The 144179-nt window shown below is 41.3% G+C and overlaps 6 protein-coding genes, 3 long non-coding RNA genes and 8 other non-coding genes across 17 annotated transcripts; 12 read left to right on the plus strand and 5 right to left on the minus strand.

Moving 5' to 3' along the window:
- Window positions 1–12340: 12340 nt before the first annotated feature.
- LOC110385802 (uncharacterized) lies at window positions 12341–19270 on the minus strand. Its single transcript, XR_005245932.2, has 2 exons — window positions 18880–19270; window positions 12341–12890 (listed from the first exon to the last, which is right to left on the minus strand). It is a non-coding gene; the product is annotated as an uncharacterized LOC110385802 (long non-coding RNA).
- Window positions 19271–20877: 1607 nt separating this feature from the next.
- LOC119630193 (5S ribosomal RNA) lies at window positions 20878–20996 on the plus strand. Its single transcript, XR_005245979.1, has one exon. It is a non-coding gene; the product is annotated as a 5S ribosomal RNA (ribosomal RNA).
- A 71-nt stretch (window positions 20997–21067) lies between these two features.
- On the plus strand, window positions 21068–21186 carry LOC119630194 (5S ribosomal RNA). Its single transcript, XR_005245980.1, has one exon. It is a non-coding gene; the product is annotated as a 5S ribosomal RNA (ribosomal RNA).
- A 71-nt stretch (window positions 21187–21257) lies between these two features.
- Window positions 21258–21376, plus strand: LOC119630181 (5S ribosomal RNA). The gene has a single exon (XR_005245967.1). It is a non-coding gene; the product is annotated as a 5S ribosomal RNA (ribosomal RNA).
- A 10846-nt stretch (window positions 21377–32222) lies between these two features.
- LOC119630203 (5S ribosomal RNA) lies at window positions 32223–32341 on the plus strand. The gene has a single exon (XR_005245989.1). It is a non-coding gene; the product is annotated as a 5S ribosomal RNA (ribosomal RNA).
- A 71-nt stretch (window positions 32342–32412) lies between these two features.
- LOC119630182 (5S ribosomal RNA) lies at window positions 32413–32531 on the plus strand. Its single transcript, XR_005245968.1, has one exon. It is a non-coding gene; the product is annotated as a 5S ribosomal RNA (ribosomal RNA).
- Window positions 32532–32602: 71 nt separating this feature from the next.
- On the plus strand, window positions 32603–32721 carry LOC119630183 (5S ribosomal RNA). The gene has a single exon (XR_005245969.1). It is a non-coding gene; the product is annotated as a 5S ribosomal RNA (ribosomal RNA).
- Window positions 32722–32792: 71 nt separating this feature from the next.
- On the plus strand, window positions 32793–32911 carry LOC119630200 (5S ribosomal RNA). The gene has a single exon (XR_005245986.1). It is a non-coding gene; the product is annotated as a 5S ribosomal RNA (ribosomal RNA).
- Window positions 32912–32986: 75 nt separating this feature from the next.
- Window positions 32987–33105, plus strand: LOC119630201 (5S ribosomal RNA). Its single transcript, XR_005245987.1, has one exon. It is a non-coding gene; the product is annotated as a 5S ribosomal RNA (ribosomal RNA).
- Window positions 33106–33308: 203 nt separating this feature from the next.
- Window positions 33309–48916, minus strand: LOC101746153 (uncharacterized). The gene is made up of 11 exons (XM_012693372.4): window positions 48596–48916; window positions 47413–47537; window positions 46409–46466; window positions 44051–46100; window positions 43269–43425; window positions 42298–42388; window positions 40356–40520; window positions 39829–40022; window positions 39144–39340; window positions 37895–38114; window positions 33309–37280 (listed from the first exon to the last, which is right to left on the minus strand). The coding sequence occupies exons 1-11, from the start codon at window positions 48648–48650 to the stop codon at window positions 36948–36950; spliced, it is 3645 nt and encodes a 1214-aa protein (XP_012548826.2). The 5' UTR covers window positions 48651–48916; the 3' UTR covers window positions 33309–36947.
- LOC134200876 (uncharacterized) lies at window positions 47708–49034 on the plus strand. The gene is made up of 2 exons (XR_009975970.1): window positions 47708–48536; window positions 48626–49034. It is a non-coding gene; the product is annotated as an uncharacterized LOC134200876 (long non-coding RNA).
- A 2176-nt stretch (window positions 49035–51210) lies between these two features.
- On the plus strand, window positions 51211–60092 carry LOC101746397 (uncharacterized). The gene is made up of 3 exons (XM_004929666.5): window positions 51211–51423; window positions 52270–52493; window positions 59982–60092. The coding sequence occupies exons 1-3, from the start codon at window positions 51317–51319 to the stop codon at window positions 60065–60067; spliced, it is 417 nt and encodes a 138-aa protein (XP_004929723.1). The 5' UTR covers window positions 51211–51316; the 3' UTR covers window positions 60068–60092.
- Window positions 60093–64364: 4272 nt separating this feature from the next.
- On the plus strand, window positions 64365–70119 carry LOC101746533 (acyl-coenzyme A thioesterase 13). The gene is made up of 3 exons (XM_004929667.5): window positions 64365–64537; window positions 68618–68802; window positions 69840–70119. Exons 1-3 carry the CDS (start codon window positions 64436–64438, stop codon window positions 70042–70044), a joined length of 492 nt encoding a protein of 163 aa, XP_004929724.2. The 5' UTR covers window positions 64365–64435; the 3' UTR covers window positions 70045–70119.
- A 4917-nt stretch (window positions 70120–75036) lies between these two features.
- LOC101738556 (uncharacterized) lies at window positions 75037–76909 on the minus strand. Its single transcript, XM_004934290.5, has 2 exons — window positions 76652–76909; window positions 75037–75211 (listed from the first exon to the last, which is right to left on the minus strand). The coding sequence occupies exons 1-2, from the start codon at window positions 76853–76855 to the stop codon at window positions 75071–75073; spliced, it is 345 nt and encodes a 114-aa protein (XP_004934347.2). The 5' UTR covers window positions 76856–76909; the 3' UTR covers window positions 75037–75070.
- Window positions 76910–95400: 18491 nt separating this feature from the next.
- On the minus strand, window positions 95401–98193 carry LOC101746808 (uncharacterized). The gene is made up of 2 exons (XM_004929669.5): window positions 97015–98193; window positions 95401–95579 (listed from the first exon to the last, which is right to left on the minus strand). The coding sequence occupies exons 1-2, from the start codon at window positions 97213–97215 to the stop codon at window positions 95439–95441; spliced, it is 342 nt and encodes a 113-aa protein (XP_004929726.1). The 5' UTR covers window positions 97216–98193; the 3' UTR covers window positions 95401–95438.
- Window positions 98194–99900: 1707 nt separating this feature from the next.
- Window positions 99901–106484, minus strand: LOC101746950 (uncharacterized). The gene is made up of 2 exons (XM_004929670.4): window positions 106117–106484; window positions 99901–100172 (listed from the first exon to the last, which is right to left on the minus strand). Exons 1-2 carry the CDS (start codon window positions 106369–106371, stop codon window positions 100032–100034), a joined length of 396 nt encoding a protein of 131 aa, XP_004929727.2. The 5' UTR covers window positions 106372–106484; the 3' UTR covers window positions 99901–100031.
- A 23323-nt stretch (window positions 106485–129807) lies between these two features.
- Window positions 129808–132679, plus strand: LOC134200881 (uncharacterized). Its single transcript, XR_009975978.1, has 2 exons — window positions 129808–129920; window positions 132036–132679. It is a non-coding gene; the product is annotated as an uncharacterized LOC134200881 (long non-coding RNA).
- The last annotated feature ends 11500 nt before the right edge of the window (window positions 132680–144179 follow it).

Consider the following 144179-nt stretch of genomic DNA (forward strand, 5'->3'; position numbering starts at 1 on the left):
GTGCTTTGTGCTACATTTAATCAAGCCAGTGTTTGTCAAACTATTATTCAGGCCCCTAGTTCCAGCATAGCTAACACAAACACCGAATATGTTTGTTTAATAGCACGTTTAGAGGCACAATCCCGGTAATTAACCAACATCAGTTCTAGCTGTATACACGTGGATGGCGCGTTCATTATGCGAGATTTGTGTCTAATGTCAGTCAGTTGTATTCAAATTTTTGTTGCGCGTAAAAAATATTCTGAATAAAATTTCATTATTGATTTTTGTCTTGAAGTCGTCGATGAAAAAAGTCACATTTAACATCACAGACAAATCACAGACAATTTAAAGTTTATATTTTATAAAACTTGTGAAATATTATACCGGTGTGCATTTACCTGAAGAGGATCCATCATTAATTGTGGTTTTTTTTAGATACATACGCAATAATGAAGGCCCACGGTAGCTCGGTAGCGAAGCGTCCTGGAAGATGACGTTCGACTTCTACGGGTCCATAATATCTCAGAAGGAGGCCGCGGAACGAGAGAGGGAGAGCTTTTCCCTTTCCGCACTGATCTGTCACCGTCGAGCTGGGCGCCGGAGGAGACAACACGAGCGTACATCCCGGCCACTGTAGGTGGCGGCCTCCCCCCGGGGAAGGTCAAGGGGTGACCTGAGGGAGTCGAGGCCGCGTGACGCGCTACCAGCACTCTAGCGCGCTGCTAAGGACAAATAAAAAGAGCAACCAGTTGGCGATGTATCGCGTCCTGACCCGGCAGGCTGGTTCTAGTCCAGCAAGGTATTCCGGGACACCAGCGACGCCGTCTGAGCGGCCCGACGGGCTGCCGTACCAAGACAGCCGACGTTTCAGAACCTTCGATTCGCCTCTAAGGCTTCCTTGGCCGGGCGTCCTTGGGGTGGGCTGCGCCGTCTGGTTGTAGTGTTGACCGCAGTAACCCCCTTACCTCATCCGGGTTCTGACCTCGGAGAGTATCGGACGCTTAGACGAAGAGTCCAGGGGAGTCGTTTAGTGGGTAGGGTCCTGAAAACATCCTTGGGCCCACGGTTCCACAGTCGCTTACAGTCGCACATACCCCGCGCGCCCCCTAGGCACAGGAACCTCATAGGAGTTTCAGCCCCGGCCCGAAAAAAAAAGTAATTAGTTCCCATGTTCGCGGCTAAAGATTTATATATTCCCGGATCGAATTGGTGCAAACACATTGATAAAAACAATATATAGGTATCCAACCGAATATCCTTTGTAAAGGCATCGTCAAATGGACTAATAAAAACGTAAATTAGGCCTTATTGCATTGCTTAAATTATGTTTTTATTTTATCACATAAGAACGTATCCCCTATAATCCCATATGTATAAATTACTTTTCCGTATTCCGTATCCTCCGTATTCCGTATTCCGAACACATACCCCGTGAATAAAGAGCTTTTACTGTACCACAAATACTCCTATAATAGCTTACAAACAAGCTGGCTGGATCGATTTACAAACAAGTTCGGCGGAATCCTGGTAATTACTCAACTACGTCGTTTCCGAGTTCATTATGCGCCATTTGAACATTCTGTTTGATCGGCAACGCTTGTCAAATTCTCGTTGCCCTAAATTGAAATAACTAAATTCATGTTTGAATATGAGCAAGTTCATTATTTGTTGATAGAAAAATTTTACAGTATTAAAATGCTGTAATTTTTTTGAAATTAGATTTTTACAGTGCCTTATTAATCATACTTAATCGCCGGTAGACTCTAGAGGGCTTTCGGGCTACGCGTGGTTTGGTAGATGAGCTCTTGGGGTTCAGCCTGAGAGATTTGCTTGCACTAGCCACAGAAAGAGCAGTGCTTTGTTGAATCTACCACCGGATCGGAATCAGTACCCACTGAGAAGATCCGGCGAGAAACACAGTTGTGTCTGTGGGTTGGACTGCACCTCGAATGCTTTGTCGCATTTAACGATTTCACTAATAATATTTCCCATTAAAAATCTGACTGGCTGTAAACTGATCTTTCAACAATTGCACAAACAACCATATGTACAGCCTCACATACTAATACCAAAACACACCTTAGTCCAAATTGTTGATAATTTTAAACAATAAATTCAAGTCTTGTTTTGCTAGAAGAAAATGATTTGAGATAATCAATATACAGGGTGTCATTTATGTGGTAGTTAATTATTATGGTCCTATTACCACTACCATTACGATATCATTTAATTCAGGCTTCATTCGCATTACAACAATACTCCGAACTTCGTAATTATTTGTTGTTTTGTTTAAAAAGCACGCACTTATTATTGATAGGCTGAATAGCTTTGCTTTTATACATATTTGCAAAATTTTTAAAACTCTCTATTTAACACAGTTTGGAAAGCGTCTACCTTCGGGTTGCGCTGGTTTGTATTACCTAAGCTACGAAATACGATTGAACGTTATCAAAGTATATGCATTTGTGAACTCCCAAATACAGATTCTGGCTTGGCCAATGTCGAACTATGAGGTCGCTTCGAATGTTTGTCCTCAATTATGTCTACGATTCTGATCCAAAGCGCAACAAGTCTGAATATTTCAAATTGTCTTGTCATGTTGTCTTGTTATGGAAGTACTCAGCCTATACAATTTAGGTATTCAAAAATAGGTATATCCACGTTAACCAATTGAAATTGCTCTCAAGTGTATGTGGCACTGAAAATGGGATTTCAGACAAGGTTGAGATCCGATCTATGGGATTAATGGGAACAATGAAGGCTTTGGCAAGGCGCATAGTTCATCCTTTTATCTCGGAAATACCTAGTTGATTACCTTTCAACTGGTAAAGACGTGAACTGTATACCGATTTTTATTTTGAAGGTAAAGATTGTTGGATTGAAATAAATAAAAAATCTAATCTGTGATAATATAAACCGTTTTTTTATATTTAGGACATGTTCGGTCTAATAAAATATAACAATAATGCGATTTAGAATTCATTTAATTTTATTTTAAATAGTACAGAGATAATACGTGACCTATAATGTACAAAAAAATATAATAATGTTATCTAAATGGCTCTAGTTGTACGGGCAGCTAGTGTAATGTGAGTGTGCTCAGTATAGAGTAGTTACTGCAGCCGATACTGTAGTATATTTATAATGACGTAGTGAGGGTGTCCTTAAAAATAAATCAGTATTAAACCAACTGGCGTGTGTTTCACTACATGGTGGCAGCGGTGCGTCGTTTTTAACATTAATACACGTTAAATTGAAGTAACCAAGATAAATATGGAACACGCGCGTCCTCCAGCAGAATTATCACTCGATGGCGGTCCGGCTGCACGCTCAGAGGCGTGGCGACAGTGGCGGAAGCTGTTCGAAGTATTTCTTAAAGCGTCTGGAGTGAGCAAAGAGCCTAAAGAAGTTCAGGCTAGTTTGTTGGTGAATCTCATAGGATCGGCCGGTTACGAGGTTTATACGACCTTCACTTTTAACGAAGGTGAAAGTGAGGATGATATCGACTGTGTTCTGAATAAGTTCGATAAGTACTTTGGAGCAAAACCGAATATCATAGTAAGACGGTATAAGTTCTTCACCCGTGATCAAGAAGATGGCGAAAATATTGACCAATACATAACCGCATTGAGGGTACTGAGTCAGCAATGCGAATTCCGTGAATTACACGAAAGCTTGTTACGTGATCGTATTGTATGCGGTGTCAATAACAACACGGTGAGAGATCGACTTCTTCGCACTGATGATCTTACACTAGTGAAGGCCTTGCAACTCTGTCAAGCGGCCGAGATGTCTAAAGAGGACAGTAAATACATTAACTGCGCTGCGGACAGTGTGCAAGTGTCTGCAGTTCAGAACAGAAGCGGTGAACGAAGCGGACAGCGCGCGAGAGGAGTACGCGGCGCAAGAGTTGGCAGTAACGGCGGGCAGAGAACAGCTCGCAGCGTCTGTCAGCGATGTGGAAACAGCCGGTGTCTAGGCGGTGAACGTTGTCCAGCAGTTAACGCGATGTGTTTTGTGTGCGATCAGAAAGGGCATTTTTCGCGAGTATGTGTGCAAAGGAAAGCGATTCGTAAGGTATTAAATTTGAGTATGGATACTGCGAGCAGTGATAGTGAAGAAAAATGCAAAGAAATGTTCTATGTAAATACGACCGCGGGGAACAATAACATATGTAAGTCGTCTAATGAATGGGTGGAAATTGTAAAATATAAAGGAAAAAATATTATGTTAAAAATAGATACGGGGTCTATGATTAATGTAATGTCTAAAACTGATTTTTTCAATTTGGGTTTATCAATTAACAGCCTTAAGCCCTTTACAAAGCGGGTACATTCCTTTACAGGGAACAGGTTACCTATTATAGGTATTACTGAACATCTGTGTGTTACATTCAATAACAAACGTTATTTTTTGCCATTTGTTGTTGCTAATTTAAACTGTCAGAATGTACTCGGTTTAGAAAGCTGTATTTCTTTGGGATTAATTAGCAACGTTAATGTAATAAATATTGATAAGTACTCAGACTTGTTTCAAGGTCTAGGAAAATTACCTGGTAAATATAGTATTGTAATAAATAAAAAAATACAGCCTGTTGTTAGTCCAACGAGAAAAATTCCCTTAGGAATTAAAGGTAAATTGTTGGACGAGTTACGTAGAATGGAAGAGTTAGGTGTGGTTAGAAAGGTCACACACCCGACCGATTGGGTGAATGCAATTGTTTTAATCGCAAAAAAGGACGGTGGCATTCGTGTATGTTTAGACCCCCGTCCGCTGAACCGCGCGGTGCGGCGCGCCCAGTACACGTTGCCGACAGTGTCTGAGCTGGCAGCGCGCCTGCGCGGTGCCACTGTGTTCAGCGTGCTCGACGCGCGCTGTGGGTTCTGGATGGTACAGATAGACGACGCCAGCGCCGATCTGTGCACCTTCGGTACTCCGTTCGGCCGGTATCAATTTTTACGTTTACCGTATGGGATAAACTGTGCGCCTGAAGTGTTTCATGCTAAACTCAGGCAGCATTTGGAAGACTTAGATGGTGTGGAGTCTTTCATCGATGACGTCATAATATGGGGACGCACAAAGGAAGAGCATGATAGGAGGTTGGAGTGCCTTTTACAGCGTGCTAAGGAAGTAGGCATAAAGTTTAATCGCGATAAATGTAAATTCGGTGTACCCGAAATTACTTACCTAGGTCATAAGTTCGATGCGAATGGTATGCGGGCAGATGACTCAAAAGTCAAAGCTATTTTAGAAATGCCTTATCCGAAAGATAGGAAGGCGTTAGAGAGATTTTTAGGCATGGTTAATTATTTAGCTAAATTTATTTCTAATTACTCTGAGAGTGTGAATGTGTTACGGACCTTACTGAAAAAGGAATCCGAGTGGTTCTGGGAATCGCATCATTCCGAAGCTGTGGACAAGCTAAAAATGAAGCTTAGCTGTGCGCCCGTGCTGGCACTGTACAGTGAGAGTGTACCGATAGTAGTGTCGGTGGACGCATCCAGTGTGGCGCTGGGTGCCGTGCTGTTACAGGACGGTCGTCCGGTAGAGTTCGCATCACTCACGCTCACCGACACTCAGACTAGGTATGCACACATAGAAAAAGAAATGCTAGCTATTGTGTTTGGGATTGAGCGGTTCAGGCAGTATATTTACGGTAGGTCCGACGTAACCGTACATACTGATCACAAGCCCCTAGAAGCATTATTCAACAAACCACTAGTTTCGGTTCCAGCTCGGTTGCAGAGGATGATGATGAGAGTGCAAGGGTATGATTTCAAAGTTGTATATACTCCGGGTAAAAATATGTATATTGCAGATACGCTATCTCGGGCTCCTTTGAATGAAATGATGAATGATCGGGTTTCTTCTGAAGTTAACGTGCAAACGTGTTTCATGATAGAAAATATACCGTATAGTAACAAAAAGTTGGAGGTAATTAAAAAAGAAACGGAGACGGACAGTGATTGTCGGTGTTTAATTAAGTACATAAAGCATGGCTGGCCAAAAAATAGACGTGATGTAAATGAAAAAATTAAAGTGTTCTGGCCGTATCGCGAGGAACTTCATTATATAGAAGGGATTATTTTCAAGGGGGAACGTGTCTTTATACCCCGTGCTTTACGAGACGACATGTTGTTGAGGGTCCACGAGGGACATTTAGGTATCGAAAAATGCAAACGACGCGCGCGTGAAGTAATGTTTTGGCCCGGACTGTCTGAGGATGTGGAGCGAGAGGTGCGGCGGTGCGCAGCGTGTGCGTTACACGCGCCTCGACCGCGCCGGCAACCGCTTCTACAGCACCCTGTGCCCGCGCTACCCTGGCATAAACTAGCCTCCGACATTTTTGAATATAGAAAGAAAAGCTATATTATTCTAGTCGATTACTTTTCTAACTACGTAGAAGTCGGACAGTTGGCAAATATTAGCTCTAAGCATGTTATTAATTTTTTGAGGGAACAGTTCGCGCGTCACGGCATTCCAGCACAATTAGTGACTGATAATGGTCCAGCGTACAGCTCACGAGAGTTTAGAATGTTCATGCATGATTGGGAAGTACATCATGAGACGTCATCGCCTCATTACCCACAGTCGAATGGTAAAAGTGAAAGGACAGTACAGAGTGTGAAAAATCTGCTTAAAAAATGTATAGATTCAGGTCAGGATTTTTATTTGTCTTTGTTGAATTTTAGAACAACACCACGTAATGGATTGGATTCGCCTGCACAAATTCTCATGGGTAGACGTTTAAATACAAAATTGCCAACTACTGCAGAGCTATTAAGGGAAAAAGTAGATAATGAAAGGAATTACAAAGCTATAATGATGAACAGAGAGAAAATAAAAAAACATTATGATAGATCGGCTAAATTGTTAAAACCCTTGTTATCGGGTAATAAGGCGACTCTAATTGGTAACGGCGTTAGGAAACCGGTGACAATAGTGGAAGGTACATCGCAACCTCGCTCCTATATTATCGAAGATGACTGCGGCAGTCGTTTTCGGCGTACTCGAAGTCAGTTGGTTGTGCGTACAACAGACCATAATAAACGTGAAGGAAAGTCACTGAAACAACCGATTGTAAAAATTGAAAATAGCAGGACACCAACTGTGATTACGAAGACTGTTCGTAGGCGTCGACAAAAGTCAATAACTAGTAGGCAACTGGAAACCAGTATTGACAATGAGAGTGACCCACAATCAAGTGGACAGGTCAGTCCGACACAGAACACAACCACCGATATTCAGTCTACTCAACTTGATGTCAGTGACGATTACGATAGTCCAGCTAGCTTTAGTGATCAGTTGTGTGCGCGGTCGCCAGCGTCGCCACCCGCGGTTCCTATTACAAGGTCTAAGGAAAGAACTGCACGAATGCTAAAAGAATTCTTTTTCGAGTGTGATTAGTTATATTATGTGCTGTATTATATTATTAGTATAAACAATAGATAATAATGTAATAAGTAAAGTAAATAAGCTTAAAAATATTTTTTTTGTACTGTAACTTGTAATTTTTTTTCTTTTTTTTTCTTGTTAAAGGAAGATGTAGTATATTTATAATGACGTAGTGAGGGTGTCCTTAAAAATAAATCAGTATTAAACCAACTGGCGTGTGTTTCACTACAGATACTAAAATAACCTGCCATTATAATATTTAAAAAAACAGAAATATGTACATTTAGCTTTACATAGTTTTTTAGGCTTTTCATCGTAATTCACAATTATATTGCATCAATAACTGAGGTAAATTTAAAGTTATTGTGAGATAAGTTTTATCAATTTTAGGGCGTTTTTGAGTTTTTGCAGGTAGATACCAAATTCCTACTTATTTCTACATACATTATTTTACTGGTGGTAGGAGCTCTTGTGAGTCCGCACGAGTAGGTACCACCACCCCGTCTATTTCTGCCGTGAAGCAGTAATGCCTTTCGGTTTGAAGGGTGGGGCAGCCGTTGTAACTATATTGAGACCTTAGAACTTATACCTCAAGGTGGGTGGCGCATTTACGCTGTAGATGTCTATGGACTCCAGTTACCACTTAACACCAGGTGGGCTGTGAGCTCGTCCATCCATCTAAGCAATAAAAGAAAAAAAACATACGACATACTTATGCGTGTTCGTGGCATTTATTCACCTCATATGTCATCTATAAAATCGTAAAACAAATTTAGATTGAAATATAGAATAAGCATAAAATTAATCAACAATTTTATTTTATTAATCTACACGCAATAATTTCTGTATTTATAGAACAAAAGTTCAGTTCGGCAATAAAAAGGCTTTGTTCGAAAAAATTAATAAGCTCAATAAAGCTCCGTCCGTGGAGAGGTAATCAAAGAGGTTTTCGCCCTGTAAAGGGATAATCCGTCGGCCAGAGGGAGCCTATTGCACCCCATCAGTCCCTTTGATCGGATCAGTATCCTGAATGATGGCTGAAAGTTAGGCGTGGTTCGAAAAGCTTTTGACTTTATCGTTGACTGTTTATCAATCTTTCGTATATGTGTGCGCTTACGTCGTATTTTATTTTATTTTTATTGCTTAGATGGGTGGACGAGCTCACAGCCCACCTGGTGTTAAGTGGTTACTGGAGCCCATAGACATCCACAACGTAAATGCGCCACCCACCTTGAGATATAAGTTCTAAGGTCTCAAGTAAGTTACAACGGCTGCCCCACCCTTCAAACCGAAGCGCATTATTGCTTCACGGCAGAAATAGGCAGGGTGGTTGTACCCACCCGCGCGGACTCACAAGAGGTCCTACCGCCAGTAAAAAAAGTAAAACCACCAGTAAAAAGTATGTCTTTTCTTCCTCTATAATTTGTAGTTTGCTAACTATTGTCGGTTAGACATCAGCTTGAAGAGTGGGGTATGCATGAGAGCAATAAAATTGACACATCGATTCTATACCTCGTCTCCAAATTAAACAAATATGGTAATGTTTCCCGTTTACGTAACAAATAATGCGCACCCTGTATAACACGCATACAGTCAGAGTTGAATAAAAGTGGGGACTTCAAAGCTTTCACAGGTCTTTCAGGGGTCCTTTCGCTAATGAGGCCGAGTCAGAGCGAGACAGAAGACAAGGGAAAAAAACATCATGATCTTCAAAGTCTCTATGACGGATGTTTGATTTTAGTGTTACTGACAAAAATATTATCATAAAAAAATGTTTCTATTCAAATGCAATTGCACTATTGCACCGTCTTATTTTATAATAATATGCTAGCTTAATCATTTAAAAAACAATTGGAATTAAAATAATAACTTAATTTAATTTTTTTGGGTGTAGATTTAACTCTTCAAGCAGAAGATTTTTATTGTCATACTACAGCGTGTACTTACTTATGCAATGCAGTAAAATTATTTTATTTTGTCGATTATTTCAATTCGATGTCCTTTTTAATATTATGTATTCGAGAATATTTCAAAACCAGTTGTAGTGAATGTTTTGTGTTACATATCAATCATATTATGAGTGACGTAATTATCGCTAAATTTACTTATTTTCCTGAGCTCACTCGTGTACCATACGTTGATAGTACTACAACGGAAATATTTCTTGCCGTACCATCAACACTATACAAAGTTTCATTACAATCTGATGAATGGCTTAGGAACACATAGAGATAGATAGACTTAGAAAAACATTGCACCTTTAGAATTGAAGCGGCTTAACTAAAATTCTTAAGAAAATTTGTTTTACATTTTCAACGACTAATAAACACGTATTCTATTAATTTTAATTAAAATCACTGGTGGTAGGACCTCTTGTGACTGGTGGTAGGACCTCTTGTGAGTCCGCACGGGTAGGTACCACCGCCCTGTCTATTTCTGCCGTGAAGCAGTAATGCGTTTCGGTTTGAAGGGTAGGGCAGCCGTTGTAACTATACTGAGACCTTAGAACTTATATCTCAAGGTGGGTGGCGCATTTACGTTGTAGATGTCTATGGGCTCCAGTAACCACTTAACACCAGATGGGCTGTGAGCTCGTCCACGCAACTAAGCAATAAAAAAATATAAAAAAATTATAAATAAAAATTAAATTTAAACTTTAGTCTAGAAAATGAAAAAGTACATAGGTACATACACTTTTCGTCTCTTTTAAAACAAGCGCATACATTAATATTTAATGCTTAAAGTATACTAGATGATGACCGAGCTTTACTCTGTTTTTTTTTTATAACGCCATCTTGTTGTTTCTTTAAAGATAGTATTATTCGCCAATAGATGTCGGGAAGAGTTATAAAGTTGATTATCGATAAAGTTGTTTATTGAAAACACGAATAAAACAACATTTTCTGAAAATGAATCGTAGCTAGATCGATTTATCGCCCCCGAAATTCCCTGTATACTAAATTGTATGAAAATCGTTGGAGCCGTTTCCGAGATTCAGATTATATAATTATATATATATATATACAAGAATTGCTCGTTTAAAGGTATAACCACTTCAATTTTAAAGGTAAGAATACACACACATTCATTTACATATTTATACAGACAAGCCTGTGAAGATCTTTCATTCCATCAGTACCCTATTCCCAAAAGCTCATCGTACATTTCAAACAATAAGTCACTAGAAAGTCGTGTCATTAAAATTCTGAAGGAAGAGAGAAAAGACAGATAAGCTTAGAGGAGTCTGCACAAGAAGTGTGTTATCGTCTCGCGCATCCTGAAAATCAATACGGGGAGGCTGCGGTCGCCTCCCCACCCGCTCGACCCGGTCACTACCTTCCACTGAACCCACCACGCCAATCAACATATCATCACTACATAGTATAAAACAAAGTCGCTTTCTCTGCCCCTATATCTGTGTCCCTATGTATGTTTAAATCTTTAAAACTACGCAACGGATTTTGATGCGGTTTTTTTTAATAGATAGAGTGATTGAAGACGAAGGTTTATGTGTATAATAACATCCATTAAATAGTGGAGAAATCAATAATAAATTACAGTTTCCGAAGCGAAGCGAGGGCGGGTCGCTAGTTCAACATATAATCAACATATCTCGCATTAGTCGGACGCGCTATTTCTACTTCTCATTTTATAATCGATTGTAATGTACTATAGATATTTAAGCGACTTACAACATACGTTAGTGTTCAATTATCGAAATACGACAATAGTAATCAACGCTTTATTGTGATGCCAATTTAGGGCAAAATAATAATGTTATGTTAGTTTTAATTAGTTAGTAAGTTTTTATCTTTATATATTTCTTCTGTGCGTGTGTTTGTCACTGGACTCTTCCTAAACGGCTGGACCGATTTTAATGAAACTTTCTGTGTACCTTCAGATGGATTCGAGAATGGTTTAGATTTACAAATCAGCCCGGCAGATGGCACTGCAGTCGGTATCTATCTAGGTTATTTATCTTTCCTAGAAATAATTTATATGGCAAAACAACGTTTGCCGGGTCACCTAGTTATTCGTATAAAACATTGGTTTTTAAGTCTACTTAACAGTCAGCCAAAAATATCCATTTTCAAGTCCTTGAAGCGTTAACAAATTTTCAAATTAATTGGACGTCTTGAAGTCGAGAAAGTGACGCTTAAACAATCCGTTACTTACATATACATACTGAGCTAATAGAAGCGTGTTTTAATATAGAAAATTATTCAGTAATTTAATTTATATTGCTCAACTAATATAATATTTTATTTGTAGACAAAAATGATTCCCGTCATTAATTCGATTCGATTAGTTTTTAAAAATGAGAATTTCTCGGGTTGTCGAACTCTCGCGTCTAACTCACACTATATATTAGGCTTTAGCATCGAAGTACGTTTTTCAGCCGGGGTAATTACGTAAGGGCGTGACCCCGCGGCATTGGAGGGTCGTGACCCGGGCCTGCTTCCCCATTGGCTGATACCACCCACACACAGGGCTGTAAGATTTTATTTTACAACTCTAACGCTTACGACGAGAGTGCGTTTTAAATTTTATATAATGTCAACCCTATACGAATAAAAAGCAACTTTAAGTCTTATATATAAACATGGTATAGGAAGAATTACGCAGTATTGTCTCTGTCATTGACACTTACCAGTGGTAGTAGGGGTCTTGTGAGTCCGTGCGACGACACATTTCGGTATGAACTGAGACTTAGAACCTAAGGTTCATGGATGTATGGGTGGCGGCATTAATACACACTTTTGTTTAATTTTTCTTACATTTAACGAATTGAATAATATTTATTTCAATTATAGTACCAAGATTGTAGACTTTTTGAAGATTCAAATTGTCTCTATCCAGGTTCCGAAAAGAGCTACAGACTTGAGAAAAACCAGAGAAACAAACTCCTAATCTATTTATTTATTGATAGATTTGGAAAACAAACTACACAATTCAAACAATATTCCATCATCAAAAACATTTATTCAACATTACAACCAACACTACTGTTTAACTTTACAAATTCAATTTCAATTTAGGAAATAGTAAAAACAAAAAAATCCATTGAACTAGCCTAAATGTGTTCATTTTCTTTTAAATTCACATAAAAATGGTACAATGTACTAAAAGGTAGGCATATTGGCTCTGCCCCTGGCATTGCTGAAGTCTATGGGCGACGGTAACCACTCACCACCAGGTGGGCCAGGTGGGTGTATGATCGTCTGTCTACAAGTTACAATGACACGAATAATTTAACTGCTATTATTTTTGATGTGACTCACAATACACTTTACTTACAATGTTTATTAAAAATGTATTTGTTAAAGATCAATAAATAGTATGTTACACTTGGACGTAAAAACATTCAAACCAATAATAACATTTCTCTTATCAAGACGCCTTTTATATATCATTGGCTTAAAATAGTAGTGCGCGGGGAAACTTATCGCAAGACGAGGGATATTCTCAAGGGAGGACTTCCATTCTTATCAGGACGGGATAGTGTTAACGACCTGTGGATCATAAAGAACTGTCTTTATTTTTTATCGAATATTAGAGGGTAGTTGTAATTTTTTCCCTAAGCATTTTTTTTATTGCTTAGATGCGTGGATGAGCTCACAGTCCACAGGTGTGGGTGCCCAGTGGTGTTAAGTGGTTACTGGAGCCCATAGACATCTACAACGTAAATGCCGCCACCAACCTTGAGACATGAGTTCTAAGTTTCCGTTTTTACAATATCACGGCTGCCCCGCCCTTCAAACCGAAACGCATTACTGCCTCACGGCAGAAATAGGCAGGGTGGTGGTACCTACCCGTGCAAATTCACAAGACGTCCTACCACCAGTAAACTACGACTATTTGTACTAGTAGCTAGCTAATTATCGAAGGTTTAACGTTGGTTATTTCGAAAAACTTAAAATAACATCGTTGTAACATCGAACACGTAAAGTACTTCTGATTCAATATAGCTTTTTTTTTTTGGTCAGCAGGAAATCGCCGGACTTCCGCCCTCCACTGGAGATGGAGGGCGGGGCATGTCGGAGTTGAACCGACTAAAACCTCCTGTCGCTCAACAACAAGCATCCAAATCTCGTATGAGACAGAACTCATGAAAAGGCAAAGGCGGGAAAGTGAAGCGTTTAGTGCGGAGCACATCTCTCCCATCAGCCTCCCCCTCGGGACGCCGGACTGGCGGTCGTCGGCGCCACGACCACCAGTCCTCTCGGTCGGCAGGCTATCCGAAGCCCGCCCGAAGAAAGAATACACCGCTGGGTCAGAACCACCGTGGGTCGAGGATAACCGGCCTTCCATCACGCGGATGCTCTTGCATAAAACGCGTGCAGAGCAGCTTGCACGTCGTCTTTTAGGCCCCCTCGCCGGCCCCCAGACCGACATGTGAGGGAGAACCGAAACACTTAGAGGGCCAGGGCTTGGACGAGATCCGCCTCCCTGGCCCCCGCTCGACGGCGCCGGGCCTGTGCGTCTCTCACTCGCCCCGCCGCCTTCTTCTGCGAGATGGTGCATTCGCAGAAGTCGAGCATCACCTTCCACGACTCGTCGTCACCGACATCGATGCCACAACACTCGGCAACGACAAGTCTTTTCCTATTTTTGCGACGAGGACACGGCGCCAACCCTCCCATGCGGGGCAGGCGACGAGCGTGTGCTCCGCCGTGTCCAAGTCGCAACCACAACGGTGGCACTCTGCCGTCGGCTCGGCTCCGATCCGGTGCAGGAACTCACCGAAGCAACCATGCCCAGTGAGCACCTGCGTGAGCCGGAAAGTGAGGCGTCCTCTGTCACGATTCACCCAATTCACAAGAACCGGGCGAATCGCCTCGACGGTCCTACGACCAGCCGAAGGTCAATATAGCCTACGAATATCCTGCGAAATTCTCATTAAATTATGACCGAACCGCTCTTCAAACGCCAAAGGTTATTTACGACGATATTTATAAGACATTATTGTATTATTATGATTCGCGTACGCATTTATCAGCCTCGAGATGAAGACAAGAAACCATTTATAATGAACATAAAACGTTATCTGTGTTGTGTTGTTTTCGAAACAAGACTTTATCAGAGTGTTTTGCTCCTTGTGTCACCCAGACCGTGTGACCAACGTTTTTTCAAAATAATGGATAATTTATAAGAATTCTTTTTATTCGCTTTTTTTCACACCAATCGGACATTGCCGATGAAGTCGTCCAAAAATTTACTGGTCATAGAACCTCTTGTAAGTCCGCACGAGTGAGTACCACCACCCCGCCTATTTCTGCCGTGAAGCAGTAATGTATTTCGGTTTGAAAGGTGGGCCAGCTGTAAGTATACTGAAACCTTAGAACTTATATCTCAAGATGTGTGGCGCATTTACGTTGTAGATGTCTATAGGCTCCAGCAACCAATTAACACCAGGTGGGCTCTAAGGTCGTCCACCAATGTAAGCAATAAAATTTTTAAAAAAATGCACACACATCGCTTTATAGTTTAATTAGGTTTAAAATACTACTCATTTAGTCTTACTATGATTAAGGCTTTGATGGCACGCTTGTATTTACGTGACGATATTTGGGCCCCGGTAACCGCTTAACAACAAGCGGGCCGTGATACGAAGCACCATGCTATCCGAATACTAAGAACGGGTTAATACAAAATAGTGGTGTCTTAGGCCATTAAATATTTATATTTATTTTATTTTATTTTATTAGGAAGACAAACAGTGAACTTAAACTATAACTAGTCAGGTCATAAGTATTGTCACACAGTAAAAACTTTTCTTTTAGAATGCTGGCCACAAAAAAGTTTATTGAATTCGAATTTCGAATTGTTCATGAAAATAAAAATGTATACTTTTAGAATTTTACTCATTTTTAAATATGGAGTGGACGCTTAAAGAAGACCGTGTTGCAGTTATTGCGTTGCATCGTTGCGGTTACGCGCCAATTCAAATTTTTAACATACTGAAAAATTGAAAAGGGTGTTGAATGAAGACTTAGGGCTTCGGGCATATCGAAGAAAAACAGGACATCGTTTGAATGCTCGTCTAATGGACCTGAGACTGAAGAGATGCCGCGCTTTGTTGAAGCGGTACGCGGGAAAAATATATCGGGAAATTCTTTTTTCGGATGAAAATATTTTTACCGTAGAAGAGAGCTACAACAAACAAAATGATAAGGTGTACGCACACAGTAGTGAAGAAGCGAGCAACCGTATTCCGCGTGTCCAACGAGGTCATTTTCTATCCTCGCTCATGGTATGGTTGGGAGTTTCTTATTGGGGCTTAACAGAGGTACATTTTTGTGAGAAAGGTGTAAAAACGAATGTAGTTGTGTATCAAAATACAGTCCTGACGAACCTTGTGGAACCTGTTTCTCATACCATGTTCAATAACAAGCACTGGGTATTCCAACAAGATTCGGCGCCAGCTCATAGAGCGAAGAGCACACAAGATTGGCTGGCGGCGCGTGAAATCGACTTCATCCGGCACGAAGACTGGCCCTCCTCCAGTCCAGATTTGAATCCGTTAGATTACAAGATATGGAAACACTTGGAGGAAAAGGCGTGCTCAAAGCCTCATCCCAATTTGGAGTCACTCAAGACATCCTTGATTAAGGCAGCCGCCGATATTGACATGGACCTCGTTCGTGCTGCGATAGACGACTGGGCGCGCAGATTGAAGGCCTGTATTCAAAATCACGGAGGTAATTTTGAATAAACTTTAGTGTCATAAGAATCTATGTTTTGTTAAGTTCATTTTGGTATATAAATTGTTACATAATGAATAAACTTGTTTCAATTATTTTACATTAAACATGTGACAGAATTTATGACCTGACTAGGTCTACTAAACTCTAACCTTACAACTAAACACCATTTAAATCCTCTGTTAATTAAAAGAAACAAAATCACGTTATGTCATTGTTTAATTGTAAAATTGTAAAAAAAAAATGTCTTCATATTGTGTCACACTTCATCATTATCCTGCCCTTCTCCCAGTCACCTGGGGTCGGCGCAACATGTTTTCTCCTTCCATATTCTTCTATCATATACCATTTCTTCGCTCACTCCCTTCCTACCCATATCGTCTTTCACACAATCCATCCATTTTGTGTCACACTATTAGTGATAATACGAAATGAACTTTGAACCTATATTATTGCGTTATGTTTAGATAAGACGCTCATTATCATTGAAACTAAGACGATAAGTTAATAATTTTTTTTTTAAATAATATAATATTAATTGCGTTCTTAAAAAAAATACTGTATCCGTGAACAATTCTGATGGTAGGTTTTAATTCGTGAAATTCACTCAGGGAGAATGGGAATTTACAGAAATTGATTTGATTTGAGTACGTATGTATGTATTGTGAGCTTGTATATAGGTAGGTTGTATCAGTATGCCTGCTACATCTAAGCTTTTTTTTAATCTGCTTTCTTATTGATTTTGTAGACAGACGGCAAATCCGACGGTGAGAGGTCTCCATCTCTTGTGGATGTCAACAATACCAGGGGAGGAATCATGCCGCTTTCAATAGCAAATTTCAACAGATCGCAGTCTATGGATTCCACATCAAAGAAGTTTTTTTATTGACGACTTTTAGCTGAATTTCCATCTTTATCGTCGGATAAATAATAAAATAATAAAAAATTAAAACCTGATAATATTAATAATAATAATATAACACTTTATTTAACACTATATGTAAAGAGTAAGCATATAAAACAAATAATAGTCGGTGACATAAATTGGCAGCCTTATCGCTGAAAGCGATCTCTTCCAAGCAACCTTGCAGGGAGAGCACTAAGCGAACTGGACGGTGCTATATCTTAATAAACTTACATAAAAATATATACTTATATACACATGTGAAAAATAAATATTTTTAATTTAAATAAAGATTTTATTTTTGTATATTTTATGGAACGGTAACGAGATCTTTAATCCAAGTCTTACATTTTTTATATTTTCTTTTAACATGAAGCGAAATGAGATGCAAGTTGATTTAATTTGAGAATTTAATCAATTGGGACGAAATAAATGAGGCGAGATGGAACGAAATATTTTTTTTATTGCCCTTGTAGGCAGACGAGAGCATACGGCCCACCTGATGGTGAGTGGTTACCGTTGCCCATGGACTTCAGCAATGCCAAGGGCAGAGCCAAGCCGCTGCCTACCTAATAAAGTCTCAGTAAAGTGGTGCTTATTAACTTTTACGAATTTTTCAGTGAACTTTTTGGAAGAAGCTACGTCCAGCGGCTTTGTTCCATTTTCCCACATTTGTGCACTTAATAAACCACCTTTATTTACACATTTGAACAGGAAAACACATTAACTTAGCAAAATAAAACAGTTTACTGAACTTCGCTTCTCGCGTTTCCAGCAAAAAATCACAAAATCCTAACTGAATATCGACGCTTGAAAGGCAAACATGACTAAGCGACAATAACTGCTTTGTACATAAATGATAGGCAATAACCATATTCGATGCGCAAAAAATATATATTTCAAGGTCTATTAAAATAATTTCAATCCTACAGGTAGATTCGTTAAAATATATTTTTTTATTTATTTTTAATTAGGTATTTCTCAGGTATATTATAAATTAATTTCAACTTTAAATTAGTCTACTGTAAAGTTCACGCATTGTCGCTTAGTCACGTTTGCCTTTCAAGCGTCTATATAAACCTGTAACAGTTTATTCACATAGGCAAACGCATTTACAATTTTTCGTGCGATCAACGAAAATGCGTAATGAATTTTAGTAGATTATATCGCGTGTTAAAGGACTATTTGGTTTAAGACAGATATTTTTATTCTTTACAGGAAATCCTTTATTTACAGATAAAAAGTGTTGAAAAAATATAACAACAAGAAAACTTCCTCAGCTATTTGAATGGGTTAAACATAATTTAAGTTCAATTCAAAACATCGAATTGCTGATGCTAATACCAAATAAAACGGAACTTTAATTACAAAGATGCATGTCGCGTATTATGTCACTTAAACCAAATAACATTTCACCCCTCAATATGTATAAATGTTATAAATCACATAATATAAAAATTTACAGATATTAGTAAAAAGAAACTTTTACATTCACAGACTCCAATTATCTCCCAAGTTATGAGTACGGTGATCAGACTCGCGGTTCAGTAAGTAATCAAAGTAAACTCCTAAATGTGCTAACAATGTAGACACACAGAGCTAATCTACTACTAAAGCGCCCAAGAGAGATCGCGATCGAGAAATACTACTGAAGCGCTCTGTCCTAACTGGGGGCCTCAGGACTTTAACCAAACTACTACTACTACTACTACTACTACTACTACTACACTATAAAAATAAACAGAAAAAAATAAATCAATCGGTGTTTTATGAATCGTAATGAAGAAAGAGACAGAAATAGCTCAGTAATAAGTCAATCAAACATACCGCCTAGTCACAAGAGTCCGTACGATTTACTCACATTGCTTAACCAACTAAGCACCTGAAACTTACAGAGATACAGCACCAACTATTAACGTCTGTGACCCATAAAAAAGAAAACCTCTCGAACCAGAACAAAAACGCATTGATTCACTGCAATCCAAATTATCTTCACAAGACGAATATAGTGGAACTGGCATCACGAAATATTGTATTACGCTTTTATATAGGTAACCTTTTCATCTGGCCCTACACTCATGGCCTAGGGTTAAACGATACACTCTTGAGGCGAGATCACGTCCATATCGTGTACTCACCCCCAGAGGTCGGGTTACAGCGCTGCATTGTTACGCTACGATAAACTTTCGTCTCTCTTAAAAACGATTTATCTTTTGTTTTTGTTACATGACCGGCTAGGAGTTGATGGAACATGCGAGACCAGGCCTTCTAGCGTTACGTTTGAGATTGATGAGCTCGTGGACCACTAAACGTGTGTTGCTACCCTCCTGTGGAGGTGGAAGTCACCACCGTATAGCTTATGAACAATTTCACCTTTCAAAACGAGATGAACAATGGCATCGCCGCAGATTTTTGGTCATCGTGGCCTGAAAGATAAGACGTTCGGTGCATTCGTATAGAGCGATGCACCGGTGTTCGAATCCCAGGCGGGTACCAATTTTTCTAATGAAATACGTACTCAACAAATGTTCACGATTGACTTCCACGGTGAAGGAATAACATCGTGTAGAAATCAAACCCGCAAATTATAATTTGCGTAATTACTGGTGGTAGGACCTCTTGTGAGTCCGTGCGGGTAAGTACCACTACCCTGCTTATTTCTGCTGTGAAGCAGTAATGCGTTTCGGTTTGAAGGGTGGGGCACCCGTTGTAACTGTACTTGAGACCTTAGAACTTATATTTCAAGGTGGGTGGCGCATTTACGTCGTAGATGACTATGGGCTCCAGTAACCACTTAACACCAGATGGGATGTGAGCTCGTCTACACATGTAAGAAATAAAAAAAAATTAATTAATATTTTTTAGTTTGTCAACAATTTTTTTTGCTTTTTTTTTAATATTTAATCAATTTTTATATATTTCGAACTATTGTGTTTAAAAATTGTAATACGACTACACAATAAGATACAGTCTAATAAATAAAATGTATCTACGAGATCTGATAAATAAATCCTTCAATATGAAGTAAGGGAATAAAAAACCAACAATTAATAAATTACCCGAACAAATAAGTTTTTTTAATGTAAACGGATAACCCGACCGTATTTAAAATGTTAATAAAAAATACTGGAACCTAATCACGATATTATTTTAGGATATTTTATAATACCTGACAAATATTCAAGTTATATTTATACTACAATATATTAATATTAGCTCTTTCATTAATATTTTTATATTATAGCAGTTGAGTTTTTTGTTCAATTAATGGTAAATAAAAGTATGACTAAAATAATACACTTTTAAGTATAGCGTCATCTAGTTTCCAAGCAGTGTAACAAACATCATTTGTCAACATTTACAACGGTTCTTGATCTATATGTTTTACTAGATGGCGCTGCATCGAAAACAACTTTTGAAGTTGTCAAATATTGTTTATTGTTTATTCTTAAGTTTTCTAACCTATAATATATTTTTTGGATAATATGGAGGAGTAGAAATGCCACCAAAACGGTAAAGTATTGGAAATGTTCAAATATTTGTTAACTCCAAAAGTAGCATACGGTATAGATATATGGTAGTTCAGTTCGTGTCAGAGTTGAAATATAATATGTATAATATAATAATAGTTTATTTAAATCAATGGTTCGAGTAGTCAAAATTAAATGATTTATAATGCAAAAAGGATTTCTTGTGACTTGTGAAAATGATTCCTGCTAAGCACCTGCTCCCGTCTAATTAGCAGAGACATGTAACATGGCGTACTCGGGATTGATTGGGTGACTCCATGGGAACACCACGTGGTGTTAGCTTTTTTTACTTTAATTTTTAATTTGGCAATTATGTAGTGACGACACACTCATTATGTTTGTGCAATACGACTTTTTCGTCGCCAACGTCCATACCATGTTGAATACACCGGTTCTCGTCCGATCACCGAAGTCAAGCAACATCGGGCGTGGTCAGTACTTGGATGGGTGACCGCCTGGGAACACCACGTGATGTTGGATTTTTGCTTTGTTTTATTTTGGCAAATAGTGACGACACACTCATTTTGTTCGTGCAATACGAGCATTACATCGCCAACGTCCATACCATGTTGAATACACCGGTTCTCGTCCGATCACCGAAGTCAAGCAACATCGGGCGTGGTCAGTACTTGGATGGGTGACCGCCTGGGAACACCACGTGATGTTGGATTTTTGCTTTGTTTTATTTTGGCAAATAGTGACGACACGGTGATTTTCTTCGTGCAATACGATCATTTCATCGCCAACGTCCATACCATGTTGAATACACCGGTTCTCGTCCGATCACCGAAGTCAAGCAACATCGGGCGTGGTCAGTACTTGGATGGGTGACCGCCTGGGAACACCACGTGATGTTGGCTTTTTGCTTTGTTTTATTTTGGCAAATAGTGACGACACACTCATTTTGTTCGTGCAATACGAACATTACATCGCCAACGTCCATACCTTTTTTTTTATGATTGATAGATTACTGGTCGCCCGGAGGCCTTCGACGAATCGCGACCGACTGTGGAGATCCGGCGAGAAACTCAGCGGGCTGATGCATGGGTTAGGTTGCACGTCGACCTCTTTGTCGATTTCGACGAGTACTGTTACCGGGGTTCCTAAGCCTACTCCTAGTGTTAGCGCTGAAGATGTCTAATGCAAAGGTTATTGGATCTGATGGATCCGTAAGGACGTGTCTAGGGCGTCGACGGTGACTGGCTACTGCATGATCAGGATTCGGGGAGTAGTTAGCGGCGGCAACGATAAGGCGATTATCATGACGCATAGTCTTATCGAAGTACCGTTCCGACGCTGACTTCATGTATTTCTGGACTGATTCGAGGCCCAGGTCGTCGTGTAGGTCAACGTTCCTCACGAACCACGGAGCTCCAACGGCTAACCTGCAAAAGCGGGAGTGTAGGGATTGAACTCTGACCGCTACTTGTCAATATTATTGTGCTCTCCCAATTATTATTTAAATTAAATAGTTATAAGTTCTTTAATGTACTTATAATTGTATAAAACATATACCTAAGTGATAATATAAGTTTATTGTTACGTAAAACATTTAATTAGTGCATTTTACTGCATAATTGTAAAATTTTTTATTTTTTATTTTTACGTGGGTACTATCAATTTCTGCAAATCCAAAATGATGACCAGAGGTACCAAAGCTCGTCAAGTTGAAGACCAACTTCAAGTGGCTCTTCAACAACTAAAAACACAACGGGAACAGTGTCAACAACTGTTAAAAGAGAGAGAAGACAACGAAGTCGAAACACTCCAGGTAATTAAGAAATTATAATAATAATATTGCTGTTAGCGTGGACTTTTATGTTACTTATGACGACGCTTGCAGCTGAAAGTAAGTATTGTACTTTTTGACGAAGCATGTTGCTGATAACTTTATTTCTGTAATCTGACGAAGCATGTTGCGGATAACAACATGTACTTTTAGGTTAGGAATATTGTGTTCTTTTTTTTTATAATGAATTATATTGTAATGAGATTGTGTAACTGATATATAAATAAAATTATTAATTGGAAAAAAATTAAGAAAAATACTATGTTGAAAGGACAGTTGTCTCAGCTCTCCATTGAATACAATGAAGTTCTTGAGACTAACAAGAAATTACAAAATGTTGTAGACGGCTTCGATCAGTGCAGCGGTGAGTATGTTGAGTCGCTCCAACTCTCAGCTGAACTGAAAGTCAAACTTTCTCAGGCACATGATTGTATCTCTAATTTACAGTTAGAGATAACAAATCTAAAAGCCCAAAAAACACAGAGCCTGTACTCGGAACTGATCGAGAGTGAACCAGCTTCGGGAACAGTGATCACCACCTCTGAGTGTGACATACCTACAATAGATTTGACTGGTGGTGACTCCGATAGTACACATTCCTCTCGATTAATTCTTAGTAAGAAAAATTATAAGAGATACACTAAATTAAATAAGTTTATAAATAAAACGCAGCAACTATTGAAATCTAGAAAATCTATTAATTATATAAAAACTATATGCAAAGAACGAAATGCACTGCGTACAAAACTAAATACTTCACTTGAAAAATTACAATATGTTCATCACAATCATGAGTTAGAAATAGAAAAGTTAACCTCACAAATAAATTCATTGAAAACAGATTTGGACAGTGTTACTAAAAATTATGAATATGCCGAAAAGGACATATGTGAACATATATCGGTGATGGATAATCTGCTTGATTTATGTAATAATAATAAAGAGCGATTTGAATCTTTGACATTACAATATGCTAATTGCAAATGCCAGTGCTCTATATCAGGTTCTCCACTACCAGACCATTCCAATAGTCAAAATCAATATTCTATTTCTACCTGTAAGCCCGTTGTAAACAATATAATTAAACCTTTGCTTACAACAAACATTATTAAAATATTCAGTGATGAACTAGGGAAAAATATGGGTGTAGCGCTGAATGATCTGTGTTCGGGACAATCTGTCATAAATTATTGTATGCCAGGGGCTTCATGTACCCACATCCTTAATAAAATTTTAAATGTGACTCATTGCCCAAACACAACAATAATTATAATGATTGGGAGAAGGGGAAATGCAGATATAAGAGATATAAAATATCAAATAAATCAATTATTAACACTACAGGTGAAAAAGATCATCATGTTTGCATTTCCATTTATTCAGAGTATGCCAGTGGAAAACAAAATGAGACATAGTATTAATGATTTTATGCAAACAATTTCAAATGTAAATAATTATTATGTCATGACACCATGCAAGTCACAAAATATATTTTACACTATTGACATTAATTGCATGATAAAAAATAAATGTATTAGTATGACAAAACCTAACAAATACTATTTAGGTAGCTACAATTTTAGACAAGTAGCAAACTCGCTACATTATTTTTTACACATTTATCTAGCCATGAATTTGGCTAATCAACCTACTGCTTCTTTTGAGCAGGAAAAAAATATGACATCTATTAATTTGGAATCCGTTCCAAGTAATTTAAATTAAATACTAAGACAACAGAGTTTACCTCTTGCAGTAAATATGATTTATTTGGACACAGCCCATCAACAAATACTGTTTCTTTGAATACAACTGTGATCAACCTGGTGCATCAGAACTTACAAGGTTTGATGGGTAAAGAACTTGAAATTGATTTGTTTCTAGATTACAATAAAGTCCACTTTCTATGTGTAACTGAACATTGGCTTAAAAAATATGAATTAAATTGTAATTTTAAAAATCACCAGGTTATGAGTTCCTTCTGCAGAGAGAATGCTATACGAGGAGGCTCTCTTATCATTGTTAATAAAGATTATAAATGTAAGGAACGTAGAGACATTGTGAGCCTCTCTGTGGAACGGATTATTGAAATGGCATGTGTAGAGCTTGAGCGATTCATTGCTGTAAGTGTGTACAGGCCCCCGAATTCGTTATATGATTCTTTTGAAAATATCTTGGAACATGTTTTATTAAAGCTTTCTGTTTCTAATAAACATATTTTTATCTGTGGTGATTTTAATATAAATTTATTAGAAAATACAAATGCCACTATTAGATTCAGAACATTGTTAAAATCATATAACCTGAGCAATTTATTTTCAGAGCCCACAAGAAAAACTAGCATATCGGCAACCTGTATAGATAATATTTTCACAAACGTAAAACCTTTGCATAAATATATTATTAATCTATATATAAATTTGGAGCCTCTGGGTCTGCGGAGGGACTTCGGTTCCCTCTGTATTTTATACCGTATGTTCCATGGGGAGTGCTCTGAGGAATTGTTCGAGATGATACCAACATCTCGTTTTTACCATCGCACCGCCCGCCACCGGAGTAGAGTTCATCCATACTACCTGGAGCCACTGCGGTCATCCACAGTGCGTTTCCAGAGATCTTTTTTGCCACGTACCATCCGGCTATGGAATGAGCTCCCCTCCTCGGTGTTTCCCGAGCGCTATGACATGTCCTTCTTCAAACGAGGCTTGTGGAGAGTATTAAGCGGTAGGCAGCGGCTTGGCTCTGCCCCTGGCATTGCTGAAGTCCATGGGCGACGGTAACCACTCACCATCAGGTGGGCCGTATGCCCGTCTGCCTACAAAGGCAATAAAAAAAAAAAAAAAAAAAAAAAAAAAATCATTTAAGTTCAGACCACAGTGGACAATTCATATCTTTTAAAATTAAATCTGTTACAGATGTTAATAGTTCAAGAAACCTACAGTTTGTTCCTATTAATATTAGACGTATGGAGAAGTTTATAGGTAAAGTTTTGGCAAAAATTGCGAATGTTTGTTATAGTGAAGATCCTAATGTTCACTACATGGATTTATTTAATTGCATTAATGATGAATTTAGTGCCATCTTTACTTCTAAAACTCTGATCTTACATAATAAAAGATCATTCAATGAATGGGCGACTGTTGGAATTCACAAAAGTAGGCAGAGATTATATGACCTTTATCATGAAAAATCATATAATCATAATAAGTCATTTCATGAGTATGTCTGTAAATATTCCAAGCTGTTTAAAAAAGTCTGTACGTTGGCCAAGTCATTGCACTTAGGCAATCTTATAAAAAATGCACCTGACAAAATTAAAATGACTTGGAATATCATTAATAGGGAGACTGGGAATGTCAGAAACAACAATGCTGAATCAATTTTGAAAATCAATGATAAAATAATAACTTCTCATCAAGAAGTGGCCAGTGCTTTTGAGCGCTACTTTGCTGATATCCCAGCTTCTACTACAAGATCTTTAATTTCATCTCCTACCGTCGCCGAATCATTACTGCAAGATCATGTTGATAAATGCAGTGTTAACTTTATGTTCACAAATATTGCTATAAAGGACATAATTGATAATTTCAAGCTCATTAATATTAAAAAAACTGGTGATTTATGGGGAATATCAATTAAGGTTATAAAATCCATTATTGATATAATCGCACCTTACCTTGCTACAATATTTAATGACTGTATTGATAGTGGTGTGTTTCCTGATCTAATGAAATATAGTAAAATAATACCTCTGTTTAAATCTGGTAGTACTTTTGACCCCACTAACTTTAGACCCATTTCAGTACTACCTACATTGAGTAAAATTTTTGAAAAAATTATTTGGAACAGCTTTTGAACCATTTCTATTCCAATAACCTGCTTCATAACAAACAATATGGATTCACTAGAGGCCGTTCGACTATTGATGCAGGTGTAGATCTTATTAAAAATATTTTTCAGGCTTGGGAGGAATCGCATAATGCCCTTGGGGTATTCTGCGACTTATCTAAAGCTTTTGATTGTGTTGAGCATAATACATTGTTGAGGAAATTACACCATTATGGTATTAGGGGCGTTTCATTAGAACTTATTAAATCTTATTTATCCGGAAGAATCCAAAAGGTAGACGTTAAAGGAAAGAGATCTTCCGGTGTCTTACTTAATATGGGTGTTCCTCAGGGTTCCATAATGGGTCCTTTCTTATTTCTTGTGTATATCAATGATTTACCAAAGTTTATTGAAACCCGTCACGAGGTCGTATTATTCGCTGATGATACATCCTTATTGTTTAAAATTAAACGACAATTGGAAGATTATGACGATGTGAATGATGCTATCTCGCACGTGGTACATTGGTTTAGTGTTAATAATTTGTTATTAAATAACAAAAAAACAAAATGTATAAAATTTACCACACCTAATGTTAGAAAAGTAGACACTAATATCATTGTAAGTGGAGAGACACTGGAGCTTGTTGATTCGACAGTTTTTCTTGGTATAACAGTTGATTCCAGGCTGCAGTGGGGTCCTCACATATGCAAGCTAGCGAATAGACTTAGTTCTGCAGCGTGTGCGGTAAAAAAAATACGAACGTATACTGATGAAAATACGGCACGTCTAGTTTATTTCAGTTATTTTCATAGTGTTATGTCCTATGGCATTTTGCTATGGGGCAATGCTGCCGATGTCGAAACGATTTTCATCCTGCAGAAGAGGGCTATTCGTGCTATTTATAATATGCACCCGAGGGAATCCTTGAGGGACAAGTTTAAGGAAATCAAAATTCTAACTTTAGCGTCCCAATACATTTTTGAAAATTTATTGTACGTGCGTAAAAACATTGTAGAATTCCCCAGAGTCTGCGATTTGCATAATGTGAACACTAGGAACAAACATAGGCTTGCGTTGCCGGCGGCTCGAATTAAGAAAATAAGTAACTCTTTCAGGGGGCTGGGTGTACAACTTTTCAACAAGATCCCACAAAACGTTCAACTACTGCCTGTTCATAGATTTAAGAAAACTGTCAAGGAACGTTTGTGCAACAAGGCATATTATAAAGTTAAGGATTTTTTACTAGATGGCACTACGTGGGAATGAGGCGTTCGCTCCTGGCCTTTTCATTTTCCATTATTATTATTATTTATTTGAATTGTATTTTTTTTGACTTGTTTTTTTGTATACTGTAAATATGTTTTCTTGTTTAAAAAAAGAAAATAGTTGAGAAAATACAAAAAAAAAAAAAAAAGCCCGCTGAGTTTGTTTCGCCGGTTCTTCTCAGGACTGTGGCTTTTTTTGGAACCGGTGGTAGAGTTAACATTTTCTTTTACATTCTGACATTCAACAAGTGTGTTTTTGATGACATCCAAGTTGAAATAAATGATTTTGAATTTGAATTTGAATTTGGAGGGTGTCTATGTGTGTGCGGGCCGCGTGAGCGAACACCACACTCGCATAAGTCATGACGGGCCTTAAGCAAGTTTTGTAAAGTGTCACCTTGTTCCGAAGGGACATTTTACTCCGCTTACAGATCATGGGATAGAGTCTCCCGAGAATAAATGCGGCACGGTCGCGGACTGTTTTTATATGCGGGCGGAATGTCATGGATGCATCCAGGGTGACACCCAGGTACTTGACCTTCCTGGCCCAGGGTATAGGTTGGCCGAAGAGGGTGATCGGGGGGGGTGTGATATTTCTCCTCCTAATGTGGGAGGAAATAAGCGGTGAGTTTCCCCTTTGAAATAACACTGCTGGGCTTTTCGCTGGGTTGATGTCTATGCGCCATTTTCTGAACCACTGTCCGAGGGTTAACGCTGCGCTCTGGAGCTTACTCGCGATTAGGGACTTTTTTCTACTTGAGTAGTAAACGGTTGTGTCGTCAGCAAATAAGGCTAGCTGGGTCGGCGGCGACCGGGGAATATCGTTAATAAATAAACTAAATAGAAGCGGAGAGAGCACGGAGCCTTGCGGGACTCCAGCCGTGAGTGGTCGCGGGGAGGAGCGGGTTCCCTCTACTCGATATCGAAAAGAGCGGTTAGACAGGAAGTCCCGTATGATGAGCACGAGACTGTCCGGTACACCCATGTTGAAAAGTTTGAAAATCAAACCGTTGTGCCAGACTTTGTCGAACGCTTTTGCGACATCGAAGAAGAGGGCTCCCGTGTAGATCGGCTTTGGTTGTTTAAGTCCTACGAGAATGTGCTCCGTGAGGCGGTGCAGCTGTTGTACGCATGAGTGATTTGCACGGAACCCGAATTGTTCATCGATGAGAATGCCCTTGGATGAGACGAAGTCTCTGAGGCGTTTGTAGAGCAGACGCTCATACGGTTTGCCTAGAGACATGAGGAGGCTAATCGGGCGGTAGCTCGTCGGATGATTTTTTGGTTTGCCGGGCTTATGTATACCGATAACGTCCGCTTCTTTCCACACCGCGGGAAAGATACAGTTCGCCATAGCGGCATTGAAAATAGATGCCAACATCACGATGAGTTGGACGGGTAGAAGTTTAATAACGCGGTTAGATATACCGTCGGAACCGGGAGCCTTGCGAGGACGTAGGTCTTTGATCAAGTCTTTAACTTCCATCGGGGTGACGGGTGGTAACGCATCCGAGGGTGGCAAGGAGGCTCTGCGTTCTACCTCACTGTCTACTAATTCTACATGAACAGGGTCCACGGATTGAGTGCTGGGTGTGCATTGGGTTTGCAATGTATCAGCCAGCAGCTCTGCTTTTTCGTCATCATCGAACGCCGTGAGTTGGCCTGAAGGGTCTACGAGGGGGGGCATAGTTACTACCGTGTCCGATTTGAGAGTACGAGCTAAGCGGTAGTAAGACCGTTGCGAGGGCGCGAGTCCTTCTAAGAAATCAGACCATCTGGCATCTCGGACTTCGGCGATGCGAGACTTTACGTCGCGTTGTAGGGCACGCATTCGAATACGATTTTCCGCGGTAGGATACCTGTCGTATGCGCGGATCGATGCGTTCTTAGCTCTAAGGAGTTCCCTAATATCGTCGGGCAAATTGAAGCGGTGAAGAAAGTCCTCCGCTACAACTTGCTTCGATGACCTATCTAATGTCGAGGTGATGTGTGAGGTTACGATGTCTATGGCTTCAGCGGTATCCTGAGGAGACGGGGTAGAGTCCGGGCTAAACGGTAGCGATGGTGGATCAGATTCAGCCAGGCTGATGCCCAGCGTGTGCCAATCCACCACAGTCCTCGTGACGGGAACGGAATCGGGAGCGCGACCGAGCTTAATAACGACGGGACGGTGGTCTGAATCTAACTCTGAAACTACTTCGATCGAGTGTAAGCGCAGAGTTACGTTTTTTAATAACGCTATGTCGAGTATATCCGGGCGATGCGCGATATTTAGCGGGTAGTGAGTCGGGGTTAGCGGAGCCACGATATCGAAGGCGAGATCATCGACTAACGCGTCGAGCCGCCTGCCATTCGGGGTTGTGGTATGAGAGTTCCACCTGATGTGTTTACAATTTAGGTCGCCCGCTAGGATGACAGAGCTGCCCATGCCGAGCAGCGCCTCGATATCACTGCTTAGAACGATCTTATCCGGTGGAAGATAAACGGACGCGATAACGATCGGCGCGTGTCCCGTCAGTGAGATTCGGCACACTGATGCTTCGATATTAGCGAGCGCGGGAGGATCGAGCGGGACGCAATGCAGGGCTCTTCTATAGTAAATGACGGTACCACCACCACGAGCAGAGAGCCTGTCGTTCCTGACCATATTATAGTTCGCGATTTTAGGGTCACGGCGCGCGGGCTTAAGTAGGGTCTCCTGCACTAAAAAGATATCAATTTGATGGTCACGCAAAAAGTCAGAAACCTGATCACGTTGATTTGCGAGACCGTAAGCGTTAAAAAATCCTATCGTTACGGATAGGGGCTTTATTCTACTTATATACGCCATTGATTACCGGCGGAGTGAGGGGAGGACGTACGTATTTAATGACGCGTATACGTCGGCGTATTCTTGCACAACGGCGATAAAGTGTTGTGCAGTGGAGGCAGCGCGAATGGCGTCGCCTAAAGCGTTAACGCGCTCAAAGTTGATCGACTGAAAGAAGTCGATCGCTAAAGCGAGATTGTCGGACGCGGTCGGAGGGCAAGTCGCGGGAGAGGGACGAGTTGCGGGGGCGGGACGAATCGCGGAGGAGGGAGTTGTAACCGTGTTTGTGTACGGCAGCGGTTTCGCCCAAGCCGAGACACTGGGCACCGGCGCCGGAACGAACGCTGGCTTAGCCTGCGACGCAGAGGGTGCTGAGGCTTTGATGTCTGGGTGGGAAGCTCGGAGGCGGTTTTGGCGGGCGACGCGGCGATTTATTTTGGGGGCTCGGGGGCAACCACGGTAATTCGCGGGGTGACCCTGTGTTCGACACAGGACGCAGCTAGGCGGATCCGTCGCGGTTTTTTGGTCGCGAGCGCAGAGGGCCGTGGCGTGATCGCCCAAACACTTAACACATCGGAGGCGCGCGTGACAGTTGACAGTTATGGCACTGGCTAGGAGTGCCTTTTTTATGGGGGGCTTCGACGGCGATACCGGAGAGCCTACAGACGGTCTGTGTGTTGAAGATTTTCTTACCCTCGGGGGTAGGCTGGAGGGCGACTAGAACCATATTATATGGCTCCTTACCGCGACCGGTGTGCATACGGTGCACAGAATTCACTGGTAAGCCCTGTTGTAACAGATCGGCCTTGACGAGCTCTACATCTAAATCTTTAGGGATTCCGCGTATTACAACGCGGAGTTCGCGCTCCTCCTGGAGCGTATACGTATGGAAACTTATACGCTCCTTACGGAGGTAAGAAGAGAGGGCCCTATGGTTGTAGGGTGTTTGCACCTTAATTTGAATGCTGTTCGCGAGGTTACGAGCATTTGTGAAATTGATATTTTTGGCCTTAAGGGCCAGGCAAACTCGATCGCAAGCTGCCTTTTCCTGAAGGATAACCGGGGGAGGAGTCTGTGTTTTATTTTGTGCCACCGGACGCGGCGACGGAGTGGCATGGGCTGGGGGCGCAACGGGAGTCTGAGGGCGGGGGCGCGACGCGTTCGCGGCTTTGCTAATTTTAGCGGCCGCGGGAGCTCGGGACTCCGCGGCACGCTTCTTACCCTTCTGTACCAGGGTGAATCTATCCGTCGATGAGGCGGGGGCGAGGTCGACCTCCATGTCCGAGTCAGAGTCGGACTACGAGGAGGCGGACGCAGGCGACCTACGAGCAAGTGTAGGTGTTTTAGAGGGCGCGACGGAGGCCGCGGATGATCGCTCAGCTGAAACGGTGGTTACGGCGGACGACGCAGCAGCTTTACTCGCCAGTATAGGCGACACGGGAGCGGCAGGCACGACGGAGGCTGCGGTGCTCGATTCAGAAGCTTTGCACGCAGCTACAGGCGACGCAGGAGCAGCGAGCGCGGCGGAGTCCTCGAGAGGGCTCGCAGTGTGATTGGCTTTGAAGGCCAGAAACTCTGAGGCAAGCTGTGGGTGGCGAAGTCGGAGGAATTCCGCGAATACAGCGTCCATGATCGCTGAGTGCCCAGGTGGGGCGGCCCCGGGTATGGAAAACACTCGCCTTGCGGCGAGGCCCCAACTTCTCGGACCTGAGCGGTTCTATGGAACACAGGTGGCGATGCGGCGTGATTACTACAGGACAAAGAAAAAAAACACAACAAAACAGAAATAACAAAAAGAAACAAAACAAATAAATACTTCCAGGAAAACACTTTGTCGGCAGATGTACCACGAACACGAAATAACTAAAACAAAACAAATAAAAACTTCCAGGAAAAACACTTAGTCGGCAGATGTATCACGAACACAGGCCGCGCGAACAATGGCCGGGCTAACAAAAGCCGGGCGATCGAGTGGTCGATGAGCACGGCCGCACGTGTCGGGTGCTTCTATCGGAATGAACGTTCATATCATGTTGAATACACCGGTTCTCGTCCGATCACCGAAGTCAAGCAACATCGGGCGTGGTCAGTACTTGGATGGGTGACCGCCTGGGAACACCACGTGATGTTGGCTTTTTGCTTTGTTTTATTTTGGCAAATAGTGACGACACACTCATTTTCTTCGTGCAATACGACCATTTCATCGCCAACGTCCATACCATGTTGAATACACCGGTTCTCGTCCGATCACCGAAGTCAAGCAACATCGGGCGTGGTCAGTACTTGGATGGGTGACCGCCTGGGAACACCACGTGATGTTGGCTTTTTGCTTTGTTTTATTTTGGCAAATAGTGACGACACACTCATTTTCTTCGTGCAATACGACCATTTCATCGCCAACGTCCATACCATGTTGAATACACCGGTTCTCGTCCGATCACCGAAGTCAAGCAACATCGGGCGTGGTCAGTACTTGGATGGGTGACCGCCTGGGAACACCACGTGATGTTGGCTTTTTGCTTTGTTTTATTTTGGCAAATAGTGACGACACACTCATTTTCTTCGTGCAATACGACCATTTCATCGCCAACGTCCATACCATGTTGAATACACCGGTTCTCGTCCGATCACCGAAGTCAAGCAACATCGGGCGTGGTCAGTACTTGGATGGGTGACCGCCTGGGAACACCACGTGATGTTGTTGGCTTTTTTGCTTTGTTTTATTTTGGCAAATAGTGACGACACGCTGATTTTCTTCGTGCAATACGATCGTTTCATCACCAACGTCCATACCATGTTGAATACACCGGCTCTCGTCCGATCACCGAAGTCAAGCAACATCGGGCGTGGTCAGTACTTGGATGGGTGACCGCCTGGGAACACCACGTGATGTTGGCTTTTTGCTTTGTTTTATTTTGGCAAATAGTGACGACACGGTGATTTTCTTCGTGCAATACGACCTTTTCATCGCCAACGTCCATACCATGTTGAATACACCGGTTCTCGTCCGATCACCGAAGTCAAGCAACATCGGGCGTGGTCAGTAATTGCTCAGAACGCCTGGTTACATCTAGCCAGACGAAAAAGTAAAACAACTAACGTACACATTTATCCTATATTGTTTATTTATTTATACAAATTACATTAAACGTTACAACAATTTTACTATAATGATAACAGCTTAAATTATAAAAAAATGCGTATAGAGCAATGTATGCAAATTCAATGTTGACATTTAAATCCTTAAATAAAAAAAAAACAATATCTATGAAGTCAATTGTGTAAGAATAACATTGTATTAAAATTTCTAACAGCATCATTACAATTGCAGGTGTTTACCACATTAATCATTTTTCGGTTTAGGGAACTGACTTAATCGAGATAATATTAAAAAAAAAAAACTTTTTCATTATACTGAGTAGACGGCTTAGAACCAATAAAGGTTTTGTAATAGTTAAAATACTATAGAACAAAAATGTAGAATCTTAAATTTAAATTAAAGTAAGCAAAGCAATGATATCTGCACCAACATAATTATATTTTATTAGCAAACGATAAAGAAAAATGCATGATTTCTAACACATCCATTTAATAATACTTACAAACGCCGACTTATGATTAATTATGTACAGACAAGATCATTATTTAAATGAATTCAGCTTGTGATTATCAGACTTGTTATCTAAGCAATTTTTTAAACCTAAAACAAAATTGAATTATTTCTTCTGCTCTATTATTGTTCCATTAATACTATATTTAATATTTTTTTCCAATTTTATGATAGGATAACTTTGTTGATTTATATTAATTTGACTTATTATGATTTAAAATATATTCATCTTTGTCTGATTGGTGAGGCAATATTTAAACACATTTCTAGCGATTTTATTAAAAGTTAGTAATAGTTCGGTTGATATCAAAACAAGTTCCACATTTAGCTTTGATATAATATTATGTACTAAAATATGTGATTTAGAAAACTATTACCACTATCATTCTAATATATATAAAAAAAGTTTCTGCCTGTCAAACAAACTATGGTCAAATCTTAAAGTGAAAGAATAAATGCACTTTTCTTTATATTATATAAATTGATTCGATAAAATGTTACATAAAGAATAAATCTGCAGCCATTTTATTTTTAAGTAAAGCCGAAATGTTTTTTTTTTTGTAATATTCTGTACGGATAGCGTTTTTAACACAATTAAAATATATTATGATTCTAAATGAGAATTTTTAATAGTTTATTAGTTGAATAAGTAACATATTGAATCGCTACCATCTATGAGAAATTTTGGTAAAACTAATATTCAGTTAAGTAAAATATACTAAAAATAGTAATAAATGCAGATTCTATAATTCATCACACTGACATTGTACAGCAGATTGGGCGGTTTAGGTATAATGTGCTAAAGTCGATTATTATGATTAAACAAGAGATGTTAAGTTTGAAATTTAATTTCTGTCATTATAGAAAGCAATACATACATGTCCATAATATTTTATACTTCATTATGGCGTGTTTGACAGTAACATAATTTTTTTTTAATAATATTGCAACGAAACATTGCAACAGTATTGAATTTTTTAGTCAATGAAACATTACAAGTTTTCAATTATAGTTTATTCAGACTTATAATAAATTAGTTATGAATAATTATAGCAAAAGGACGCTTATCGAAAAAACTCATGAACTTAGATTTACGTACATACGTATCAACCAATCCTCATTGTATATATATATATATCTGTATTCCTTGGATTTTGCGATTGACAGCACTCACAAATGCGCTTACACAAATAGGATATACTATTGAATACAATCACAACATTGATTAAAGTATCTCTTGAAGCGAAACAAATTGTTTCGTGTTAAAATTTACATATCAAACAAAAGGGTCAATTACGTAGCAAAAACAAATACTGCGGGTTCGGTTCACTCTCATGTGACGTCACAATTCAATAAACAGACAATGATTTCTTGCAACTTATTCCTAACACAAAAATATTTACCGAATTGTCACATCAAAGCAAAGACATATCATAAGTAGTTTGTTGGTATTTAATTAGCTTTTCGATATATATATTTTTTCTATTCACTGCTCTATAAAGACGCTCTGAAATAAATAATCATGAATAATTCCCATGAATTCTCACTTATGGTCAAATATTTTAATTAGTCACAAATGAGCATAATTTTAGAACGAACATGATTTTGCGTTCCAGTTTCTAATGAAATCAACTGTGTTATTTACAAAAGAAAAAGCTCTTTAAATTACAACTAAATGGTTTCGATAATACAAATGGTAACTTTTCTTAGTGCCATTTTTTATACCTAAAGCCCGGACTAATTTAATAGTATACAATATTTACAGGTCATTAAGATTAAATTTTAATAATATAGTCCATATTTTAACCAACATCGAAGTAAACAATAATCCTTACCCTAACACAAATGCATTTTTTACCTCATGTTTTTAGGTACATGGTGGTAAAAGTTTAGTACCTGTAGACTCAAATACAGAGCAACATAAATAAAAAAATGGGAACTAAGCATTCTTTCTGATAAAAATAAATGTCAAGTTGTGACAAGGGCGATCCAGCTAAAGGATAATTAAATTTATATTATCAAATCCCATCAAATAGATAATTTCTTATAAACACCATGATTTCCTTACAACAATAAAGTTTTCTAAATTAATCTAAACTAACAATACATGAGACCAAATTTACAAAGCTGTCTTAAAATACTTAACATATGTACTGTGTTCTATAGTATGTAGAGATCTACTAAAAAATCGTAAATTTTCGTTTTCCTACCTCAGTGAAACGAAGTTAACATTATTTAATAATATAGTATCCTATTTAACATAGGAGTTTACAATTGGCATTTAAACTCTCCTAAAAATTTTTTTATCCGCTTGTAGACTGCTATGTTGAAAACATTCCACGCTGCCCACGATGAGCATTGGTGAACACATTTTACGTAATAAGTGTTACCGGAAACCAAGTTTAACCATTTGGTATGTGTGTTTCCAGCTGTCAAGACTATTAAAAAAATATGCGACCCCAAAGGATTAGACATTGATATGCGTAGTCTAGAATGGACTAAAGACATACTTTGAAACGAATTGGTCAAAGCACAGAACAATAGTTTAGTATCGATTATTCAGAATAATTCACATAAATATTGTCAAAAATGCAGACTTTGTGTTTACAAAGATAATTTTACCTACAAACATTTCCTTTTAAACTCTAAAACATAAATACAGAATTTTAAGTATTCCTGGATTTTAAAGTATTTTAACTTATATTAATTTAATTTCATTTCAAGAATTCACCAAGCTATTGTGCAACTCAATAATAGATATGAAAAAACTCTTTTTTATTTCGTAGTACTAATTACATTCACGATTACAATTAATACAGAGTAATATTTACAATTAACATTGAGGTCATAATTAAGTATACTTATTATTATAGTAGTCAATTATAGAGTTAATAGTCAATCTTAATGAGGATAATTTGTCAACAGCCTCTGTTCCTAATCTAAGTTTACCGTTTGGTCACACAAAATCTCTTCGACACTTTTCTATTGAAAACGATCACCGATACTTCTCGCATATCACTATAGTATTTTATGTTTTTCATAGTAGCTATTTATAGAAACGCACAAACTCACAGAATCACCTCAAGTGTCAATTTTCACGTATTATGAGGTACTTTCTGAAGTCCCACGATCATTCTGGCTCCGTATACATAAATGAAAACGAATCGTGACAGGTGGGGTCAACGATCTCGGCCTGGATGAGACACTCGATGACCCAGTGTGTCGAGACCAGAGGTATGCCGTCCTGGTTGGCTTTGTTCTGCACTTCATGTGGACATTCCCAATCGGTGACCAGGACGAACGCGCCGGTCATGTTGAGGTCCTCCTCGTTGACGACGCGCGTGGTCGCCCCGGTCAGGTTGCACACACGTTCCCAGAATTTAACGAACGTGTCCTGATCGCCGCACAGAAGAATGATTTTGTCCTTGAAGAAAGTAGCGTTTCGCCTTTCGCCCGGCGGGTCCTGGAATTGTTTTCAATCAAATTTATACACAGATTTATGTTATTATTGTTCACGCGAACGTAATGGAATTGTGAAACTGTATTGCTCTCTCACATGACAGACGACACATGTTAACTTCAAAACCTGCTTATCAAGTTTACCAGCTCTCTTAGTCAGAAACAAGTTTATTGACATTAAATGCTGATGAAAAACAACCTAAAATGGATTCAGAGGTGATTTTGACATTTATGAATGAATCGAAATGAATGAATATGTGCCACCCACCTTGAAATATTAGTTCTGAGGTCTCAGTATAGTTACAACGGCTGCCCCACCCTTCAAATCGAAACGCATTACTGCTTCACGGCAGAAATAAGCGGGGTGGTGGTACCTACACGTGCGGATTCACAAGAGGTCCTACCACCAGTAATTACGCAAATTATAATTTTGCTTGAACATTTGTTGAGTACGTACTTCATTACAAAAATTGGTACCCGCCTGCGGGATTCGAACACCGGTGCATCGCTCAACACGAATGCACCGGACGTCTTATCCTTTAGGCCACGACGACTTTCAAGTTTTGAAATTGTAAATTTGTAAAATTGTAATTTTCAGTTATTGTCTCCAGGACTCACCCATGTGATGTAGCGTCTGTGTAGAACTGAAAGCCCGGCGGGCAGCGCGTGGGCATCGACGTCAGGTAAGATCTTTCTGGAGCAACTTGCAATGACCCAGTCATGTAGCACGGCTCTAACGTCACTGGCCAGGCATTGTATGTATTTCGCGGTGAGACATGGCCTGGGAGCTATTAGCTTACAAACCGCATATTTGTTCTTGGGTATCTCGTCGAAGTGACTGAGGAAATAGAGAGTTGTCAATCTATGTTACTGACAGACTAATGCATTGGAATATAATGTGGTAAACGTATTATTTTTTTATTGGAAATTGATTTCTGAAATAATGATGGAATATTTTAATACAATTTTTTTTCTCCTACCCACGCCGAAAGTTCGGTTTTCCTCCCGCTGTACAGGGAAGAAAGTGTAACTTTTCCTCCCTGGGTACCTGAAATTCTCCGCCATTGTTGTGCTCGGGTAATTTGCAATATTGCGTTTAGTGTAAAAGTGAAATAAACAAAAGACAATAAAATTCAATAGTGAAGTATTAAACAAAGATGAGTTCATCAGACAGTTCTTATTCAATTAGTAGTAGTTTATTTAAAAATTAAAAAACAGTAAAATTGTTTTTTATGGGTATGGTGGGGCTCTGCCCGCCCCCCTAGCCCCCGCCAGGGCTTCGCCCCCGGAACCCGGCTCGGTACTCCACGAACTTTCGGCCTGGTAGGAGAAAAAATAGTATGTGCACCGCGGGAATAAAGTAGGACATCTCATCCCGCGTGTTCGCCACCGTCGCCTTCGGCTCGGGTTACAATTTTACACACGAGAGGAAATGTCTTACTTTTCTCCCTTGGTGCACAATGTACTATTCAGTTACATTTAACTACTGTTTCACTAGAACACTTTGCAGTTGTATGTACTTACTTATAACAGTAGCCATATTGGTACCGAAAACAACTTTACATTTTATCTATACTAATACTAATACTAATAATATTATAAAGAGGAAAGGTTTGTTTGTTTGTTTGTTTCGAATAGGCTCCGAAACTACTGGACCGATTTGAAAAATTCTTTTTCCATTAGAAGCCGACATTGTCCCTGATGAACATAGGCTACTTTTTTTAAATTTTTTTTAAATTTTTTTTTTTTGGTTTCATGTGTGTTTTAATGTTTCCGAAGCGAAGCGAGGGCGGGTCGCTAGTAGTTGTAATAAAATTCTACAAGAAAAAAGTTTTTATCCGTTTAAAATAGTGAATTGTTCTTCTACCTATACACTACGCCTCCTCCGGCTTCCAGCTGTTCCTTCAACCGTTCCTTGTTGAATGGTCTTGTAGAGAACTCAAAGTCCTCTGTATCAGTGCCCACAGTGGACGGAGCCTCGCTGTCTTCCTCCGAGGAATATTGTCTGGCGTCCGTTGAGTTATCAGCCCTCTCCTTTTCTTTCTTCTTATCTCTTTCTTTTTCCTGTTGGTAATTTTTTTAATTTTTTATTGTGGTCTTAAGTGGTTATTGGAGCCCACGATAGTTGAACGTGACAACGTCATAAGAAAATACTGATGGAATGGTTTAATTTTTTTTTCAATTATTGCAATTATCGTTGTTATAAACCATTGACACCACATTCACTTTTCACTGAACTTCATACTTGACGAAAACATGTAATTGTATATATGTATGTATGTATAGGAGCTGTCCATGCGGATGCATCGCTCACTCAAGTAGGAGAGAGACAGATGTCGAACGCTGCCGAACGCGGAGGACGATTGTGCCTCTTTGTCGCTCGTTGCGCGCTCTCGCTTGCACTTCAAGCCTTAAATGGAACGCTTCAGAGCGAGGTAACGCTGCATAAGTCATGTTTTTTCGTGTGTGCAGCCGGCTCCATCGAATTATAAGACGTCGTCACGTCAAAAAAAAAAAAACTTTTGTCTTGCCACCAATGAAACAGTACGTACCTTGTCCACTCGGGATCGCTTGGAGGTGGCCGCGCAGGTCAGCAAGAAGTACATTCCCTTGAAGATCTTGTGGTCGCCGTCCGGTATCGGGCCGAGCTGAGAGACGGTGTCGGCGTCGTTCTCGAACTTGGTCAGCTTCGAGTTCTTCTTACCGATGTTCTGTTTCGCGGCCCCTTTCAGCTGGAACGGGCCCGCTGTGTACGTACGCAATATTTTATTTACGCTCAATAAAATTCCGAAAAGATAATTTCCTTCAGTTTTCGCGCTGTAATTATCGCTAAAAGTAATTTAATGTATAATTTGAATATTGACATTAACATGAACATTGACAGTAATTTATCTTTTAATTATAATTGTAGACCGCACAGAAAAATATAATAATTTAATATATGAAAAAATACTTGAAACTGTAGTTTAAGAAGACATCTAAAAACGCGGCGCACGGAAGATCTTGCCTTATTAAATAAGTGCTGCATAAACCTATCAATTTCATTATCTGTTATGTTATAATATGTGTATTTTGTCACCTTTGACACCATCAATTTTTCTCGGAGTTCGCTGTAGTTCAGGCTCCACTCCCGCTACTTCCTCGAGTCTGGTCGTGCTCGGAGCGGAGTTGCTGCTTTCACTGATCTCGCTGCTTTCGCTGGCGACGCGTTTCCTACCGGCTACAGCGATTTTCGTTTTCAAACCTGTAACCATTCATTGTCATTTATAATTACATCATTTTTTTATTTTTTTGGAACGAAGTTTCTAATGGAACAATGCGGAGGGGTACCCTAACCGGGAAAAAACGTCCGTAACGTAAGATTTTTATTATTTATGTATAGTCTTAGTATGATGGCTATAGAGTGTCTAATGTATAGTCTACGTGATGACGGTTTTCTATGATAGAACATAGTTAGGCTTAATTATTATTATTCACATAGCACGAAGAGAGGACGGTCGATGGGGCAGAAAGATCCTGGAGTGGCGACCACGTACTGACAAGCGCAGTGTGGGACGGCCACCTACTAGATGGACCGACGACCTAGTAAAAAGCGCTAGGTCTCGTTGGATGCAGGTGGCAATGAACCGGTCGCACTGGAAATCTATTGGAGAGGCCTATGTTCAGCAGTGGACGGCGATAGGCTGAAATGATGATGATGATGATATAAATAGCTGTTTCTTTGTATATTATTATTATTATATATATTTTTATACATCATTGTGAATAAAATAAAGTTTATAACTTGTAGTTTTACTTTTTATTTTTATCAACCAAAAAATCATAATAAAAAATGTATACCTGAATAATTATGTTCTTTATACCTCGAATAGAACTTAAAATTAATATTTTAATACTATGGAACTTCGTTCCTATCCGGTGTCCCACGACACCACACATTTTTTTATACTAGCAACCTCAAGTGGATAAGCTAGATTAGCAGAACAAGACACATCATTAATTATCATTTATGTAATGTCATATTTTATGTGTGCATCTCAGTTTAGAAGTCTATGATATCTACTCATATAAGGAAGCAACCACCCCCCCTCCCAGGGGTTATACTTTACACATCTTATTTTTTTCCTCATTTGTGTCCTATTTTAAGGGTAGAATTTTATTCCTCAATACTCGAGACTGATTTCAAACAAGAAATCCATTTCCCAACCAGCTTTAAAAAACCACACCTTGTATTATTCCACCGATAATCGTGGTCAGCACTGATCAGGTTGATCGGGATCAGATATAAGTTGAATGATCTTAGAAAGAAATTTATATGATAGTTTTAGTAATTTGAACGATATTTTAGAATTTTCATACATTACATAACGTTCAATATTCATTTGAGCTAAGTCTAGGGGACACGTATTATTGAGACTATTCAGCGAAGCACTGCCCTTGCTCGGGCTGGGCTGACCCCTATGAGATCGTCTAGACCAGCGGTCGGAGAACCAGGGTAAATTACCCCAAATAGGGTAAAATGAAATTTTGGGGGGTAAAAATGAAACTTTTGTGAGTAAAAAGTATATATTGAAGTGAAACTTCTTTAGAATCATTGTGATTTCAAACTCATGAAAATATCATATGAATTATAAAATAAAATGAAATTATCATTTACTTATATTATTATTTTCTGTGGGGGCGATTTTTTTTCCTCACCTGTATATTACATATATTACTATTATTACCGTTATGTATTACTAGGTATTACATTGATAAATTGAATAAATGATGTTTAAATTAAAATTTTAGTTACTGTTTTCTTTTCAAAATTATCATGGGGGCTATAATATGAATGATGCTAAAAAGAAGCGATTTCGTTTTTTTTTTTATCTTCACCATGGGGTAATGTCAACTTACACAAAAATATTTTGGGGTAATAATTAAAAAAGTTCCCCTGAAAGAATCTGGCATAAGTCTAGTATACTAGCCTGGGTAAAAACAAAGGTGAGAGTAGCGTTAGTAAAAACTTTTTTTTTTACCTGACGTAGAGGCTTTAGGACTCTTAGGTGAAGCCACTCGTTTCCTGGCGCTTGAGCTTCCTTTGTCTCTGCTGCGAGCACTCCGCGGGCCCTGCGCCAACACTGCACGTTAGTGTGAAGCTAATTCTGCATTTCGCGTTAACACTAAATTATTTATCTAAAAGACATATTTTTAAGATACTGTTAGTTCTTTCTGTGTAAAAGTACTTCTAATTATATACATCAGGGCTCGATTAGAACCAATTTTTTTTCCTATCTAAGCTGATGGTCTTAAGAGACCATATCAGCGTCACCGGGCATGTAGGTGAGCTCACGGGGCTCAAACCTGACGACGTTGCTAACACGTAACCCTAGCAAGAGCCGTGCCTCGCAGTATCTAATTGGAAACGCGACTCACTGAGAAGATCCGGCGAGAAACTCAATGGGCTGTGTCTGTAGTGGTCAATGACCGGTGCTTGGGGTACCTAAAAGCACCGTTAGTGGATCGTGGGGAACCGAGATGACGTGTATAAGATGAAGATGATGCGTGCAGCAATTGGTGATTACGTTGCCCAGTCTGTTCTACGTAATAGATTGGGGAAAAAGTTTCTTTGCATTTTTTAAGAAAATTTACAACATTTTTAATATACTTTATTTACATTAAACTAAAATATGTAGGTACCATTTTGTTCGATACTTTTTTGCCATATTGTAGGTACGGACATGATCCCATTGCTATAGAAATTTTGGGGCTTCTGATCAAAATACCGCGATATTTGGTTTTGGGAGTCCTCTTGTGATGTTAACGCAAGTCAATGATCCTATTATTTATATTTTTTTGCCTTGCCACGATCGACCGTACGATCGCGATTTACCGGTTGACCACCTCTGATATACACGACCCTCAAAAACATTAATATTGCTTCTCAATATTTTTAAGCCCATTTATATTGCAATAAGCAGCTTTATAATCACGATTCTCATCTACTAACCTGAATAATATTATCCAAGTCCAATTCTCTGTGGTTTCTCCTGCGAGGGGTCGTGTTAGGAGTGGTCGGTGACCGTGGTCTGCCGGCATCCTTCAGAGCTCTGGCTTGTTCCTCCGTTAGATACAGTTCGCTGGCTGTTACCACGACTAGGGTGTCACTGTAAAGGAGCGTTAATTATTGCTGTAGAAGATGCAGTAGAAGGCACGAGATCGAAGTTAATGGTATTTTAAAAGCATCTTTCGTGTAGGATGTGTCGTATGGGACTATTGTCTGAGATTACTATATTTTACAAAAAAAAGAACAAGATTGAATTATATTTAAAATACGTTTTCCAATTTTATTTATATATTACTTAGATGCGTAGACAAAGTCGAGGCCTACCTGATTAAGTTAAGTGGAGCTCATAGACATCTATAACGTAAATGCCACCACCCACCTTGAGATTGGAGTTCTGGTCAGTTTTTATAGTACAATGGTTGCTCCACCCTTTAAGCCGAAACGCATTACTGCTTCACGGCAAAAATAGGCAGGGTGGTGGTACCTACCCGCACCAGTAATTACGCAAATGATAATTTTGCGGGTTTGATTTTTATTACACGAAGTTATTTTTTCACTGTGAAAGTCAATCAAGAACATTTGTTAAGTACGTATTTTAATAGAAAAATTGGTATACCGCCTGCGGGATTCGAACCCCGGTGCATCGCTCGACACGAATGCATCGGACGCCTTATCCTTTGGGCCACGACGACTTTGAATTATACAAATGGAATAGTGAATCTCACCCATTTGTGGCACACTTGTATGTAATGGTGCCACTGTCGTTTTCTTCGACGCCAAGAACCAAGCCCGGTTCGTAGTTCTGTTCTTCGTCGACCACAGCATACACCAGCTGTCCGGTAAGAGGCAGAGTCTTCATGTCCCCAAAGATAATGAAATCGTCCAGTAGAACCTTCGTTTGACCATCGTCGAATTTGATCAAATATTTGTTCAAATCTGTTATCTCGACTACTTTGCCGGAATAATACCGTTTGTCCACCCACTTCGCCAACACCACTGTATCCGGGGCGTGACCGGGGTATTCTTGTTTCATCATTTTATCTACAGGAGTCGCTGGTCGTGGGGAGTTCGGTCGACGTTTCTGCTTCAGTTTGCTCACGGATTTCGGAGTCGCGACCATAGAGGACAGCGGTTTCTCGTCTTTAGGCGATTTTGGTGAATGTCCTCCGTCCCCGTTGCTGGGTACCATTTCCGGGGAATTCATATCGTACATAAACTCTGCTTCTTCTGGCTGAGTTGGCAGTATTGCTCGCTTCGTCTTCGCCGCCATAGGTCGTCGACCCCGTACCCGAGTTTTCTTCAAAGAACTTTTCGGTGTGGTTTTATCACATTTACTGACCTCTTCGGGGCTAGCGTTCCCATTGCTGATGCTGCCTTCGGTGGAAAGAGATGTCTGTACAGCAATCGACACTTTGTCGTCACTTATCGATCGACCGCCGTCGTCAGATACTTCGCGTATATGCGAAAATATCTCTTGTAGCTTCTTCATTAGTGCATCATATCCCTTGATCGAGTATGTCGGATTCGATACGGATTTCCTTGGAGGCTGGGGCACCACGAAGGCTCCGTCACTGGTTCTGTTGCTGCTCAACGTCGATGTTGAACTGACGGTGGAAGCAAAAGAAGTCCTGTTAGGCAAATTAATCATTCCCCCGCTGGTAACACTTGACGGGGAGTTACTGACCGAAACGTCCGCTAAGTAAGGATCGATGGTGAAACGCTTGGATATCCTTTGGTATTCTTTGCACATGTCCATGCCTAAGTCATTGTCAGTTCGGACAACGTATAGGGATAAAAATTCATTGTCTTCGTTGTGACTGATGTGGACATCGAAAGCTGGTATATGTGGAGTTGAAATAGGTAACGAATGTCCGTTCTGTAGTGGCGATATCGTTGAAGGTGTGGTAGTATTACTCGCACGGAATGATTCATTTTTAAGGCGCTTCCCTTTGATGTTATTCAGTTTTACCATATCAGGAGTGCAATCGCTATCTTCAGTCGCGTCGGTCGGCGTAGAAGAGTTGCCATTCGATAATTTGGAGATGAGTTTTGAGGCCGCACTAGGGATGTGATCGGGACTCTCCAAGTTCATTGAACAAACACTGTCAGTGCTTTCCAGATCAGAGGTCTTACTCAAATTCAAATTCGTTCTGGGTATTGACATGTTATTATCTGAGTAAGCATTTCCTTCACTACTTGCTTTTTCTACTTTTGCAGGTTTCATGGCTACATCACTGTCCTTGAGAATAGGATCACTGTTGTATTTGATTTTAGCATTCTCATCATCAGGAGTAGGAGACATTTCTAGGTGCAAGCCCTGTGAGTCATCTAAGCTTTCTGGGATCTCGGGTATAGTGTCTGGTACTTTTGGTGGTGGTATTTCTTTAACAAATTCAATGCTCGGTCTTGAAGTTACTCTGTCAGCTGTGTACTTTAATTCTATGTTAGCTTGTAGATTCTTTTTTGGAGTACTTTTCGTGACCTCAACACTAGCAGGTCTAGATTTGAGAGTTTTAGGAGTTTTTACTATGTCAGCACTATTGCTCCTCTTAGTTAATAGCCTTGGGCTGGATCGGACTGGGGTCCGAACTCGAGATGTTGAAGGTAGCTCTAAGTTATCACACAATCTTTTAGACCGTGTTATTTCAGAAACTTCATCGTCTAAAGTTTGAGAGGAAACTGCAAATTCGTCTTCAACGAGTTCCAGTTTTTGTATTTTAGGGCTGCTCTGGACTAATTCATCAGAATTTTTTCTTTTTGTCATAGCCGGCTCCTCTGAAAATTTTAAAAACGAAGCATTAACAATATTGACATATTTTTTTAATTACTCATTTAATCACGTTCTTTCATTAATTAAATTTCTACCCTAATATCTGCTACCTTAGGAATTATATTGATTTTAGGTATTACATATTTATTGTCTTTTATTGTGATTTAAAGATTTTAAGGAAATTTTAATACCAAAGATCATCCATAGTCACAAAGCATGAAAAATCGGTTCACAACAGGGGAGGAAAATGATACTTCACTATTTTACTACCTTACTACACTACTTTACTACGTTACTAGTTAAATATACATACCTAGACAATCTTCTGATTTTTCTTTCTTGTCTTCATCAGGTGCCGTACTTGAAACAAGCTACAATGCAATGATAAAATAATTTAAATTTTAAGTAATGATATGCATAAAAAATCGGAAACCATTACATAAGAGAAGTAATTTTATTTATATAAAGATGCTGAGGAGTTTTTAAATATCTATATAAACTTATCTCAGGTAGGGGAGAGTGAAAGGCCAGAATCTATGGCTTCCATTTCATGGGAATTTCAGAGTAAAGCAACTATGAGATAAAAACTTTTCCTGTTTTTAATTTTGTAGTCAAAATGGCCTAAAACGGAAAATGCCTCATGTATTCGTATCGAGCAATGCATGGATGTTCAAATAATTTATCCTTAGGTATTTTTGATTGACTAACACCCTAACAGAAAAATTTACAAAATTATAATATTAGTAAACACTCGTTATATATATCATTTCTAATCCGTGCTTAGATAGGGATATGGGGTGTCAAAAATAGTCATAACAATCTTAAGTATATAATGAATTATCTTTTAAGTATTTATAGTATAAATATTTATTTCAATTTAAGGTAAGATCAGAAATGTTCTGTGGCTGAGGTACCCACAATAAGAATTAAGATATGTCATCTTTATGTTTCATGCTATTGTGTTTATAAATGTAATTGGATTGAAGTGTGTATGACTAAAAATAAAGATGAACCTAAGATTAATTAACAATTAGTCTCATTTAGAGTAAGGACAACTCTTGATAAAGGGAAAGTGTAAGGAACATAATGATATCATTGAATTTGATTGTATTATTATTTATTATATTATATTATTATATATTATATTATTAGTTCTCGGCTTATTGTGATTGTAGGCAACATATAAGCACCCGATGAGTATTGGCATTTCAAGCTGTAGTTTATATATTTTTAGACAAAAGTATTGCTGCTCCCCAAATTCAATGAAACATATTTTTTCCAATATAAAGCTAGTCATTTATTATAATTTATTTTTACCTCAATCTCTTCAGGTTCATAAACAGGACTTTCCGGAAACAAAATTTGCGAGCTATCTGAAGGCTTCTCCATTACACTATCAGAAATAATAATAGTATCGGTCACCACAGGTTCAGAGGTAGAAACTGAAATGGTAAAGGCTTAAATAAACAAAAATGCTACTGGTTCACACTAAAGAATTCAAAATCGAATCAGATATAGTAATTTTATAGGCTATATTTCTGATTACAAAATAATGTATGTATTCTTCAGCCCTTTAACACCCACTGCTAGGTACAGGGCCCCCTTTTTATGGCATAACGTTAAACTAAGCACCATTCTCATCCAAAAATAATACTTAAGAATTTAAGTTGATAAGAGAAAAATTCAAATTTTAGTTATGCATCTGATATGTATAGGGTGTAACTTGAGGAGGCAAATGGGCGATTGGTGATTCCAGGTACGACAACACTAAATAATATCGAAATTCTTTAATGATAGTATATTAGTTTTTGTACTCTGTGTTATATTTATTATTATGTGTATTAAGTACCACAAATAAAATGGGCTGACGCGATGGTCTCAGACGGACAGATGTCAACACAACATCGCCATCGCCTGGAGACATGACCGTCCTTCTCTTCAATTTTGAACACACGATAGCAACGCGAGTTAAGTAGGATGAATTTTTTTTAAATATTTAAATTTAAAATTTATGTTATCTGTGGTTTAAAAATAATTTTTGTTTGTTTCGCATAACCTAAGTTTTACATTTAATGTTGTTTATATAATATTTACTTATTACAGATTATGAGTTGTTTATAATATTGTAGCGATAAAATAAAATGGACGACGTTATGTTATCGAACACGTAAATTTATTATCAAAAATAGATTTTGTATTTACTCACTATTGATGTTTGGGAGATAGTACTACCGCGAGAAATGTATTATATTATGAAAACACTTTTATCAAATTTGGGGAATATGCTATATGAAACCAATATTATTATATAATTTTCAAACGTTTCTGCAAAATTTACATATATGCTTAAATAAATTCACCAAAAACACTCTTCAATAATTTGAATTTCTACTACCGAAAGAACTTCGATTTACCACTCAATTTATCCGGATATCATTCATGTACGTCAAAAGCTTCGTCTCATTTATGACGATAGCGATAATTTTTAATATTATGATACCTGTTTCTTGAGGCCCAGAATCCATTTCAGGTATGCTGTTGGATGATCCCTCCATTAGATGTTGGATTTTAATTCAGAAACCAAGCTTAAAGTGGCGCGTAACTACACATGAACATCTGTCACATGAATTTACTTAAAATCGTAACTGTTTTAGAAAAGTAAGACCGCAAAAACTAATGCCATACTTAGTAGAACTAAATGTGAATTGTAATAATTATAGATTAGAATGATAACAATTTTTATTTAATAATTAATTCCCAGATTACAGATTGCCGATTTTTAGCACTCCACGGGGACCGCTTGTTGATCCATCTGGTGTTGCTGTATTGTTGTTTTAAAATTTCCAAGATATTTTCTAGCTTTCTTGAAAAAATGCCCAAAAATGAAATCGATGTTCCTTTATGTAGTCAATAAATTAATTCAGTTGTTATAAAAAAAATTGAACTTTATTTCTTTCTACATGAACTTACCGATACTTATTTTCATTTACAAAAAAATGGGTTTAAAATATTCATAATACATAAACGAGGATCGAGGATGTGGATTTTAATAAATTTCAAATGCTTTAAAATTTGTTTAGCTTCTTTTTTCAAGGAATGCGTGAAATAATTCAGAAACACATTTAAGTTTTTTATACTGGCAATAATTATTCTTGATATTTTCAAACGTCAGTGACACTTAAAAATCCAAAAAATTACACTATAATTTGTAAGTTGCTGAGTTATTTATGTACGCCAAGGTGTCCCTTTGTCTTTCTAATTGCAAAAATGAGTAAATAAATATAAATTCAGTCCTTGTAAAATTACAGCCCCTGTAAATTGTTAGATGTCAAAATGTGTATTTTTTTTGCTTAGATGGGTGGACGATTTCACAGCCCACCTGGTGTTAAGTGGTTACTGGAGCCCATAGACATCTACAACGTAAATGCGCCATCCACCTTGAGATATAAGTTTTAAGGTCTCGTATAGTTCTAACGGCTACCCCACCCTTCAAACCGAAACGTATTACTGCTTCACGGCAGAAATAGGCAGGGTGGTGGTACCTACCCGCGCGGACTCATGAGAGGTCCTACCCCCAGTATTATCTATTATGTCAAATTCTTAGCTGAAAATTGGGACATTCTATGAATTCTTTATGTACAGTGCATCAATCAGTTGGAAAATAACCAGACTCTTTGGCGGGAACACGAGGCGAAATCTTATTTGTACTATATTTTGTAAACCGTGTACTTCTTCTCAGTCGTGTCACTCTTGACAGAGTGGTCGTGATCGTCATGTAGTGTTGGAAGGGGCAGACTTGATGCGTCTTACGATGTCGCGCCATCTCTCCCTGCTCGTGGCCATTCTACTGCACTCATTTAGGGGACCTTCCACTGCAGTTTTAATTTGGTCGGTCCACCGCATTGGTGGCCTCCCGCGCGGTCTTGTAGGTACCACCAACGCTTCCCTGTACAACGAGGCGTTCTATGGACCGGCCATCTCGTTCCACGAAACGTTTCCGAAGAAATTCACCATTCGAGACTGTAAGTACTATACCAAATAGACGCTGCTTGATGCCGAACTCCCGAAGTATCGAGACATTTGTACGAAAGTCGGTCCACGAAACTCCAAGCATTCTTCTCCAGCACCACATTTCCAGAGCGTCTATTTTCTTCCTCTCCACGTCTCGCACGGTCCACGTCTCAGCAGCGTATCGAAATATTGAGAATATTAGTGTTCTAACGAGCCTGATCTTTGTGGTTTTGGTTATGTTTCTATTTCTCCATACTTTCCTCAGCCCGTCCATCGCCGACCTCGTGAGAGCCATGCGCCTTCTGATTTCGTCCATGCATCCGCCATTATTTGAGATTAACGCCCCAAGGTATATGTAGGACTGGACCACGTCGCAACCCGCTATTTGAGTCACGTCCGGCGAGTTATTCATAGCGCGGACGAGCTCACAGCCTACCTGGTGTTAAGTGGTTACTAGAGCCCATAGACATAAACAATGTAAATGCTCTCATCCACCTTAAGATATTGAGTTCAAAGTCTCTTTAGTACAATGATTATACCTACGCGGCTATTCCTTATTCGAGGAAGTGAATCGTGAATATAAATTAATTACTTAATTCATTAGAAAAATTGGTATCTGCTTGCGGTATCTAAATTTAGAACCGATGCGAAAGCATCTAAAGGTAGCGTCATAACGATACTTCGACAAAGCGGCGTGACACGGCAACACTTTTATCTTGGCCACTCTCAATGCCTTTAGCTAAGCCCCTCAAGCACCAGTCACCGTCCTTCGTCGTAATCGACGAGTTCGACGAGCGAACTCGCTTATAGACACAGCACACTGAGTTTCTCCTCGGATCTTCTCAGTGGGTCGCGATTCCGAAGCACTGCTCTTGCTAGTGCAGCTAGGCTAGTGTTAGCAAACATTCATAGGTTGAACCCGTGAGCTCACTTCTAGGTCCGCGAGCAGTTGTAATAGCCCCTTATGCTATCAACGATTGGATAGGCAACAAATAATTAATTCAATAATTAAATCAATTTCACTTTTAATTCACTTGTCAATCCAAATAAAAATAAGTGAATGTACAGTAGCAGTGATCTCTGAGGTGATAAGTTGTCTATGTCGATCACTGTGTAAATACCCTCGCGTTGCGGCGTATTCACACAATGTAGGTACTAAATGTCTTTGAAGGAAAACATGATTAACATAAAACAATGTTGACGATACCAAATGTACGAAAATGGAATTTTTGTGTTCGGTACCAAGATTCTTTGCGAAGTGAAAAATGTAGACGCTGTAACACGCCTCCCTTTAGAGCTGTCGTGGGTGGTATTTTCGTAAGTACCTTAGTCGTGGCGGTAACGATTAGATAAGGAGAGATAATTAAAAAAAAACTTATTCACCTCAGCAGTTCAAACATGCCGCTTTTGCTGCGAGACAACAGTGAAAAAACGCGATTTTGATTCGAGTGTGGTTCAAAGTAACTTTTTAATTTTTCAATGTTCAGTGCCTTGACGAATTGACATTGTTCAGCCACAAATTTGAAACATTCGAATTTTACTGTGCTCTGTCTCTTTCACATGCATATAAAAAAGCGAGTGAAAAAAACAAACCCCTACAAAATTCGATTTTGGAATTCGACCTCAAAGAAAACACGTTCGGAAACGCGAATACCCTAACATTTAAAGATATTTGTTATAAAGAAATTACGTTTTTTTTAATAGTTATTTCAATCTATTCCTGTTTATTTCTATGTCTCCTAAGTAGTATGTGTTTCTCACTGCTGAGCTGAAAAGATATGTGTGCTACACGAGAGCAAAGTTTTTTGCATCTCGTGCTTTTGAGTCCGTCCCTACGCTCAGGATTCTAACTTTGAATCACTTGAATCAATCAATCATAGAATACTTCGCTTGCTCGAGACTCAAGATCAGTACTCGAAACAAAAAACAACTTTGATCTCTTGTTGCACAAATAACTATTTCTTCCCCTAAAAGTAGCGTATAAAGATTATCCTACTTTGAATAAAAGTGATTGTGAACTTAACAAAATATGTCTATATGAAAATCTAATGCAATTAAAATAAGATTTAATTCTCATGTATGAAAGTGGTGGCGGTGCAGTCAAGCCGCAAGATAATATGTCTTTAGTGCTCGTGTATAAAGTATAATTAACATGTGTTGTAGGTACTTAGATGATGCCTCCTTGAGGAGCGCTTCGTTCGTAAATAAGACATGGTCAAAAATTATATTGGCAAACAGAAACTTAAGGAATCGCATGAACAAATTTGAGCTCACAATGAGGTTAGGCTCGAAATCTTTGGCGAACTTCTACAGAAGGAATAGAAGGAGATTGAAAAAAGAAAGAAGAATCGATAAGATAAACTATGTGCCTTGTTGTGAAGAGACAGGTAAAGTACTTAGTGTTTCTGAGTCTGATAACAAAATTCTCTTCAAAATAAAAAGAGTCATTTTATTTAATAATGGCACACTACTTATTTTCTGTTTTTTATTGCTTTAAACAAGTGAATTGCATATCTGATTCTGATGACTACAAGCCTTCTGAATGTGACCTGCTTCAACAAGACGTAAAAATCTCAACTGCATTGAGTGAAGACTGTCCCACCCTTAAATAATATAAGTCGTTCAGAAATAAGCGGGATCGTGGTACCCAACACGAACGTCTCACATGAGATTTATTTTGGTCTTGAATTATTTGTGGAAGTCCAGAGAAGGTTTAAAAGGTAGATAAATATGAAAATGCTCGGAATTAAATAAAATTAACAATTTTGTTTTTCCTTTGATGTGTCTCCCGTCGGACGGATTCCTTTTGTTTGTTTTAAGTTTATTTTATACAAAAGTTTAGGTCTTTTATTTATCGATTAAAGCATTATGAAGTCTGCCGGGTCAGCTAGTCAATACATACAATAAAATAGATAGTAAAAATGTTGGTACGTTGCGGTATTTGAATCATAATACATTTACACTTGTGTGGTTCGGGATGTGTGCACCGGAAGTTTTACCATTTAAAGTACGGTACCTTCACGTGTGATGACACTAACAGTTTTTCTTAATCTATACTACTATATATATCTACAGTGGTTTTCACGGATGTTCCGTTATAACTGACTATACAATGCATCCGATTGACTTGAAACTTGGTATCCATGTACAGGGTGGCCCATAAGTCCTTTGATATGAAAAAAAAATTATTAAAATAAAACTAATTACATTATGAATTAAATTTTTATTTACATAAAAAGCTTAAAAAACGGGAATTATTTTTTGAAAATAACATCTCCTAAATGTAATCCGTTGCGATCACGGCACTCTTGCAAACGACGTCTAAAATTGTCGATGACTGCGCGGCACGTCACTGCTGAAATGCTTGTCATTTCTCTGCGGATGTTTTCTTTTAGGGCCTCAATTGACCGCGGGTTTGTGTCGTATACTTTAGCCTTAAGGTAGCCCCACAAAAAAAAATCCATCGGGGTCAGATCTGGACTATGTGGAGGCCAGGAAATGTCTCTTCTCTTAGAGATAACTTTGCCAGGAAAAAGTTGACGGATAACGGGCATAGCAGTGTTAGATCATTCCGATAGAGGCACCCGTCACGCGCGGACGTGCTCATCGACCACTCGATCGCCCGGCCTTTGTTCGCCCGGCTTTTGTTAGCCCGGCCATTGTTCGCGCGGCCTGTGTTCGTGGTACATCTGCCGACCAAGTGTTTTTCCTGGAAGTTTTTATTTGTTTTGTTTCCTTTTGTTATTTCTGTGTTCGTGGTACATCTGCCGACAAACTGTCTTCCTGGAAGTGCTTAATTGTTTTGTTTCTTTTTGTTATTTCCGTTTTGTTGTGTTTTTTTCTTTGTCCTGTAGTAATCGTGCCGCATCGCCACCTGTGTTCAATAGAACCGCTCAGGTCCGAGAAGTTGGGGCCTCGCCGCAAGGCGAGTGTTTTCTAAGACCCAGGGTAGCCCCACCTGGGCACGTAGACATCATGGACGCTGTATTTGCGGAATTTCTCCGGCTTCGCTACCCAAAGCTCACTTCCGAGTTTCAGGCCTTCAAGGCCGATCACACCGCGAGCCCTCTCGTGGACTCCGCCGAGCTCGCTGCTCCTGCGTCGCCTGTACCTGCGTGCAAAGCTTCTGCATCGAGCACCGCAGCCTCCGTCGTGCCTGCCGTTCCCGCGTCGCCTATACTGGCGAGTAAAACTGCTGCGTCGTCCGCCGTGGTCACCATTCCAGCAGCGCGATCATCCGCGGCCTCCGTCGCGCCCTCCAAAACACCTACTCGTAGGTCACCTGCGCCCGCCTGCTCGTCCTCCGACTCTGACTCGGAGATGGAGGTCGACCTTGCCCCCGTCTCATCGACGGATGGATTCACCCTGGTGCAAAAGGGTAAGAAGCGTGCCGCGGAGTCTCGAGCTCCCGCGGCCGCTAAAATTAGCAAAGCCGCGAACGCGTCGCGCCCCCGCCCTCAGACTCCCGTTGCGCCTCCAGCCCGTGCCACTCCGTCGCCGCGTCCGGTGGCACAAAATAAAACCCAGACCCCTCCCCCGGTAATCCTTCAAGAGAAGGCAGCTTGGGAACGAGTTTCCCTGGCCCTTAAGGCCAAAAATATCAATTTCACGAATGCCCGTAACCTCGCGAACGGCATTCAAATTAAGGTTAGAACACCCGACGACCATAGGGCCCTCTCTTCTTACCTCCGTAAGGAGCGTATAAGTTTCCACACGTATACGCTCCAGGAGGAGCGCGAACTCCGTGCCGTTATACGAGGCATCCCTAAAGAGTTGGATGCCGAGCTCGTCAAGGCCGACCTTCTCGAACAAGGCCTACCGGTTAACTCCGTACACCGCATGCACACAGGCCGCGGAAGGGAGCCATATAATATGGTTCTCGTCGCCCTCCAGCCTACCCCCGAGGGTAAGCAAATATTTAACATCCGAACGGTCTGTAGCCTTTCCGGAATCGCAGTCGAAACCCCACACAAGAAAGGCACACCTAGCCAGTGCCATAACTGCCAATTATACGGGCATTCTTCCCGTAACTGTCACGCGCGCCCCCGATGCGTCAAGTGCTTAGGCGATCACGCCACGGCCCTATGCACTCGCGATCAAAAAACCGCGACGGAACCGCCTAGCTGCGTCCTGTGTCGAACACAGGGTCACCCCGCAAATTACCGCGGATGCCCCCGAGCCCCGAAAATAAATCGCCGCGTCGCCCGCCAAAACCGCCTCCGAGCTTCCGGCCCAGACATCAAAGCCTCGGCATCCTCTGTGTCGCAGGCTAAGCCAGCGTTCGTTCCGGCGCCGGTGCCCAGTGTCTCGGCCTGGGCGAAACCGCTGCCGTACATGAACACGGCTACAACTCCCTCCTCGGCGATTCGTCCCGCCCCCGCGACTCGTCCCTCTCCCGCGACTTGCCCTCCGACCGCGTCCGACAATCTCGCTTTAGCGATCGACTTCTTTCAGTCGATCAACTTTGAGCGCGTTAACGCTTTGGGCGACGCCATTCGCGCTGCCTCCACTGCACAACACTTTATCGCCGTTGTGCAGGAATACGCCGACGTATACGCGTCATTAAATACGTACGTCCTCCCCTCACTCCGCCGGTAATCAATGGCGTATATAAGTAGAATAAAGCCCCTATCCGTAACGATAGGATTTTTTAACGCTTACGGTCTCGCAAATCAACGTGATCAGGTTTCTGACTTTTTGCGTGACCATCAAATTGATATCTTTTTAGTGCAGGAGACCCTACTTAAGCCCGCGCGCCGTGACCCTAAAATCGCGAACTATAACATAGTCAGGAACGACAGGCTCTCTGCTCGTGGTGGTGGTACCGTCATTTACTATAGAAGAGCCCTGCATTGCGTCCCGCTCGATCCTCCCGCGCTCGCTAATATCGAAGCATCAGTGTGCCGAATCTCACTGACGGGACACGCGCCGATCGTTATCGCGTCCGTTTATCTTCCACCGGATAAGATCGTTCTAAGCAGTGATATCGAGGCGCTGCTCGGCATGGGGAGCTCTGTCATTCTGGCGGGCGACCTAAATTGTAAGCACATCAGGTGGAACTCACACACCACAACCCCGAATGGCAGGCGGCTTGACGCGTTAGTCGATGATCTCGCCTTCGATATCGTCGCTCCGCTAACACCGACTCACTACCCGCTAAATATCGCGCATCGCCCGGATATACTCGACATAGCGTTATTAAAAAACGTAACTCTGCGCTTACACTCGATCGAAGTAGTTTCAGAGTTAGATTCAGACCACCGTCCCGTCGTTATGAAGCTCGGTCGCGCTCCCGATTCCGTTCCCGTCACGAGGACTGTGGTTGATTGGCACACGCTGGGCATTAGCCTGGCTGAATCTGATCCACCATCGCTCCCGTTTAACCCGGACTCTACCCCGTCTCCTCAGGATACCGCTGAAGCCATAGACATCTTAACGTCACACATCACCTCGACATTAGATAGATCATCGAAACAAGTTGTAGCGGAGGACTTCCTTCACCGCTTCAAATTGTCCGACGATATTAGGGAACTCCTTAGAGCTAAGAACGCCTCGATACGCGCCTACGACAGGTATCCTACCGCGGAAAATCGTATTCGAATGCGTGCCCTACAACGCGACGTAAAGTCTCGCATCGCCGAAGTCCGAGATGCTAGATGGTCTGATTTCTTAGAAGGACTCGCGCCCTCCCAAAGGTCTTACTACCGCTTAGCTCGTACTCTCAAATCGGATACAGTAGTAACTATGCCCCCCCTCGTAGGCCCCTCAGGCCGACTCACGGCGTTCGATGATGACGAAAAAGCAGAGCTGCTGGCCGATACATTGCAAACCCAGTGTACGCCCAGCACTCAATCCGTGGACCCTGTTCATGTAGAATTAGTAGACAGTGAGGTAGAACGCAGAGCCTCCTTGCCACCCTCGGATGCGTTACCACCCGTCACCCCGATGGAAGTTAAAGACTTGATCAAAGACCTACGTCCTCGCAAGGCTCCCGGTTCCGACGGTATATCCAACCGCGTTATTAAACTTTTACCCGTCCAACTCATCGTGATGTTGGCATCTATTTTCAATGCCGCTATGGCGAACTGTATCTTTCCCGCGGTGTGGAAAGAAGCGGACGTTATCGGCATACATAAACCCGGTAAACCAAAAAATCATCCGACGAGCTACCGCCCGATCAGCCTCCTCATGTCTCTAGGCAAACTGTATGAGCGTCTGCTCTACAAACGCCTCAGAGACTTCGTCTCATCCAAGGGCATTCTCATCGATGAACAATTCGGATTCCGTACAAATCACTCATGCGTTCAACAGGTGCACCGCCTCACGGAGCACATTCTTGTGGGGCTTAATCGACCAAAACCGTTATACACGGGAGCTCTCTTTTTCGACGTCGCAAAAGCGTTCGACAAAGTCTGGCACAACGGTTTGATTTTCAAACTATTCAACATGGGTGTGCCGGATAGTCTCGTGCTCATCATACGGGACTTCTTGTCGAACCGCTCTTTTCGATATCGAGTCGAGGGAACCCGCTCCTCCCCACGACCTCTTACAGCTGGAGTCCCGCAAGGCTCTGTCCTCTCACCCCTCCTATTTAGCTTATTCGTTAACGATATTCCCCGGTCGCCGCCGACCCATTTAGCTTTATTCGCCGACGACACGACTGTTTACTATTCCAGTAGAAACAAGTCCCTAATCGCGAAGAAGCTTCAGAGCGCAGCCCTAGCCCTAGGACAGTGGTTCCGAAAATGGCGCATAGACATCAACCCAGCGAAAAGTACTGCGGTGCTATTTCAGAGGGGAAGCTCCACACGGATTTCCTCCCGTATTAGGAGGAGGAATCTCACACCCCCGATTACTCTCTTTAGTCAATCCATACCCTGGGCCAGGAAGGTCAAGTACCTGGGCGTTACCCTGGATGCATCGATGACATTCCGCCCGCATATAAAATCAGTCCGTGACCGTGCCGCGTTTATTCTCGGTAGACTCTACCCCATGATCTGTAAGCGGAGTAAAATGTCCCTTCGGAACAAGGTGACACTTTACAAAACTTGCATAAGGCCCGTCATGACTTACGCGAGTGTGGTGTTCGCTCACGCGGCCCGCACACACATAGACACCCTTCAATCTCTACAATCCCGCTTTTGCAGGTTAGCCGTCGGAGCTCCGTGGTTCGTGAGGAACGTTGACCTACACGACGACCTGGGCCTCGAATCTATACAGAAATACATGAAGTCAGCGTCGGAACGATACTTCGATAAGGCTATGCGTCATGATAATCGCCTTATCGTAGCCGCCGCTGACTACTCCCCGAATCCTGATCATGCAGGAGCCAGTCACCGTCGACGCCCTAGACACGTCCTTACGGATCCATCAGATCCAATAACCTTTGCACTAGACGCCTTCAGCTCTAGGAGCAGGCTTAGGGACCTCGGTAACCGTACTCGTCGAACTCGACAAAGAGTTCGCCGTGCAACCTAACCCATGAATCAGCTCGCTGAGTTTCTGGCCGGATCTTCTCAGCGGGTCGCGATTCCGATCCGGTAGTAGATTCATTCGCGAAGCAGCTACTCTTGAGTTGTTAGGTCTCCTTCGGAGGCGCTCGGGTAGCTGTTAGCAAATCCCACCCCTCCTGGCTGAGCCTTTGCTCGCCCACCTGTCCTGGTGAAACTGGAAAGGCCTCCGGGCCACCAGTAATCCTTCAATCATAAAAAAAAAAAAAAAAAAAAAAAAAAAAAGCAGTGTTAGAGGTGTGAGAAGTGGCCCCATCCTGTTGAAACCACGTCCTGGCATTAAAGCCTGAAAAGTTTTGCAATTCTGGTATGAAAAACTCTTCGATCATAGCCACATATCGCTCCGACGTAACAGTAACTGCGCGCCCTCTGCCATCCTCAAAGAAGTAAGGCCCTAGGATACCATGGGCTGACATAGCGGCCCAAACAGTCACTTTCGGACTATGTAAGGGCTTCTGATGCTTAAGTTTTGGATTGATGGGGCTCCAATAGCGGCAATTTTGTTTACTAACATGCCCGTTAAGATGGAAATGAGCCTCGTCAGAGAACATTATGTTATTGAAGGAAGTAAACCGATTCAACATTTCATTCGCATAATTTTGTCTTTGAATACCGTCAGTTTCCTTTAATTCTTGAACCAACTGAATTTTGTAAGGGTGCATATGTAAATCTTTCTTCAAAATCCGTTGTAACGATGTCCTGGATACGTTTAATGCTCTGGCGCGCTTACGAGTTGACTGTGTCGGATTTTCGCGAATAGACTGTGTCACTGTGTCTATGTTTTGTTCCGTACGTGACGTCCTTGGGCGACCCAACCGCGGTTTATCTAACGTCGAACCGGTCTCCTCGAACTTAGCAACCCAGTTCTTAATCGTTTGAAGAGTTGGAGTGTCGTCAAAGTTGTGTAAACCTTTGTGTTCTCGAAATTTACGCCGCGCAACGGTTGCCGAATTGTCGTTTTTATAAAACTCGCGCACACAAAACGCACGGTCCGCTCCGGTAAAACGCTCCATCGCGACTAAATTCCCAGAAACCGAAGTTACTCCCCCCGCTTCCCCTGCACCGCTCACGCGCGCCCTGTTCATTTTATTCAAATTTTACTTTTCAAAGGACTTATGGGCCACCCTGTAGAAAACACATATACTTAATGGATAGGCTAATATTTATATGAGTGTTGGACTCCCTAATAATAATGACGATAAACAATAATGTTAATTTTAAATGCCCATCGAAGCGGGCGAGTACGGCTAGTTTTCTTTTAATTTCTTTCACTCCACCTTCGAAGCTTCCGCCTAATCTGAAGTTTAATTATAGTTTACCTTTATTTTTATTATTTTTTTGACTAATATTACCTGTTCCTTGCAGTTCGACCTATGAAGACTGTGGTACACAAATCGAAAAGATGTGGCGAAGATTTGGTTTTGTATTCGAAACGATATAAATTGAATTAGACGAATAAACATGAAAGACTTATAATTATTTTTAAAATTTAATATCAGATATTTCTAGATGCGGTATTGATACCTCATTCCTAATAACCCGATCCTCTAGACCGAATGGCAAATAGTCGACGTCGCCCTAAACACGTCATTACGGATCCTCCTGATCTATTAACGGTGCTTTAAGGTACAACAAGCACCGGTCACCGTCCTCGTCGAACCCGTCGCTTGCGACGAAGGGCTCGACGAGTGAATTAACCCATAGACACAGCCCACGGAGTTTCTCGCCGGATCTTCTCAGTGGGTCGCGTTTCCGATTCGGTGGTAGATTCTGCGAAGCACGGCTCTTGCTAGGGCCAGTGCTAGCAACACTCTCGGTTTGAGCCCCGTGAGCTCACCTACACGTCAAGGAGAAGCTGATATAGCCTCTCAAGGCTATCAGCATAGGTAGGAAATGAAAAAAACTATTCCTAATATTATATTTATGACTGAGCTCCACGATAAATGAAGCGCGTCATGTAATAAAAATCAAACCCTAAAAAATTGTAATGTGCGTAGTTGATATATAGGCCTCAAGTTTTAAGGATCCCGAAGTCTCTTTATGCCGGCATTCACTTTGTGCTATCTATGGGTTCCGAATATGGACCATTAGCTTTTTTATTGCGTGTTATTTTGCGTGTGGAATCATGTAAGTTAAAGTACTTTGAAGTCATTGCTCAAGGCATCAGAGAATCGCGCGACCGGACCTTTATTAACCTACTTCAAAAAAGGAGGAGGTTCTCAATTCGACTGTATGTTTTTTTTTTGTTACCTCATAACTTTTGACTGAGTGAATCGATTTTGATGATTCTTTTTTTTATTAGAAAACTGACGCTTCCCGTGTGGTCCCATTTCAATTAGGTCCCCTTCTGATAATGGTATCCATGAGAACACCATATAAGTCTTCAATTTGCATTAAATACGTGCGCGACAAACAGATGAATTACTCGGCATTGAAGATTGAACTCGGCAAGAATGACGGCATTTTGATGATTTATTCTTGACTCAGTAAAAAGCCTATTCCCATGTCACTATTGGTGAATAGATAATATTACTGCAAATGTGTCTTTTTATAAACTAGGATAACCGATGTACCATTGCAAATGGTCTTCGAGTAAGGGTGAAGGAATAACATCGTGTAAAAAAAATTAAACCTGCAAAATTATAATTTGCGTAATGAATGGTGGTAGGACCTCTTGTGGGTGCGCACGGGTAGGTAACACCACCCTGCCTATTTATGTCGTGAAGCAGTAATGTGTTTCGGTTTGAAGGATGGGGCAGCCATTGTACTGTTAACAACTGAGGCCTTACTACTCATATATCAATGTGAGTGGCGGCATTTACGTTGTAGATGTCTATGGGCTCCAGTAACCACTTAACACCAGGTGGGCTGTGAGCTCGTCCACACATATAAGCAATAAAAAAAAACAAAAAATTACATCGCTCGAGACGAGCCAAGTACTAAACTACTACTACTCTACGCTGGACAGAGTCTATTAAGATTGGGCATAATAATTGACCTTCCGCTGCCCATATCCTGCGAATCCCTGGTACCGGTCCCCCATCCACTATATGGAAGGATTACCCACGCTAAGTCTTTGTCTTTTGACCCCTTTTTGCGTTCTCTGCGATCATAAGCAAAACTGAGAAATAAAAATAAAAATATTCTATTATTATTAAATAACAGTAAATTAATGTGTACTGGGTTAAACAAATAAATCTAGCAAGCACCTTTACGATGACGTTTTTCATTGAAATTTATTATTGCAGCAATACGTTGGAGGTTTATTAATAAGATTTCATGAAAATATAAATGTTTATTGTTTATACACACACGGTGACCCCGAGCAAGCGGTTAGCGTAGACGATATCACGAATACACCCGCCTACATTAAACTTGTAGAACAATCGTAATCTAATTCACTCTAAATAATTCCGAATTGTGATTGTTTGAAAAAGCATCATCATCATCAACAGCCCACAGTCGTCCACTGCTGGACATAGGCCTCTCCCAATCTACACCACTGAGCCCGATCTGCGGCTCTCCTCATCCACTTCTTGCCGGCCCCCTGGCTAGATGGTGCGATGACCTCCGCACGGTGGCCGGCAAGAAAAAGCATTAACGAAATGTATTCTCTGACACAATCGATTTTTTCTTTTTTTATATAATATCTTATATAACGCCAATCCATTAGTTATTTCTCAAATCAAACCCTCATCAGCGGACTTAGTTGACAAACATCGTATCATCAATTTGAAACTCCCTTGAATTATAACCGTACATTTCATTAGCAAATGGACCGATATTTCTAGAGATGTGACGTAAAGTTATGATTTATAACGATCGTGTTTCTTTTTTATTCGTTTTTTTTTGTTTCACAGAGAAGGCATTGTTCATTTTTAAAAGCTTTGTCCGAATCAAACCTTTTTAGGAATAGCGTGGAACGTTTATTTTTTTTAATTCGTGGAAGAGTCTGGTTGCACTGTTCATTGTCATAGAATAGATAAATTGAAGGCAATCTTTGTGCAATACAGTTATTGAATCTATGCTTTTTATATTTAAGAATCGAATTTCATTTAGTTGGCTTGACTCGCGTAGATGCACAACATCATTTTAAATTATGTTTTTTTTTTTGTTGTATACGAAATATGATATATTTTTTTATCCATAATATGAGTTAATATAGTTCTTTTTGAGCTCACTTCGAAAAAGACGTGTAACTAGTCACACATTTCACTGTATATCGATTCAGATTGAAGATTTCAAAGACTTGTACCTAACTCTTTTATAGGTTACACAGATTTATAAAGCGTACTGTACATATGCATAAAATTTTAACAAAAAAAGACTATTGAAAAGCGTGCAAATGTAGAACAGTAAACAATGAATGCAAATTATGTCATCGCCCGTGAGGCACTTAAAATTTCAAAGTCAGCGACAGAAATGCTACCGTAAATTGTGCAGTTATTTACTGATGATTTTTTCGTATTGTTCATTCGATTCTTTAATGTTATTAATATAATCTTTTAGGGTGACCAATAAAAAAAGGAAATAACGGATTGTGTGTAATTTATTTGTTGTTAGCAAATTCAGTATTGCTGTTAACTGATTGTTATTGTCGAACGATTATAAGAAACCGCTTTTCTTACCTTTTTTTTGCTCTTATTTATCTCGCCTTTAAAATCCTTAACGTATTGCAGGAAAAGCAAAGTATGCTTTATTGCACACTTTAGTAAATTACAGAAATACTTGTTGTAGAAAAGTATATCGGGTGGTCTTATTGCGTCAGGTTTGAGCCCCGTGAGCTCACCTACCAAGTTAAGGTTACGCTGAAATGGTCTCTCGAGACCATCAGCTTAGGTAGGATAAAAAAAAGATCTTATTGCTCAAAGAGATTTCTTATAGATAACCAATAAACAAATACATTTAAATTTAATTTAATACTGAAAACTAAAATAGGTAATAATAGTTTTGTTTTATTCTGGCTAGCAGCGTGAAGATAAGAAGCCAAGGTAATAAAGCTATTGCTTACCGTCTTTGACAAGCGCGTTGTTTTTGAACTTCATCGAAGCTCTTTTAATGTATAAATAAGTCAAGCTAGTAAAAGCTTGTTGAAAACAACTAGTTTCCATCAGTTCGAACAACTGTTTTGACGACAGCATCGCATTTCATAAAAACTGCTAATATTAGAAATAAAATGACTTGATCAAAAAACTTCAAGTGTTTGTGAATAGGTGCCTGCGTCAGATTTTGAAAATCTTTTGGCCTGAGAAGATCACTAACAAAGAGCTGTGGAGGATCACTAAGCAGACACCAATGGAGAAGGAGATCCTTACGCGGAAGTGGCATTGGATTGGTCGCACTTTGAGAAAGCCCGATACCCACCTATCAAAGAGAGCACTGACCTGGAAAGTGTCTGGCAAAAGGAAGAGAGGCCGCCCCAGAACAACTTGGCGTCGCTCGGTGGAGCAGGAGCTAGGGGTCTTGGGCATGACGTGGGAGGAGCTAGAACAGACTGCCCAAGACCGATATAAATGGAAATTTTTTGATTCGAGCCCTAGCAGAGGGTAATAGGACAGAATGATGATGATTAGAAATAAAAAATAATTAATAGAACTATTATTTAATTAATCTAATTATCAAATTCGAAAAAAAAACACGTTTACTGATTCCTCGATTTACACAGTCGAAATACACGAAATTTATTTTAACTTTTAGTAGGTAGGGCAACACTTAATTCGCCTGCTAAATGTGTATAAGTACGCGCGAAAGTACCTACATTGGTATTTGTTATTTACGTTCATCTGTTGCTTACGGCTTACGTTGAATACTTTTGAAAAATGACTTATAGTGCTCGCGGTACACGCTTGTTGAAGGCTTTGGAAAATTATTGCAATGGAAATAAGGCTCATTATTCTGATAGCAGAATGGTCTTTAGTAAGGTAAGTTCAAGTAACTATACTGAGACCTTAGAACTTATATCGCATGGTATGTGGCGCATTTACGTTGTACATATCTATGGGCTCCAGTAACCACCTAACACCAGGTGGGCTGTGAGCTCGTCCACACATATAAGCAATAAAAATAATAATTAAGCAATAAAAAAATAATATATATACATATGTAAGAGGAAGCTATAAGTCGAGTCCATTCTTGTTGTGGTCGCAGCCTGAGGTCATAAAAAAAACCGAAAATGACTTTTAAAGTTTATTAAAAATTAAAGTGGTTACAATTAAACTTAAAGCTACTGGTCTGTCTTCCGACGATGTAAGTTCAGAAGTGTGGGCCCCATGGCTGACTTCGAGGCTCCACGAGGTAATGGTGCTGAATCGGCGTCCCCGCAGTCATGTGCGTCAATGTGCCATTTACGTCATTGCATAGTTTCTAGGGTGTTGCAATGCTGTCTCAGCGTTCACGACAATCACGTACGCCAATGTATACGTATGTGTAGTAAAATTCCTTTTGCATATCGGCATATTAGATGGACCTAGGGTATTATATAACATGCTTAATGCACAATATTATTATTTTTAGTTTTAAAATTCTTAATTTTATTTTATTAAATTTTTTTCATTTTTCTCTAGCTTACTCTTAGCCTTACTAATCTAATGAAAAGTAGGAAAGCCGTAAATTCATATAAGTAACGACCAATCAGAGCAGAGCCCGTACCTTGAGCAGGGTTGAGGCGCCATCTTTACTTTCTGAAGGCGGCCATTTTCTGGGGCCAGATTGAAGCGATAAGAACGAATCGAGTTGGATCGTTGATGAGGGTGTAATTCATGAATACGGTGGTTAAGATCGGTGCCGGGTAACTGCTAAATTCTCTTACAATATTACTGTGTAACAAAATATTGTAAGACACTAAATTAAAATGATAACGCCTACTAAACTTACAACCATTAGTGACGATGCCAGCGGGAACAACGTCTCCCCGATATCAGAAGTGGGATCGGTACAGGCACAAAACGCGAACGAACAGACAGTGGCAAAAGACGGATGAGGCGCGTTAATCGAAGCACAACAAACCAGCATGGGATTACTCATGGAGGCGCTAACCAATCCACTGAATATCGTGGATAAGAGCATCACGCTGCTTCAGCCTGAACCGGAGGCCCGGGCCTGGTTGGCTACAACGACATCTGCTTATCCCATTCTGAGATGCAGGGAAGTAAATGAATTCTTATTCTCAGTAAGGCCATGAAAGGGTCCGCCGCAGCATTGTTGTCTCAAATAGTTATTTTTAATATGAAATGGGTAGATTTTAAGGATTTTTTTCTTTCTCGTTTGATACGTTAGACACATGTGCAGCGACGATATTGAAGATTTTTACCGGTAAACCACAAGAAGGTGAATGTCTTGCTGTATCTATCTGCAACGAAGAAAAATAACTACTCGCTGTAAAATGCAACGTGAACTAATGACTTTTTATTATCGCAGACGGAATTACCAATACATGACAAAGGCCGTTGCAACGCTTACGCAATATAATAAGAGTCCTAGCTTAAGTTCTAGTTCAACAAAATGTTACGTTTGTGGAAATCTTGGCCATAAATCTTGAATGATTCAGTCGATCGCATTACAAGGAGCAAACAACTCCAACCTTTGAACGTCTCAATACAACCGTTTGCTACGCGTGCCCCTGCGACTTGCTACAAGTGTGGTGTTGAGGGTCATTTGGCATTGCGGTTCTCAAAACATGGCCAATAGCAAGCAGCAGTAGCACAGCCGACCACCGCATCCAGCATTGTAAAGCGGGAGGACTTGTTTGCTATGAAACCAGTCACCGGGATAATTACACAATTTTGTGAACAGTTTTCATTTGATTTTGATTACAGTGCTGACTGGTCCTTAAATAAAGAAAGCGTCTCTTGTAAAGCTTGTCAGTAATTTGCAGCATTAAATTTTTATTCTGAATGGAGAATAAGAAATTCTAGTGTATTAAGTAACTCATAAATTTTATCTGGGGTCGCTTGTAGTGGTCATGATGTACAAATTTTATTTCACACTATACCTGATGAATAACAAGATAACGATATTTTAATTGGACGTGATTTGTTGACCTTTGGCTTATCGGTACAGCTTATTACTCGATATAAACTTACTATAGTTAAACTTACTATAGATGATAATGTGTAAGAGGGGAATGAGCGAAGAAATGGTATATGAAATGGATATGAGTATGGAAGGAGACAACATGTCGTGCCGACCCCAGGTGACTGGGAGAAGGTCAGGAGAATGATGATGATAAATTTACTGTAGTTGAAAATCCCTCTTTAGTTAATATTTTCAACTAAGGAAACGCGGTGGCTGACTTTCATGACTTGGACACTGATATACACGATGACCTTAAACCACAATTGATAGAACTTCTTAGTTGGTTTAAGAACTCGTTTATACAAGGTACGCCTTAGAGTAAAGGCAGGTTGTATTAGAAATTAATAATTAGAAAATAATCCTAGTAAAATCGTACAGCGGCGGCCTTATCACTTGAGCCTTGAAGAGCGAAGTACCTAATAAACCTAGTGAACAGTAAACTATATTATTATTAGCTGGAGTAATCAGACCAAGCAAATCGCCCTTCTCTAGCCTAATAATCTTAGCGAGGTGGCCACAGAAAGGTAAGATGGCCACAGAGAGGCGAGGTAGTCATAGAAAGGAGAGTTGGCTACAGACGACGAGGTGACCACAGAAAGGTGAGGTGACCACAGAGAGGCGAGGTGGTCATAGAAAGGCGAATTGGCTACAGAAAGGCGAGATGGTCACAGAAAGGTGATTTGGCCACAAAAAGGCGAGGTAGTCAGAGAAAGGCGAGTTGGCCATAGGATGGTGAGGAGGCCATTTTATTATTAATAATTTAACAGATGTACGGCAATTAACAAAGAGGCAGCTGTTTTGTTGCTGCGTGCTTAATTTAGAATGTAGAATGGAGTAAGTATATTAGGATTCAGATGAGGACAGAAAATAGATTGCTTGCCCTCTTGCAGGAAATAGAAATGGAGTTGTTGTGTAGAGGATCAAATGTTATAATCTTGTAATAGTCGTGGGTCAGGAGTGGCCCATACAAGGAACCATACAAGAAGAAGTTTCTTTTTTTTTTGCAGAAAATGATAATGCACAGTCATTAACACCACACGAGGGCGTGTAATGTCAGGACGGGCGTGTCAGATTATTGTTTACATTTATAATGCACAATATTATTATTTTTGCGTTGTAATTAGTTTTAAAGTTCTTAATTTTTTTATCATTTCATTTTTCTATAGCTTTAAAACCTTACTAATCCAATAAAAGGTAGGAAAACTCTATATTTTTTTTTATTGCTTAGATGGGTGGACGAGCTTACAGCTCACCTGGCTGTTAAGTGGTTACTGGAGCCCATAGACGAGCTCACAGCCCACCTGGTGCTAAGTGATTCTCTCTTCTCTTCTTTGTCGTTTCCTCATTACTGAGGGTTGTGACCACCTTGGTCCAGTTTTTGCACCAGCTTCCTCTAATGTTGCCTGCATTCGGCCTGCTTAATGGCTAAGTGATTACCACAGCTAATAGACATCTACAACGTAAATGCGCCACACACTTTGAGATATAAGTTCTAAGGTCTCAGTATGGTTACAACAGCTGCCCCACCCTTGAAACCGAAGCGCATTACTGCTTCACGGCAGAAATAGGCAGGGTGGTGGTACCTACCCGTGCGGACTCACAAGACGTCCTACCACCAGTTAAGGATATAATTTTTAACCAATAAGTCTGACCCATAGTCGGAACCGTATACCTTGCAAAGATACCCATTCAGTGAACGATGTTCCTTCGGCATTAGAAAACCATCACAAAGTCGTTTCCTGTGAAGATAAAATCCAACTACTGCTTCATAATGATGACAATTGGTAAACGAATTACCTTATCGCATTACCACGATCAATTTACGAAAAAACTATTTAAGTAACGTATTTTTGATGTTTTAAATTGACCGACTCAGTGATATGGTAATTGCTGCCCCGCTTCAAGGTTATAATGGTTTATTTTTGCAGCTAAAAACCGCACACCTCACTGAGGGTTGCCTGAAAGGGTCATTTGTAGTTGATCCCTCAATGTGCAATATTGGTGATACTCTACATGGAGGTTATATGGCATCTGTGATGGACGCTGTCTCCTTGTATGCACTGATAAGCAGATCAGATGGCAGATTAGGCTGGACCACCAATATGAACATTAGGTATGTGATATTTTTTATAGTATGTGTATGGTGATGATCGAGCCAGCGATCCACCGGGTTTTAAATGGTTCCTCAATTTGAATGCTGTGACCTATTTTGAAATACGAAAGTCTTACTTGCATTACGGCTGTCCCATCAGAGCGCATGGTTGCCAAGCGACAGTCATAGGTGGGATCCCAGTGCGGGCTCACGATATTCCCTATCGATCACATACACGCTGTAATGAGAAGGTTCTTCTGTGACCGTTTTAGTCAAGATGACCTATGAAGAGTTGGCGGCCTTGGCTCACAGATGGCACTGCAATAAAGACTTTAATTCCAGATAAATTTGTGTTTTAAATTAAAATCTACGACAGTTAGATAAATAAAAAAAGATTCAAGTCATTCACCGGAGATTGGGGAGCAGCTTTTTCTGATTATTAAGCCAGTGACGATCCGGTAGTCGATTTTGCGAAGCCCACTGCTCTCTCTCAGGTTGACCCCGTGAGCTCGCCTACTCGTAGCTGGAATAGCCACTGAGGCTCCCAGCGAATAGGTAGGGAAAAAATTCCACCTCATATCTCAAGGTAGATTCTAAGATATTGAAATTCGAAATTTGAGACTGGAAGAAGTGATTGCAATACAATCTACAGCGGTCATTTTAATTTACGACTCTAGTAAGTAGTCTGTTTAAAACTGAAATAAAAAAAAGGATTGTGTGGTTTTATGAAACCACGGTAAAAGTGAAACTTTTTTTCACATTATAGACATTTAACTCTGACAAACAACATTTACATTAAACACTGACAAAAACAAATAAAAAAATAGCGTGGGGCACTGGCACAAATGAGTAACTACACGGTCAGCTGCTGCGAACTATAGGCGTCGCCATATTGGCTTTGGCTGCTGACGACGAACGCCTTTCACTTTATCCCTACTCCGCGGCCGACCGTCACGCGACATGCAACACACAGACGAAAAAGTTTGAGACGATGTAATAAAAGTTTCACTTTACTGATTTCATTTATGCGTTTGTCTACGTGGTCTTTTGTTTTTAAGTTACCTCAAACCTGCCAGACTTGGAGATACAATAACAGTGGAGTCGAATTTACTAAAGGGAGGCGCGAGTTCAGTGATGGAAGTCATTCTGCATGACGGCGAAGGCGCACCGGTGGCCAAGAGCACGACCTCGTTCATCTCTGGAAGTGACAAGTTTCAGAAAATCTTGAAAGATAACTTAGACTTTGATGTGTTTGAAAATTAAGTAATTCTATTTCCACAGTAATTGGTTTGTGGGAAAAAAATTTAGTTTTGTGAGCGAATAAAAAATATTATTGTTCTTGATTGTGTAATTGAAAAAACAAAAACCAAGTTACGGAACCATGTTCGGAGGCGTTCACCCATCCAAGTACTGACCGCGCCGGACGTTGCTTCACTTTACTGATCGGACGAGAGCCGGCAACTTCAACGTATTGTCGATGTTTTTATATAGGTTAATTAAGAATTTTGAACAACTTTATAACCTTTCACAAGTAATTGATTTTAAATAATCTGCAATTCTTTAATTAGCTACCTACTTAAGATTTTAAGGATAATCTTACTTTTTAACGGTAACGAGGTAATATGATTTCCCTATAATTTGCTGAGACATACTTGATAGCTCTCAGTTCAGTGGTGACGCTAACTCATCGCGAATTCCACTGACATCTAATATTGTAGTAGTCCTACCCCATCCTTTAAGTCAGGTTTGGTTCGACACGAAGACGCATCACAAGAAAGTGTTTTACTTAGACATTTCCAGTTCAAAATACGACCAAGAATGTGGTAAATAAATTGGTATAAAATAATCAACTGATGTCATAAGTAGACGAATATTAATGTGAGTGAATTGTAATTATGTTTATTTATATGCGAGAGTTCGCAGAAGCACGTGCTTAGATTATTGGAAATAATCTACGTACAAAATATATGTGGTGCCTTTTTATTGGTAAGAGAACTTTGGGAGTCTTCAACATGAGAGCGTTAATCAGGTCAAGATTAAGGATTCATCCAAAAAGGTCGTAATCCCTATTCACACACGGAAGAATCAAGGGTTCTTCAGAATAGAGTTGTGTCTTTAAAAACGGCATTAAAGAATCGATTGCTTTTTTATTTTTTTATTGCTTAGATTGGTGGACGAGCTCACAGCCCACCTGGTGTTAAGTGGTTACTGGAGCCCATAGACATCCACAATGTAAATGCGCCACCCACCTTAAGATATAAGTTCTAAGGTCTCAGTATAGTTACAACGGCTGCCCCACCCTTCAAACCGAAACGCATTACTGCTTCACGGCAGAAATAGGCAGGGCGGTGGTACCCACCCGCGCGGACTCACAAGAGGTCCTACCACCAGTAATTACGCAAATTATAATTTTTCGGGTTTCATTTTTATTACACGATGTTATTCCTTCACCGTGGAAGTCAATCGTGAACATTTGTTGAGTACGTATTTCATTAGAAAAATTGGTACCCGCCTAAGATTCGAACATCGGTGCATCGCTTAACACGAATGCACCGGACGTCTTATCCGTTAGGCCACGACGACTTCAAATTGTTTTATCGATATATCTTATGATAATGAACTTTGCTTGCTAGCAGTATCCTCTCTTCATTTAGGTTTTCTAGTTTCTAGTTTTTCTTCATTTAGGTAATTCTACTGATGGTAGAATGTGTTATCAACCCGCCTATCCCAGCCTATTTCTGCGAGGAAGAAATCAGGTGTTTGGCTTTTAGTTTAATTTTTAAATTTCCTTTTTAAATTTCTTTAATTCCACCTCTGGTCTCAAAGCGAGTGACGAAATTTACGCTGGCAAGGTTAGGAGCCCAGAATGGCTACCATAGCCATCGTTCACCCATCCAAAGTGATATAAATATCGATAAAAACCTCGATAAATTCCGGCTGCTTCACATCCCTATTCGAGATGTCCGTTCCCGAATCGACGCATCCGGTCGGCACTTTGTCGCGGTCTCGCCGGAAGTACACTCAGTACTATATCCTATCCACTTACAAGTCATTGTATCTTCGTACATTATTTCTTGGTATAAAAAATATTACTTGGTTCAGGATAATTTTGATGTTGTTCGTATCACATCATTCTTGTCTCCACCGGTTCCTTCCACTTGCCTGATGAGTACCGCCAATATCCGATCCGTCCGTTGGTTTGTTTGTTGAAGATAGTATTAGGCGTCGAGGGCATTCTATAAATATCACAACATGAAGGATCAGTCGGAATCGATGCGCCACTTCGACAAAGCGGCACGACACGGGAACCCTCTCATCGTGGCTACCGGTAACTACATTCCCGATCCTGTGGACAGAATGGAAAGCAGTCGACGTCGCCCAAAACACGACATTTCGGATCCCCCCGATCCACCCGCTTTTAGGTATCTCAAGCACCAGTCATCTTTCTCGTCGAACCCATCGCTTGCGACGAAGAGCTCGACGAGTAAACTAACCCACAGACACAGCCCACTGAGTTTCTCGCCAGATCTTCTCAGTGGGTCGCGTGTCCGATCCGGTGGTAGATTCTGCGAAGCACGGCTCTTGCTAGGGTTCGTGTTAGTAACGTCATCAGGTATGAGCCCCGTGAGCTCACCTACTAGTTATGGTTACGCTCAAATAGCCTCTCAAGGCTATCAGCTTAGGTAGGAAAAAAACCGTTCGCCTTGAGAAATCTCATCTCTATCGCTTTACGATTGTCCTTTAAACTGGAACGTGTTGTTTCTGTTTCTTAGATAAGCTTGGGAAATAATTATAACTGGAAATAATCATATATACTAGAGGTCCTGCAGTAGTCGAAATTCGACTATAATTAATTGGAATTGTAAGTTTGTACACTATTATGATTGTATTTTATACTTCTATAATCACAAATTTCTCCAAGACTACACTATAAAAATATTGACAAAGACAAACAATATTTAATCTATTCTCAATTTGACAACAGTCGCCAAAAACAAAAGTTTGGCAATAAATAGTATGCATGCGTGTGTACGTCAAATACATGGTATGTAGTGTGTGTAAGTTTTTCTTTATTGATTTAATGTATCTTTTAGGCATTATTTTAAAAAAATATTAGCATTATGCACTTCTTCTGTTTATTCCCTATAAGTGTGGGAAATTTCATTCTCCTCAGTCCGCGCAATTTTCGTAAAAAGGGATACAAAGTTTTTGCTTCACGTATTAATATATAGATTATTTAAAGTTCCTATATTGCACTTACAGCACAATGCCCTACCAGTACCTTATACAGCTATTATATATGTAGGTATTTTTTCATGCACAGCTTTTAATTAGTAACTTGAAATATTACATAGATAGAGAGTAGGTTATTTCAGTCTTATTTTCTTGGTAATTAAATTTAATTTGTTTGGCGAAGCTTTCTTGATTGATTGATTGATTGATTGATTGCACGGAACGATCGAAAATGTTTTTCCAACCGATTGCTGCCAGCTTTTATGACAGTGGAGACGATCAATCATGAATCAGCGTGTTGGTGTAGTTTCGTCAGATACTTTCACATAACCTACAGAGTTTCTGACGTGATCTTCCCAGTGGGTCGCGTTTTCGAACCGGTGGTAGATTCAGCGAAGCACCGCTCTTGCTTGGGTCGGTGTTAGCAAATCTCTTAAGTTGGACTCGTGAGCTCAGCTACCGTAAATAGTTGGAATAACCCCTTAGGCTATCAACCAGTGAGTGATTCAAGAGTGAATCAGAATTTAAACTTCAGCCAGCTCGTCTGCTCTGTTAACAACAAACGTTTAGGTATCTGATATTTTCAAGGATTAAAAGAATCGACAGTTCAAAAACGATGTAAATATTTTTTTTTAAAGGAAATGTTATGATGATGGGACTTTTTTTTAATTTATTTTTTATTGCTTATATGGGTGGACGAGCTCACAGCCCACCTGATGTTAAGTGGTTACTGGAGCCCATAGACATCTACAATGTAAATGCGCCACCCACCTTGAGATATAAGTTCTATGGTCTCAAGTATAGTTACAACGGCTGCCCCACCCTTCAAACCGAAACGCATTACTGTTTCACGGCAGAAATAGGCGGGGTGGTGGTACCTACCCGTGCGGACTCACAAGAGGTCCTACCACCAGTGAACTCAGTTCCACACTCAATCCGTGCAAGTCCTCACTTGAACTACCTAGTATTCAGGAAGGCATTAAAGGAGTACTATCTATCAATTTAGTATTACTTATATGTATTTATTTTATGTATTTCATTATATATGTACGTGTATGTTTATGTTATGTACGTGTGTGATTGTGTATGTATATAGTTTGATATATTATGTATTAGTGTTTATTTTTATTATTTTTATTGTTATTCACTATAGTATCAATAATTAAATTAATTATATTGTACTCATCTACCCACTCATGTAAAGCTTTCCTTCTTAAAGAACGGTTAGCTGGTAGATAACTCAATTGTTGAGTTAAGCTCACAATTTTTATATCTTATCGCAATTACTGTATTATATTAACTGTGTGTACAAGTAAAGAATAAAGATAAGATAAAAATGATATTAGTGAATTTTTATATGATATTAATATATGTATGTAATTGATTAGATCTATTGTTTTATGATTTTAATGGATTATGAATGTAATGAAATTCTTTTTAACTATAATTTATGAATTTTATATTGTAAATTGACATGTTAGTAATCTTCAATTAATTTTATATTTGCACACTTTTTAATCAAGTAAGAACATGCTGGAATGTTAAAATTTTATAATACCTTTATTTATGTACCATGTCTCTGGCAAATAAATTTTTAGAATTGAATTGAATTTACTGGTGCTGGTACTTACCTCTCTGAACATACTATAAGATCAATTATTTAAAAAAACTCAAAACACTTCAGTATACATTATGAGCCAAATATAAATGTTTATAATAATAGTAGCCATAAATGATAATTACTGGTGATAGGACTTCTTGTGAGTCCGCGCGGGTAGGTACCACCACCCTGCCTATTTCTGCCGTGAGGCAGTAATGCGTTTCGGTTTGAAGGGTGGGGCAGCCGTTGTAACTATACTTGAGACCTTAGAACTTATATCTCAAGGTGGGTGGCGGATTTACGTTGTAGATGTCTATGGGCTCCAGTAACCACTTAACACCAGATGGGCTGTGAGCTCGTCTTGCCACAAGAGCAATAAATATTTTTTTTTAACAAAATCTTTCTAAAATAAAAACACAATATTGTAGTCACATCTGTTTATTGCTGGAGCAATAATTAAGCAAAAATGTATACATCGTAATGAATTTTTGATCCGCGCTCGCTCTTCATGCGGAGATTGACGAAGTTATAGCCGATTCCGCCTTGGGTGATGTTCGCAGAAGCGGTGCTATAGGTCTTGTCGAAGGCCAGAATGCCCTGAAAAAAAAATTCCAACGATTTAATACCCTCACGACTCAAAAGCCCATTAAAGGTATCTCGAAATGCGAAATGCTTTTCTATAAATTTGTTTTCTTTAAATTCTCATATTTCACGTAACTACAAGGTCAGCTTAGCAAAAACGCCGTCTTGATACAGCGTCTGCCAGAAATAAAGAATAGTTTAAAAAAACTAACAAAATACTTTTTCCAAATAGAAAATCCAACTAAAAAATAGAAAATAAATTTTAATAAATTTGAATTAAAAATAGTGTGAGTAAAAATGATTTTATTGTAAAAAAGCGTGGGGTGCTTTTCAGGATATTATCAAAATAACCCTTCTACTCATATCTGTTCATGAAATATTTAATTTTATAACTACTGATACCGTGCACCCCACGATTTTTTTACAATAAAATATTTTTTTCTTACACTATTTTTAATTCAAATTTATTAAAATTTATTTTCTATTTTTAGTTGGATTTTCTATAAAAGCGTATTTTGTTAGTTTTTTTAAACTATTATTTATTTTTCATTTTTTAGTTGAACTTCAATTTTTTCAATTTCTTTTTTTTTTTTTAATTGAATTGTCATCGGTCCTTAATAAGTATACCAAATTTCGAGTTAATCCGACGTTTTGAAGGGGGTCAAAATCATGTTCAAAGATTCCGTTACATACTAACATACATACGTCTGAAGCTCGTGTAATGGAAAATAAACGCGGAAAATTCTCTAAATTGGCGTCGTTAATTGTGGTACGGCATCCAAGTACACTCGGGTGACTACCGTCCTGCCCATTACTTTTGAGACTTCATCTTACGTCAATGGATTTTGGTAATTCGTCAGCTGGCCCGCCATCACCGCACTTATATAGTGCAACAAAAAAATATTAATACTTTTGTCTTTAATTGGATCAACGGTCAAAATTGTATTTGGATCAGCGGAAGTTAATTATAAAGTTTATCCCGTACTGAATCGACTGGTACGTGTATATCCTTGTTATATATATATACACCTTCGGCTGTTATTTACCTATTTTTACGTCGGTAGTAGTACTGTCAAAGGGTACAATAACACGATCGAAAATATTTGAACCAAAAAAAAACGATTTGAGAAAAACAAAAAGACTCCTTGTTATTTTTATTCTCGTAGTCTGGTGTCTTAGTATTTGATTTAAACGGACCTCACCCGCTGAGTTTCCCGCCGGATCTTCTCAGTGGGTCACGATTCTGATCAGGTGGGACATTCTGTGAAGCACTGCTCTTACTAGAGCCAGTGTTAGCAAACCCATCCACGTTGTGTCCATGAGGCCACCTACCGGTCTGTGACTAGTTGGAGTAGCCCTTTACGCTACCAACTATTGTGCAGAGTAAAACCTCTGCATAAATTATTATATATTTATTTAGCAAATTGAGAACTACATAAAAAAGTCGTGACTAACCTGAATGGACCTCCCGAATATGGAAGGTACATGAGGCAAGCTGAAATGGAGGTTTTCAACTCTCTTACGGAACATTTTCGAGCTGTACTGCACGTCATGGTGGTAGACCAAGGGCCTATTGACGCTGGTGCCGACGAAAGTGTGACCGCATTCCACGATCACCGCAGCGGCGAGTAGCAACACAACGATTTGCAACTTCATCATGGCAAATGGCACTGAACAACTGTGAGCTACGAGGAAATGCACCCGTTAAATATTCTGATGTTTTTTTTTTGTGACTCAGTGCAGTGTAAATAATTCGGAGCTGGTTAATTCTGTTTTTTTTTTTTTTAATATACTTCGCCCAACGCAGGAACGATATTATCATTCCGATAGAGGCACCCGTCACGTGCGGACGTGCTCATCGACCACTCGATCGCCCGGTCTCTGTTCGCCCGGCTTTTGTTAGCCCGGCCATTGTTCGCGCGGCCTGTGTTTGTGGTACATCTGCCGACTAAGTGCTCTTTCTGGAAGTTTTTATTTGTTTTGTTTCCTTTTGTTGTTTCTGTGTTCGTGGTACATCTGCCGACAAACTGTTTTCCTGGAAGTGTTTAATTGTTCTGTTTCTTTTTGTTATTTCCGTTTTGTTGTGTTTTTTCTTTGTCCTGTAGTAATCGTGCCGCATCGCCACCTGTGTTCAATAGAACCGCTCAGGTCCGAGAAGTTGGGGCCTCGCCGCAAGGCGAGTGTTTTCAAGACCCGGGGCCGCCCCACCTGGGCACTCAGCGATCATGGACGCTGTATTCGCGGAATTCCTCCGACTTCGCCACCCACAGCTCGCCTCAGAGTTTCTGGCCTTCAAGGCCGATCACACCGCGAGCCCTCTCGTGGACTCCGCCGAGCTCGCTGCTCCTGCGTCGCCTGTACCTGCGTGCAAAGCTTCTGCATCGAGCACCGCAGCCTCCGTCGTGCCTGCCGTTCCCGCGTCGCCTATACTGGCGAGTAAAACTGCTGCGTCGTCCGCCGTGGCCACCGTTCCAGCAGCGCGATCATCCGCAGCCTCCGTCGTGCCCTCCAAAACACCTGCTCGTAGGTCACCTGCGCCCGCCTCCTCGTCCTCCGACTCTGACTCGGAGATGGAGGTCGACCTCGCTCCCGCCTCATCGATGGATGGATTCACCCTGGTACAAAAGGGTAAGAAGCGTGCCGCGGAGTCTCGAGCTCCCGCGGCCGCTAAAATTAGTAAAGCCGCGAACGCGTCGCGCCCCCGCCCTCAGACTCCCGTTGCGCCTCCAGCCCGTGCCACTCCGTCGCCGCGTACGGTGGCACAAAATAAAACCCAGACCCCTCCCCCGGTAATCCTCCAAGAGAAGGCAGCTTGGGATCGAGTTTCCCTGGCCCTTAAGGCCAAAAATATCAACTTCACGAATGCCCGTAACCTCGCGAACGGCATTCAAATTAAGGTTCGAACACCCGACGACCATAGGGCCCTCTCTTCTTACCTCCGTAAGGAGCGTATAAGTTTCCACACGTATACGCTCCAGGAGGAGCGCGAACTCCGTGCCGTCATACGTGGCATCCCTAAAGAGTTGGATGCCGAGCTAGTCAAGGCCGACCTTCTCGAACAAGGCCTACCGGTTAACTCCGTACACCGCATGCACACAGGTCGCGGAAGGGAGCCATATAACATGGTTCTCGTCGCCCTCCAGCCTACCCCCGAGGGTAAGCAAATATTCAACATCCGAACGGTCTGTAGCCTTTCCGGAATCGCCGTCGAAACCCCACACAAGAAAGGCACACCTAGCCAGTGCCATAACTGCCAATTATACGGGCATTCTTCCCGTAACTGTCACGCGCGCCCCCGATGCGTCAAGTGTTTAGGAGATCACGCCACGGCCCTCTGCACTCGCGATCAAAAAACCGCGACGGAACCGCCTAGCTGCGTCCTGTGTCGTACACAGGGTCACCCCGCAAATTACCGCGGATGCCCCCGAGCCCCGAAAATAAATCGCCGCGTCGCCCGCCAAAACCGCCTCCGAGCTTCCGGCCCAGACAACAAAGCCTCGGCACCCTCTGTGTCGCAGGCTAAGCCAGCGTTCGTTACGGCGCCGGTGCCCAGTGTCTCGGCTTGGGCGAAACCGCTGCCGTACACGAACACGGTTACAACTCCCTCCTCCGCGATTCGTCCCGCCCCCGCGACTCGTCCCTCTCCCGCGACTTGCCCTCCGACCGCGTCCGACAATCTCGCTTTAGCGATCGACTTCTTTCAGTCGATCAACTTTGAGCGCGTTAACGCTTTGGGCGACGCCATCCGCGCTGCCTCCACTGCACAACACTTTATCGCCGTTGTGCAAGAATACGCCGACGTATACGCGTCATTAAATACGTACGTCCTCCCCTCACTCCGCCGGTAATCAATGGCGTATATAAGTAGAATAAAGCCCCTATCCGTAACGATAGGATTTTTTAACGCTTACGGTCTCGCAAATCAACGTGATCAGGTTTCTGACTTTTTGCGTGACAATCAAATTGATATCTTTTTAGTGCAGGAGACCCTACTTAAGCCCGCGCGCCGTGACCCTAAAATCGCGAACTATAACATGGTCAGGAACGACAGGCTCTCTGCTCGTGGTGGTGGTACCGTCATTTACTATAGAAGAGCCCTGCATTGCGTCCCGCTCGATCCTCCCGCGCTCGCTAATATCGAAGCATCAGTGTGCCGAATCTCACTGACGGGACACGCGCCGATCGTTATCGCGTCCGTTTATCTTCCACCGGATAAGATCGTTCTAAGCAGTGATATCGAGGCGCTGCTCGGCATGGGGAGCTCTGTCATTCTGGCGGGCGACCTAAATTGTAAACACATCAGGTGGAACTCACACACCACAACCCCGAATGGCAGGCGGCTTGACGCGTTAGTCGATGATCTCGCCTTCGATATCGTCGCTCCGCTAACACCGACTCACTACCCGCTAAATATCGCGCATCGCCCGGATATACTCGACATAGCGTTATTAAAAAACGTAACTCTGAGCTTACACTCGATCGAAGTAGTTTCAGAGTTAGATTCAGACCACCGTCCCGTCGTTATGAAGCTCGGTCGCACTCCCGACTCCGTTCCCGTCACGAGGACGATGGTGGATTGGCACACGCTGGGCATCAGCCTGGCTGAATCTGATCCACCATCCCTCCCGTTTAACCCGGACTCTACCCCGTCTCCTCAGGATACCGCTGAAGCCATAGACATCTTAACGTCACACATCACCTCAACATTAGATAGATCATCGAAACAAGTTGTAGCGGAGGACTTCCTTCACCGCTTCAAATTGTCCGATGATATTAGGGAACTCCTTAGAGCTAAGAATGCCTCGATACGCGCCTACGACAGGTATCCTACCGCGGAAAATCGTATTCGAATGCGTGCCCTACAACGCGACGTAAAGTCTCGCATCGCCGAAGTCCGAGATGCCAAATGGTCTGATTTCTTAGAAGGACTCGCGCCCTCCCAAAGGTCTTACTACCGCTTAGCTCGTACTCTCAAATCGGATACGGTAGTAACTATGCCCCCCCTCGTAGGCCCCTCAGGCCGACTCGCGGCGTTTGATGATGACGAAAAAGCAGAGTGGCTGGCCGATACATTGCAAACCCAGTGCACGCCCAGCACTCAATCCGTGGACCCTGTTCATGTAGAATTAGTAGACAGTGAGGTAGAACGCAGAGTCTCCTTGCCACCCTCGGATGCGTTACCACCCGTCACCCCGATGGAAGTTAAAGACTTGATCAAAGACTTACGTCCTCGCAAGGCTCCCGGTTCCGACGGTATATCCAACCGCGTTATTAAACTTCTACCCGTCCAACTCATCGTGATGTTGGCATCTATTTTCAATGCCGCTATGGCGAACTGTATCTTTCCCGCGGTGTGGAAAGAAGCGGACGTTATCGGCATACATAAGCCCGGTAAACCAAAAAATCATCCGACGAGCTACCGCCCGATTAGCCTCCTCATGTCTCTAGGCAAACTGTATGAGCGTCTGCTCTACAAACGCCTCAGAGACTTCGTCTCATCCAAGGGCATTCTCATCGATGAACAATTTGGATTCCGTACAAATCACTCATGCGTTCAACAGGTGCACCGCCTCACGGAGCACATTCTTGTGGGGCTTAATCGACCAAAACCGTTATACACGGGAGCTCTCTTCTTCGACGTCGCAAAAGCGTTCGACAAAGTCTGGCACAACGGTTTGATTTTCAAACTATTCAACATGGGTGTGCCGGATAGTCTCGTGCTCATCATACGGGACTTCTTGTCGAACCGCTCTTTTCGATATCGAGTCGAGGGAACCCGCTCCTCCCCACGACCTCTCACAGCTGGAGTCCCGCAAGGCTCTGTCCTTTCACCCCTCCTATTTAGCTTATTCGTTAACGATATTCCCCGGTCGCCGCCGACCCATTTAGCTTTATTCGCCGACGACACGACTGTTTACTATTCCAGTAGAAACAAGTCCCTAATCGCGAAGAAGCTTCAGAGCGCAGCCCTAGCCCTAGGACAGTGGTTCCGAAAATGGCGCATAGACATCAACCCAGCGAAAAGTACTGCGGTGCTATTTCAGAGGGGAAGCTCCACACGGATTTCCTCCCGAATTAGGAGGAGGAATCTCACACCCCCGATTACTCTCTTTAGTCAATCCATACCCTGGGCCAGGAAGGTCAAGTACCTGGGCGTTACCCTGGATGCAACGATGACATTCCGCCCGCATATAAAATCAGTCCGTGACCGTGCCGCGTTTATTCTCGGTAGACTCTACCCCATGATCTGTAAGCGGAGTAAAATGTCCCTTCGGAACAAGGTGACACTTTACAAAACTTGCATAAGGCCCGTCATGACTTACGCGAGTGTGGTGTTCGCTCACGCGGCCCGCACACACATAGACACCCTCCAATCCCTACAATCCCGCTTTTGCAGGTTAGCCGTCGGGGCTCCGTGGTTCGTGAGGAACGTTGACCTACACGACGACCTGGGCCTCGAATCAATTCGGAAATACATGAAGTCAGCGTCGGAACGATACTTCGATAAGGCTATGCGTCATGATAATCGCCTTATCGTAGCCGCCGCTGACTACTCCCCGAATCCTGATCATGCAGGAGCCAGTCACCGTCGACGCCCTAGACACGTCCTTACGGATCCATCAGATCCAATAACCTTTGCACTAGACGCCTTCAGCTCTAGGAGCAGGCTTAGGGACCTCGGTAACCGTACTCGTCGAACTCGACAAAGAGTTCGCCGTGCAACCTAACCCATGAATCAGCTCGCTGAGTTTCTCGCCGGATCTTCTCAGCGGGTCGCGATTCCGATCCGGTAGTAGATTCATTCGCGAAGCAATTGCTCTTGAGTTGTTAGGTCTCCTTCGGAGGCGCTCGGGCAGCTGTTAGCAAATCCCACCCCTCCTGGCTGAGCCTTTGCTCGCCCACCTGTCCTGGTGAAACTGGAAAGGCCTGTGGGCCACCAGTAATCCTTCAATCATAAAAAAAAAAAAAAAAAAAGAACGATATTAATTTTCCCTGTGTTACGGGAACCTAAAATTTTACTTGTGGTAGGACGTCTTGTGCGGCTAACATTATTGCTTATGTCATTTTGTTACAATATCGTTTAGGAACTTAGTATTTTCTTATTTTCGGGAGTCGTAGCCATAATTATAATTACTTTTACGGTTTATTTAATAAACTCGCGTTTATTTTTGTCACGTCGGTAGCCCGTGGACCAATTTAAAAGCATAATTTAAAAGCTTATTAAAAAAACATTTGTTAAATACGTTGTAACCATTTACGTAAATTAATTGTGTTATTATAGTATAAGCTAGTTGAATGGTTTATACGCTATGTTTGTATAAAGCGAGTTACCTGCAGTCAAACTGCGTAAGCAGTTTTGCGGGGCATGTTTTGAATGTAAGTGTAACTTTTTATGAATAAATATATTACATACAAATACAAATACAAGAAAACCGTAAAGCATCGGAACGTCGGTAATAGTAAAATTAAAGTAACAGAGAGTAAGATTCATTACCGCATTTTAATTGTAATGTTATAATAATATAATTTAATTGGACATTTATCCAGCTTACGTTAATTACACTGTGGTGCAACTAACTATTGAATAAATGAAATATATTATCATTTTAATGATTAAAATAATATCTAGTTTGGTGCATTTTAATTGAAGTTTATGTTTTAATGACTTCATTAGTATTAATTTACTTTTAATAGATTGATAAACGATCAAACTAATTTTATATATACATACTTATAAAGTATATTTTTTTCAGGATGAAAAACCGGTTTTTCGCTGTGTATCTGCTTCGCACTGATTTACGAAATGTTCTCATTATAAATGCTTAGACAACTCAACAGTATTGATTTTGATGTTCTCTCCCGGAACCATAACACTTATTATTATTATTAATACTTTATTTCAGTTTTTTTTTTAAAACCATAACATTTTGTTAGTAGTAATTACTTATATCTATGTTAGTGACTTAAAAAATCTAACACATAACTATCATTATATACATTTTATACCATTACATTTTTTATTTTATTTTTTCTCCTTCCAAGTGCCTACTGCAAAGGCTATTGATCAGCAGTCCCTCGATCTTGCTCGATATGATTTTCAAAAGATAGTAGGCCGTAGGTAGATTAATTAACGTACTAACAAAAATGAAAAAAAAAGGTGACAGCTTTCACTTTGTCACGCTTATAGGCGATAATCACTTAAAATCAGACAGGCCATGATCTTGTCGGCTCATCTAGAGAATGACTTTTTTAAATGAAATTCAGCGAGTTTTCCCTTATAAAAAGAGTGAAAAAAACGTATTTTATATTGTTTAAATTGCTAATATGTAATAATAATAAGAGTTTTATTCCAGGCAAATAGTAGGTTGCATACATATTTTAAATATAAAGAAGAAGAAGAAGAAAGGAAATAAAGTAGTAATGTTATTACACGTATTTCACTTCATTTCCTTTCCCTCTCTCTCTCCCTTCCCCTTCCTTTTAAAAGCATAAATCTAAATAATATTTAAAAAAAATGTGAATATGGAAGTTTATTTGCATGAACTCCTCCTCAAGTGAAGGTGAAGGCCTCCTCTAAAGAATAAATTAAATTGCTAAAGCTCTTGTTAAAATTGCCTTATATGTTTATATTATAGATAATATGTTTAGATGACTCAAATCAAATCAAATCAAATCAAAGTTATGGTTATTGTTCGGTGGTTCTACAGCTTTTGTATCTAGCGATGCAACGGTGTTCGAATCCCGCAGGCGGATACCCATTTTTCTAGTGAAATACGTACTTATCAAATGTTCACAATTTAATTCAATGGTGAAGGAATAACATCGTGTAATAAAAATCAAAACCGCAAAATTATAATTTGCGTAATTACTGGTGGTAGGACTTTTTGTGAGTCCGCACGGGTAGGTACCACCACCCTGCCTATTTCTGTCGTGAAGGAGTAATACGCTTCGGTTCGAAGGGTGGGGCAGCCGTTGTAACTATACTGAGACCTTAGAACTTATATCTAAAGGTGGATGGCTGCATTTACGTTGCAGATGTCTATGGGCTCTAGTAATCACTTAACACCAGGTGGGCTGTGTGCTCGTCCACCCATATAAGCAATAAAAAAAGCCTCAATAGCATTGGGGAGTTGCATTTGGGGTGTTGTGTTTCCAGTGATCGCCTTACGTTAGGTGAGCCGTGACCTCTCCTCATTTTCAATACATATTATTATAATAAAATCGTAACTGGTCGGTGTCTGTACATGGAAGATATATCAGGAAAACTGTTATAAGGGGCTTTATGAACGCAATAGAACCCACAAAAATGATTTTTAGAATTTTTGTCTGTTTATCTGTTTGTCTGTGCGTTTGTGAACGCTAATCTCAGAAACAGCTGTGCCGATTTAAATGTGGTTTTCACTAATTTATTCTGGTAAACTTTACTTAACATTTAGCGTTTGTTTCATGTCAATCGGTACAAAAATAAAAAAAGTTATGCCAATTTAAAGAATAACGTAGCTGGGCGTTTCTAGATTGTTTACGTCTGTGCAGCCGCGCGGGTATACAAAGCGCGCCGATGCGATGCCGCGCCGCTGCTTCCTTGGCGAACCCGTCGCTTGCGACGAAGGGCTCGATGAGTAAATTAACCCATAGGCACGTTTGTTTTCTATAGTTAAAAGATTAGGTTGACACGATTTAATAGTTATTAATAATTAATAAACTGTAATAAAGTTAAACTGTATAATAATCTGTAAGTATTTATAATTTAGTTTTATGATAAGTACGTGTTTACCAAACAACGTTGTGTTAGTAGGTACTACTTATTGTAAGAATGCCTCGAAAAAGATCCAACCTCTCCCAGTGCAGCAGGAATGCTAAAAGGATGAAATTAGTTCGATCACAGGAATCTGAAGCAGGTTATGAGGCAATACTCACTACCTCTCAGGAACGTCAGGCGAGGTTTCGTGTTAGAGAAACTTCGGCTCAGCGAGAATTTCGATTGAGTTCACAATGTTCTCAAAAAAAGTCCACTCGAATTAGGGTGAACGGGGAACAGCGTGACGCAAGTTTGTCCATCGATCGTGAATCTTATACACTATCGCGTGAGTCTGAGACTTTCACTGATAGGGAATCCCGCCTGAGCTCCTTAGAGGGTTTGGACAGCAAATGCCCGGTTTTAGGAGACACTTGAAGAACGAGAAACACGTCTCACTGCCGATCGCGAGGCGCATGCACTATCGCTTGAGTCTGAGACCTTTACTAATAGGGAAATCCGTCTGAGCTTTCAGAGGGCTCGGACAGCAATTACCTGGTCTCAGGGACACTTGAAGAACGAGAAGCACGTCTCTCTGCCGATTGCGATGCTCATGCACTATCGCTTGAGTCTGAGACCTTTACTGATAGGGAAATCCGTCTGAGCTCTCAGAGGGTTCGGACAGCAAATGCCCAGTCTCAGAAGAGACTTGCAGAATGAGAAGCACGTCTCTCTGCCGATTGCGAGGCTCATGCACTATCGCTTGAGTCTGAGACCTTTACTGATAGGGAAATCCGTCTGAGCTCTCAGAGGGTTCGGACAGCAAATGCCCAGTCTCAGGAGAGACTTGCAGAATGAGAAGCACGTCTCTCTGCCGATTGCGAGGCTCATGCACTATCGCTTGAGTCTGAGACCTTTACTGATAGGGAAATCCGTCTGAGCTCTCAGAGGGTTCGGACAGCAAATGCCCAGTCTCAGGAGAGACTTGCAGAATGAGAAGCACGTCTCTCTGCCGATTGCGAGGCCCATGCACTATCGCTTGAGTCTGAGACCTTTACTGATAGGGAAATCCGTCTGAGCTCTCAGAGGGTTCGGACAGCAAAAGTTTGCCCGGTTTCGGGAGACACTAAAAGAACAGGAAGCACAACTCACTACCGATCGCGTTTCCAGCGAGCCTATGCTTCGTGATGATAATAAATAAAGCCCAAGGTCAGACGCTAAACGTTGTGGGTGTAGATATAAGTGTTAACTGCTTTTCACACAGTCAACTCGGTCACACGGTTATGTAGCTCTGTCACATTTCAGCAATCCTAGCAACCTGTATGTTTGATCCCCGATGGCTATACGTCTATGTCGTGTATAGAGAAGCATTACTTTAAATTAGATTTTTCTAAATACCCAAATGACGGTGCTTATAAACCTAAAGATAATATATGTCCTAAAACTGCTGCCCAAAGTCGCTATTCCACGCGGACGGAGTCGCGGGCACAGCTAGTAACTAATAAAAACAAGTAATAGTTTTTTTTTTTTTTTTTTTTTTATGGTTGAAAGTTTACTGGTGGCCCGAAGGCCTTTCCAGTTTCACCAGGACAGGTGGGCGAGCAAAGGCTCAGCCAAGAGGGGTGGGATTTGCTAACAACTGCCCGAGCGCCTCCGAAGGAGACCTAACAACTCAAGAGCAATTGTTTCGCGAATGAATCTACTACCGGATCGGAATCGCGACCCGCTGAGAAGATCCGGCGAGAAACTCAGCGGGCTGATGCATGGGTTAGGTTGCACGTCGACCTCTTTGTCGAGTTCGACGAGTACGGTTACCGGGGTCCCTAAGCCTGCCCCTAGTATTAGAGCTGAAGGCATCTAATGCAAAGGTTATTGGATCTGATGGATCCGTAAGGACGTGTCTAGGGCGTCGACGGTGACTGGCTCCTGCATGATCAGGATTCGGGGAGTAGTCAGCGGCGGCAACGATAAGGCGATTATCATGACGCATAGCCTTATCGAAGTATCGTTCCGACGCTGACTTCATGTATTTCCGAATTGATTCGAGGCCCAGGTCGTCGTGTAGGTCAACGTTCCTCACGAACCACGGAGCCCCGACAGCTAGCCTGCAAAAGCGGGATTGTAGGGATTGGAGGGTGTCTATGTGTGTGCGGGCCGCGTGAGCGAACACCACACTCGCGTAAGTCATGACGGGCCTTATGCAAGTTTTGTAAAGTGTCACCTTGTTCCGAAGGGACATTTTACTCCGCTTACAGATCATGGGGTAGAGTCTACCGAGAATAAACGCGGCACGGTCACGGACTGATTTTATATGCGGGCGGAATGTCATCGATGCATCCAGGGTAACGCCCAGGTACTTGACCTTCCTGGCCCAGGGTATGGGTTGTCTAAAGAGAGTAATCGGGGGTGTGAGATTCCTCCTCCTAATCCGGGAGGAAATCCGTGTGGAGCTTCCCCTCTGAAATAGCACCGCAGTACTTTTCGCTGGGTTGATGTCTATGCGCCATTTTCGGAACCACTGTCCTAGGGCTAGGGCTGCGCTCTGAAGCTTCTTCGCGATTAGGGACTTATTTCTACTAGAATAGTAAACAGTCGTGTCGTCGGCGAATAAAGCTAAATGGGTCGGCGGCGACCGGGGAATATCGTTGACGAATAAGCTAAATAGGAGGGGTGAGAGGACAGATCCTTGCGGGACTCCAGCTGTGAGAGGTCGTGGGGAGGAGCGGGTTCCCTCGACTCGATATCGAAAAGAGCGGTTCGACAAGAAGTCCCGTATGATGAGCACGAGACTATCCGGCACGCCCATGTTGAATAGTTTGAAAATCAAACCATTGTGCCAGACTTTGTCGAACGCTTTTGCGACGTCGAAGAAGAGAGCTCCCGTGTATAACGGTTTTGGTCGATTAAGTCCCACAAGAATGTGCTCCGTGAGGCGGTGCACCTGTTGAACGCATGAGTGATTTGTACGGAATCCGAATTGTTCATCGATAAGAATGCCCTTGGATGAGACGAAGTCTCTGAGGCGTTTGTAGAGCAGACGCTCATACAGTTTGCCTAGAGACATGAGGAGGCTAATCGGGCGGTAGCTCGTCGGATGATTTTTTGGTTTACCGGGTTTATGTATGCCGATAACGTCCGCTTCTTTCCACACCGCGGGAAAGATACAGTTCGCCATAGCGGCATTGAAAATAGATGCCAACATCACGATGAGTTGGACGGGTAGAAGTTTAATAACGCGGTTGGATATACCGTCGGAACCGGGAGCCTTGCGAGGACGTAGGTCTTTGATCAAGTCTTTAACTTCCATCGGGGTGACGGGTGGTAACGCATCAGAGGGTGGCAAGGAGGCTCTGCGTTCTACCTCACTGTCTACTAATTCTACATGAACAGGGTCCACGGATTGAGTGCTGGGCGTGCACTGGGTTTGCAATGTATCGGCCAGCAGCTCTGCTTTTTCGTCATCATCGAACGCCGCGAGTCGGCCTGAGGGGCCTACGAGGGGGGGCATAGTTACTACCGTATCCGATTTGAGAGTACGAGCTAAGCGGTAGTAAGACCTTTGGGAGGGCGCGAGTCCTTCTAAGAAATCAGACCATCTGGCATCTCGGACTTCGGCGATGCGAGACTTTACGTCGCGTTGTAGGGCACGCATTCGAATACGATTTTCCGCGGTAGGATACCTGTCGTAGGCGCGTATCGAGGCGTTCTTAGCTCTAAGGAGTTCCCTAATATCGTCGGACAATTTGAAGCGGTGAAGGAAGTCCTCCGCTACAACTTGTTTCGATGACCTATCTAATGTCGAGGTGATGTGTGACGTTAAGATGTCTATGGCTTCAGCGGTATCCTGAGGAGACGGGATAGAGTCCGGGTTAAACGGGAGCGATGGTGGATCAGATTCAGCCAGGCTGATGCCCAGCGTGTGCCAATCCACCACAGTCCTCGTGACGGGAACGGAATCGGGAGCGCGACCGAGCTTCATAACGACGGGACGGTGGTCTGAATCTAACTCTGAAACTACTTCGATCGAGTGTAAGCGCAGAGTTACGTTTTTTAATAACGCTATGTCGAGTATATCCGGGCGATGCGCGATATTTAGCGGGTAGTGAGTCGGGGTTAGCGGAGCGACGATATCGAAGGCGAGATCATCGACTAACGCGTCAAGCCGCCTGCCATTCGGGGTTGTGGTGTGTGAGTTCCACCTGATGTGTTTACAATTTAGGTCGCCCGCCAGAATGACAGAGCTCCCCATACCGAGCAGCGCCTCGATATCACTGCTTAGAACGATCTTATCCGGTGGAAGATAAACGGACGCGATAACGATCGGCGCGTGTCCCGTCAGTGAGATTCGGCACACTGATGCTTCGATATTAGCGAGCGCGGGAGGATCGAGCGGGACGCAATGCAGGGCTCTTCTATAGTAAATGACGGTACCACCACCACGGGCAGAGAGCCTGTCGTTCCTGACCATGTTATAGTTCGCGATTTTAGGGTCACGGCGCGCGGGCTTAAGTAGGGTCTCCTGCACTAAAAAGATATCAATTTGGTGGTCACGCAAAAAGTCAGAAACCTGATCACGTTGATTTGCGAGACCGTAAGCGTTAAAAAATCCTATCGTTACGGATAGGGGCTTTATTCTACTTATATACGCCATTGATTACCGGCGGAGTGAGGGGAGGACGTACGTATTTAATGACGCGTATACGTCGGCGTATTCCTGCACAACGGCGATAAAGTGTTGTGCAGTGGAGGCAGCGCGAATGGCGTCGCCCAAAGCGTTAACGCGCTCAAAGTTGATCGACTGAAAGAAGTCGATCGCTAAAGCGAGATTGTCGGACGCGGTCGGAGGGCAAGTCGCGGGAGAGGGACGAGTCGCGGGGGCGGGACGAATCGCGGAGGAGGGAGTTGTAGCCGTGTTCGTGTACGGCAGCGGTTTTGCCCAGGCCGAGACACTGGGCACCGCCGCCGGAACGAACGCTGGCTTAGCCTGCGACGCAGAGGGTGCCGAGGCTTTGATGTCTGGGCCGGAAGCTCGGAGGCGGTTTTGGCGGGCGACGCGGCGATTTATTTTAGGGGCTCGGGGGCAACCACGGTAATTCGCGGGGTGACCCTGTGTTCGACACAGGACGCAGCTAGGCGGTTCCGTCGCGGTTTTTTGGTCGCGAGCGCAGAGGGCCGTGGCGTGATCGCCCAAACACTTAACACATCGGGGCCGCGCGTGACAGTTACGGGAAGAGTGCCCGTACAATTGACAGTTATGGCACTGGCTAGGAGTGCCTTTTTTATGGGGGGCTTCGACAGCGATACCAGAGAGCCTACAGACGGTCTGTGTGTTAAAGATTTTCTTACCCTCGGGGGTAGGCTGGAGAGCGACTAGAACCATATTATATGGCTCCCTACCGCGACCGGTGTGCATACGGTGCACAGAATTCACTGGTAGGCCTTGTTCTAACAGGTCGGCTTTTACGAGCTCTACATCTAACTCTTTAGGGATTCCGCGTATTACAACGCGGAGTTCGCGCTCCTCCTGGAGCGTATACGTATGGAAACTTATACGCTCCTTACGGAGGTAAGAAGAGAGGGCCCTATGGTCGTCGGGTGTTTGAACCTTAATTTGAATGCCGTTCGCGAGGTTACGGGCATTCGTGAAATTTATATTTTTGGCCTTAAGGGCCAGGCAAACTCGATCCCAAGCTGCCTTCTCCTGAAGGATAACCGGGGGAGGGGTCTGGGTTTTATTTTGTGCCACCGGACGCGGCGACGGAGTGGCACGGGCTGGGGGCGCAACGGGAGTCTGAGGGCGGGGGCGCGACGCGTTCACGGCTTTGCTAATTTTAGCGGCCGCGGGAGCTCGAGACTCCGCGGCACGCTTCTTACCCTTCTGTACCAGGGTGAATCCATCCGTCGATGAGGCGGGGGCGAGGTCGACCTCCATGTCCGAGTCAGAGTCGGAGCACGAGGAGGCGGGTGCAGGCGACCTACGAGCAAGTGTAGGTGTTTTAGAGGGCGCGACGGAGGCCGCGGATGATCGCTCAGCTGAAACGATGGTCACGGCGGACGACGCAGCAGCTTTTCTCGCCAGTATAGGCGACACGGGAGCGGCAGGCACGACAGAGGCTGCGGTGCTCAATGCAGAAGCTCTGCACGCAGGTACAGGCGACGCAGGAGCAGCGAGCGCGGCGGAGTCCTCGAGAGGGCTCGCAGTGTGATTGGCCTTGAAGGCCAAAAACTCCGAGGCGAGCTGTGGGTGGCGAAGTCGGAGGAATTCCGCGAATACAGCGTCCATGATCGCTGAGTACCCAGGTGGGGCGGCCCCGGGTCTTGAAAACACTCGCCTTGCGGCGAGGCCCCAACTTCTCGGACCTGAGCGGTTCTATTGAACACAGGTGGCAATGCGGCGCGATTACTACAGGACAAAGAAAAAGCACAACAAAACAGAAATTACGAAAAGAAACAAAACAAATAAATACTTGCAGGAAACCACTTTGTCGGCAGATGTACCACGAACACAGAAACAACAAAAGGAAACAAAACAAATAAAAACTTCCAGAAAGAGCACTTAGTCGGCAGATGTACCACAAACACAGGCCGCGCGAACAATGGCCGGGCTAACAAAAGCCGGGCGAACAAAGACCGGGCGATCGAGTGGACGATGAGCACGTCCGCACGTGACGGGTGCCTCTATCGGAATGACAAGTAATAGTTATCCTCCGATACAGAGCAGGATATTCGTAGACTATACGTTTCAAGCTTAATAATAACTACTTAATATGTTAAAAATAAATCCGTAATATTATTATATTACAATAACATTTGTACTATGTTAACGCATAGTATAAAATGTTTAAGGATAAACTGAATTTAAATCCCAAATAAACTATACATATTATGTCGATGTCAGATTTACTCAGTCAGACTTAGGCAGCGGCTTGGCTCTGCCCCTGGCATTGCTGAAGTCCATGGGCGACGGTAACCACTCACCATCAGGTGGTCCGTATGATCGTCTGCCTACAAGGGCAATAAAAAAAAAATATTATGGGAACTTGTCAACGAAATTAATCACTGTTAAGGCAAACAAATCTCCACCATGCATGATATATTTATTGTAAATATCAGTTCTACAGTGAGGAATTCTGAGATGGTGCTATGCTGATTATAGATTATCGAATATGAAGCAACCTTCCGAGAGTATCGGGATACTTGGGGTCGACATTTCGGGCGAAGTCCAGTTTCGGAGTCATTTGGAAGGCAAAGCCAAGTTGGCGTCGAAAATGCTGGGAGTCCTCAACAGAGCAAAGCGGTACTTCACGCCTGGACAAAGACTTTTGCTTTATAAAGCACAAGTCCGGCCTCGCGTGGAGTACTGCTCCCATCTCTGGGCCGGGGCTCCCAAATACCAGCTTCTTCCATTTGACTCCATACAGAAGAGGGCCGTTCGGATTGTCGATAATCCCATTCTCACGGATCGTTTGGAGCCTCTGGGTCTGCGGAGGGACTTCGGTTCCCTCTGTATTCTGTACCGTATGTTCCATGGGGAGTGCTCTGAGGAATTGTTCGAGATGATACCGGCATCTCGTTTTTACCATCGCACCGCCCGCCACCGGAGTAGAGTTCATCCATACTACCTGGAGCCACTGCGGTCATCCACAGTGCGTTTCCAGAGATCTTTTTTGCCACGTACCATCCGGCTATGGAATGAGCTCCCCTGCACGGTGTTTCCCGAGCGCTATGACATGTCCTTCTTCAAACGAGGCTTGTGGAGAGTATTAAGCGGTAGGCAGCGGCTTGGCTCTGCCCCTGGCATTGCTGAAGTCCATGGGCGACGGTAACCACTCACCATCAGGTGGGCCGTATGCTCGTCTGCCTACAAGGGCAATAAAAAAAAAAAAATGAAGGCTCAGACCCATTTTTAGTTACTGAGCGACAGGGGTAGAAATAAATAATGATAATCGAACCAATTTGATGTTAGATTTTGTTTTAGTCATTTTCTTATTTCGGTCACGTGATGTACAATGCATTCGTGCAATCATTCAATAGTTTATTGTTATTGTAAACTGTGTTCTTACCTCGTCGATGGGGAGCCTAGAAACATAAATTATGGAGGGTAGCGAAATTAGCGCGTAGTGTAATTAAAATTTTACTTCTTCTATCCCACAAGTCTTTTTTTATGATTGAAGGATTACTGGTGGCCCGGAGGCCTTTCCAGTATCCCCAGGACAGATGGAACCCCACAAGTTGCTTGAGTGGCAGCCTACGGACGCACAGGCCCCAACTATAGTTCGGATAACTATGGCTTGGAAAGCAGTGAACTCTTTTAAACTTGTGATAAAAAACAGAGCGAGAACCCGTTATCTTCATAAGCCTCGTTGTCAATCCACTGATATCCATTAAGTAAGATATTTTATATATCTAGTCGGACGAATGAATACATGTCCTGTCCGGTATTAAGCGGTTACTGGAGCCCATAGACCTCACGTGAACACCCCCACCCGGCTCGAGACATCAGGCCGAAAGCTCAATTATATTTTATAATACTACGTTTCAAATCAAAATACAAATATAAAAATACGAAAAGCATATGAGTACATAAATTAAAGAGAAAAAATTGAATGATAGACTCAAAGTCTTAATTTGACTAATCACGTCCGCGGTTATTTATGCGATGCGTGAACACTATCCGAACTATCTATATATTAATACGTGAAGCAAAAACTTTGAATCCCTTTTTACGAAAATTGTGTGGACGGAGGAGTATGAAATTTTCCACACTTATAGAGAATATGCATGACGCCGTGGACAGGGGAAAGTGGAAAAAGATCCTAAAATTGAAGCTCATGGGTGATGGTGGTCACGACCCTCAGACATGAGGAACACGACTCGAGGAGGAGGAGGATAGAGAATATAGAGAAGAAGTGCACAGGGCAATTTTTTTTTAAATTATGCATAAAGGATACATTAAATCAATAAAGAAAACATTACACACACTACATACCATGTATTTGACGCACACACGCATGCATACTATTTATTGTCAAACTTGATCTTGACGTATGTGGTCAAATTGAGAATAGATTAAATATTATTTGTCTTTATTTATTTACTTTTATAGTGTAGCCTTGGCGAATTTTGTGATTATAGAAGTATAAAATACAATCATAATAGTGTACAAACTTACAATTCCAATTAATTATAGTCGAATTTCGACTACTGCGGGACCTCTAGTAATAAATTATTGCATACTAGCAACCAGCTCTCGCTTCGCTTCGGAAACTTTTAATTTTATTATTGATAGCTGAGTCCCGCGATGTTACCCGCGGTTCTAGTCGTACCGCAGGTGACGCCGCGGGGCGAAGCTAGTCTAAAAAAGTAGATAATCAGACGGTGATTTTATTACCTACCTACCTGTGTTGAAGATACGGCCTATTGCATTTTTTTTGGAATGAGTTCCTTAAAGTGCCTTTGTTTGTGGACCGAGTGACTAGACCGAAAAAAGTAGCCTAAATTACTCCTTATATCATCAGCTTCCTATTAGTGAAAGTCTCGTCAAAATCAGTCCAGCCGTTCCAGAGATGAGCCGGAACAAACAGACAGACAAACAAACAGACAAAAATTGTAAAAATGTTATTTTGGTGTATGTACCGTGTATATATTCATAATATGCATGTAGTAAAAAACGGTTATTTCTATATTACAAACGGACACTCCAATTTTATTTATATGTATAGATGTGAACATATCTCATCTACTGTTTCGAATGTCACAAACGCGTTCTAAGTACAGCTGTAGTCATAATAATATTTTTATAATAATAATTTATTTATTTCTCTCTTAAAGGTATTGTGGCGGGTAGCCATCTTACAACGCAACATATTTGACAGATGCCTGAATCTCGCTTACGACATTTTCAAGATAAAGCGCATATATACAAGTTCCAAACAACAACAACATAAGGACCGTCGGTCTACGAGCAATATCACCCGCTCGGTGGAAGATCTTCCTTTCGTCGTTAATCCTCCTTACAAACTGGTGCCGGCGACGAGATGTGAACACGCAACCTTCTGATTCATCATCAGCGCATCAAGAACTTCGGCTACCACAATCCCCGCATTCTCGCAGATAAAAGCAAGTACAAATACATATGGAAATTAACCTTATAATTTATTTTGTAAGCCTTTGAAAGAGCTGAAGTCTGTACTAGGTTCGAAGACCTGTATTGCTGATCTCCAGGCTCCCTCCTTCTTAAGATAGATTAGATTAGGTTAAGTCGTGAATAGATGCGCGGACTAGTGTTGAGAGATCATTAGGTGTTATCATTTAAGGTCATTATGCGTGTGTATTTGTGTGTGCGTGAATGTGTGTGTATTTGTGTGTGTGTGTATGTGGGCGTGTGCGCGCATGCATGTTGTATTGTGTATGTGTGAGTGTCTGCATCTATGAGTGATTGAAATCCTAGAAAACAAAACATATTTAATCTGTTTGTTAAATATTTATTGATTGCTCAAACAATATTTAAACGTAGATGTAGACATCGTAATTAAGCTTGTTTACGCGTTCGCTCTTCATACGGAGATTGACGAAAGTGAACCAGATTCCACCTTGAGTGATGTTAGCGGAAGCGGTGCTGTGAGTCTTATCATAGGCCAGAATGCCCTGGAAAAAAAAAACGAAGAATTTAGTGCGCTCACAATTCAAAAGTAGGTCGTGAGTAAGTCGTCGTGGCCTAACGGATAAGACGTCCGGTGTATTCGTGTTGAGCGATGCAACGGTGTTCGAATCCCAGGCGGGTACCAATTTTTCTAATGAAATACGTACTCAACAAATGTTCACGATTGATTTCCACGGTCAAGGAATAACATCGTGTAATAAAAATGAAACCCGCAAAATTATAATTTGCGTAGTTACTGGTGGTAGGGCCTCTTGTGAGTCCGCGCGGGTGGGTACCACCACCCTGCCTATTTCTGCCGTGAATCAGTAATGCGTTTCGGTTTGAAGGGTGGGGCAGCCGTTGTAACTATACTTGAGACTTTAGAACATATCTCAAGGTGTGTGGCGCATTTACGTTGTGGATGTCTATGGGCTCCAGTAACCACTTAACACCAGGTGGGCTGTGGGCTCGTCCACCCATCTAAGCAATAAAAAAAAACCGAAATATTGTTTCCAATATATGTATACAAATGTGTTTATCTATTTCACTATCGCACCGTCTGCTATCGGTGCGCACTTTATTCAAGCTGGAACCACTGCGCTTATCCACAGTGCGTTTCCGTAGATCTTTTGGCTACATACGTTCTGAAAACGGAATAGTTTTTGACTGTGAATTACAAGTACCCATGAATAAACAATTCTGGGTACCGCTGGGAAAACAGTATTTCTCGAGAATATCACCCCATCCAACTACGACTCAAGACTGCAATTTTACCATGCTTACCATTATTACACAAAAAGCAGCAATTATTTTTAACTAAATGAGCAGTCCAGTTCTTGATATCTAGATCCTAAAATCCGTGGACTGCAGTGGGAAAATATATCATTTGAAAATCACGATCAATCAAGCCCGTCTTGAGAGACTACATCGATCTTGAATGCATCAGTGTAAAGGCATAGTATATACTATATAATATTAAATACTAGATAATATCTTATATTTATATGATTTAAAGGCAACGCAATAATTTCTGCTTCAAAAAATTTTGTATTCACAACTACCTATCATTAGTTTAATAAACATAGCTATCAGAAAAAATGAGATATTTAATATTGCCTAAATCCCTCTAACTACACTTTTTTTTTTGTTTCTACCTATTCTACTAACTTCGAGGGGTTATTCTAGATTTGCCGAATTAGTAGGTCAGCTCACGGGGCTCAAATCTGATGACGTTGCTAACACGAACCCTAGCAAGAGTCGTGATTCGCAGAATCTACCACCGGATCGAAAACGCGGCCCACTGAGAAGATCCGGCGAGAAACTCAGTGGGCTGTGTCTGTGGGTTAATTTCAAGGTAAGCTTACATATTCAACATCAAAAAACTCGGCATAAGTTACTGCATGTAATGTTGCGAACAAAATTAATAGTAGGCACACTAACCTGAATGGACTTGCCAATGGTGGATGGCACCTGGGGTAGAACGTAATGAAGGTTCTCAACCCTTTTGCGGAATAATTTGGCGTCGTACTTAGCGTTGTGATGGTAGACCATAGGTCTATTGATATTGGTACCGACGAATAGGTGACCGCATTCTACGATCACCACAGCGGCGAGGACTAATATAATGATTTGCAGTTTCATTGTCGAAATGACTCTGAACGATTGTGATTTGCGAGGAGTTTGCTCCCATTAAATATGATTTGGTCTATGGAATTCAAATGTAGGTAGTATAGTAAACTTGCAGTTGGTTAACATGTTGTAACTATGATTGTCATGGCGCCGCAATTCCAAGGAGTATCCCTGCAACCTTCCGAGAGTATCGGGATACTTGGGGTCGACATATCGAGCGATGTCCAATTTTGGAGTCATTTGGAAGGCAAAGCCAAGTTGGCTTCCAAAATGCTGGGAGTCCTTAACAGAGCGAAGCGTTACTTCACGCCTGGACAAAGACTTTTGCTTTATAAAGCATAAGTCTGGCCTCACGTGAAGTACTGCTCCCATCTCTGGGCCGGGGCTCCCAAATACTAGCTTCTTCCATTTGACTCCATACAGGAGAGGGCCGTTCGGATTGTCGATAACCCCATTTTCACGGATCGTTTGGAAGCTCTGGGTCTGCGGAGGGACTTCGGTTCCCTCTGTATTTTGTACCATATGTTCCATGGGAAGAATGAGAAATTGTTCAAGATGATACCGTCATCTCGTTTTTACCATTGCACCGTCCGCCACCGGAGTAAAGTTCATCCATACTACCTGGAGCCACTGGGTATTCCACAGTGTGTTTCAAGAGGTATTTTTTGTCACGTATCATCTGGCTATGAAACGAGGCTTGTGGAGAGTATTAAGTAGGCATCGGCTTGGCTCTGCCCCTGGCGTTGCTGAAGTCCATGGGTGACGGTAAACACTCACTATCAGGAGGGCCGTATGCTTGTCTGCCTACAAGGGCAATAAAATAAAAAAAATGAAAAGCGTATTTCATTGGAAAAAATGGTACCCGCCTCGTCGTGTGCTCGTCTGAAAAAAAAAACTGTGATTCATGATAACTGGGAATTGGAAACAAATCACGCACGGTCAACCGACCCCAAATTAGGATTCCCTGCGTTTTGGTTTCAGACACTGACCTAAATACTTAAATACGTTTACATACATACGTAACTCCACAGACCCTGCTACCGAACCATACTGACTGAAAGATCTATGTTAACACACCGATTACATCTACACTTCGCACACTGCACTTAGGGTTAATTAAGATTTTTTCATATAGCTTAGATGGGTGGACGAGCTCACAGCCCACCTGATGTTAAGTGGTTACTGGAGCCCATGGACATCTACAACGTAAATGCGCCACGCACCTTGAGATATAAGTTCTTAGACCTCAGTATAGATACAACGGCTACCCCACCCTTCAAACCGAAACGCATTACTGCTTTACGGCAGAAATAGGCAGGGCGGTGGTACCTACCCGCGCGGACTCACAAGAGGTCCTACCACCAGTACACCACCATGGCTTTTTGCCGTGCAGCAGTAATGCGTTTCGGTTTGAAGGGTGGAACAGCCGTTGTAACTATACTGAGACCTTAGAGCTTATATCTCAAGATGGGTGGCGCATTTACGTTGTAGATGTCCACGGGCTCCAATAACCGCTTAACACTAGGTGGGTTGTGAGCTCATCCACCCATCTAAGCTATATGAAAAAATCTTAATTAACCCTAAGTGCTGTGTGCGAAGTGTAGATGTAATCGGTGTGTTAACATAGATCTTTTAGTCAGTATGGTTCGGTCGCAGGGTCTGTGGAGTTATCTTAGTGATTCGGGACACCCTTGTCGTTTTTCCAGCATTTACACTGTGGCTCGATCAGGTAATAAAATTGAAAACGTTAGGCATTTTAAAATGATAATTAGCTTCGTTTTCATTAAGTTTATCTTTTAATGACTTCATTAACAAAATATTTTTCACAATTATTTCACCAATTATACATAGGTCGAAACAATGGCGGATATTTTAATAAGTAAAATTTATTTTCAATAAGTGTATTAATTTTTTCAGACATAAATGCTTGTAGCCTGAGCCATAGAAGCAGCTTAATCTAAGCTCATTTACTGTTTAATTCAGCTGCTAAAAGAACTAAAAACATCATAAAAATAGTGCTTTAAATCAGAAGCAGCTCGAATATGCTATTTTTAAGAAAGAAAAAAAACCGTTTTGCATATCTGTGTGCTATCTTGATTTTAATTACAATAATTAATAAAATGCTATTGTTCGAGTTTATCTCTTTTAACAAGCGGGAGGTCCCGTCATCGACTTAGAGTTCGTCTATATTACTGCATTTATTCAAAGAGCGTTTCCAGAGATCTTTTTTGCTCAATACCATCCAGTTGTAGAATTTCTCGCACGTTGTTTCTTGAGCGCTATGAGGTCTCCTTTTAGAAATCTGGTTCGAGCTAACTCCTAAGCGATGGGTAGCGGCTTGTGCCCCTGGTATATCTGACGTCCACGGCGACACTGACCATTAAGTAGACCGTATGGTCAACTGTCTATGAGGCCACAAAAATGTATATTAAAACTTGAAAGACACTTACTGGTGGTAGGACCTCTTGTGAGTCCGTGCGGGTAGATACCACCACCCAGCCTATTTCTGCTGTGAAGTAGTAATGCGTTTCGGTTTGAAGGGTGGGGCAGCCTCACCTGACCTTAGAATCTTGAGACCTTAGAACTTATATCTCAAGGTGGGTGGCGCATTTACGTGGCTCCTCCAGTAACCACTTAACACCAGGTGGGCTGTGAGCTCGTCCGCCCATCAAAGGAATAAAAAAAAACACCCTAAAATTCGGTGAACTAATTTCCTTACTAATTTTAATATTCAATTTTAAAAATCTTAATCATGGATAATAAAAGAAATTCCGATCTCAACGTATCGCAACGGTAGTTCGAAATCGAAATAAGTTTAGATTAAATAATCAAGCGTATATATAAATCTCATAGTTGATTTCGTTTCCCCTGTCGCTCTTCATGCGTATCTTGACTTTGTTGTAGCCTATTCCTCCTTCAGTTATGTTGGCGGTTGCTCCGGAATGCGTCCGATCGTAGGCCAGAATGCCCTGCAACAAAATGGACCGCATCACTCAGAAGCTTAACTTCGTTTAGGGTCATGCTGTTCGCTAGAAATAAAAATAATTATTATCGATTCATTACCGATACCAAAACTCAAGCAGTTCTTGAAAATGGTGATGTTACGCTATACTATTTTTATTATTGTAAAGGTGGGTGGACGATCTCACGGCCCACCTAATACAAAGTGGTTACCGGAGCCCATAGACAACTACAACGTAAATGCCGCCACCTACTTTCAGATATGAGTTCTAAGGTCTCAGTATAGTCTTCTTCTTTCTTCTGAGTCGGTCTCTTCATTGCTGAAGATCGTGTCTAATTTGAAACGTTGACCGCTCGATGCACAATACTTCCCCACGTTTTCCTGCCCTCGGCGGTCTTTATAGCCTCGGTTATCGGCAGGCCGGTGAGCATTTTTACTAGATCAGACCAGCGGGTTGGTGAGCGTCCGCGTTATCTTCTCCCGTCAGTATAGTACAAGGTGTCTATTATCATGGATAGGTTTATTTTCCGTCGAGGAGTATTGGTTGACATCACCATTCCTCATGAATACCATACCACCAAAATCGTGAATACAGACAAGGACAAATTAAAAACTTTTTAGACCTCGCCCACGAGACTACCGCCATGTAGCGTGTATATGATAGCTGTGTCGGCTTCAACCACATCTTTAACCAGCTGGACTACCTTTACGGACCTGGTACAGAAAGCGGTTATACTCGATACGGCGGATATTGTGAGGAGGTTTCTCACTCAGGAGTCCTAAACCACCGTTAGATCGTGCCGTAGAAATCGCCACACACGGCAGTCTGCTCTTTATAGTTTTTTTTCAGCCGCTAAATATCTATTCAATTAAGATTTAGACTTAGATTTTAGGTTTCAAGGCGCATTTATCTTATGATGTCTATGGGGACCAGTATTTTCTTTACACCACCTAGGCTGTAAGGCCGATGACCTGTCTATGCGAAACATAATAATGGACTAGAATCATCAATAAAAGGACCTAAGGTTATGTAATTCTACGCCGATCTTTAAGTCGTCAATGTTTTTAATTTAAGAAATAAAAAACACAGCACTGAAATTTTCCTAACAAAATTTACCTTAATTTTCAGTTTCAGACAACAGAGAGAAATGTCGAAATTTTGTTCGTGAAATAATAAATTTATATTTTTAAAACTACACCAAAATAAACACCAATTCACAGTTATTATAATTGATTGAATTTATTTATACAAGTGTTTCCACATGAAAGAGTAATTATTCGCTTTCATTATAGGTATTACAATAATATCTTTTGTGAGTGAGTTTGGCAAAAATTAATTACGAGTTATTGTTCAATAGTAAATATGAATTGAAATTATTTTTGAGACTTCGCATACGACAAAACGCACAATATCTATGTACGTCCAAAATATCGACGCAATATAGGACTCGCCAAAAATGGCGCTGACTCCTATTTAGTTGAGATGAAATGTTATAATTTAGTAAATTTCAGAAAGAACAAGTCAACAGACAAAAACATTGAGCTAAAAAATGATGATTAATGAAATACACTATGTTCTTTTTAATGCAGACACAGCTTTGTTAAGCTCTCGTAAAATACAAATATCCTTTTTCCTTAACTATTCGCTGGTAGCCTACGGGGCTTTGTACGCTCGATCGGGTAGGTGAGCTCAAGGACTCAGCCTGAGAGAATTTTTTAAAACTAGCCCTAGCAAGAATTCCGTGGATATCACACCGTCTCCTTCGAGGCGGCGTGTATGTTGGCGGGAACGCCTCTATGGGAGCTGGAGGTGGAGTCGCTCGCTGCCGACTATCGGTGGTGCAGCGAACTTCGTGCTTTGGGAATGGCGCGTCTCCCTAATAGTGAGTTGCGGGCGCGGAAGGCCCATTCTCGGCGGTCCGTGCTCGAGTCGTGGTCGAGGCGGTTGGCCAACCCCACGTGGAGTCTACGGACTGTCGAGGCGGTTTACCTGGTCTTTGATGACTGGGTGAATCGTGGCCGAGGACGCCTCACCTTCCATCTGGTGCAGGTGCTGACTGAGCACGGATGCTTCAGGAAGTACCTGCACCGGATGGGAGCTGAGCCGACGACGAGGTGCCACCATTGTGGATACGACCTGGACACGGCGGCTATCTGGCGCCGTGGCGTCGATGCTTGGCAGTGACGAGTCTTGGAAAGCTATGCTCGACTTCTGCGAGTGCACCATCTCGCAGAAGGAAGCGGCGGGGCGAGTGAGGCAAAACTTTCCTCACTACGCAGAAATCCGCCACCGCCGAGCAGGGGGTCGGGACCGGGGATCCGTCCGTAACCCGCCCCCCTAAGAGCTTCGGGCTCCACTCGTTTTGTGCGGGGAAGAACCTAGGCATGGGTGGCGTGCTCGGCACGCTCGCCCGTAATACGAAACCGGTCGATGGTAGGCCGCGTTCCCCCGACCGCTCCGGAGGAGGTGCAGCGCGGCGCCATTAATGCGGGCTCTTGGCCCGTCGATCGAGGGATCCGGCGATTTTCTCCTGTGAAAAAAAAGCCCTAGCAAGAGTGCTTCGTAGAACCTACCAATCGGATACGGTAGTAACTATGCCCCCCCCTCGTAGGCCCCTCAGGCCGACTCATGGCGTTCGATGATGACGAAAAAGCAGAGCTGCTGGCCGATACATTGCAAACCCAGTGTACGCCCAGCACTCAATCCGTGGACCCTGTTCATGTAGAATTAGTAGACAGTGAGGTAGAACGCAGAGCCTCCTTGCCACCCTCTGATGCGTTACCACCCGTCACCCCAGTGGAAGTTAAAGACTTGATCAAAGACCTACGTCCTCGCAAGGCTCCCGGTTCCGACGGTATATCCAACCGCGTTATTAAACTTCTACCCGTCCAACTCATCGTGATGTTGGCATCTATTTTCAATGCCGCTATGGCGAACTGTATCTTTCCCGCGGTGTGGAAAGAAGCGGACGTTATCGGCATACATAAACCCGGTAAACCAAAAAATCATCCGACGAGCTACCGCCCGATCAGCCTCCTCATGTCTCTAGGCAAACTGTATGAGCGTCTGCTCTACAAACGCCTCAGAGACTTCGTCTCATCCAAGGGCATTCTCATCGATGAACAATTCGGATTCCGTACAAATCACTCATGCGTTCAACAGGTGCACCGCCTCACGGAGCACATTCTTGTGGGGCTTAATCGACCAAAACCGTTATACACGGGAGTTCTCTTCTTCGACGTCGCAAAAGCGTTCGACAAAGTCTGGCACAACGGTTTGATTTTCAAACTATTCAACATGGGTGTGCCGGATAGTCTCGTGCTCATCATACGGGACTTCTTGTCGAACCGCTCTTTTCGATATCGAGTCGAGGGAACCCGCTCCTCCCCACGACCTCTCACAGCTGGAGTCCCGCAAGGCTCTGTCCTCTCACCTCTCCTATTTAGCTTATTCGTTAACGATATTCCCCGGTCGCCGTCGACCCATTTAGCTTTATTCGCCGACGACACGACTGTTTACTATTCCAGTAGAAATAAGTCCCTAATCGCGAAGAAGCTTCAGAGCGCAGCCCTAGCCCTAGGACAGTGGTTCCGAAAATGGCGCATAGACATCAACCCAGCGAAAAGTACTGCGGTGCTATTTCAGAGGGGAAGCTCCACACGGATTTCCTCCCGTATTAGGAGGAGGAATCTCACACCCCCGATTACTCTCTTTAGTCAATCCATACCCTGGGCCAGGAAGGTCAAGTACCTGGGCGTTACCCTGGATGCATCGATGACATTCCGCCCGCATATAAAATCAGTCCGTGACCGTGCCGCGTTTATTCTCGGTAGACTCTATCCCATGATTTGCAAGCGGAGTAAAATGTCCCTTCGGAACAAGGTGACACTTTACAAAACTTGCATAAGGCCCGTCATGACTTACGCGAGTGTGGTGTTCGCTCACGCAGCCAGCACACACATAGACACCCTTCAATCTCTACAATCCTGCTTTTGCAGGTTAGCCGTCGGAGCTCCGTGGTTCGTGAGGAACGTTGACCTACACGACGACCTGGGCCTCGAATTTATACAGAAATACATGAAGTCAGCGTCGGAACGGTACTTCGATAAGGCTATGCGTCATGATAATCGCCTTATCATAGCCGCCGCTGACTACTCCCCGAATCCTGACCATGCAGGAGCCAGTCACCGTCGACGCCCTAGACACGTCTTTACGGATCCATCAGATCCAATAACCTTCGCACTAGACGCCTTCAGCTCTAGGAGCAGGCTTAGGACCCTCGGTAACCGTACTCGTCGAACACGAGAAAGAGTTCGCCGTGCAACCTAACCCATGAATCAGCTCGCTGAGTTTCTCGCCGGATCTTCTCAGCGGGTCGCGATTCCGATCCGGTAGTAAATTCATTCGCCAAGCAGCTACTCTTGAGTTGTTAGGTCTCCTTCGGAGGCGCTCGGGTAGCTGTTAGCAAATCCCACCCCTCCTGGCTGAGCCTTTGCTCGCCCACCTGTCCTGGTGAAACTGGAAAGGCCTCCGGGCCACCAGTAATCCTACAATCATAAAAAAAAAAAAAAAAAAAACCTACCACCGGATCGTAATCGCTACTCACTTAGTAGATCCAGTGAGGAATTCAGTGGGCTATGGATATGGGTTAGTTCGCTCATAGAAGAGCTTGATGTGCCTAAAAGCACTGAGAGTGGATCCGGGGGATCCAAGTTATGAAAAAAAAATTCATGTCGCTTACTTAAGCGATAATAGGCATTTTTTTAATAAACTTGAAAATCGACAACCCTGTTCGCATTATTGAGTACTGTTAACATACATTTCACAACTATCCAGTGATTTTTTTAATGATTTAAGGTTTAAATTAAAAAATCGTCGGGCTTATTGAGCAAGAATAATGCTCATATTGTGAACATTGGCCCCAAGAATAACATTCTTCTTCATTATTTCCTGTTACCCTCTGCTGGGTTGTAGGGCTCAAATCAAATTCTTCTAATTGCATAAGAATAACATAGAGGACGTTTTATTGATTACGTGATTTATTAATACAAACTAGTGGTCCTGCAGTAGTCAAAATTCGACTATAATTAATTGAATTTATAAGTTTCAACATTATTATGGTCCTATTGTTACAGATTTCGCCAAAACTACACTATAGACAAATGCTCTTAATATTAAAGATAAACAATTCTAGCCTATTCTCAATTTGACTACAGACAGACTTTAAGCAATATCAAAATTTTGACAATAAACAAAGAGTATATGTGTGTGTGTGTCAAATACATGGTAGTGTGTGTAATGTTTTCTTTATTGATTTAATGTATCTTTTATGCATTATTTTAAAAAAATATTAGCATTGTGCACTTCTTCTCTATATTCTCTATAAGTGTGGAAAATTTCATACTCCTCCGTCCGCGTAATTTCGTAAAAAGGGATACAAAGTTTTTGCTTCACGTATTAATATATAGATTTACTTTAAATCCGACAGCGTCCGCGACCAGTGATATTGAATTATTACAATAATACAGTTTAAAGGACCAATTTACTCTAAAGTATGAGAGTACACATGACAGACTGATGACTCTCTCTTTTATCTCTTATCGCTAAGTTATCAGTTTTGGTTTCAATATGCCTATTTCTGCCGTGAAGCAGTAATGCGTTTCGGTTTGAAGGGTAGGGCAGCCGTTCTAACTATACTGAGATCTTAGAGCTTATATCTCAAGGTGGGTGGCGCATTTATGTTGTAGATGTCTATGGGCTCCAGTAACTACTTAACACCAGGTGGGCTGTGAGCTCGTCCATCCAACTAAGCAATAAATAAAAATGGATTAAAGCATTCGCTATTTCTATTAGAATTGAGATATGTCCTCAAAGTAGACGGTGACTGTGTCCGCGTGCACGAATGCTCATCTGTGCTCACAAAAGAAAAAAAAAACTTTCAAAACCATACCTGTATAACTGAATTTCCGCTTTTTGGAATAGTGTAGTTCATAAATTCTATTCTTTTCCTGAACGTTAGGGCGCTGTAGGTTGCATTGGTCTTGTACACGAGTGGTCTCATTACACTTGTGCCCACAAACGTGTGACTGCATTCACGGAAATCAAAAAAGAATATTAAAAATAATAAAATTATGGCTCTCATCGTGAAAGACGACCGCTCTGTCTTCGTTTTCGTAATGAACTTTAGTATAAAGACATAAGCCATTATAGCGTATGTACATTAATATATATAAAACAAAAATGTAAAAGATGTCTGTGTGTGTGTTTTCTTAATTACTTATTAATTACATGTGCGCTCGTTCGTGCGACCCACATGATATAAACCGGTTAAGCTTAAGCTCATGGGCATCGTGACGCGAATACCACTGCTTTGAGGCATGAGGTCGAAGTCTCAATTGTTTAATATAAAGGCTGTAGTATACTTTATTGCGAAAATAGACAGCATGGTAATAATTACTACCAAGAAGAACTTACAAAGAATAATGTATTTCTTCTATTGCAATGATATTTAATAATCTATTTCCATAATAACTATTTTATTTATGATAATGCTATTTAAAACTTTTTTAATAAAAAATAGCGGCGTTCTCAGTTCTACTGTTTTTATTTATTAATGTGTGTTAAAAAAAATTATAGTCGAACCGATTTTGACGATTTTCTTTAAATTTGAAAGCTGATACTTCTCATGTGGTCCCATTAAAAAAACAATCAAGATCTGGCTAAGAGTCTTTGAATTATCCTTAATAATGGATATTTAATTAACCTTCGACTACATTGGTGATATTCTCAATTTATGGGGAAAGTTAAATGAAGTCTGTTTTCTTAAATTTTTTGTTATTTTTATTAATATAAAATCACAAATGTATCAGAAATATATGAATATATAGCATCACAGGATTGGCTTGCACTAAACAAAAAGCCGATCGAAATGTGTGGTACTAAATAACATGCTATGGTCATACAAGCGCCATCTGTATTTACATCACTGAATATTTTTTTGTTTCCTCCCTAAGTTGATGGTCTAGAAAGACCATATTAGCGTCACCGGGCTAGTAAGTGAGCTTACGGGGCTCAAACCTGGCGATGTTGTTAACACGAACCCCAGCAAGAGCCGTGCTTCGCAGAATCTACCACCGGATTATCGAAATGTGACATAGTGAGACAAGGGGCATGGGGGAGGGGTTCAAAAGTCCTAAAATTCGTGTGACGTAATTTATGGATGGCCCATCCTATTTATCATAGCATCATAGCTATTTTGTTCATGAGTGATCTAGTCCAAATGTATATTAGTTTTTTCCCTACTAGCCTACTACTGCTACTACTGTTTTTTTTTTTTTTTTTTTTTTTTTTTATGATTGAAAGTTTACTGGTGGCCCGAAGGCCTTTCCAGTTTCACCAGGACAGGTGGGCGAGCAAAGGCTCAGCCAAGAGGGGTGGGATTTACTAACAACTGCCCGAGCGCCTCCGAAGGAGACCTAACAACTCAAGAGCAATTGTTTCGCGAATGAATCTACTACCGGATCGGAATCGTGACCCGCTGAGAAGATCCGGCGAGAAACTCAGCGGGCTGATGCATGGGTTAGGTTGCACGTCGACCTCTTTGTCGAGTTCGACGAGTACGGTTACCGGGGTCCCTAAGCCTGCCCCTAGTATTAGAGCTGAAGGCATCTAATGCAAAGGTTATTGGATCTGATGGATCCGTAAGGACGTGTCTAGGGCGTCGACGGTGACTGGCTCCTGCATGATCAGGATTCGGGGAGTAGTCAGCGGCGGCAACGATAAGGCGATTATCATGACGCATAGCCTTATCGAAGTATCGTTCCGACGCTGACTTCATGTATTTCCGAATTGATTCGAGGCCCAGGTCATCGTGTAGGTCAACGTTCCTCACGAACCACGGAGCCCCGACAGCTAACCTGCAAAAGCGGGATTGTAGGGATTGGAGAGTGTCTATGTGTGTGCGGGCCGCGTGAGCGAACACCACACTCGCGTAAGTCATGACGGGCCTTATGCAAGTTTTGTAAAGTGTCACCTTGTTCCGAAGGGACATTTTACTCCGCTTACAGATCATGGGGTAGAGTCTACCGAGAATAAACGCGGCACGGTCACGGACTGATTTTATATGCGGGCGGAATGTCATCGATGCATCCAGGGTAACGCCCAGGTACTTGACCTTCCTGGCCCAGGGTATGGGTTGTCTAAAGAGAGTAATCGGGGGTGTGAGATTCCTCCTCCTAATCCGGGAGGAAATCCGTGTGGAGCTTCCCCTCTGAAATAGCACCGCAGTACTTTTCGCTGGGTTGATGTCTATGCGCCATTTTCGGAACCACTGTCCTAGGGCTAGGGCTGCGCTCTGAAGCTTCTTCGCGATTAGGGACTTATTTCTACTAGAATAGTAAACAGTCGTGTCGTCGGCGAATAAAGCTAAATGGGTCGGCGGCGACCGGGGAATATCGTTGACGAATAAGCTAAATAGGAGGGGTGAGAGGACAGAGCCTTGCGGGACTCCAGCTGTGAGAGGTCGTGGGGAGGAGCGGGTTCCCTCGACTCGATATCGAAAAGAGCGGTTCGACAAGAAGTCCCGTATGATGAGCACGAGACTATCCGGCACGCCCATGTTGAATAGTTTGAAAATCAAACCATTGTGCCAGACTTTGTCGAACGCTTTTGCGACGTCGAAGAAGAGAGCTCCCGTGTATAACGGTTTTGGTCGATTAAGCCCCACAAGAATGTGCTCCGTGAGCCGGTGCACCTGTTGAACGCATGAGTGATTTGTACGGAATCCGAATTGTTCATCGATAAGAATGCCCTTGGATGAGACGAAGTCTCTGAGGCGTTTGTAGAGCAGACGCTCATACAGTTTGCCTAGAGACATGAGGAGGCTAATCGGGCGGTAGCTCGTCGGATGATTTTTTGGTTTACCGGGTTTATGTATGCCGATAACGTCCGCTTCTTTCCACACCGCGGGAAAGATACAGTTCGCCATAGCGGCATTGAAAATAGATGCCAACATCACGATGAGTTGGACGGGTAGAAGTTTAATAACGCGGTTGGATATACCGTCGGAACCGGGAGCTTTGCGAGGACGTAGGTCTTTGATCAAGTCTTTAACTTCCATCGGGGTGACGGGTGGTAACGCATCAGAGGGTGGCAAGGAGGCTCTGCGTTCTACCTCACTGTCTACTAATTCTACATGAACAGGGTCCACGGATTGAGTGCTGGGCGTGCACTGGGTTTGCAATGTATCGGCCAGCAGCTCTGCTTTTTCGTCATCATCGAACGCCGCGAGTCGGCCTGAGGGGCCTACGAGGGGGGGCATAGTTACTACCGTATCCGATTTGAGAGTACGAGCTAAGCGGTAGTAAGACCTTTGAGAGGGCGCGAGTCCTTCTAAGAAATCAGACCATCTGGCATCTCGGACTTCGGTGATGCGAGACTTTACGTCGCGTTGTAGGGCACGCATTCGAATACGATTTTCCGCGGTAGGATACCTATCGTACGCACGGATCGAGGCGTTCTTAGCTCTAAGGAGTTCCCTAATATCGTCGGGCAATTTGAAGCGGTGAAGGAAGTCCTCCGCTACAACTTGCTTCGATGACCTATCTAATGTCGAGGTGATGTGTGACGTTACGATGTCTATGGCTTCAGCGGTATCCTGAGGAGACGGGATAGAGTCCGGACTAAACGGAAGCGATGGTGGATCAGATTCAGCCAGGCTGATGCCCAGCGTGTGCCAATCCACCACAGTCCTCGTGACGGGAACGGAATCGGGAGCGCGACCGAGCTTCATAACGACGGGACGGTGGTCTGAATCTAACTCTGAAACTACTTCGATCGAGTGTAAGCGCAGAGTTACGTTTTTTAATAACGCTATGTCGAGTATATCCGGGCGATGCGCGATATTTAGCGGGTAGTGAGTCGGGGTTAGCGGAGCGACGATATCGAAGGCGAGATCATCGACTAACGCGTCAAGCCGCCTGCCATTCGGGGTTGTGGTGTGTGAGTTCCACCTGATGTGTTTACAATTTAGGTCGCCCGCCAGAATGACAGAGCTCCCCATACCGAGCAGCGCCTCGATATCACTGCTTAGAACGATCTTATCCGGTGGAAGATAAACGGACGCGATAACGATCGGCGCGTGTCCCGTCAGTGAGATTCGGCACACTGATGCTTCGATATTAGCGAGCGCGGGAGGATCGAGCGGGACGCAATGCAGGGCTCTTCTATAGTAAATGACGGTACCACCACCACGGGCAGAGAGCCTGTCGTTCCTGACCATGTTATAGTTCGCGATTTTAGGGTCACGGCGCGCGGGCTTAAGTAGGGTCTCCTGCACTAAAAAGATATCAATTTGGTGGTCACGCAAAAAGTCAGAAACCTGATCACGTTGATTTGCGAGACCGTAAGCGTTAAAAAATCCTATCGTTACGGATAGGGGCTTTATTCTACTTATATACGCCATTGATTACCGGCGGAGTGAGGGGAGGACGTACGTATTTAATGACGCGTATACGTCGGCGTATTCCTGCACAACGGCGATAAAGTGTTGTGCAGTGGAGGCAGCGCGAATGGCGTCGCCCAAAGCGTTAACGCGCTCAAAGTTGATCGACTGAAAGAAGTCGATCGCTAAAGCGAGATTGTCGGACGCGGTCGGAGGGCAAGTCGCGGGAGAGGGACGAGTCGCGGGGGCGGGACGAATCGCGGAGGAGGGAGTTGTAGCCGTGTTCGTGTACGGCAGCGGTTTTGCCCAGGCCGAGACACTGGGCACCGCCGCCGGAACGAACGCTGGCTTAGCCTGCGACGCAGAGGGTGCCGAGGCTTTGATGTCTGGGCCGGAAGCTCGGAGGCGGTTTTGGCGGGCGACGCGGCGATTTATTTTAGGGGCTCGGGGGCAACCACGGTAATTCGCGGGGTGACCCTGTGTTCGACACAGGACGCAGCTAGGCGGTTCCGTCGCGGTTTTTTGGTCGCGAGCGCAGAGGGCCGTGGCGTGATCGCCCAAACACTTAACACATCGGGGGCGCGCGTGACAGTTACGGGAAGAGTGCCCGTACAATTGACAGTTATGGCACTGGCTAGGAGTGCCTTTTTTATGGGGGGCTTCGACAGCGACACCAGAGAGCCTACAGACGGTCTGTGTGTTAAAGATTTTCTTACCCTCGGGGGTAGGCTGGAGAGCGACTAGAACCATATTATATGGCTCCCTACCGCGACCGGTGTGCATACGGTGCACAGAATTCACTGGTAGGCCTTGTTCTAACAGGTCGGCTTTTACGAGCTCTACATCTAACTCTTTAGGGATTCCGCGTATTACAACGCGGAGTTCGCGCTCCTCCTGGAGCGTATACGTATGGAAACTTATACGCTCCTTACGGAGGTAAGAAGAGAGGGCCCTATGGTCGTCGGGTGTTTGAACCTTAATTTGAATGCCGTTCGCGAGGTTACGGGCATTCGTGAAATTTATATTTTTGGCCTTAAGGGCCAGGCAAACTCGATCCCAAGCTGCCTTCTCCTGAAGGATAACCGGGGGAGGGGTCTGGGTTTTATTTTGTGCCACCGGACGCGGCGACGGAGTGGCACGGGCTGGGGGCGCAACGGGAGTCTGAGGGCGGGGGCGCGACGCGTTCACGGCTTTGCTAATTTTAGCGGCCGCGGGAGCTCGAGACTCCGCGGCACGCTTCTTACCCTTCTGTACCAGGGTGAATCCATCCGTCGATGAGGCGGGGGCGAGGTCGACCTCCATGTCCGAGTCAGAGTCGGAGCACGAGGAGGCGGGTGCAGGCGACCTACGAGCAAGTGTAGGTGTTTTAGAGGGCGCGACGGAGGCCGCGGATGATCGCTCAGCTGAAACGATGGTCACGGCGGACGACGCAGCAGCTTTTCTCGCCAGTATAGGCGACACGGGAGCGGCAGGCACGACAGAGGCTGCGGTGCTCAATGCAGAAGCTCTGCACGCAGGTACAGGCGACGCAGGAGCAGCGAGCGCGGCGGAGTCCTCGAGAGGGCTCGCAGTGTGATTGGCCTTGAAGGCCAAAAACTCCGAGGCGAGCTGTGGGTGGCGAAGTCGGAGGAATTCCGCGAATACAGCGTCCATGATAGCTGAGTACCCAGGTGGGGCGGCCCCGGGTCTTGAAAACACTCGCCTTGCGGCGAGGCCCCAACTTCTCGGACCTGAGCGGTTCTATTGAACACAGGTGGCAATGCGGCGCGATTACTACAGGACAAAGAAAAAGCACAACAAAACAGAAATTACGAAAAGAAACAAAACAAATAAATACTTGCAATAAACCACTTTGTCGGCAGATGTACCACGAACACAGAAACAACAAAAGGAGACAAAACAAATAAAAACTTCCAGAAAGAGCACTTAGTCGGCAGATGTACCACAAACACAGGCCGCGCGAACAATGGCCGGGCTAACAAAAGCCGGGCGAACAAAGACCGGGCGATCGAGTGGACGATGAGCACGTCCGCACGTGACGGGTGCCTCTATCGGAATGCTACTACTGTTCCCTACTAGCCTAAAATGGATGGCCCCTTTTCCAGCTACGCCCGGACGGGTAGGTGAGCTCACGGGTTCAACTTGCGAGAATTTTCTAACACCAGCCCTAGCAAGAGCAGTGCTTCGCAGAATCTACCATCGAATCGGAATCCCGAATAGGTAGGAAAAAAAAAGAGGCATTTGGAATAAAATAAAAAAATCACAACATGTGTGTGCAACATTTTCAGTTCCCGTTTGACATCGAAGAGATAAAAATCAGTTTCGTGCAATTCAGATTCTTTTATATATCCAATTCAGGTTTCGTTTCAATGTTCGATGGATTTTCAGAAAATAGTATCTACAAGCTTTTACTCCGCTAAAAGTTATCGGTAATCTTTACGTCATAAATAAATGCCAATGCAGCGTATATTGTTAACTAGAGTAGCTACGTTGTCATTAGGAGATTGGGTATCAATGATTTCAACAAATAAAGCTAACTGATTCGGTGGCCCGGACTGTTGCGCCGAGGGTCGTGGGTTCTATTCCCATATATTTTAACTTATATAAGTATATTTCTCCGTCTCTGGTACATAATACAGGGAATCCTAAATTGGGGCCACATGACCGTGCGTGATTTATTTCAATTTTATTTATTTATTGCTTAGATGGGTGGACGAGCTCACAGCCCACCTGGTGTTAAGTGGTTACTAGAGCCCATATAATATATCTACAACGTAAATGCGCCACCCACCTTGAGATATAGGTTCTATGGTTTCAGTATAGTTACGTCTGCCCCGCCCTTCAAAACGAAACGCATTACTGCTTCACGGCAGAAATAGGCAGGGTGGTGGTACCTACCCGGGCGGACACACAAGAAGTCCTATCACCAGTAATTACCGGACACACAAGAAGTCCTATCACCAGTAATTATCATTTATGACTACTATTATTATAAACATTTATATTTGGCTCATAATGTATACTGAAGTGTTTTGAGTTTCTTTAAATAATTGATCTTATAGTATTTTCACGATATTAGAACCTATTTATAAGACATTTTTGTGAAAACTGATCCTACTTATTGCTTCGACGTCAAAAAGATGATGGTGCTTCAAATGTTCTTTGTAAAAACACAATAATACGTTCTTAGCTTAGAGTTAATAACTGGTGTTTTGTGGAAATCTCGTAACAACCCATTAGTTCCAAGTAATGTATGTTATGGAAACCTTATCCAGCATTATTGGTGGTAAAATGTAATGGCGTCTTTAAATAAAATTATTTGGAATTCTCTCTGTGGAGCATTCGATGACAGGTTTTCGCATACAGACGATATGATATAAAATTTAATTTATAGTAAAATCTTGCCCATGGACCACACTATTCTGCTAATAATGTGTTAATTTCACCAGAATTTACAATAAATTCGATACATCATTTTTAAATAGTTACAAGCTTGAAATTCAGTGAAATAAATGCAAGTATGACAAAATGTTTCATTATTTGAAATTATAAAACAAGTCGACATTAAAATGTAGTTTAATGTAGTAGTAATAAGGCTATGTTTTTGGTAAATAAGAAATAATTCTATTATGTTCAGTAATTTGTAATAGAGGTTTAAAAAAAACCCGAAATGCAAACTATATTAATGAAAATAACATTTAAATAAGTATATAATTAGTCCTTAAAATAAAACCTTGTTAATTATCGCATACATTTCAGATTAAATAAGAGATTAAATGTAACCGGATACTATTACTATGAGCCATTTAACTTCTAAATCATCTCATATAAATATAAAAACATATTAAGACTGTGAATAAGCTGTCGAATTCAATGATTCTCACAATACTTACTGTACAAAATTAAGGTCTTCTGTGTCCGTCAGGTTTTTTGATAGATATAATACTTTAACAAGCAAAGTAGGTATTAAAGATCATTTTTAATAAAAACTAGCTGACCCGGCAGACTTCGTAGTGCCTCAATCGATAAATAAAAGACAAAAGGAATCCGTCCGATGGGGGGGACATCAAAGGACAAACAATATTTAATTCCGAGAATGTTCATATATAAATACCTTTTTAACCTTCTCTGGACCTCCACAAATAATTTAAGACCAAAATTTGCCAAATCGGTCCAGCCGTTCTCGAGTTTTAGCGAGACTAACGAACAGCGATTCATTTTTATGTATATAGATAGATAGATAATAAAAGCGCACCCGATCCAATTTCGTTAGTAAACAGAAGCGGTTATAGTACATTATTTGACACTGGCTAAGAGTCTCAAATGAGGTCAGGTATCGTGGAACTTGTTGGATATTAAGTTTCCAACTTAAATTGACTCGGCTATCACTGTTCTGTCGGTTGAGGTCAATATACAACAATATTAAATTCAAAGAAGTAAAACTTATTTTTTTGATACTAGTTTTTTATATATTAGTGACTTAATGAAATAGCTAGGACATTCTTAATGAATCAACTTAATTTTTTGTTTATTGACTTGCATTTGTTTTCTTTTTATTAAGATATTGGTTTATAATACAGTACATGCTACTCTACACTTTTTTCTATACCTGTACTAACAGTCCTGAGAGGCTATTTCAGCTTTTTCTTGACGTGTAGATGAGCTCACGGGCCTTAAATCGGGAGTGTTGCTAGCACTGGCCCTAGCAAGAGCAGTGCTTCGCAGAATCTATTACCGGATCGGAAACACGACCCACGAGAAGATCCAGCGAGAAACTCAGTGGGCTGTGTCTATGGGAAAACACTATGCATCATAGTTCAACTTAAAACTTTCCACAAAGCAACTTATATAATATGTACTATGATTAAAGAATAACATTAACATGCGGTACTACAGTATTCGTGAAAACATATAACGTTTGAAAAGAAATATTTAGATTTGAAAATTTCACTGTTAGCTTAAATCTTAGCAGTATTCTTAAGTGTACCTCAGCCCTAACGTGAAGGCGGTGTATGCGAAGTTCGATATTGCGAAACAATGTTGTTCAAACATTGCTTACGATTTAAACGTATTGTGTCCCATTTGATAGTTGAAGTACAGTAAATGAGAACTAGAGAAGGTGAGGGTAATATGATTTATATACTTGCGTAAACAACGACCAGGGCTTTCGATTTTAAATGGATTCTATGCTAATAATCTGCGTCGTGGACTAATTTGTTCAGTTTTTCATTGTCGAACGTGGGATTTACTTTGATATCTGTGGGCGCCGCCATTCCTTACCACTCGACAGTTCGAGATAGAATTGATCGCGAAACACAATGTGGTTTTAAACATCCGACACTGAGGAAATTTCATTTTTTTATTGCTTAGAATCAGAACACCCGACCCTGAGGATTTTTTTGTTATTGCTTAGATGGGTGATCGAGCTCACAGTTCACCTGGTGTTAAGTGGTTACTGGAACCCATAGAAATTTATAACGTAAATGCGCCACCCACCTTGAGATGTAAGTTCTAAGGTCTCAATATAGTTACAACGGCTGCCCCACCCTTCAAATTACTGCTTTACTGCTTCCCGGCAGTAATAGGCGGGGTGGTGGTACCTACCCGTTCGGACTCACAAGAGGTCCTATCACCAATAATTACGCAAATTATAATTTTGCGGGTTTGATTTTTATTACACGATTTTATTCCTTCACCGTGGAAGCCAATCGTGAACATTTGTTGAGTATGTATTTCATTAGAAAAATTAGTACCCACCTGCGGGATTCGAACACCGTTGCATCGCTACATACGAATGCACCGGACGTCTTATCCTTTGGGCCTCGACGACATCATTAATTTTTTTTGTTTACTTACTGCTACTATTACTGTTATATTGTTTTCGGCTTATGGAAGAACGCTTACATTTTGGTAATGTTGAGTTTCGTGTCTAACGAAGAACCGGCTTTAAGCTTATCGTTAAGACTGTCTTATCAAGTTAACAAAAACACAGGCTAGCAACAACGAATACGTCCAAAGTTATTATTTCAATGTTGTTTCTCTTTAACCGGTTATCTGCGCGGCTTGGCGCGGCTGCCAGCGACGATAGCCGCCGAAAAGTTCCGAATGTTTATTTGTATTGTAAAAGTAACAGATTTTCGGGGAATTGTTTATTTTGGAAAATCAGTAATTTCTTGTTGCTTTATTAAGACGTTCTTGAAGCATCCCAACGTAATAATGTTGTTTTTGATTCGTTTTATTTTCATCGTGAGTTTAAACAAACGCTAGTTTTGTGTTTAGATTTTGAAGAATGAAATGATTTTTTTTTTTTTTGTTGCTTAGGTCGGTGGACGAGCTCACAGCCCTCCTGGTGTAAAGTGGTTACTGGAGCCCATGGACATCAACAACGTAAATGCGCCACCCACCTTGAGATATAAGTTCTAAGATCTCATTATAGTTACAACGGCTGCCCCACCCTTCAAACCGAAACGCATTACTGCTTCACGGCAGAAATAGGCAGGGCGGTGACGGATCTCGTTCACGTTTAGCTGTGATAAATACGAAGACTTAAGTCGGTGATGCAGCGTCGGAAATGTTTCGCGAAAAACCACCGAATCCCAGTGTGCTTAGTGCGAGTTTTTTAACGTTCTCGATAGCGTAAAAGTTAACTCAAATTAGAATAAAGTTAGAACAGCGCCTCTAGTGGCAAAAGTAGGCAAACATTCAGTCTTCAGTCTATTTCTTCTCAAAGCATTCGTTGTAAGATGCCACGGGGACTACGACTTCAAATGTCCACCTTGGTCAGCGGTATTCACCTTGCGATATCTATAAGCTATTTTTAATATCAAACGGGCCGTGGTAAGCCCATTTTGAATAAAAAAATATAATATTAAAAAATATAAATTGAAAATGTATAATATGTATAAATTACATGTAGGATATTTAAAAAGCCTCTTATTATATTTAACTTAGATTACTTACAAGATTTCTTACATGGTGTTTTAAAAGTATTTATTGTATTGTATAAATTGTACTACCGTAAATGGGGATTTAGGTATCCATTTGAATAGCCGTCGGTCATTAGACGTCCCTGGGCAATCTCTTGGCGCTTGCCAAATTTGCAAACTTAGAGTTTTTAAACTAGGTACATTGCGTCGTCGCAACGATCTTGGCAACACTGCAGAGCATTAGTGAAGTGAAAGTAACGAGTCGATAGTTATTGGTTATTTATAATCGATTTTAAGATCACTCTGTCGACTTGATTAGAAGTGATGATGTGGTGAAAGAATTGTCTATTTTTCACATTAAAACACATGTAATCTTAACAGCACAAGCAACTGTAGTCAGGACACTAATAATTTATTTCCCAGCATATTAGATACCTAATGTTTGAATATAGATAATGTTAAGCGCTAGGGTTCGGGATAAATAAAAAAATCTACCGAAGTACAAGTTAACATTGTATTAGTATTTAGAACACTTAAAACACTAAACAAACACTTTAAAATTCTCAATCCGCTTCTACCGCTTCGCTTCAGGTGATCCGTTCGCTGTTTCGCTTCGAGTAGTTCCGATGACTAACTGACTGCGTGCCATTTCCTCAACGCTTTTATAGCCGATACCACATCCCTAGAATTATCGAGAATATTCCACACATTTCGAGTTTTGTGTTTCCGCTATCTGATAATAGATGGCGTTGTATTTCTCGAGCATTCTGGGTGCTACTAGATCCTTCGATATTCGTTCGACTATTCGGCGATAGATGGCGTTACTTTTACCGGCGTAACAATAATATTCGTTGAAATAGTATAATAAATTAGTAAAACATTCCAACAAAGATTTCGTATTTACACGCTATACCTGGATCAAAACATTTTTGGAGATTAACAGCAAAGGAAAGATGATGGCGAGTTGGTGATATTGCCTGGTAGACCGACGGTCCGGAAATTGTTGTTTCGAACCTGTACGTAAGCAAACTTAACTTGAAAATGTCATTAGCGACATTTAGGAATTGATATGATATTTAGATTTTAATATAACTAGTCAGGTCATAAATTCTGTCACATGTTTAATGTAAAATAATTTAAACAAGTTTATTCATTATGTAACCATTCATATACCAAAATGAATTTAACAAAACATAGATTCTTATGCCACTAAAGTATATTCAAAATGACCTCCGTGATTTTGAATACAGGCCTTCAATCTGCGCGGCCAGTCGTCTATCGCAGCACGAACGAGGTCCATGTCAATATCGGCGGCTGCCTTAATCAAGGATGTCTTGAGTGACTCCAAAATGGGATGAGGCTTTGAGCACGCCTTTTCCTCCAAGTGTTGCCATATCTTGTAATCTAACGGATTCAAATCTGGACTCGAGGAGGGCCAGTCTTCGTGCCGGATGAAGTCGATTTCACGCGCCGCCAGCCAGTCTTGTGTGCTCTTCGCTCTATGAGCTGGCGCCGAATCTTGTTGGAATACCCAGTGCCTGTTATTGAACATGGTATGAGAAACAGGTTCCACAAGCTTCGTCAGGACTGTATTTTGATACCCAACTGCATTCGTTTTTACACCTTTCTCACAAAAATGTACCTCTGTTAAGCCCCAATAAGAAACTTCCACCCATACTATGAGCGAGGATGGAAAATGACCTCGTTGGACACGCGGAATACGGTTGCTCGCTTCTTCACTACTGTGTGCGTACACCTTATCATTTTGTTTGTTGTAGCTCTCGATATTTTTTTCCCGCGTACCGCTTGAACAAAGCGCGGCATCTCTTCAGTCTCAGGTCCATTAGACGAGCATTCAAACGATGTCCTCTTTTTCTTCGATATGCCCGAAGCCCTAAGTCTTCATTTAACACCCTTTTCACCGTGGTTCTGCTTAACCCCGTCTGAAGGGCCAACAGTTTCTGCTTACGTTTAGGATTTCTTTAAATTCGCGCCTTCACAGCTTTTATCACTGTTGGAGTCCTAACAGACCGAGGGCGACCACTTCTTGACCTGTCATCTACACTAGAGTCTTCATTGTATCGTTTGATGGTATGATAAACGAATCTTTTGGTTATATTCAAACTTTTCAGTATGTTAAAAATTTGAATTGGCGCGTAACCGCAACACGGTCTTCTTTAAGCGTAAACTCCATATTTAAAAATGAGTAAAATTCTAAAAGTATACATTTTTATTTTCATTAACAATTCGAAAATCTTCTTTTTTTTTTTTTTTATTGCCCTTGTAGGCAGACGAGCATACGGCCCACCTGATGGTGAGTGGTTACCGTCGCCCATGGACTTCAGCAATGCCAGGGGCAGAGCCAAGCCGCTGCCTACCGCTTAATACTCTCCACAATTCGAATTCAATAAACTTTTTTGTGGCCAGCATTCTAAAAGAAAAGGTTTTACTGTGTGACAATACTTATGACCTGACTAGGTATATTTGGAATTAAATGAGAATTGTGATTACGTATAGTTGATAAACCTTGGACGTTTTCGGCACTGCTTTGACGATCTATTGAAGGTGTGAGGAGAGTTTGTTTCATTTAAGTTTTTGTTTTCTTGCTTTCTAGCATATTTTTGTTGTTTTTAATGCCTAGATGGGTGGTATGGCTCACGACCCACATGGTGTTGAGTACACTGTGAAACTGGAGTGTAGTTGACTTAATAGCAAGTTTGACGAGTAACGCGTCCTCGCTAGTGCGTATTCTTTATGCCGCTTTGCATTTTGAAGGCTGAGAGGAGATTGTATTAGAAAAACAACTGACATTTCGATTGCAAGTTTCAATCGAAATGCTTGCCGAGCGCAACGGCTCCTTCCACTTGAAGAAAAAACTTTTGATGATAATTTGCGATCATCCAAGAACCACAGCCCTAGTAGCTAAGAACGAGTGTTTTTGTGAAAGAATTTTCTTCGTACACTCTACTAAACCTACTTGTTATTTACCACGAATTGCTAATTGCATCTCCAATAACTTCCCAAGTTGAGAACCCTGAGCGGAGGTTCCCTTATCTACAATACCAAAAAAAATCCCAAACTATTAATTTTAAATAAAATTAACAACGTTATGTTTTTCAGTTTCATTTCTCGTTACAAAAAAAACGTAAAAGAAGCAAGCGAATTGAGCCCGTTACTGCGAGAAGGAAATAACAATAAAACCGAACGGACCGTAGATACCGGCAAAGTTCCTCTAGACGTTATTTTTAACGTAATTAAAACTGTTATTGCAACGAGACTTCTTTCTATTAGAGCTTGCAACGCGGTTTGTGCTTTGTTTTTTTTTTTATTATTATCATCAGACCTTGAATAGAATAATAATATAAGAAATAAATCTTGTAGACGGCTGACTGATCCTTCGGCTGGTCGTAGGACCGTCGAGGCGATTCGCCCGGTCCTTGTGGATTGGGTGAATCGTGACAGAGGACGCCTCACTTTCCGGCTCACGCAGGTGCTCACTGGGCATGGTTGTTTCGGTGAGTTCCTGCACCGGATCACAGCCGAGCCGACGGCAGAGTGCCACCATTGTGGTTGCGACTTGGACACGGCAGAGCATACGCTCGTCGCCTGCCCCGCATGGGAGGGGTGGCGCCGTGTCCTCGTCGCAAAAATAGGAACCGACTTGTCGTTGCCGAGTGTTGTGGCATCGATGCTCGGCGACGACGAGTCGTGGAAGGCGATGCTCGACTTCTGCGAGTGCACCATCTCGCAGAAGGAGGCGGCGGGGCGCGTGAGAGACGCACAATCCCGCCGCCGTCGAGCGGGGGCCAGGGAGGCGGATCTCGCCCAAGCCCTGGTCCTCTAAGTGTTTCGGGTCCCCCTCACATGTCGGTCTGGGGACCGGCGAGGGGGGCCTAAGAAGACGACGTGCAAGCTGCTCTGCACGCGTTTTACGTAAGAGCATCCGGGTGATGGAAGGCCGGCTATCCTCGACCCACGCTGGTTCTGGCCCAGCGGGGTATTCTGTAGGGTAACCCACTCTAACCGGCGCCATCTAGGCGGGCTTCGGACAGTCTGCCGACCGAGAGGGCTGGTGGTCGTGGCGCCGACGACCGCCAGTCCGGCGTCCCGAGGGGGAGGGTGATGGGAGAGATGTGCTCCGCACTAAACGCTTCACTTTCCCCCCTTTGCCTTGTCATGAGTTCTGTCTCATGCGAGGTTTGGACGTTGGTTGTTGAGCGACAGGAGGTTTTAGTCAGTTCGACTCTGACATACCCCGCCCAGTATCCTCAGAAAAGGGCGGAAGTCCGGCGATTTCCTCCTGACCAAAAAAAAAAAAAAAGACTACACAGTGCACGAATGGAACGCATTCGTCTGAGTAGAGACGAATGAAAATCTCTCGTATTGGAGCCTAGCTCCTTTTCGCTGAATCTCTGAAGTAATCTTGTGTCCCAAGTTAGGTATGGTAACGAAGTTGAGTTGGGTGAACACTCAAGTGGCACCGCGTGTCTGGTAGTGTTGGCCGCGGGAACCCCGCTACTCTGACCGGGTTTTGACCCCGGACGGAGATCGGACGTCGGGTGTAAGAGTTCAGGGGAGTCGTTTAGTGGGTGGTCCCTAAATTACTTGGGCCCGCGGTCTACTCTCAACACCTGCAGATCGTTGAGTCCCACATATTCCGCGCGCCCCCTAGGCGCGGGGACCTCGTAGGAGTTTCGGGACCAGCCCGAAAAAAAAAAAAGGCTGAACACCCAACCATCTGGTGTATTTGGATATATTAGGTTTTTACCTACAAAATTGCCATGCCAGTCAGTGTACATAAAATTATAGTAATTTTCTTATTTATTTAAATCAAAATGTATGCCATGGTATTAATGCATCTCTGCCAGCGCATATTTTTAATGCCGTTCTTTAGAAAATACGTGTACGGGAGGCAAAAAACTCTTCAAAGTCATTTTGTTTTGCCTCTACGGTATTGAATTTCTCCTCTTCCAAGTGAAGCTGTCAACACTTTGGAAAAAGTAGAAGTCTGTTAGTACAAGATCTGGTGAGTAAAATAGATGACGCAAAACTTTGAACTCATAAAGTCTTTTAGACCGTCTGTTGTACTATACAATAAGGTCGATAGTCGTCGTATGAGAGCAGCTGGTATTAATCAAAGCTTCTCCATTGTGTCCTATTTCTCATAGCACACCTCTGCAGTAATGCCATTTAGAAAAAAATAACTGTGATGTATTATTGTACCAGCACGAAGCTAATAAAAAATGGCCATGATTTTTTTAGGGGTAAATTTTCATTTGGAGCATTGCCTAAGTGTTGAAGAGCTTACAATTATCATAAAGAATCCATTTTACAACGTAAGTAACAATGCGGTCAAGTCATCTTATGTATCTGTTAAGCTACACAAGGCTTTTCTTTCGGACCAGGCGTCGCACCTCCTACGAGGTCCCCATGCTTAGGAGGCGTGTGAGGTATGTGGGACTTGACGATCTACAGATATTAGGAGCAGACCACGGGCCCAAGGATGTTTTAGGACCCTACCGCACTAAACGACTCCCCTGCACTCTTACACCCGACGTCCGATCTCCGTCCGGGGTCGGAACCCGGTAGGGGGTTAACAGTACAGCCAGACTCGCGGCGCCACCCCGAGGACGCCCGACCGACGGGTCGCCGAGGCGATAGTTGACGACCAACGACGCCGGAACACAAGGCAAACATACCTTAACACGTTCGTCGCTCTTATAATTTTTTTTTACAATGGTAAGTTTACGCAAAATTAAATGGATCAATATTGTTTTGATACTAACGTTAAAAAATGCTGCTAACTTAGCGATAGAATAAGTATCGTCAGCTTCCACAATCGTTTTTAATTCGTTCTTATTGGCTTTAGTTTTACGAGCGACCACGCTTTTCATTTTTTAGATTAAAATTTCCACATCGGAAGCGTTCAAACCAATTACGACCCTGTACGTCCGGTATAGTGTTTTGCTCCATACACGTCATGAATGCTGTGAGCTGTTTGTGCAGCATCGCTACCGCGACGAAACTTGTGTTCCATAATTGCTCGTACTTTTAACATGTCCATCGGGGCCCTGATGCTTTAAGACAAACGTTTCTTTTTGTATGGAAACTAGCGACATCTAGTAGCGAATGCCCTTAAACTTAAATGTTAAACACAGAAAATAAAAAAAAGATAAATCATACAAGTATTTATTTGTTATAGATAAATTGATTAAAATTTATCAATTTGTAGTTTCTGAAAATTTACAAATTCCTTCATTAAAAATAAAATATAGGATAGGCAATAGGTTACTGCCATTTACAGGAGCAATGAGATATTAATCAAAGCGAAGACATCTAGTGGCCGACGCCCGTAAAGATTTTTGTTGAGTGCTTGAGTTGCTTATTTATAACTAATTTAAGTGTATTATCTATGGTGTCCATATTGATGAAAAACATACTAATGTAGTGAAAATAAAACATTAATTAATAAACAAATGAGTGATATTGTAAATATAATTCCATATTTATAAAATAAAATTCAATTGAATTTAAAATTTATCGCCAGATAATATAATACATCAATTATTAAATGGCCAGTGTTGTAGAACGGTAGCTGCATAGGTAACAACGACCTATTATATAATTTAGTTATATCCTTTCATTTTGTTAAAATAGATTGGTAAAGTTGAAGGCGTCGTGGCCTAAAAGATAAGACAACCGGTGCATTCGTGTTGAGCGATGCACCAGTGTTTCGAATCCCAGGCGGGTACCAGTTTATCTAATGAAATACATACTCAACAAATGTTCACGATTGACCTCCACGGTGATGGAATAACATCGAGTAATAGAAATCAAACCCGCAAAATTATAATTTGCGTAATTACTGGTGGTAGGACCTCTTGTGAGCCCGCGCGGGTAGGTACCACCACCCTGCCTATTTCTTTTCTATTTCTGCTGTGAAGCAGTAATGCGTTTCGGTTTGAAGGGTGGGGCAACCGTTGTAACTATACTTGAGACCTTACAACTTATACCTCAAGGTGGGTGGCGAATTTACGTTGTAGATGTCTATGAGCTCCAGTGACCACTTAACACTAAGTGGGCTGTGAGCACGTCCACCGATCGAAGCAATAAAAATTTTTTATCATCTTAGGCCAGTGCAAATGAAGTTCAACCTAATGAAAAACCAGTCACGACCTCTGAGATGATGTTCAGATCCCCGCGGCGTCAATTAGCAACGGATTCCAAGAAACAATTGTCTCTCCTATCGGCGTTTTCATTTCAAAACACGTTTTCATCTCTAAGCCTTCAGTAAACGATTTAAGCTTCGAAAATCGTCCAAATGAAGCGAGAATTCCCGTTAACAAACACGTCATATTAATTTAAACGTATACGCACGCAGGACGGGGCACGAATATTTGCGTCAACACAAATCACGGCTCGCCGAAATTATTTCCGGGAAGGAAACATGTTTGTCAACCGAGATATTGTGACGTGTAAGCGTAGGTACCTCTTTCAATTTTATTTGTGTTTTTTTTGAAAAGAAGTTCGTTATGGCACGATGCGGAGGGGTACCCTAACCGGGAAAAAACGTCCGTAACGTAAGATTTTTATTAGTAATGCACACAGTGTACGACTTAACTTTGTAATGACGTACAAAAAATAACATATTTTTTTAAAGCTATTGCATACCTTTTATCGCGGGCTTTGAGCGCAGCGACCGAATCAGGAAATTCCGTAACGAAAATAAAACCTAACACCCCCACTCTGCCTACCATGTAGCTCGTAATTATAATTGCATAAGTTGATAAAAAATTCTATGCAATAGCTTTAACGCGGGAGACCCTGAGTGCCACACGTACTTTTTTTTTTCTTCTTTCAGGTCAAGGGATTACTTGTGATCCAGAGGTCTTTCAGCTTTAGCAGAACAAGTGGACGAGCCTGGGCTCAGCCAGGAGGGGTAGAGTTTGCTAACAATTGCCTGAGTGTATCCGAAGAAGATCTAACAGCCCCAGGGATCGATAATGATTCTTCTACCGGATTGGAATCGCGGTTCGTTGATAAGAGACGGCGGGAAACACAGTGGGAGCACTTTTGACGTGTACCCTTCGGTTCAGAAATGAATACTTCTCTACACAATTTTGTTCCTCAATTTTGCCACTATTGCATATTACTGCTATATTTCGTCTATTCACAAAAAAAGATGTGTGGTGTCGTGGGACACCGGATAGGAACGAATAATGGCTTATTTTTTATATTTTAATGAGAATTTAAAGTTCTATTCGAGGTATAAAGAAAATAAATCTGGTGGTTTCGCAACAACCCACGGTCATTCGGTAACGTGCGAACTTATTGTGGTACACTTCATTCACGGTTGTTTGCATAAGAGATAGAGACACGAACGCTCTGAGATTGTGGTCAATGAATGATAAAAAATATGTTATTTTTTGTACATTATTACAATGTTAAGTCGTACACTGCGTGCATTACTAATTTGTACGTTATTACAAATTTAGGTCGTATACTGTGTGCATTACTAATAAAAATCTTACGTTACGGACGTTTTTCCCCGGTTAGGGTGGTACCCCTCTGCATCGTCCCATAAAGAACTTCGTTTCAAAAACAATAGAAAATCCACTCTAATTAAATCACACATATCATATCATTACATCAATAAAGGTTGGACAGTTAAATATTGTAAGTTATGTGCTTCGAACTACAAAAAGTAGCATTCGGGAAGCATCGGTTTTGTATAGCGGCATCTTTGTCTACTTTACTAACATTTCTTTGTTTATTTTGTTTTCTGAAGATGTATGAACCACCATTGGAGAACTATCGAGTGATAGATATGCCAAAAAGAATATACAGAAGATAAAGCACTATTACTTTCTCTTTCCTTTCTTCTATGACACGACGCATATAACTTACATTTTCGAGCTGTAGCCGGTAACTCTCCCCCGTTGCTCCTAACGAAGTTATAAGCCATAAAGTTTGTTTTATGACGTCAATAACGCTGCGTTTTATTTGTCGCAATCGTGGCGAAGTCGTCGATTCAGAGGCCGCGTGTGCCGCGCTTTATTGAAGTAATTAATTACTTTGGAAACGCGTTGTGTGTTCGATCGTTTGTGCTTTTCTTTTGGTTTTTTTTTTATTATGATCGGTGACATTGAAGCGTTATTAATGAGTTTTATTTATATCGCGTCTAGAGTATAATCTTTTAGTGGGGTTGAAGATTGGATTGGATCTTAAACGGTACTAAGAGACGCGATGTCTGTGAGGGTTTATGATTCCAATGGGCTTAAGAGTTTGACTCTTTTTTATGATTGAAAGATTACTGTTGGCCCGAAGGCCTTTCCAGTTTCACCAGGACAGGTGGGCGAGCAAAGGTTCAGCCAGGAGGCGTGGGATTTGCTAACAACTGCCCGAGCGCCTCCAAAGGAGACCTAACAACTCAAGAGCAATTGCTTCGCGAATTAATCTACTACCGGATCGGAATCGCGACCCGCTGAGAAGATTAGGCGAGAAACTCAGCGGGCTGATGCATGGGTTAGGTGTTCGACTCTTAAAGATGGGCAACATATGTCGGTAATCTAAGAGACTATTCCAACTTCGCGGAGACTGGTAGATGAGTTGACAGGCTCAACCTGAGAGAATTGCTAACACAGCTCCTAGCAGCATAATTATGGCATGTATGTAAACAAGGCTTGTGGAGAGCATTTAACGGTAGGCAGCAGCTAGGCTCTGCCCCTGTCATTTTGCTGAAGTCCATGGGCGATGGTAACCACTCACCATTAGATGGACCGTAGACTCGTCTACGTACAAGGGCAATACAAAATAATAATAGCAAGAGCAGTGCTTCGTTGAATCTACCACCGGATCGGAGTCACGACCCACTGAGAAGATCCGGCGAGAAACTGTGTCGGTTATGCTAGTTTGCACTTCGAACTCTTAATCGACGAATTCGACGAGGACGGTGACGGGCTTGAAGATACACTGTATAGAAAGTGGTCGAAGCCTAAAAGATAAGACGCCCGGTGTATGTATCAAGCGATGTGAATGTTCGAATCCCGCAGACATGTATTAATTTTTCTAAAGAAATACGTGTTTAATACGTAAGCTATTATAGTAAGGAATATCTTAATATATATAAATTACCTGTCACATTGTTTGTCCGCGATGGACACCTAAACTACTGAACCGATTTTAACTTTTTTATTTTTAAATATGTGTTTTGTTCCAACCGAGGCAAAGGCATGGTTTTTATTTCGATTAATGGTCGCAATATTTATTTATTAATAATAAAATGATTTCTTATGCTGATTATTGTTATTAATTGTAAGTTTCATAAGTCTAAAACAGATGGCGCCTTATATCAGTTTTTACAGACAATTGTAATACTGTCTGACATTAATATCTCATAGATGGCGCTGTGTTACAAATACCAAAGTTTCACATAAGCTACTATTTACACCACGTGTTAATGAGGCTAAAGTATAAGTGAAATTTATTTCGTAGTAAACGCAATACAGTGAAATCCAATTGTTCTTACTTTGTTAATTTTTGGTATTAGCATAGCCGGCCATGCGTTATTTAGAAACAAAAACCTTAGCAACGTGTGGCCGGGTCTGCTAGTATTAATATAGATATAGACCTTAAGTGTACCGGCATCGACATTGTGTTCGTTAACCCATCTAAGTAATAAAGCAACGTTCGCAAATCAACTTGTTTATCGACATTAGAAAATTGAGTATCAAAAGATCCTCTTTCATACAATTGAGCGGTACCAATAAAGAAACCCTCGATAAAATTAGTTAAAGAGAAATATCAAGTTGTTAATTAACGTCTAAAACTTACATTTCAATCCAACAATACAATGCCAAGTGTCTTAGAGGAGGGCACGACTTAGAAATTGGAAGTTTGAGCGAAAAGAACTTTAGAATCTTGTGAACTTGACAACATTATTAGATATTAGTTGCCAATTATTAAGTTTTGTATCTTCTTGTTGATTTAGATAATCAGACGGTGATTTTATTACCTACCTACCTGTGTTGAAGATATGTCTTATTGCATTTTTTGGAACGAGTTCCTTAACGTGCCTTTGTTCGTGGACCGAGTGGCTAGACCGAAAAAAGCGTAAAAATAACAAATAAAACAGGGCGCAAAAGCCGTCATCTTTCTGCAGTGATTTTTTTGCCGATGGCTGATCGCCGAGAAAAATGAAACTTTTTTTCTATCATTTCACACTACCCCCTTTTTTTAGAGTATATATGTATATTTTTTGTACATTTAAACTAAATAATAAAAATAATAATGGTCCCTAAAGGCCTCTCAAAACATCTCGAGAGACTTGGTCTCAACAAAAAGTCGGTGGTGGCCCAGATGCAAAAAGCAGTCTTGTTGGACCTGTATAGTACCTGTATAGTTCCTACCTGTATAGTTCGTCGGTTTCTTTCCTAATAGTCCCTAACGCTCCGGCCGATTATTGCCCACCTCGCCGGAGTGTGTCCTGCCGTCTTCCCAGGCGAGGCAGTGTTTAATACAAAATAATAATATTGTATTTCTTTTCAAATATTGGCCATGGACTAAATCAGGTTGACATAGGTTCATGGTTAATGGCCGATATGCCGATGGGCCTATAATGACAGATAGATAGCCAAACTGCTGATTCTGTTACTGAAACTGCTTTAGATTGCTGCATTAGATCAGCGGTCGGGGAACCGGTGTAAATTACCCCAAATGGGGTAAAATGAAGTTGTAGGGGGTAAAATTGAAACTTTTGTGACTAAAAAGTATATATTGAAGTGAAACTTCTTTAGAATCGTTGTGATTTCAAATTATCATGGGGGCTATAATATGAAAGATGCTAAAAAGAAGCGATTTCGTTTTTTTTTGTTCTTCGCCATGGGGTAATATCAACTTACACAAAAATATTTTGGGGTAATAAATAAAAAAGTTCCCCGACCATGCATTAGAATCAAACTAATCTCTGGATTTTTTTTTCCTTACCTTATCGTATGACAATTAAATATTTTGGATCTCGCACCAACAGCCGTGCCTTCATAACACTAAGATCATAGAATAGCATCGAAAAATAAATGTATACATATATACTGGGTTTTGATGGGATGGTGTATCTGGTGAAACCATCATCGTGCATTTTGTTCAGACTTACTATTTCAATTGACTTTATCGATATTATCCCTTCCCGCGTAACAATAACGACCATAGACAAGCAGCCAGCATTGAAAATGGCGTTTTATAGAATTGACAGCTGACAGGATGAATTTTCTTACGAGTGGCATTGACGTTCGGATCTTGTATTATCTTGATATGTAAGTTACGCATTGCGATTTAAAGTGTACTAGAGGTCCTGCAGTAATCGAAATTCGACTATAATTAATTGGAATTGTAAGTTTGTACACTATTATGATTCTATTTTATACTTCTACTAGCTGACCCGACAGACTTCGTAGTGTTTCAATCGATAAATAAAAGACCTAAACTTTTGTATAAAATAAACTTAAAACAAACTAAAAGGAATCCGTCCGACGGGGGACACATCAAAGGGAGAACAAAATTGTTATTTTTATTTAATTTCGAGTATTTTCATATTTATCTACCTTTTAAACCTTCTCTGGACTTCCACAAATAATTCAAGACCAAAATTAGCCAAATCGGTTCAGCTGTTCTTGAGTTTTAGCGAGAATAACGAACAGCAATTCATTTTTATATATAGAGATAATCACAAATTTCGCCAAGACCACACTATAAAAAATATTAACAAAGACAAACAATATTCAATCTATTCTCAATTTGACAACAGACGTCAAGAACAAAAGTTTGACAATAAATAGTATGCATGCGTGTGTGCGTCCAATACGTGATATGTAGTGTGTGTAATGTTTTCTTTATTGATTTAATGTATCTTTTATGCATTATTTTAAAAAAATGTTAACATTGTGCACTTCTTCTCTATATTCTCTATAAGTGTAGAAAATTTCATACTCCTCCGTCCGCTCAATTTTCGTAAAAAGGGATACAAAGTTTTTGCTTCACGTATTAATATATAGATAAATTAGCGGATTTACTAACTGACAGATTGTTTACCCTAATCTATCTATTTCTCTCCTGAACTAAAATCCTGCTTGCCGCGGAGTTGTTGCGAATTCAAATATTTATTCCAAGGGTAAGACAGCCACTATCCTTTATCTGACGAGCGTCATAGATACAAGCCACAGTCATCACTTAGGTATGCCGTATGCTCGTTTGCTTAAAAAGGTAATTAAAACACTCTGAGAATTTGAAAAGTATCAAGTTGAATGGAGACACACATGTTCTTCTCTGGACCCCGGTATCTTAATAGTAGACAAAGAGTAAGCGGTTATCTGGCCCAATAAGAAGGAACATTTTAAACAAAAACTAGTTTCCTCACGAATCACGAACAGCAGACAGGCTAACTTACAAGCTTGATTAAGGTCGAGAGGAGAAAACTTTAAGAATTGCTTTAACTCTAAAGTTCAACTTGGATACGAAGACGGCATTCCGGATCGATTGCTTGATTTAAAATTCAAAGAGTAAAATGAATTTGTTGATACGGATCCAATGTAGGCGGTACGTATTAGTAAATAATTCAATCGATTTTTTTTTTAATTGCTTAGATGGGTGGACGAGCTCACAGCCCACCTGGTGTTAAGTGGTTACTGGAGCCCATAGACATCTACAACGTAAATACGCCACCCACCTTGAGATATAAGTTCTAATGTCTCAGTATAGTTACAACGGCTACCCCACCCTTCGAACCGAAACGCATTACTGCTTCACGGCGGAAATAGGCGGGGTGGTGGTACCTACCCGTGCGGACTCCCAAGAGGTCCTAAAACCAGTGATTACGCAAATTAGAATTTTGCGGGGTTGATTTTAATTACACGATGTTATTCCTTCACCGTGGAAGTCAATCTTTGTCTAAACGTTCTATAGTACGTTTGCTGATAGCAATCTGTTGATTATTTATTTTAAAAGATACCTGGAAGAGATTTGTTATGCGCTATCGCTTGAACAGGTAATAGTTGTGCCACATCTTGAGTGAATAAGGATATTCCTAGTACCGTATCATAATGATACTTAATTCTAACGGTATATTTGAAACAAAAAAACCAAATGGGTTCGTTATCAATCGTTTTGGTAATGCAAACCAATTTTTTTTTATCAGGACTACTCGGTAATATATAAAAAAAAAACTGTTCCATGAACTCGTTAATTACAGTTAATTAAATTGAAACATTAAAATAAATTAGCGTCGCTTTTACGAATTATTCAACGTTTCCCGAATTTTGTTACATTTATTTATTTGTACGGTGTATCGTTAGTCAAGCTCCGAATACCGAATACCGAACCCGATTCGGTATTCGGTATTCGATTTCGTTCACCTTGATTCGAAATTTGTACATTACTTGGACCGTCAGGTTACGTATGGGTATGGGTAGGCCTCGAAAAAGAATAACACCTACCTTTCTCCTCCCGTAGGTGCCGTAAGAGGCGACTAAAGGATTATCCAGAGAGTGGACAGCGGTGTTCTCCGAGTATCATAACAGCACACTGCCATCGCCAACCCGCATACCAAGCGTGGCGATTATGGTAACCCTCCCAACAAGGCTTACACAAATAAAAACCGGCCCCCAGTCCCCAGCAGCTTTATTTCTGGCTACGGTAGCGGTCAAGGTCATCGGCGGGGCAAGGGGGTGCTAAGAATCTCCGGCAGAGATCCGGGCCTCCCACAAGACGGACCGACGATCTATTGAGGTTCGCGGGGATCCGCTGGATGCAGGCAGCGCAGGACTGGTCTTTGTGAGGAGGCTTGGAGGAGGCCTATGTCCGGCAGTGGACGTCTGTGGGCTGATAAGAAGAAGAAGATGCAGTATTGTACCAATCAGACAAGCACACCGGCCTTCTTGTCGATAAAGCCGGGAGCGATTCAAATAATAGATATAACTTTTAAAAAAATTATCGAAATTACCGATACCTCCACGGAAGATTATGTTGAAGACCTTATTGCTAGAAAATAAGACTTAAATTTACTAAGCCGTTTGTTATTATACATTATAGATATTTTAGTGTTTTAGTGATTAGTAAAATATAATGAGTGCTATGAGTAAGGAAAATTTAACAAAGTTGTACCTTCATCTGTTGGTAATACACAAACTTACTGGTTTGCAATTCAAATTACTGATCAGGATATAGGAGTAAGAAATGTTTTTTTTTTATTGCCCTTGTAGGCAGACGAGCACACGGCCCACTTGATGGTGAGTGGCTACCGTCGCCCATGGACTTCAGCAAGTAGCCCCTGCCTACCGCTTAATACTCTCCACAAGCATCATTTGAAGAAGGATATAATTATATATTTCGTTGTTAGGTATATTAATGAAATCTAATGTATAAAAAAAGTGATGGCGTTATCCTATTGCAAGTAGTAACTATATGTTTGTTATACGACCAATATCTGTATTTATGGGGCATTTGAGTAAATATGCCTGTTAAAATACCCCAAACAGACAGCTACCAATTTTTTCGAAACACATGCAATGTATTTTTTTTTATTGTCAGGGTTTGCGTTCTAAAATTATTTTTGTATTTTTTCATAAACAAAATTTTACTACAGCTACAGTATAGTATAGCTAAGCTATAGTATTTATTAATAAAAAAAAAGTATTGCCACATCACAAACATTTAACATTGAAAATAACTTAAACGATTTAATTTATGGCCTGATGTATGTGACAATAATGGCGTATATAACATAGGCAATTCATCGGCTCGAAGATGGAATACAATGATTAAAGTATTTAACATGACTGTGTGAAATGGTCTGCAAACTTAAAAAAATGCTTTTGTTTTCGATATAACTTAACTTAAAATATAATAAGTACAAACTTTAATCGTATGGCAAATTAAATGATCACAACAAAAACACAAGAGTCATCTTCCTGGGCTGCTTTTTAACGGCGCCCTTGAAGATACAGCTTTATGGTTTCGCATTATTTTTCGGCCAAAAATGAGACAACGTAATCCTCTCGCATTACTACAAAAATGAGATCGTAACTTGGAAATGACCACCGAAATCCGGGACATAGAGTACTTGTACGTTTGATTGAGTGACCCTGGTCTTTCTGGGTCCAGTAGTCCATTTCAACAGGTAACAAATAGTAAGTTACGATAGTTGATAAATGTGACATGTCGATGAGTTTGTAGTCGTCGTGGCCTAAAGGATAAGACGTCCGGTGCATTCATGTTGAGCGATGCACCGGTGTTCGAATCTCAGGCGGGTACCAATTTTTCTAATGAAGCACGTACTTAACAAATGTTCACGACTGACTTCCACGGTAAGGGAATAGCATCGTGTAATAAAAATAAGACCCGCAAAATTATAATTTGCGTAATTACTGGTGGTAGGACCTCTTGAAAGTCCGCGCGGGTAGGTACCACCACCCTGCTTATTTCTGCCGTGAAGCAGTAATGCGTTTCGGTTTGAAGGGTGGGGCAGCCGTTGTAACTATACCTGAGACCTTAGAACTTATATCTCAAGTGGGTGGCGCATTTACGTTGTAGATGTCTATGGGCTCCAGTAACCACTTAACACCAGGTGGGCTGTAAGCTCGTTCACCCATATATACAATAAAAAAAAAAGAGAATACATATCACTTATTTATAACTTGTGGACGTAATTATGGAAATTCAACCGTAGTCACTACGGCTTCAAGATTTAAATCCCTCTTTTGTATTACATTAGCTCTTTTGTTTCGTTTTTGACAATGTAACAAGACAATAGTTATCAATTAAAGAATTAATTGATTGACAAAGAGTGGAAAAAGCGGTACTACGGCACTATGCTAGAAAAAATCGTAGTTAAAACATCACGCTACTGCAATATATTTCCAACCTGCTACGCTTTGAAACTGAGATGTCGGTGTGGTTTACTTATATTTATTACAGCGATCAGTCAGATGGCAAATGACAATAACTTCCGTTCATTCAGCCTTTATCATAATTAATGTTAGAAGATTTTTTATTTTATTTTTTAGACTAATAAAATATAGTTATTAGCCTCGATTACAGGAATGCACATCATTCAAAGAAATTACAAATATGCAAACAACAAATAAGAATAAAGTAAAGAATAAATACAAAAAATGTTGTCTTATGTAGCATAGGATGCCACTCAGCATACATAGGTCCTATTCTACATTCATAAAAGATCGCATAGTAGTTGAGGTTGAGCAGCTGAGGTGAAAAAGTATCATAATCCTTCGTCAGAGCCCTATTGTCTTCTGATCAAGCTCAATGTCGGACCCAAAATATAAAGCGCCCCATCGGGGAGCCTATGTAGTCGCTGTGTTCCGTCTATTTCTGCCGCGAAGCTCACTGATTTCTAGTGGATGCCGGCATTATGACTGCCTGCCCTTTTAAAGTAATAAATAACAAACAAATATAGTAAGTACTATTACTGAACAAACAATATGTACCCCATGGTATTTATCAAATGGAATCACGGCATTGTGTGTTTCTGTTATTGTATCTATTGTAAATGTAATGGGACAAATAAATCGATCTCTTGGAGCGGTAAGGGCGACCCTTTTCATGTTCTTCTCCTACGTGAAAATGTATTTTTATATTGTCGGTACGTTTTGACATTTTTTGTTGTGCCAACAAAACTTTGCTTATAAGAAACATAAGAAAGACTTCATTCATTTCATTTTAGCTTTGCTACAGAACGTGTATGTAGTTCGGTATTTGCAAACTTAAATGAGTTATTTATTTATCTTCGTCAAACTCGGCAAAGAGTTCGACGTGCAACCTCTTTTTTTTTTTTGTCAGGAGGAATTCGCCGGACTTCCACCCTCCCCAGGGGATGGTGGGCGGAGCATGTCGGAGCCGAACCGACTAAAACCTTCTGTCACTCAAAAACCAACGTCCAAACCTCGCATGAGACAGAACTCATGAAAAGGCAAAGGGGGGAAAGTGAAGCGTTTAGTGCGGAGCATATCTCTCCCATCACCCTCTCCCTCGGGACGCCGGACTGGCGGTCGTCGGCCCCACGACCACCAGCCCACTCGGTCGGCAGGCTATCTGAAGCCCGCCTAGATGGCGCCGGTTCGAGTGAGTTATCCTACGGAATACCACGCTGGGCCAGAACCAGCGTGGGTCAAGGATAGCCGGCCTTCCATCACCCGGATGTTTTATAGAGCGTAAAACGCGTGTAGAGCAGCTTGTACGTCGTCTTAAGTCCCCTTCGCCGGTCCCCAGACTGACATGTGAGGGTGCCACCCCTCCCAAGCGGTGCAGGCGACGAGCGTATGCTCTGCCATGTCCAAGTCGCTACCAAAATGGTGGCACTCTGCCGTCGGCTCGGCTGTGATTCGGTGCAGAAACTCACCGAAACAACCATCCCCAGTGAGCACTTGCGTGAGCCGAAAAGTGAGGCGTCCTCTGTCACGATTCACCCAATCCACAAGGACCGGGCGAATCGCCTCGACAGTCTTACGACCAGCCAAATCGGCCAGCCGTCTGGATCATGACTCCAGCCGACGTGCAACCTAACCTATGCATCAGCCCGCTGAGTTTCTCGCCGGATCTTCGTTTTCGATTTTCGGATCTTAGTTTTGGGTCCTAAAATATTTTAGATCAGTGGTTCTATCTATGCAATAGAATAAATTTGTAATTATTTGAATTTTTTAAATTATATTTGGATTGGATTTTTATTATTTGGAAACATTCAATAGTTTAAAAACGGCAAGCATGTCAGCCCTAGCAGGTTATGAAGAATTAAATCAAAACGGAAACTGCATACCGCATCAGACTATTCCATAGATTGATACCGCCGAGCAATAATATTTTACGACCACAAACAACAAATATGAAGCATAGGTTATGGCCCCATTAGTATAAATGTAGTACAGTAGTCAGATCAGATCAGGCTTCGCTGTGACTATCTCTAACGGTATAAACAACAAGTCTGTTGAACTATGTTACCTGGTTACCTGTCGTACGTTGATTGTTCTAGGACCTTCCCTGTCGTGCCTACACAACGATACAATCCCAATACCAATCATCCGGTTTTACTGGTGATTTTATTGGTGGTAGGACCTCTTGTGAGTCTGCACCGGTAGGTACCACCACCCTGCCTATTTCTGCCGTGAGCAGTAATGCGTTTCGGTTTGAAGAGTGGGGCAGCCTTTGTAACTATACTGAGAACTTAGAACTTATATCTCAAGTTGGGTGGCGCATTTACGTTGTATCTATGGGCTCCAGTAACCACTTAACACTAGGTGAACTGTGAGCTCGTCCACCCATCTAAGCCATAAAAAAGGAGTAATGGTATATCATACAAAGAGACATCAAGCAGTTACAGTTCCTTATTGCAAACGGATACACAACGAAAAATCTAATGCAATACTACTAATAAGTGTTAAGTTAAGATTAACGTAACATAGCTCACGTCTTGTAAGATATTCATGAATACGTGCTTCCTTAACTCGGAAACAAAGATTTGCGGAACTAGGGTAACCATGTTTGTTATGCGTGATATAAAATATATAATAACAGGTAATCAGCGAGATTTTATGCTAATTTTATTCGTGCTAGGGTTACCGGTAATAGCACCATACTGTCAATTTCCAGCAAACTTCTGACTTGATGGATAAATAAATCTTCTTCTTCTTTCTCTCCATCTTATCCCGCTATGTGGAATCGGCACAATTTTTTTTCCATCTATGTCTTCTTCAGTCGACTTATTTCCCCTTTACCTTGCCTTGCCATTTCCATACATCTCCTAGTCACATGTTTCTCTTCTCTACGAATCACTGGGCTACTTTCACACTTCCTTTGATATACTCATTCCCTTGTCCATTCTTGTCACACATCCATCTCAACATTCGCATCTCTGCATATGCATACAGCACGACGGGTCTAATGATGGTTTTGTAAATTTTCCTCTTGAGCTTAAGGGGCATTCTACGATCGCATGCTGTTGAAGAGACTTGGATGGACAAAAAAAAAAAAAAATGAATAAATTATTAGGAACAAATCACGCACGGTCGTCCGGTCCCAAATTAGGATTCCATGTGTTATGGGTACCAGAGACTAACATACATACTTATATACGTATAAATATATATAGATAATAAATAACCAGAGAAAGAGCAAACAAACCTATTCATCACACGAATGTTTGCTCAATGTGAGAATCGAATCCACGACCCTCGGCGGAACAGTTAGTAGCGCTAACCATTCTACCAGCGAGTCAGTCAAATAGACCGTTTCTAACCTTTGTTTCATACCTGCCAGTCTAAATGACAGCTGAACGAACTAATTAATTACTGAAGTAAGCTCTGAGTTGATGCTTCGTCTGTGTGGAAAATCATGAAGTCTGTCTTGGTACATAAAATCTGACGACAGAACATGATATCTTAACTTACTCTCTATTATATATTTCGTCACATTTTCGACGTTGATTTCTGACTTATCTCTAACTGACTTATTCTGACTGGCCGGTTATTATCTGCATATGTATATATTTAAATATATATAAGTGTGAATATGAGTCTCTGGCTACCACAGGGAATCCTAGTAATGAGGGGCGGATGAATATGTGACTTCTCCTCGGTTTTGGAATGAAGTTCCTTATGGTACGATGCGGAGAGGTACCCTAACCAGGAAGAAACGTCCGTAACGTAAGATTTTTATTAGTAATGCACACAGTGTACGACTTAACTTTGTAATAACGTACAAAAAATAACATATTTTTATTATATATTTTTTATAAATCATTGTGAATAAAATAAAGGAGTTTTTTTTTTATTAATAAAAAAATCGTAGTAAACAGTGTATGCCCGAATAATTATTTTCTTTATACCTCGGATAGAACTTAAAATTAATATTTTTATAATAAGGAACTTCTTTCCTGTCCGGTGTCCCACGACGCCACACTTTTATTATTATTATTATGTACACTCTACACAGAACGTAATCATTGGAGCGCAGCCGTGAATCACGTAATCAGAGATCCCACAAAGAGCATCGGAACGCCGGGAGTAATAACAAAAATGAAACATCGATTATAAATTCTGTCTACTTGTCATGTTTTCATTTCTTTGATGAAACCTCTCCATATTTCTGATTGGTTCCCGATTTTTTTCTTTATTTTCCCACTTTGAAGTATTTTGGGAAGGTGCCCTTTAGAAAATGCCTTTTATAAGCACCCATATAGACGACACTTTTGAATTTTAACAAAAGAAGCGCTCAGTGCTTCTTCTTCCTCAATCATTTGCTTATGGCTGAAGATCGTGGCTCTTTGATGCGGATCGTTTAAGGTCTCATTGATTTTGGTTGCTCGTTTGACAGAAATCTGTTCTAGATATAACGCTCTGGTGGGTGATAACACCTGTAAGGGCATCAAGACAGTATTAGAGCAATTAAAACAGTACAGCTAAAACATTATGGTCTAATGGGTGTACTTGTATGAAGATTGAATCAATGCTAAGAGCTTTAGGCAATAAACAGATTAATAGCTTACGATCAAGAAGATTTTATGTTTTAAGTAGATCCAAGTACGAATGATAATGTTAAATTCAATTAAAATTCATTGTTCACGCATCTGCAATGCTGAGGATGTCGATCCGTGAAATTATTGTATCTGTATTTTGTTATTAGCTTTATTCACTGGTGGTAGGACCTCTTGTGAGTACGCACGGGTAGGTACCACCACCCCGCCTATTTCTGCCGTGAAGCAGTAATGCGTTTCGGTTTGAAGGGTGGGGTAGCCGTTGTAACTATACTGAGACCTTAGAACTTATATCTCAAGGTGGGTGGCGCATTTACATTGTAAATGTCTATGGGCTCCAGTAACCACTTAACACCAGGTGGGCTGTGAGCTCGTCCACACATCTAAGCAATAAAAAAATAAATATTATATTGGTATTATTATTGTATAAATTTTCGCGACCAATTATAATCGAGCTGTGTGTGACGCTAGAAATGTGTGCGGGGTTGCTATTTGATAAGAATATTGTTCCCCGACCCGACTATCCTATAAAACTGTAAGATTGCTAATTCAGAATACACACGTCAACTGGTATCTCAAAAAATAAACATCTTTTAATTTATTTGAATACAGTCCTCAAGTCTAATAGAAAATCAAAAGTCAAGTACGGTTTATCTATTGCCGCTGCTACATTATGACGCGGAACATTCAGTTAATGCCGCCTAACACATACTTGGTGATTACAATATATTTAAAGTTAATGTTCAGTTTTACGTTGAAGTGTTTTGGATATTAGGATTGCAATAGGCTCGAACACCGATAACACGAATTTGGTAACAAGAGCATTCCTTGCTTCCGTCTGGACGTAGCTGGAATAGTCTCTTAGGCTACCACCAAATAGGTAAAGAAAAAACTCCTTGGTCGAAAGCTACGCTTTGACCGCAAGCAAAGTAAGACCTTAAGTTGAACATCTTGGTTCTTAAGTAAAAAGTCCCTTGGTATTCAGAGCTGCCGTATTTAGTGGTAAAGTAGGAGACAAAGTATCATTTAACTATGTGTATGTATATTACGAGCAGTTCAAGTTTTGGCGGTGTGCTTAAACATGCGTCGCTATTTTAGTGAAGCGAATAAATAACAACTTAGAAATTTGGCGTATTTTATTTTAAATACGATAAACTATTTATTTAAGATAATGATTAATTTTGAAAAATAATCAAGAAGTTTAAAAGTTTTCTTATTCGGTTGGATTTTAGTCTTTAATATTTTGAATAGTGAATTGGAATAAATGAGGTTAAATTTATTACTAGGACATTAGCTATGGAATGAATCGAGATACAATGGAATCCGTGTATTAATACGTGAAGCAGAAACTTTGGACGCCTTTTTACGAAAATTGCGCGGAAGGAGGAGTATGAATTTTCTCACGTTTATAGAGAATATAAAGAAGCAGTGCAGAATAGTAATTTTTTTTTAATTATGCGTAAAAAATACATCAATCCAATAAAGAAAACATCACACACACACACATACTCTGTATTTATTGTCAAACCTTTGTTATTGTTGAAGGTCTGTGACCAAATTGAGGATAGATTAATATTGTTTGTCTTCAATATTATTTGTCTATAGTGGAGTCTTGGCGAAATCTTTGGTTAAAGAAGTACAATAGTCTTTGCCAATAGCACCTTAATGATGTCCAAACTTATAATTTCAATTAATTATAGTCGAATTTCGACTGCAGTGGGACCACTAGTTGTATTAGATAGAATAAAATAACTTACAGTAACGGTTAGGATTTATCGAGAGTTCAATAGACTATATGGAACAACCCCCATTTTGTTTTATTTTTCCAACCTTTTACGGACTTTAAAAAGTTAAGAAGTTATTTTATTACATGATTAAATCATAAGATTTCTTAATCGACAAAATAAAACAATTCACAGATTCTGCTCCCGCCAAAAAGCTTAGAAAATATTAAATAAAATGAAAAGGCAAAGGGAGGTAACAATCTGTTAAAATCTCGGAGCCCGAAAATGAGCTACAGTACTTTGTGTACATAAGTCAGTGAATACATAATAAGACTGCAGAAATATAATACCATAGTCGTTGCTAAAAGAGGAAACAAGAAATCTTTAGACGAAACTACAAAATCGACTAAAACACTTTAAGCACGAACGATCATTTGTTAACGCTTTCGAGAAAGGCAGAGGCATAAAGTTATTCAGCCTAGCCATCCCAACAATTCCATTTCCCCGCCAAGTCTCGACCGGCGCCTAACGAACTGTCACATTTTCGCGCCAAAATGAGTGCTACCATAATTAGGTTCTCGCCTTACTACGGGTCCGCAAATAGCGCGAATGACCAAGATTTTTGTGGGAAAAAGCTATTGTATTTTACGACAAAGACATTTAGATTTTGTTACGTTTTTAAGAGTTTTAACGCGACGGTAAGTAATCTGGCATGGAGATTTTCACGTTAAATTAGGAGTTTTTTTTATAAATCACATTGTGTAGCGCGTTCGGTTTAATAGTAAGTTATAAAACACTAAAGTGTTCATCTGAAACACGATATAATAAGACAAATATTCATTGACATCGGCTTGAAAAAGATATAAAAATTACAGCAGAAAATCAAGAAAGATACAACTGGATCCATTCAAAATCGATTTTCTAATCTTATATATATAAAAATGAATTGCTGTTCGTTAGTCTCGCTAAAACTCGAGAACGGCTGGCCCGATTTGGCTAATTTTGGTCTTGAATTATTTGTGGAAGTCCAGAGAAGGTTTAAAAGGTAGATAAATATGAAAATGCTCGGAATTAAATAAAAATAACAATTTTGTTTTTCCTTTGATGTGTCCACCGTCGGACGGATTCCTTTTGTTTTAAATTTATTTTATACAAAAGGTATTAGGTATTTTATTTATCGATTGAGACACTACGAAGTCTGCCGGGTCAGCTAGCCAATCAATAAAGTACCGATTTCGAGAATAATATTTCTCTCGAAGACAAATAGTAGTAACTCTTAAGATTTTCATAAACGTATACTGAGCCTTAATACAGTGTCCATTAGGCGTTATGTACATAATAATTTAATTACCCACGTCTTTGTCGAATCCATTACTTTCCAAAGTAAACACTAATAATGCTCTCGTTCTACGTAATGGGCTACTGAATACAAAAAAATAAGTCTTGGTTTATTTAATGGTGCTTAAGCGTGATAAGAGGTCTCACGGGTGAGTACCATCACTCTGCCTATTTCTGCCGTGAAGCAGTAATGTGTTTCGGCTCGAAAGGTGGGGCCGTTGTACTATAAAACTGAATCTAAGAACTCATGTCTCAAGGTTGGTGGTGGCGTTTAGATTGTTGATGTCTATGGGATCCGGTAACCACTTAAAACAAGCTGAACCGTGAGCTCGTCCGCTAACTTAGGCAATTTAAAAAAATTTCAACTACCTGTCAATTTCTATTCGGAGTATTTAGGCATTTGGTAAATAAAGAAGTTAACAAAAATACATACTCATTTGATTCAAAAATACATGATCATGATATTGGGTATAATGTTCATAATATATTATTTAACGAGATTTTCATTAATTCTACTAGAATAATTGTATAATACAACAAATTTATTACCTTAACATAACAATAAAATAAAAATAATTTTAAATTTCGGAATTCGTTTGCTATTAAACCACGATATAAAAAAAAACTTTTCTTTTTTTATATCTAAAAAATACAGAACGTATACATAGAGAACTCCTTTTATCAAAACATAAACATAATTCTCTAAGAAAAAGTTAGATAACTAATATTTGACTTAAATCGCTGGTGTGTTGACCCTATATATATTTCCTTGTACTTCGTGTATGAGAAAAGCGTAGGAAAAAACCAAAACTTGTCACTGTCTACAGACGGTAGAGACGATATACAGACGGTAGAGGCGATATATAGACACTGTGTGATTGATGACCGACGACAAGCCGCATACTTATAATATCTTTGCGAAAAATCACACGAACCGTCGCTGTAATCACTTTAGTATAATGAAACAAAACACGTCTGTAAATTCAAGCTATTTCTTTAAAATCGGTGTTTTTTTATCTATGTAGGTAAACGGTAATGACTCTTGTGGCTCCTGATTACGTACATTTTTGATTGTTTGAATCTATATTTTTGAATTAAGCCCCGATAGCCTGGCCTGACTTTGGCTTTGTATGGCAATATATTCATTAACGATTATCCAGTAACCATTTTCGTCTAGCATCATGAAGTGGTTTATGTGGTGTAGGCGAGTATAGCTCTCCCTATTCCGTAATTCTCCTTATGTTCTTCAGCTGTAATACCCGCAAAAAGCAAATCCCACCCCTCCTGGCTGAGCCTTTGCTCGCCCACCTGTCCCGGTGAAACTGGAAAGGCCTCCGGGCCACCAGTAATATTTCAATCATAAAAAAAATATTCGCAAAGAAAACCTTTCCCGTTCTACGAGCGTTATCCGGCGCGGCGTCGCTCACCTTAAGAAATCAAATTTTTATTTTTATTTTTTTCTTATTACTTAGATGAGTGTACGAGCTCACAGCCCACCTGGTGTTAAGTGGTTACTGGGGCCCATAGACATCTACAACGTAAATGCGCCACCCACCTTAAGATAAGTTCTAAGGTCTCAGTATAGTTACAACGGCTGCCCCACCTTTCAAACAGAAACGCATTACTGCTTCACGACAGAAATAGGCAGGTTGGTGGTACCTACCCGCGCGGACTCACAAGAGGTCCTACCACCAGTAAACTCACAAGAGGTCCTACCACCACTAAAAAAACCAAACCAAACCAAGCCAAACCGGTACCAAATCGGTGAAACTCCTTTCAACGATCTACGAGTTCTACAAACGCTCAATCAGATCCTTTGTGGGAAAAAGCAGTTGAGATGATGGTACCCTACCGTGACGCCAAGCAATACGTCCTACTACCAAGATAATTATATGATTCAATTATCAAAGACAGGAGCCAAGTTAATGAGTAGCTGAGCTATTATCGATGTAGGATCTTTTCTGATCTCAAAACTCATCCATGTTTAACAAAACAAAAAAAAAAAACTATGAATTTGAGACTTATAAGAAACATAAATATAATTCTATGGGC

This window comes from Bombyx mori, chromosome 21, assembly GCF_030269925.1.
Source record: "Bombyx mori chromosome 21, ASM3026992v2".
NCBI classification, from domain to species: Eukaryota; Metazoa; Arthropoda; class Insecta; order Lepidoptera; family Bombycidae; genus Bombyx; species Bombyx mori.

What these genes read in the sequence shown, in the direction of transcription:
- LOC101746153 (XM_012693372.4), bottom strand. Translation starts at nt 48,650, where the DNA reads ATGGAGGGATCATCCAACAGCATACCTGAAATGGATTCTGGGCCTCAA. An exon ending in ATGAACCTGAAGAGATTGAG is followed by an intron (nt 46,467 to 47,412) that starts GTAAAAATAAAT and finishes ATTGCATTGTAG; the next exon opens with CTTGTTTCAAGTACGGCACC. An exon ending in ACTTGGATAATATTATTCAG is followed by an intron (nt 42,389 to 43,268) that starts GTTAGTAGATGA and finishes GTGTTGGCGCAG; the next exon opens with GGCCCGCGGAGTGCTCGCAG.
- LOC101746397 (XM_004929666.5), top strand. Translation starts at nt 51,317, where the DNA reads ATGTACGAAAATGGAATTTTTGTGTTCGGTACCAAGATTCTTTGCGAA. An exon ending in CTGTCGTGGGTGGTATTTTC is followed by an intron (nt 51,424 to 52,269) that starts GTAAGTACCTTA and finishes CATGTGTTGTAG; the next exon opens with GTACTTAGATGATGCCTCCT. An exon ending in GCCTTGTTGTGAAGAGACAG is followed by an intron (nt 52,494 to 59,981) that starts GTAAAGTACTTA and finishes TGTTCCTTGCAG; the next exon opens with TTCGACCTATGAAGACTGTG.
- LOC101746533 (XM_004929667.5), top strand. Translation starts at nt 64,436, where the DNA reads ATGACTTATAGTGCTCGCGGTACACGCTTGTTGAAGGCTTTGGAAAAT. An exon ending in GCAGAATGGTCTTTAGTAAG is followed by an intron (nt 64,538 to 68,617) that starts GTAAGTTCAAGT and finishes TTATTTTTGCAG; the next exon opens with CTAAAAACCGCACACCTCAC. An exon ending in ACCACCAATATGAACATTAG is followed by an intron (nt 68,803 to 69,839) that starts GTATGTGATATT and finishes TTTGTTTTTAAG; the next exon opens with TTACCTCAAACCTGCCAGAC.
- LOC101738556 (XM_004934290.5), bottom strand. Translation starts at nt 76,855, where the DNA reads ATGATGAAGTTGCAAATCGTTGTGTTGCTACTCGCCGCTGCGGTGATC. An exon ending in TATTCGGGAGGTCCATTCAG is followed by an intron (nt 75,212 to 76,651) that starts GTTAGTCACGAC and finishes TTTTTTTTTCAG; the next exon opens with GGCATTCTGGCCTTCGACAA.
- LOC101746808 (XM_004929669.5), bottom strand. Translation starts at nt 97,215, where the DNA reads ATGAAACTGCAAATCATTATATTAGTCCTCGCCGCTGTGGTGATCGTA. An exon ending in CCATTGGCAAGTCCATTCAG is followed by an intron (nt 95,580 to 97,014) that starts GTTAGTGTGCCT and finishes TTTTTTTTCCAG; the next exon opens with GGCATTCTGGCCTATGATAA.
- LOC101746950 (XM_004929670.4), bottom strand. Translation starts at nt 106,371, where the DNA reads ATGGCTTATGTCTTTATACTAAAGTTCATTACGAAAACGAAGACAGAG. An exon ending in GCGGAAATTCAGTTATACAG is followed by an intron (nt 100,173 to 106,116) that starts GTATGGTTTTGA and finishes ATTTTGTTGCAG; the next exon opens with GGCATTCTGGCCTACGATCG.